The following is a 139,476-nucleotide window of genomic DNA, read 5'->3' as shown; positions in this document are numbered from 1 at the left end:
TGATCCAAAGTGCACTGTTTTGTTTCTCAGTTGCTTCCCTGGTGCTTTCTGCCAGCAGATTTAATGAACAAGCCCAGAGGGCTCTACTCCTTATGGGCCAACCAGAGAATCGGGCTGATCCACTCTGACCACACCAGAAGGCAAGCAAGGAAGAAGGAAGGACTTTTGATTCAATTAATCATAAGCAATAGATGCACTTGCTTCAAAGAACAGACTGCCACTTCCAGCTAACAAAATTCCAGATGTCTAAAGGGCAACAATACAGAAACCCTCTTCTGCGATCTAATGGTTGTCCTGATTTTTGCAGCCAACCCCAGCTGAGAGGAGCCAAGTGGAAGCTCTTTAAAGCAGTGTTTCTCAACCTTGACGACTTTACATCCTGTGGACTTCAACTCCCGGAATCCCCCAGCCAGCTGGCTGGGGGATTCTGGGAGTTGAAGTCCACAGGATGTAAAGTCGCCAAGATTGAGAAACACTGTTGTAGAGTAACAGGATTGGCCAGCAAGCCCACATCTCAAAATGGGTTTACCAAGGGAGAATAGGAGCCAAGCAGAGACTGCTCCCTTCCCAGGGAGGGGCAGCACAAGCAGGATCAGCCCTGGCAGCCCAACTAAGGGGAGGCCCAAACAGAAGGCTTCCCCAGCCAGACAGGCCATCGTGGCTGCAAATCTCCCTGGTTTGCCCTCTGGTTTGGTTTAAGGATGAAGGAAAGGAGAGGAAGGGGAACAGCAGCACACTGGAAGTGATGCCCCTTCATTTAGCATCCTCATCCAATGCAGGAAAGAAAAAACCTGAAAAAAGGTCTCAGGACAGAACACCTGAGCTCACTGGTCTGCAGTGAAGTCTTTTCTATTACCCCAAAGCTCTGACTCTGAAGACCTTCTGCCCCCCGCCCCATCCAATTTCTACATCCTTCAGCCCTTCGGTCTAGTGAGAATCAGACTGAATCCTCTTCAATATGAAATGTTTTCAGATCCTTCAATGCAGCCATGGTGCTCCCTCCCCTCCCCCAGCCTTCCCTTCTGCAAGCTGAATGGATCTGGGTCCCGTCACTAGATTTGGTTTCCAGTCCTTTCTCCCTCTTGGAAGCCCTTCTCTGGATTTTATCCAATTTATCAATGTCTTTTTTAAAACGGGGTTAATTTAAAAGCTTCCCTGCTTCTGGGGGTCCATAATTTTTTAATTCTAAAGAGGGGGGTTGGGTAGGGGGTTGAAATGTTAAAACCTACCCTGGAACTTCCAATAAGAAGTATTACAGTTTAAAAATTGAACCTTGTAAGGATTTACATTTTGACACCAACAATCTATTGGAATACTTTAGGTCCAATTTTTTTTTCAATTCTTGTTTTATTTCTTCCATGCATGCGTGCAGTTATTAAGAAAAAATGTTCTTAATGTTTTTAGTAATAGGGATTGTTAATATTTGAAATATTTATATACTACATATATTTCCTAAATGGGTGGAAACTTCCTTTGGGGAGGAAAAGCCATTTTAAAAATTGCAATTTCACAAAACTAAGCTATCGGTTGCCTAATCTACGACCCGGCGTCTGGGGCAGGGGGCCCAGCGCCGCTCCCAACTCCTGAGCTTCGCCCCACCGACCCTGCCCGCGCTGGGTCTTTGCCCGACGGCAGGGACGGTCTTGCAAGCCGCTGAGGACGAGGCTTTCTGGAGAAAGCGGGGGAGGATTGGCTGCTCCCCCCGACCTCCCCCAGCCACCTCAGCCCCCCCCCCAAGAGCCCCGTCCGTCTGGCGAGCCCTCCCCGAAGGAACCGCCCGTGCTCCGAACAGCCTCCGCGTCCCAGAGCCGAACTCCGCGGACGGCTAGCTGGGCGCCTCCGGAGCTGAGAAGCCGCCGCCGTCTTACCTGCGACTCGCCGCTGGGCTGCTCCTGGGGCAGTTCCTGCGGGACCGGCTCTTATAGCCCGCGGGGCCGCCCCGCCCAGGCGGCCCTTCCACCTCAGAAGCCTCTTAGCCGGCGCGGCGTCAGGAGGCTTGAGCCAGGGCGGCGGCGAATGGGCGGCTGGCCTCTTCCACGCACGCAAGGCCCAGGGGGCTCCGGGGCGCAAGGCCCAAGGCAGCCCCCGCCAAGCTCTCTAACGGCCTCGCCTCAAAGCGCCCACGCCAGGTTGGCCGAGCTCACCGACAGCCAAAGGGCCACCTCCCGCTTGGAGGTGGGCACACGGCGGGTCTCGGCTGGCTAAAATGCACGTTTTCAATTTTTTTGTCAGTTTCTTTTTTCCACTTCTCCCTCTGCCTTTCTGTAGGGGACCCAGGCACAAAAATACAACTACGGTATTAAAACTTGAGCTCATCCCTTGGTTCTCCTTCCAAAAGACCTTGGAGTAAGGCAGGGCATTCGGGTGAGGCCTTCGACCCCTCACCCATCTCCCTTTGCCCAGTGCAAGAGGGACCAGGTGACTCCCAGCCTCTCCCAAAGGAAGCCCCGCTGTTCCCTTGGTAAGGGCTCTTGACTCGAGGAAAACCTTCCTGGGTCTTTGGGACCAATTCTAAGCCCCTGGTGCCCAGCCTGCAGTTGTTACAGTCAATTTATTCAGTCGCCTTTCAGGTTGCTCTCACGGGCTGCTGGCAACCTTCTCTTCTTCAGGAAAAACACACCAAGGGTTGCCTTATAATCTATAACTTACATAACTTATCATTTATAACGTATAAGTGTTGCCTTATAATTGTAACATATCATTTATTAACAGGTTCCTATTGTGTTGGTGGCTGTCCTCTGAACAGGCCCCCCGGGATTCTCTCAAAACCTGGTCACAGAGAGAGGAAGGGGTTCGCCTGCATCCTGACGCCCTTTTTCCCTTCATGCAGCCCAAAGCTGAGCTCGCTTTTCTTCACTCATGTCCGGCTCACACCCCCACGGTCTGGCCTTTTTTCATGCGTTCTCAGTATGCTTCCCTTTCTCTAAAAACAGCTGGTGGGGACTGTGGATACACAATGACTGATGTGGGAACCCCCCTCCACTGGGGCGCTCCCAGGCTGAGCTGCCTATTAGAGCACCTTTGTGTCTGTGTCTTGCATTCTCCAGCCACTTAAGTGCAGTGGTTAAGGCACCAGCCTAGAATAGATAGCAGATAACACATTAACAGAGTTGGAAGGGACTTTGCTAGTTCAGCCCTCTGCCCAAGCAGGAGACCCTACCCCATTTCTGACAGGTGGCAGTCCAGTTCAGAATAATCTCAGAGGGACAGCACGTTCTAGTGCTACCTTAGCCACAAAGCCACCCGGGTGACTTTGGGCCAATCCCCCTTTGTCAGCCCTAAGTAGGAGGCTGTGACAAGCCACTTCTGAAATCTTGCCAAGAAAACTGTGGAGAATAAATCCACTTCCTTGTCTAGATGTTTTTGGAATCGCAGCTCTTTCACCTAAAGCACTTTTGTATCTGCAGAACTCAACTCCCTTCACCCAAATGTACTTGTTAAAAACGTAGAAGATCCCAGGGGCCAAAACAGTTGATGGCTCTATGTGTGATACTGGAGCAATTAAAGAGGACCTTTTAAGTGTAATCATTCAACCAACTGGATCTGACCTACTTTCTCTCAAGAGTGGATCAAAATCTGCTCTCCAGAGGTCCACCAAGCAGGTCTGACTTGTCTCTGTTTCTCCTCCTCTGGAGGACAGAGATGCAAGGCTCTGTGGATCATATCCTGCAGGTGCCAGTCACCTTCCTGTCTTCAACCAATCTTTCCTAGTTACTCCAGAGTAGAAGGCTCCCTTGTAGTTTCTTTCAACTTCCAAATGAAATTGTCAGAGGGTGAGGACAAAAATTGCCTGGCCCTCTGATTCTTCCCATTTATATATCTGCAATTTCCTATTATCTCCTGCAACTTGGAAAGGCTGCCTCTACCTCCACTTCTTTACATCTACATTTTTCTTTATATACTTTGTTTCCTTTAGGACAGTTCCTTTTGGATCATTTTCTTTCCATTACTATCTGTCAATCATGAGTGTCAACCCACCAAATTTCTTAATATTATGACTCAAGGCAGTGAAAAGCAGCTAAAAACACAAAATAAAAATACCGTAACATCACAATAAATTGGCAGTCAACGTAAAAAGCATCTCAACTCATCCTCTGCCACCTACCCCAATCCTCAGGCCCAATGGCTCCACCAGGTCTTCTAAACCAGGGATCTCCAACTTTTTTGGTTCTGTGGACTGACCGCAGTGGCTTTTGCACATTTGGTGGTGGCAGGGGAATGGTGTCGCGTGTGCAACCTAAATCCTACGCATGCATAAATGAAGCTTCATGTACTCACCTGCCACTTCAGCAGTTCTCAGCAGGTTGCAGGCTGGTAGCAGTCTGCAACCTGTGGGTTGGGGGCCTCTGTTTTAAGCCATATGAAAGGCACCTTGGTTGGGGCTAATTCAATCTCCTTGGATGATGTTCCAGAGTCTCCGCTATTAGGTAGACCAGGCAGGAACAATCAAGTGAACTAAGTCTGCTTTATGGTTAGAGTGCAGTACTGCAGGCTACTTCTGCTGACTGCTGGCTGCCTGCAATTTGGCAGTTCGAATCTCACCAGGCTCAAGGTTGACTCAGCCTTCCAAGGTTACTAAAATGAGGAGCCAGATTGTTGGGGGCAAGAAGCTGACTCTGCAAATCGCTTAGAGGGGGCTGTGAAGCGGTGTATAAGTCTAAGTGCTGTTGCTATGGCTATTGTAGAGTTAACAGAATCTTGCAAGTCTGAAGGTACCAGTCTCCCATGGCCACTTTTAACAGCTGAATCAATTAAGACAAGTCCTTCCTAAGTGTCTTTCTCTGACCATGAAGTCATCAAGGACTCCTGCCTCTCTTCTCTGATGGTTGCTTAGGCAGCATCTCTTCCCCTCGTCCCCCAAGATCACCCACACACTCCATTAGAGGGGCCAGGACAGAAAAGGCTCCCATCAGATGGCATTCCCTGATAGCAGGACCCCTAGCATGCTTCTCCTGCTGGCTGATGTAGAGTAGATCTAATCAAGGAGAGGTGGGTCCTCAGATTGCCCAGCCCTTGCCATAAATGACTTCATAGGCAACTATCCTCACCTTGGATTGAACTGAGAGCACACTGACAACCAAGGCAGCTCCCATCAGTGAGCGCACAGAACTGCCTGTACATCTGCATTTGAGCCTGCAGCAGCTTCTGGATGCCTTTCAAGGCCTGTAAAGACAGTGGTCCATTTGATAGGTGACTGAGGGACAAACAACTGTGAGCAGAGCTTTTTGGTCCATGAATGGCCACAGTTATTGCATGATAGGAAGCAGTGCAAAATGTGTCCTGGCCACAGCTACCACTTGTTCCCTGAGCAAGAGCTGTGAATGATAAATCTTGTTCTCTCTGGCTCTCCTCATGTTCTGCAGTAAAAACACCTGAGCTTCTGAGCAGCATCTCCGGGGAAGAGTTCCGGCCGCCAGCTTCTGCCTTTCTCTTCTGCTTTTTGATCCCCAGCAGCCCATCCGATTCTGGGATTTGGCAACTTCCTTTTGCTGTACCTTAACTCTCTGCTGATGAGACTCTGGGGCACCTACCAATTGTATCCTTCAGTGGCTGCAAAACCGGTCTCTCTACCTAGAAGTCCTTTGGGAAGGCAGCCTTGGCCTCTCTTGGAGAATCCAAGCTCTTCTCACTTGGGCTGTTTGCACAACCAAATTTGGGTTGTCAGGAGCCTGCTTCTTCCTCTTCTTAAACTCTGGTCCTTGGCTAAAGGCAGGTAATCCCCAATCCATTCACCCCACGCCAAGGCCTTTCTCTGGCAGACTTTTAATTAAGAGTCCTCTCATTTTTCTTCTTTTCCATCCTGGTATCGATTCTGTCTTGGCTTTTGAAAGGCAAAACCAAAGGAGTCCACCTCTCCAGAAGGAGGCAAAGCAGGGGCATCTCGGCTGGCAAGATACTCCAATTATATATCCCTCTTTCCAGTTTTTATACTTAACCTTTTTGTGTTTCAATTTATCAGAGATATTTTTGTGCAACCATGCTGGTTTCCTCTTTGATTTCTTATTTTTCTTTTTAGTAGTATTATGTTGGGCTGGGCTTTTATAATCCTATTTTTCAGTTTCCCAAGCTTCCTGAGTTGTTTTCCCCTTTTAAGATTTTCACACATGGAATCCTTCCTGAGATCTCTAAGTTTGTTAAAATCAGCTCTTTTAAAGTCTAAGGCACTGATCTGATTATATTCTGTTGCTTGTATCTAATATGACACAAGGTCAGGAAGGGACTCCTGAGTCTGATGCTCTCCCAAGCTTCTGCTTTCATGGAAAAAGCTTTCCACTTGTCACTTTGATTGTTCATGTGTGGCTTAGGAGTCTTAGTACTGTTACAAAAGACCAGCATGCTAGCTTTTAATGGGCTATAGCCATTTATCGGTTAGTTGAGAGTATAAATCAAAATCCTCTAAATTGTTTACTTCTGCAAAGGCTATGTAAACTTTAAACAAGGAGCCAGAATACATTATCTCAGTCCTATTGCATAGCAATAAATTTGACAGCTACTGGCATCCTTGTATTTAACTGTAAATCCAGTTGTTCCATCTAATTTCTACACCCATTCTTTTTAATGCTGTTTACTGTTTTTATTGTTTTAAAATGTTTTTTTATTATTTTTAATAGTAATATGTTTTGAATTGTAAAAAGCCCATAATTATTTACTGAGATGGGCAGCTCTTGAAGTCAAAAATAAATACATATCTATAGGAACAACTGATAGTGATCAATAGTGGGATTTTTGAGTTCCATATTTTTTCCATCCGGAAATGGTTTGAATTTTCCCTAGAAGAGCACTAGAGATCAGACTAAAACCTGTTGAAGTCAACGAAGACCACATTCAAGTGGGAGTCAGAGCTAAAGGTCTGTTTGTCGGCCAAGCATTACAAAACCATACAATAATCTAGCATGGCCTCCCTTCCCAAATCCCCGGCTCATCTTCTGAAATCCTCTCTTGATCCATCCAGCCACAAAGCTTCCCAATCTTCCTCTTGCATAAAGTCTCTGGCTGTCCTCTAGGTTGCCCCATCATGTACATTTTGATTGTTGGGAATGAGGAGCCCACCTCACCGCCCATCAACTGGCACTTGGGCTACATAAGCGAGGAGACAAAGAGCGATGCCCACCAGCCAGTGTCGTCTCTAATGAGCTCTGCCAGTGGCTTAGTCTACTCCAAACTGGACAGCTAACAGTTTTATTTCCATGACCCTTGATTTTGGGGAAATATTTTATGCCCGATAAATCAGTGAAGCCAGCAATCAGATTAACTGGGATGGGGGCAGTCAGAGAGAAAGGAAGATTAGCTGTTGGTCAGGGTTCCAAATAGCATCCAAAAATAAATCAGAGTCCAAGGCAAAGTATTGCTTGAAGTTCCAATTTATTAAGACAGTTATGTTGGCACATCCGGGAAAACCCAAATCTGAAAGCTTTCCAGTTTTCCCCACCCAGTTGAAAGTTCAAGATCTTGCCCACACACCCACAAGTCCATCCCATGATCCAATCTCCCACTGCCATGCTGGCAGTTTCACCCATCCAGTTCCTGTCAGGTGCAGAGACAAAGGATGACCTTGGCTTCCTAGAAAGAATTTTGGTTTGGCTACACAGTAAGTAACTCTGTACAATCCCCATTCCCATTTTCCCACTATAGAAAAAGGCATAGTAGAATAATAGAAAGTGTGGCAGGCCAAAGATCCAAAAGAAAGCTACAGGTTTTTGACAGTCGGTCAAAAAACACAAGTCCACAGAGTGACCCACCCACCCCTTTTGCCCCTGAACCAAAGGGATAGTCCTCACACACAGTTCCCCAGAGATCCGAATATGGAACATTACTGCCTCTTGAAAGCCTCCGGTTGGCTTTGCGGGCCCCACAGCACCCCCAGACTGGCTCTGTTCAGGGAACGGATAAGCAATGCTGTAGCAGTTGCAAAAGGGTCCGAAAGAAAAGCCCGGGGAAAAAGGATAAGGAGAGGAGAAAGGGGTGCAGCCCCAATGATGATAGCAGGTACATCTATCCCACAAACAGGCCTAGGCATACTTCAAATGCTATCCAACCGTTTCCCTAAAAGAGGGACTGTATCTCCATCTAGCCATCCATCTATGCCAGTGATTCTCAACCTTTTCACCACCGTCTTTAAATGTTTTGTGCCCATGGACCCCCAAGACCTAAGAAGTAAATCACAACATGTCTTCATGTCCTCCTGGACCCACTTTATGTTGAATATGCAGGTCGCAATCTAAAGTGTACCGAGATTTTGGGCATGGACGTCAAGGAAGTTTCACATTATTTAGGCAAAAGGGGATCTCCAATTCCTTCTTCCATCCAAGTCTTTGAAATGTGCTTCTCGAGTTGACTTTTCAGCAAGAGGCATTTATGAAAGGGGGGGGGGATTATCTGCCTCAAAAGATTTAGTGCTCACTGCTCCATTACTGGAAGTTTTCAAAAAGAGAGCGGACCACCATTTATTTGAAATGGAATAAGGTCTCCTGATCGAGCAGGGGGTTGGACTTGAGGACCTCCAAGGTCCTCCAACTCTGTTATTCTATGTTCTCCATTTGGAGTCTCTGAAGTGGTTCAAATCAAGCAGTCAGCCAAGCCGGCCGTTGTCTATCCTGCCAGCAGGGGGCAGTGGTGGAACAATGGCCTTGATCCCTTCAGACTGAGGGAAGAGCCCCCTCAGTTCCTGAAGGAGAGCCAAAGCCCAATGTCCCTGGGTCCCCCTCCCTTGACCAGCTCTCTAGGCTCCGGGCTGCTCCCCTGGGCTCCTCAGCCTGGCCAGAGGAGGAGAATCACGGAGGAGGCAGCTCCCAGGAGACCAGACAAAGGCGGGATCACATCCATGCATTGTAACACTAACAGGAGAGGCAGCATTTTAAACAGTCCGGTCAACCAAAGGGGCTGTTGATTCCACGAGGATCCAGGGGGAGAGTTTAGGGGTCCAAGTTGGTTAAAAGTTTTCAAGGTTTGGAAAACCAACAGCCAAACTTTTAACTGACCAACGGATCTTCTTCAGAGTTATCACTGCAACCAAAGACACCGGATGGAGATTTAAAGGATAACGCGCAAGCAATTCTGGGGAAAAGGTTACATATTATTTAAGCTTACTTGTGTAACACACTTGAAAAGTTTACGTCAAGCAGCTTTTCTAGGATGGGCATCTTTGCTGCTTAGGACTCCCCATGGAGAAGACCAAGGCTGGGGCAGAAATAGAGCAAGGGGCCCTCTGGGTCACCTGCCAAATTAGCCCTGCTGTTCAGGGGGGCAGTGGCAGGCTGGATCAGAGACGTGCCCCACTCATCCTAAAGGCCCTGCAGTGGCCTAAAGGTCCATGCTGGAGGATTAGAAGCCACGGCTGATGCAAACACTCAGGAGGTGGAGTGGTGCAGCCTTTGGGGGGGACCGAGGGGGAGTTCCTTAGCCCAGGCCTGGTGGGGGACCCTGCATTTCATCTTCTCCCTGGCTTGCTCTGGGCCTGGCCCCCTTCTTGACCAGCCCAGGGCCTGCCTGAATCTTTTTGGTAAGGGGAATCCAAGTGTGAGCTTTGGGTGGAGAAGCCGGAAGGAATATTACAGTTTGCTCCTGCTTTTGGTCCTTTCCTCTTTCTTCAGCTGTGGCAGAGGCCCTGGCAGCAACATCTGCTCCCCTCCCTCCCTCCTTCCCTCCCTCCCACCCTCCAGGTGTCCTTTCTGCTTTGGCCTGCCACGATCCCTCCTGGTGACAGATGGTGACAGCTACTGATCGGTAATTAGCCAAATGCTGTTGACAATTTTTAATAATGCTCTTACTTTCTGACCTTCTGCCACCTCCTCTGACCAAAGATGAACAGGATCTACTCCAACTGCAGAAGCCACTTAAATCTGTCAATCAAGTTCGCATCCTGATACTCTGAGAGCAGTCAATGGAATCCTTCCTCAGGCAAACATGTGGTCCTGAAGAGGGTAAGTATCCAAAAAGCCCAATGACTTTCCTTCTGGGGAACTCCAGAAGAGGAAGGCTGCTCTGGAAAAGTCCCAAAGGATTATGCTGGGCCTCCCGGATCATAGCTCAAACAGAAGGTGCCAAAAGAGGACGGGGCAGTGCCAGCGTCTGGCTCTCCTCACCCTCCAAAATTCCCATAGAAGGGGAGGGGGAGAGCAGTCATGTAGTATTTTAGGGTCCCGAGGCTGAAGATGAAAGAAAGTAATCCACCCACGGATAGCTGAACCAACAAAGTTTATTGAGCGAAGCAGTTCATGGATAGCAGAATCAACAGCAAAATTACTAATCATGAAACATCATTTTTATAGTGTTTGCAGCTTCTTAGTTCTCACCTACTTTACGTGTTATATCATTATTGGTTAACAAGTCTCCAAGGGACAATAATTGGTTAGTCATTACATCATTGGTGTTCGTGAGAATGTGCATGTTCTCACACACTGAATAAATCAAGTGTTATCATTCAAATGAGTAAAATGTTACAGGTTTACTTTGTATCATCCCGTGTCCTTGTTCATGCCTGGGAAACACACTGCAAGCAAAGAATAGCTGACAAGCAAAGATTTTCTGCAGATTGCTGTAGTTTGTACTTACACGTGTAACCTCAGTTCTAAGGACTGTTGTATTTTTTCAGGAGCTATGAAAAGCCCTCTGCTTGCTACAATGGTAGTCAATGTTTGCAGCACTTGTTCTTCATCAAGATCTGAACCTGCAGTTAAAATATCATCTATATAATGGTAAACTAGATAAGAAGGAAATTGATCACGAAAAGGTTGCAAAGCTTGATCCACAAAATATTGACAAATAGTAGGAGAACTGAGCATACCTTGTCAATGATATCGTTGTGTAGGTTGGCTATTATTTAAAACAGGCACAGTGAAAGCAAATTTTTCTTTAAGGAATAGTGAAAAAACAATCCTTCAAATCCACAACTAATAGTTTATAAAGCAGTGGGATTAAATTAGGATTAGGAAGACCACATTGTAAAGCCCCGTTGGTTGAATACATTCATTTATTTTTCTAAGATCAGATAAAAACCTCCATTTTCCACTTTTCTTTTTTATAACAAACACAGGAGTGTTCCATGGACTAGTAGAATGTTCAATATGGCCAGCAGTCAATTGCTCCTGTACCAGGGAATGCAGAGCAATCAAGGTCGACTCAGCCTTCCATCCTTCCGAGGTGGGTGAAATGAGGACCCGGACTGTGGGGGCAAGTTGCTGACTCAATTTGCTAAAAAAATTGTACACCGCTTAGAGATTTAATTAATATTTATAGGCCGCCCTTTTCCCTGAGGGGACTGAGGGTGGCTTACATAAAATAGGGAAGGGAGGGTACAAGACAATACCCTCGCAAAACGCAAAACAATACATAAGAGTAAAATAGTACACAACATTCATTCATCATTCGGGTGGGGACAGATTATCTTTATCCCCAGGCCTGACGGGATAGCCAGGTCTTAAGGGCTGTGCGGAAGGTCTGGACGGTGGTGAGGGTACGAATCTCCACGGGGAGATCGTTCCAAAGGGTCGGAGCTACTACTGAAAAGGCTCTCCTCCGTGTGGTTGCCAGTCGACACTGACTGGCAGATGGAACTCGGAGGAGGCCTAATCTATGCGATCTAATTGGTCGCAAGGAGGTAATTGGCAGGAGGCGGTCTCTCAAGTACGCAGATCCATTACCATGAAGGGCTTTATGAGTGACAAGTAGCACCTTGAAGCGCACCCGGAGATCAACAGGTAGCCAGCGCAGCTCGCGGAGGATAGGTGTAATGTGGGCAAACCGAGGTGCACCCACAATCACTCGTGCGGCCGCATTCTGGACTAGCTGAAGTCGCCGGATGCTCTTCAAGGGCAGCCCCATGTAGAGCACATTGCAGTATTCCAGCCTAGAGGTCACAAGGGCCCGAGTGACTGTTGTGAGGGCCTCCTGGTTCAGGTAGGGTCGCAACTGGCATACCAGGCGAACCTGGGCAAATGCCCCCCTGGTCACAGCCGTCAGATGGTGGTCGAAAGTCAGCTGTGGATCCAGGAGGACTCCCAAGTTGCGGACCCTCTCTGAGGGATATAAAATTTGACCCCCCAGCCTGAGCGATGGAACACTGATCGAATTATTGGGAGGGAAACACAACAGCCACTCGGTCTTATCCGGGTTGAGTACCAGTTTGTTAGCCCTCATCCAGTCCCTAACGGCCTCAAGACCCCGGTTCATCACGTCCACCGCTTCATTGAGTTGGCACGGGGCGGACAGATACAACTGAGTATCTTATCCCGTGCCTCCGAATGATCTCACCCAGCGGTTTCATGTAGATGTTAAATAGTAGGGGGGATAAGACCGAACCCTGCGGCACCCCATATATTAGGGGCCTAGGGGTCGATCTCTGCCCCCCCACTAACACCGACTGCGACCTGTCCGAGAGGTAGGAGGAGAACCACTGCAAAACAGTGCCTCCCACCCCCACCTCCCGCAGTCGTCGCAGAAGGATACCATGGTCGATGGTATCGAAAGCCGCCGAGAGGTCAAGGAGAACCAGGATGGAGGCATGGCCTCCGTCTCTGGCTCTCCAGAGATCATCGGTCAATGCAACCAAAGCGGTTTCTGTGCTGTAACCGGGTCTGAAGCCCGACTGGAAGGGGTCGAGATAACTGGCTTCCTCCAAGGACCGTTGAAGCTGGAAGGCCACCACCTTCTCGACAACCTTCCCCACAAAGGGGAGGTTGGAGACTGGACGGTAATTGTTGAGGACAGCTGGATCCAAGATGGCTTCTTCAGGAGGGGTCTCACCACCGTCGCTTTAAGTGCGGCGGGGAAGTGCCCCTCCCGAAGAGAGGCGGTAACAACCGCCTGGATCCAGCCTCGTGTCACCTCACTGCTGTTGGCAACCAACCATGAGGGACACGGGTCCAGTACACAGGTGGAGGCACTCACAGCTCTCATGGCCTTGTCCACATCCCCAGGGGCAACATCCTGAAACTCAACCCAGAGGTGGTCTACCAGTTTAGAGAGGGCTGAAAGCCCTATGAAGCGGTATATAAGTCTAATTAATAAATTAATAAATAATAAATTTTTCAGAAGATAGAGGCCATTGCTCAATCCAAATAGGTGTAGAACAAAGCCATTTAAGAGGAAGTGCCATCATCCAAAATCAAATGAGCATTAAGAAGAGAAAGAAGATCCCTGCCCCAAATATTAGTATGAATATCTAAAATGTAAGGATGTAAAGATACAGACTTACCAGCAGAAGTTGTGATGGCTATGGAATGAGAGCTTTGCCAAGCAGTTGTAGACCCACCAATGCCCCACAAGGAATTAACATCACGTTTAGGCCATTGCACAGGCCACTGTAAAAGGGAGATGACAGTAACATCGGCACCTGTATCTAACAAACCTTGAAAAGGCTGCTTATTAAGATACAAAGTAAGAAGTGGCCTATGAGAATTAATAGACTGCAGAAGTCCTATAGAAGTAAGAGTTGAACCAAATCCAGAATCACCACGATATCCAGTACCTGAGTTAGATGCCTTATAGGGAAGCAAAAGAAGTTGTGCTACAGAAAATCCTTTAGAAAGAAATTGTGGAATGTTAACCCAAATTTGCATAAGAATCACTCCAGTGTAATCAGAATCAATAACTCCTGGAACTACAAAACATCCCAATTTATGAGCAGAAGAACATGGTAAGATTATACCAACTAAACCAGAAGGGAGAGGACTAGTATACTGAGAAGAAACCAGTTTAACCTCTAAAGGAAATTTAAAATCCAAATCTGGTTGAGTAATTAAATCGACCCCAGCACTATCTGCTGTGGCTGAGGAGGCACCAGATCCTATTAAAATATCATCCACCAGTAGATGGCGCTGAACAACAATCTTTCTGAAAATGACCTGATTCCCACACTTGAAACAATTCCAAGCAACTGCATGAGAATAACACAAATATTCACCCTCCCAAACAACACACTGCACAAAAGTAAAAATCACACAAAACAACCACCTCCAATATTGAGGCATCACAGAACCACCACTCTCAATTCCTTCCAAAAAACCTCTAATAAAATTTCCAGTAATTCCATAATCAGAAATAGCCTTAATTCCCTTAAAATCTGAAATGGCAAACCCTCCAATTCTGCAATCTGTTGTCCAGCCTACGGTCCTGGCTGATATTGCACTGGATATACACACAACAATTCAGCTAACTCTTCTCCAGAAATAGTAAGATCTGTCTTACAATTTTCCACCATTTTTTGAAAAGCAGACTTTGGAATAATATTAGCAGGAGGGGGGAAAGGAGAAATAGGAAGAGGAGGGGGGAGAGGAGGAGGAGGTTTTAACATGTCAGAAGAAGGTATTATTTCAGCCTTAGACTTAAGATCAAAAGACAAAATTTATTTCTCAGACAGCGGAGGAAAGAACACAGTAGAAGAATGTTGGGGGGGGGGGGATGATAAGAAAGAACAGAATCCTCTTTCTGACCAAACATTTCTATAGGGTAACGGCACATATGCCAGGTGTGTAAAATCTCTATCTCTTTCCTCAGAATGCAAAACCTTGCCAATTTTTCCCCAATCTGATAATTTCAAAGAACCTCTTTCAGGATAAAAAGAACAAGTTAAAGCAATTTCTCATACCAGCCAAAAAAGAGCCTTTTGTGAAACAGATAATTCAGACTTCTTAAGAAGATAACCCAACTCATTAACATACTTCCTTTGTTCCTGAGAAAGCGAAGATCCCATACTTACAGAAACCTTGAGATAAGGTTGAGAAGCTCTAGAGCTGATTTTAGGCTGAAGATGAAAGAAAGTAATCCACCCACGGATAGCTGAACCAACAAAGTTTATTGAGCAAAGCAGTTTATGGATAGCAGAATCAACAGCAAAATTATTAATCATGAAACATCATTCTTATAGTATTTTCAGCTTCTTAGTTCTCACCTACTTTACGTGTTATATCATTATTGGTTAACAAGTCTCCAAAGCACCATAATTGGTTAGTCATTACATCATTGGTGTACGTGAGAATGTGTATGTTCTCACACACTGAATGAATCAAGTGTTATCATTCAAATGAGTAAAATGTTACAGGTTTACTTTGTATCATCCCGTGTCCTTGTTCATGCCTGGGTAACACACTGCAAGCAAAGAATAGCTGACAAGCAAAGATTTTCTGCAGATTCCTGCAGTTTGTACTTACACGTGTAACCTCAGTTCTAAGGACCGTCCAGATGATTCACTGTAAAAACCCTACACAGTCATACCTTCTCAGCCCTGTATGCTCTACTACAGTGTTGATTGGGGGGGGGGGGGGGACGGAGAGCAGTGTAGGCTGCCCTAAGCTTCTGAAGGAGAAAGGAGAAATCAGTCTAGTAACAAAATAAAAGCAGTGCTCGTGTGTCACAGTGGCAAATCTGTGCCTACTAAGGGGGATCAATAAGAAATTGAAGTTAGGAGCACACAGCCATAATGGGTCCAAGGCTGTAACCAGAAGCTGTAAGGACTCTTGGGAAGCTAAAGCACTGAGGAAGGGAAGCTTCCAGGAGGGGAGGGGAGGTGAAGGAAGGGGTAACAGAACAACAGAATCAGAAGGGACCTTGGAGGTCTTCTAGCCCAACATCCTGCTCAAGTAGGAAACCTTATACCATGCCAGACAAATGGTTGCTCAGTCTCTTAAAAGCTTTTGTGATGCAGATCTCAATACATCTGGACAATACCATACCTTCCCTCTGCTCTCACAAGATTGACCCAGCATTTAAATTGAGAATTGTTAAGGGAAGGGATAGGAAAGTTTCAGGAATGCCATATGTAAGACTTCTCCTTCTGTGGGCAGCTGATCCAGCTTGGCTAGTTTCCGTTGGGCAATGCTGGCTAAACAGGCAATCTGCCTGTGTTAAGGTCGCCAATGCCACCTGCCATCTGGTCAGGTTGCCAGAGAGCCCTTCTGGAGCACATGAATGCCAAATATTTCATTACAATCAGACAGAAGGTCCTGGTTGTTAGGTAGGAAGCTGGAAGCCCCAGGAGCTTTCTCTGGAACAGCATCTCTTCACCTGCAGGAACAGCCAATCAGGCAGAGTTGAAATGCCTCTAAGCATGGACTAGAGCTGGGTGCAGAGAGGGCGGCTTCCTATTTATATGGATATGGGTCCAACTGGCAAAAGAAAGCTGAAGTCTGCATTAGTTGGAAACATGCAGAAGAGGCCTCATCATGCACGGGATAGGCAAGAGGAGGAGGAAGAGGATTGATGGTAGAAAGTCTACATACCCCTGTTAAAATTCCTGGGTTTTGGGATATTAAAAAAACAAATAAAAATAAATAACTTCCAAATTTTTGCACCTCTAAAATAACATATAAGCTGCACAATTCATTTGAAAAACAAATCAAAATCTTTTAGGAGGAAAAAATAAATAACATAGTTGCATAAAAAGGCACACTATTAATACTTCGTTGAAGCCCCTTTTAGTGTATGATAGTGTGGGGAAACCTCCTCACCCCTTCCCAGGAAGAATGAACTATTTTGAGAAATATTAAAGAGGCAGAATATTTCCCAAAAGGAGAAATGGAGAAAAGTGTTCTTAGAGGCAGAAAGCAGCCCCCAGTCTTTCTTAATAGCCCAAAACAGATGCCAGCACTTAAGGAGATAAAGAGCTTATTGAAAGATGAAGCCAAGTATCTAGATGTCTCTATTCATAAGCAAAACAAACACCGCAGGCAGAAATCCATTCATGACAATATATTTCAAAACTTTGTGCAGCAAAGTTTGACAGCTAAAAAAAGCTGTTAGGATTAGTACAGTAATATTTAATATTAATGTTTGATGTTTTAATGTACTTAATGGATTTAATATTTTTACTTATTTTATAATACTATATATTAATAGCTATATTTTTGTTTTGAGGAACATTGAGTTGAAATGGTATGTCTACAAAAACTAATTCTGTTTTTTTTTTATAAAAGTCAGGCAGCATCAAAATCAAATAAACTTTATTACTATTTTCCATTGTTTCGTCAATAAAGCTGTGATTCTTCTTTTATTTTCTTTGAAAAACTTAAGTGAGATGAGGAAAAGTCTTTAGCAGATTTCTCTGCCTAAAACTCTTAGGTAAAAGTCCTCCCTCTTGTGATGGGGACGGGAGAGATTCCAAGTATGGTACTTACAAGCAGATACCTCAGAGACTGGGGGGGGAGGGGTCTTAATTGCTTTCACCCACACCAACAAAAGCCATGGGTGGTGGGTTGAGCTGGGAGAGAAAGAAGGGCCCAAAGTCACCCAGTCAGGTTCCATGTCTAAGGCAGGACCAGAATTCAGTCAGCACCTTCGCCATCAGACCAAAATTGTTTCTTGCAGTTTATAACAGCACTTGTCCAGGTAATTCTCAAGTTACAACAGTTCATTTAGTGACTGTTACAACAGTATTGAAAAAAGTGATCGATGACCGTTTTTTCACACAAGTGTTGCAGCAGCACCTTGATCAAAATTCAGACCCTTGGCAACTGACTCGTATTTATGACGGTCGCAGTGTCCCGGGGTCATGTGATCCCCTTCTGCGACCTTCTGACAAGCAAAATCCATGGGAAAGCCAGATTCCCTTAACAACCGTCTTCGCAAAGGGCCAGAAACAGGGGGGGGGGAGCAGTGGCAGAGGAGGAGTTGGCAGGACAAAACTGGCAGTTTGTACGGGCCAAGAGAGGCACGAGGTCCTTGCCTAATAACGGCCTGCTCATAAATGTAGGTGGGCTCCCAAGTCCCCAAATTTGGATCACGTGACACAGAGATGCTGCAATGGCTGAGGTTTCATGGACTGGTCAGAACTACCATTCATTGAGTGATGTTGCAACATCGTTAAGCAAGGCTACCTCTGCGGCTAGGAACTTAATTCTAATGAAGGTACAAGAACACTTTATTTTATCACAAGTGAAAAGGATTTGGGGTCATTTGCCTGTAGGAAACCCCTCTTGACTACCTAATGGAGAGCCGTATCAGGCAATGATACCCACCACCCCTTCGCTCTCCATATCTTCCCTTGCACTCTTCTTCAGAGCTGCTTCCAGAACTTAGATGTACAGTTCCATAGGGGGAACAACTGGATAAACAGAGAACTGTTCTCGCCCACCCACCAAATTTTGGAGGCACAAGTTCAGACACTCAAACCTTACCCTGGGGACCCAGGCAACCTGAGCCATTCACAAGCTGTGGATGCAGGACTACAAGCATGCTGGGAACCAAAGTACAAGGACTTATTTTTCCATCTCTGGAATACAGGGAGCGCCTGTATGTGCACGTGGCAGCTTCTCCCTTTCTCCAAGAGGTGTAAAAAGGTGATGCGCAGAATCTGGTAGGCACAGAACAAAGGATTCTCCACAACCACTTCCAGATGCCCTCCAGAAAGTCTCGCTCGCTTTTAGACAGAACGAAGCAGCCAGAGGCTGAAAGACTCAAGGAAGGAAGACTTGGATGAACTGATGGGAGCATTTTATTTGTCTTTCAAAATAAAGATAATAAGTGACAACAGCCCAAAGTACTTCCAAGTGGCCATCCGATTTAGTTAGTAAGGACTATTTAAAGACAAGAGAGGAGCCAGGAATGCAGTGCCCTCAGAAGTTTTCTTCTTTTCCTATGCTGGCATTTCTGGACTCCTATCTATCTGGGCTCTTGATACAACACCTGGCAATTCCATTTCTTCTTTCCCAAAGAGGAACCACTCACACTTCCCCACAAAGGCTATGAGGGGCTCTCCTCAGCCCATGTTCTTCCGGTTGCCGTAGCCCCTTGGGTGCACGTCCTTCCAATCATCCCATTCCCGTGATTTCAATGCTGCCGCTTGCTGCTCCTCCTCTGTGGTGTTTTCCTGTTCTTTCTGCTGGTCTTTGGGACCTGCTGCAGGACAAACATCAGAGCTGTGCTAATAGTAGCCCCACCTATATGCTTCTAAGTAAGTCCATCAACACAATTTTGGGGTACGGTTATGAAAATCCCAGTCAAGTGCATTGACACGGCCACCCATTTCTTATTCCACCTCTATTCCACCCCCTTTGTGGCAATGCTTATGGAATGGAGGAGAGATAAAACAAGAGAGGCATACTATGCACCAACATAGGAAGAGCAAAACATTTAAGCATTCTGCATTCTGCACAAAAGTCCAAATTGTGTTCCAAAATTTATTCTATGTGGTTTTGAGAATTACTAGATGCAGGTTTTGGTCATTCCACAAGGCAGCCTATGCTCAGCAGGGCAACAAGGGCAATCCATGCTTCCCTAGATACTCCCCAGCACATATTCTGGTATTTTTTGTGGTCTCACTTCTGGGGCTATTTACACGGGGCTGCAAAGAATGGAAGCTTAACTATCATTTCTATTGTTTGCTAAGGGAATTTTATTTATGAGTGCAGTGCTTAGTATGCAGTCCTGCAGGCTACGTCTGTGGGACTCCCTAACAACCAGGGAACAGACACCCAGTAGAACTACCTGAAAGGCTCTGGGTGTGAAATTAGCCAAGTCAAGGAAAATGTGTGTGTGTGGATGTGGGGACACAATGTTGATGGCTTCCTGCAAACCTTCCTTTTTCTCTGCAAATCTTCCCTGCCTAGTTTGTGTGTCATGTGTGTGCACGCATGTGCGTGTGTGCGCGCACATCACAGCATTGCTCATGGGTGTGAATAGATGGGGAAGGCCGTGTGCGTTTGTGTATGTATTTTGCCTGCAATTTGGCAGTTCGAGTCTCACCAGGCTCAAGGTTGATTCCGCCTTCCGTTCTTCCGAAGTGGGTAAAATGAGGACCCAGATAGTTGGGGGCAAAAGGCTGACTCTGTAAACTGCTTAGAGAAGCCTGTCAAGCACTGTGAAGCAGTATACAAATCTAAATGCTATTGCTATTATTCTTTAAAGATTTTAAACTATCCTTTGGTCAAGGGCCTGTTATGTCTCACCAAGCACACATTAGAATCACCATCGTTTACAGCGGTGTGAGGGCATTCCAGATCTCAAAGGTAAGGTGTTGCACTTCCCAAACCTGCTACTCAGGTTCCCATCCAATTAAGTTTTCCAAGGGATCCTAAACTGTCTGAGTTTGGGGCTTTTGATAGATCAGCTAAACAAGGAGCTCCTCTCTAAGAGTGGCCTTTCCTCAGCTCCCTCCCTGCTTGCACATTTTATGTTCAGAAATACCTGGAGCTCTTTGGGAGGTACCCTGGTCAGGAAGGACTCCTTGTTTCTGGTGCTGATCGTACCATTCATCCACCGTCATTGTTGCTAGGCTAGGATAGCCAGCGCCAAACACCCTGCAAGAAAGAAAAGCAGACCAGGACTTCTCAAGCTGAGCAGAGCTGCAGGAGAGGAAGAGTCTACCCTCCCCTCATGAATTGCTCATCTGCCATCAGGACTTCCTCCCTGCCTGAAGCAGAAGGAACCTCCCTTCCCCCAATGATATACTTTGCCTGGGCAGCATCCCGAGTAAGGATGAAGGGCCTCACTGGCGCTCGGGGTGGCTGGGAAGGTTGTGTGGCTTGACCCTGGGAGAAGGGATGGAAAAACAGGAGGAGGAGCAATTTTCAGCATCTGTTCACACTAAAAGAAACAAAAACAAAAACTCCAGGAAACAGAGGACAGGGAACTGCACAATTCCTCAACAATATTTTCCCTGAAAAGATGGCATCTACCCATCCATAGAATACATTCCGGCAAGGGGGGTGGGGGTGGAGGAAGGCATCTTTTTAAAGAGGGTGATTAAAATTTATCCTTTAATTCACTATTTACCAGTGTCATCAAAATGCTGACATCAGTTTGTTCAATTGTGCATCAGTTGGCTAGTCCCACTTTCTTGCTAAACCACTTCCTGTTTCTCTGCTTTTCCATACAGCACCTTAAGTCGTATCATTTTGGCAGCTTTGGCATAAGCATTTAAAATCTGATAAGAGTGCCACTTCACATTTCAGATTACAAATGATTGATTGCATATCTGAATTAACTTATATAAAACCAGAATTCAAACTGTTTCAAAAAAGAGAGAAGGGAGATTCAACACAAACCCCCAAAATATGAATATTTTCCTTGCAAAGATTATTCAGATGCATTTCACTGCCCGCAATGTGAAGGTTTATAAATAATGTTTGTTAAATTAAAAGCTATTCAATAAAGAATGTTCAACAATAAATAATTCAATAAGGAATTTTGCTGGCCAGGAAAGCCACCTATCTGGTTTTGGAAGATAAGGTTAAGATAATATCTAACTATCTGTTATCTAACATTTTTAGATTAATGAATATTCCAAGATTTGGGGCCTTTTCTTACTTTCGACTAGAAAGAATAGAACTTTTTGCTTTTATACACCAATATATAGATTATGTTCTGCCTATTACAAGGCATACATTATAGCTTTCATTTTTTTGTTGTTGTTTATGAAGTCATGGTCTTAATTTTCAGCAACGCTGATCATGGGCGACCTGAGATTATCAAGAGACCTGCAATTTGATCCGTACAATCGGCGTCACTATCTCACCTGTAGAGCACCCCGCCGATTAAGGATTGCAATTTCCTGATCAATGCTTTCAATTTCCTCCAAGCTTACAGTGACCCACTTCTTGATCTGCAGCAAATAGAATTCTCGTATTTGCTCTTCTTCAGCTTGACCACTATCAACGAAGGGTTTTAAAGAAGCCAGCTGGTTCTCCACCTCTTTCTTTTGCTTGTATCTGTTTTCCAAAAGATTTATGGAAATGAAAAACAAGTCTAGCTGCAGGCATTCAAGCAAAAACATTTGCAACACTGAACGTATTTTTAGTTAATCTTTCCAGCCCACCCGCCCACGGTCAAAAAATTGAGTCAGTCCTAACTTTGCCATCTTTAATCTGATTCTTGCTCAGACTCCCAGCCATGATGTTCCTTTTTAATGTCTTGAACTGAGTTGCCTCTAGCACAAAGCATTTTTAATGTTTTCTGCTGTTATTTTCAATGTTTTTGAGGACAACACATAGGAGCTGAGATCACTTAAAGGCAATTTCTAATATTAAAAGTATTGTATATACCTTTTGTGGCCACGGACCACAGTCCCTCAAGTTTTAGCATTTCTTCAAGCCTTTGCCAACCCCGTGATGACATCGTGCCCCTCCCCCAGACTTCCGCACACCACAGATTGAGAACTACTGGCACCCTGCATTATCAAAACCCACGGCCCTACAGAGCTGTTTTTACAAAACCAACGATGACCATAATTTGTCTGCAAAATACAGTGATTCCACTGCTCCGAAAATCAGAGAGAGAACCCAGAATCGAAACTAGTTCCCTGCCAGCCTCTGCAGGTGGTTCTTCCCAAAGCATTCCCACCATAGCTGCTTAAATCCAGAGGGGCTCAAGGGCTGGCCTTCCCCGCCACTCCGTGGAAGGAGGTGCCCAAAATCGCTCAACGCCGCTTCCCCTCCCGCCTACCTCTCGATCTTGGCCCGCCGGGTGGCCGCCATAGCCAGCAAGGAGGCCTGGCCGTCGGAGGGGGAGGGGGCGGCCTCCCCGCCGTGCTCCTCCTCGTCACTGTCCACGGCCTCTCGCGGCAGTTCGAAGCGGGCCACGGCGTAGTCCCGGCAGAGGCGGAGGAAGTCGAGGAAGAGGCCGCGGGCCCTACGTAGGTGCTCCAGGCGGCGCGGGGGGGCCACCTGCCGCAGGGTCAGCGCGGCCAACAGGGCCGGCACCAGCATGAAGCGCAGGTCGGCCGAGGCGATCTCCTCCAGCTCCTCGTTGCGGCTGCAAAAGAGGCCGAGGCGGCTGAGCCGGAGGGGCTTCGCGCCCTCCCCTCCCCTCGCCTCGCCCGCCCGACTCACCTGAAGAGTTCCAGCTGGGCCACGGCACGGGCGGCGCGCTCCAGCAGCTCCAGGCCGCGCTGCACCCGGTGCTGGATGGCGGGCGCTCCCGACGACCCCTCGGTGTTGCTCTCCACCTCCTCCAGTAGCCGGTAGCCGGAGTCCAGCAGCTCCGACAGCCGCACCGGCTCTTCCTCCTCAGCCGCCGCCGCCGCCGCCATCGCCGCGCCCCTACCGAGAATGACGTCGCAAGAAGGCGCGGGCGCGTGGGAAACGTCACGCTGCGGGGCGGGGCTGGGTGGCGCCGAGGAGGGCGTGGCCTCCCGTCCGTTCCGCCCTCCCGCGGTGTTTGGGCGGGGCTGGCGTGTCCGCGAGGGGCAGTGGGCGGGGTGAGGAAGGGGCGGGGGCCCTCCGGTTAGAAGCTTGCTCGAGGGCTCCCTCTAGCGGGGGAGCCGCCTTGGGCGACCCGAGAACCGCGGGAAGGGCGGAAGAGCGTTGCAGGCTGGAAGGACGCGGCTGCCTCAAGCAGGCTCCCAGCCTTGGCCTCTTCCGACGGCGAATCAAGCGCCCCTTTTGACTCGCTTGTCAGCATAAACCTGCAACGCATGAAGAAGCAGGGCGAAGCAGAGGGATCCGATCCAAAGAAACGGAGGTCGAGTAACCCACGGTTTATTCCTGGTGTGTTAACTTCATCAGGAGAGAGTTTGAAGGGACCTCGGAGGTCTTCTAGTCCAACCCCCTGCACAGGCAGGGAACCCTCCACCACATCAGACAAATGTTTGTCCAGCCTCGTCTTTAAACATCTCCAGTGTTGGAGCATTTACAGCAGGGGTGTCCAAAGTTGGGAACTTTTAAGACTTGTGGTCTTCAACTCCCAGAATTCCATAGCAAGCATTTTGGGAGTTGAAGTCCACACGTCTTAAAGTTCCCAACTTTGGACACCCCTGATTTACAGCTTTTGGAGGGAAACAGTTCCACTGGCTGTTCCCACTGTTAGAATGGCCCTAGGTTGCTTCTCTCCTTGGTCAGTTTCCATCCGTTGCTTCTCGGCTTCCCTTCCGAGGCTTTTGCACAGTAGACGGTGCTTCTTCCTGGCAGACCCTAAAATATTGGAAGACTGCTATCCTGTCTCCCCAGAGTCCTCTTTTTCATGATACTAAATATCCCCGGTCCAATTCATCATATATTTTCTGTCTTAAACTTTCAGCTTCATTGTTACCATTTTATAAGATGATATTAGCACTTCTAATGTATCCTAAATTATCCTTATTTTCTCCAGACTGGCCAAACCTAGTTCCTGCAACCAGTTTTCATGTTTTTGTCTCTAGGCCTTTAATCATCTTTGCATATTTTTCAAAGTCTTCCTTAATCATAACTATACAATTTGTATTTGTGCATTGGTCTGGGTCTTAGCTCCTTTAAATCCTTTTGCTGGAGCACTTCAATAAAAAGTTTCTTGAACCAGCTCTCATGTCCGGTTCTGATTGGCATCTGCACTAGGCTAAACCCGAGTTGCGGACTTCAAGTGTTTCCCTTTTCTCTGGCTGCCCAATTTCCCTCTGTGAGATGCGCATAGCCTTTCCCCAAGTCTTCTGGGGAGAGTTTTGAACGGGATTTTGGAGCTGCGCAGAGGACGGCCATTAGCCGGCCTTCCACTGGCAGACCCTTTGGGGTGGGAGGCTCAGAAATTGGTTTGTTCGCAGAGCTGCCCATGGCAAGGCTCTGGAAGTTGCATCTGTCTAGGACATGGCCAGCCCTCACTGACTGGTCCTGCGGTGGCTGCTGGTAGCCTCCAGAGGCTGACTATAAACACATAGCCTTCTGTGCCTCAAGCACTGTTAACTCAGGGCCTTCCTTCCTTCCTTCTTTCTTTCCTTCCTTCTACAGCTCCTGCCCTTGTCTGAGGGGCAAACCCAGCCATGAGGATAGAAGGGTGGAGGACCCCTTGCTTTGGAATTGCCTACCCTAAGGGAGGATGGTAATTCTTCAAGGCGGTTTACAGAGTCAGCATATTGCTCCCAACAATCTGGATCCTCATTTTATCAACCTTGGAAGGAAGGAAAGGAAGGAAGGAAGGAAGGAAGGAAGGAAGGAAGGCTGAGTCAGTCTTGAGCCCATCAGACTCAAACTCCTGGCAGTGGGCAGAGTTTGCCTGCAATACTTTTATGAATCCATCTCCCCACATCTCCCAAGGTCTTTCTCACATACCATTAGAATAGTTCATACTTAGCAATAGCACTTACTGCTCTCTCTAAATGGTTTATAAATGATAGCATCTTGCTCCCAAGTGGCCATTTTCTCAGTGTGTGTACATCGAAATCCTGCAAAATGATAGTTTAAGCAGGATCTGGGGCAGATTTATTGAAATTTCTGGGACAAACTTGTGAGGTACTTGGGGGTGGTGGGGAATGATTACCAAAGCATACAATTACTTCTTAAGATATAAAATGGAGGAAGAAAGAGATGATTATAAGATAGACTAGAAACTTTGGCTACAGTATTGAATTAGATCATTGGGATAAATTATGGGAGAAAAATTATAAATTAACGATGTCAGCAGCCTACAAGGAAAATCTGTACAAAATGTTTTATCATTGGCATTTACCTCCAGCTGGATTGGCCAAAATGTTTCCAAATCGCTCGCCTGAATGCTGGCGATGCAGCCATAAACAGGGAACCTTCTATCATATGTGGTGGACCTGCTCCAAAGCTAGGAAGTATTGGCTTAAAATAAAGGAATGGTTGGAACAAATTACAGAAGAAAAGATTGAACTGAAACTGGAACTATTCTTATTGGGCATATTAGGTGGAAATCTGTGTAAAAAAATTCAAAATATAATATTACATATATTAACTGCAACTAGAATAGTCTTTGCTCAAAATTTTAAACAGAATAATATCCCTTCAGATCCAATGATAATCAAAAAGGTACTTGAGTGAGCAGAAATGGATAGATTGACCATGGAATTGAAAGAAAAAGAAAAATTGGAGTATTATAAAGTCTGGAGGAGATGGTATAAATGGCTAAAGGACAGACGTAAAACTACTGTATAAGAATTATGTAAGATCTATAATAATACAATACTGTATATATTTGTAAACATTATTACAGCCTAAATGACTATATAATATAGATTAGTGAACTTAGAAATAGAGCTTATGTAAATATGAATATTAATAATACCGATACGGAAATGCTGTAATGTGTGGAAATTTGTCTTTTGTTTTTTAATGTTTAAATATGTTTAATAAAATTTTTAAAAAAAGCTGTCTTGCTTTGTAGTTGATAAACAGAGGCTGGGATTCGAGCCATTGAAATCACATCAAGAGAGCTTTATTTGCAAAGAAAACATGTAAATTAACTAAACTTGCACCCCAATTTATATACATTTATATATCACTCTCTCTATATATATCTATCTATATATATATCTCTTTCTTTCTCTCTCTTTCTCCATATATATATATATATTTATCTATATATCTATATACACAGAGATCATATCGTGACTACAATTGCTGTCCCACTGCCATCTCTACCCCACCACAGGGGAAGCTGTGCTGTGCCTGGAGCTCTCCTGTCTTCAGAGCCTGAACAGAGTATGACCAACATCACACTTTTAAAATGCCTAATGGTAGATCGTACTTATATCCTAATAAAGCCAACTCCTTTAAAACTACTAAAAACAGGAAGCCTGAAGTGGAACATAAATACTTGATTTACAACCATTTGTTTAGTGACTCTTCAGAGTTACAATGAGACAGAAAAAAGTTTTTCCACGCTTGGGACATTGCAACCTCCCCACAGTCACGTCATCAGAATCCAGATGCTTGGCAACCGATTCATATTTATGATGGTTGCCATGTCCTGGGATCATGTGATTCCCTTTTGTGATCTTCTGAAAAGCAAAATCAACAGGGAAGCCAGATCCACTTAACTACTGACTTAATTAACTGAACTGCAGCGATTCACTTAACAATTGTGCTAAGGAAGGTTGTAAAATGGGACGAACCTCACTTAACAAATGTTTCCCCATAGCCACAAAAATTTGGGCCTCAATTGTGGTTAAAAGCCAGGGACTACCTGCAAGTGTCCCATTGGACAAGCGGAACGGCTGGCCTGGAGCCCTGACCCTGAGGTTGCTGGTCGAAGGGCAGAGACAGAGAAGCCTTTGTCGTTTCTTGGGGAGTTTCCAGTCTTGGGCCACTATTATGTCCGAAGTAAAAGAAGCTTCCATCACTAGAAGTGACAGGACTGGCATTGCTGCAGTCTTCCTTGAAAAATCATTGCTAACCTGGAGCCTGCAGATAATACACAAGGCTTTTTCAGGAGCATTTCTTCATCTCTGCCCATAAATGAGACCAGTAGAATCAAGGTATCTGTGCATAGCACAAGAGTAGAATTTCAACTTTACAGTTGCCAGTTAAAACCAAGCACCACACTGGCACTTTTCTGCTTCCCCAACGACTCTATCAGGGCAGCCGTTACTGAGAACAGGTTTGGCTGAAACAAACTGGTGGCTTTTTCCCCCTGAGATCTGGAAGAAACAAAATTATAGCCTCACAATGCTTGCTTTAACTTTCTCCCATCACCTTTCCAAAGGACAGAGGCCCTAACTGATCCCCCTTGCCAGCTGACAATATAGCTTGCCAGAATTGCTCCATAAAAAAATAGAGAACTCGGTCATATTGTCTTTGCAATTATAATTCACAGCATTAAAAGTATCCAGTGGGAGCAGTCGCTTTAAAGTTTGTCTGACATTGATCTGTACACAATGGAAAAAGTTGCTTCCCAGAGTCCACCCAAATCTGAACTGGATCCTAGAACTGCCTAATTGTCTTCCCTGAGCCTCTCTTCCCTTAATAGGAAACAGGCTGCTTGTCCACGTCTCAGGACCAAATACACTGTGTAAGGCAAGATTGTGTTTTACCACTTGGTCTCAGCTCGCTGAGAAAAGAAAATGCCCATTGGGAAGTTTAAAGAAAGACAGGCACCCACCCCCCCCCCACCACCAATCTTGGCCAGGAAGAAAAGTACCAAAACTGAATTGGGAAATGCCACATTCCGAACCTATCGGGGTAGAGAGAGACTGTAAAACTAAAACCACAAAGAAACCATTTTAAAAACGTGCAACAACACATTAACTTTTGAAAGTCAAATTCACTACTTTAACTGGATAGTTAGTATGTTTTTGCCAAGGGCTACTTCCAGCTTTATCAACAGTCCCTCGTCTATAGTTCCAGTTTCTAAACATGAAATTTATTGCCATCAGATTTGGATATGCCTTGGCCACATTCTAAAGTTCCTTATAATTTAAAAAAGTATAAAAAAATTAGAGGGTGTGTGTGGTGGAGACGAAGAATTTTCCTGTTAACATACATCTTCCTAGAGAGCATTCAGTTGCATGCCTTCCATCATCTGTTGCCGTAGTAACTCTTATCAGTGCAAGTTGTGGGAAGGAAGTGACCCGCCTCTGATGTGATCTATGCAGCTCGGTGGAAGGTCTCATTCCTAGCAATGCTCCATTTTTAAGTACTGCTCCAATGGAGCCAAGGGAAACCTGGCTTGCTTTCTGTAGTTACATAAAAAAATAAATATCAGTTCTTTGACTCTTCCCAATCTTTTGAACAGCGAGGCCAGGTGGTTTGGGAAGGCCCCACCTCAGGTCCTTAGGAAGAGGGCCCGTCCCCCAGCCGAATGGCCCCAAAGAAGGTGGTGTGCTTGCTCATGTTGATGGAGATGTCAGCGTGGACCATTTTCACAGCAATCTTCTGCCGAGCTCTGAGGAGACAAACCCCAGCTGTGTAGCAGGTGTTGAAGTTGGTCTTTCCTGTCTCAATACTCCGAGTGCATTGCAGAAAAGGCTTTTCATCCACCACCACCTCGAAGCTGGCAAAATCTGTGAAGTTTATGTAATACACCTAATTGGAAGCGAATATAAAAAGTATCACCAGGAGAAAGAAACCCTACAGGAGAATCATGTAAAAGTGCACCTACAGCAATCCTTGCTATTCAAAATACAGAATAAATTACTCTTTAATGATGGCAGAGAACATGGGCACCCGCCACTCAGCCAAGAGCTGCCTCCCTCTCATGCACACAGGGTCCCACAAAAAAAAAAGATTTAATTTCATGGAACACACAATGATTGTTGAACTGATAATCAATTATCTTTGAAAGAAATCTAATTTTGTTTATGGATTACTTTCAAAGAAAACATAAGGCTTCCGTTGATTTTCCACTTCCATAGTTAATGGCTTATCAAAGCAGCATGGCTGAAATGCCATCTCTTGAGGAATAAGGCCATTCAGACAAGAAAAATATGTAACTTCATTGGGAAAGATTTGGCCTATGGGGAGACACATCCACATGGGCTCTATTGCCTAAATAAACTATTTGTGGAAAGCTTTTTTTTTTTTTAAACCTTCTTATTCTTCATAGAATGCTCCAATTAGAGTTTTATGAGGTCCCCAGTGAAAACCAGCCAATGCCACCTGGGTAAAAAGTTCCAGGCTGCTGCATTCACAGTCTTGTCTTGCAAGGGATGCCTTTCACCCTTCTCTTTCCCTGGGGACTTGGCCCGTCTTCTGCCAGCGAGTTCCAGATTCCTTACCTGGTGCTCATTCACCTCACCCCACCCCACCCCACCCCACCTTCTCTAGGAAGGTGCAATTCCTAATATACAGTAGGACAACAGGTCAACCGCAAGAAGGGCAGGGCAGGTTAGAGCAGGCAGCTTAGGAAAGTGTTTTGTAGACATGCTCCAAGATAAGGCTTGTACAACTCCCATGGGCTTAAGAGCCTGGGATTTGCAAATCGAGGGATGTACTCTGAAAATTGGCAAGAATTTCATTTTATTTTTAAATTGTATTATTTTTCATTTATTTATTGGGGGGGTATAATTTTGTTGCAACACTATTGCTCCATTCCTAACCCACCCACCCCAAATGATCTGCAGTGTTTTGGGGTTGGGTTTTATTCCCCTTTAGCACCTACAACACTGGAAAAGTGGTTTTCATTTTTTTAAAATTTAGGAGACATAGAAAAGGACCCATTCGTTGACGTGGCAAATGAATAAGTACATGGGGCAACCAAGAAATGGAAGGGGGGGGCTAAGGAGAAAGGGATCCCACCCATCAAAGGCGACAGTTGGAAAATGCCATACAGGCAAAATGGTAGCGACTGCAGGGAGAGGCAAGTTTGGAGAAGGAAGGAAGCCGAGGTTGGTAGGATCGGGGGAGGGGGCGCTGTAGCAGTGGTGGGTTCCTACCAGTTTGGACCAGTTCGACTGAACTGGTAATGGTTTGGTGGCCTGGGTTGCTGAAAACAGCAGAGACACTGGGCTGCCACACCCCCGAACCAGTTTTTCAGGCGGCGCCATAGGGGCTGTCATCTTGTTTTCCGGTTCTGCACATGTACACACAACAATTTTAATTGCACTGTAGTAGTGCCTGCTGGAACCCACCCCTGGGCTGTAGGCTCCATTGGAATCTTGTTAGATACAGATAGTGTAGCAAAGGAAAAGTTTGCATTCCTGATCTAGCAAGAGAGCTGGCATTTCAGCGATACCACAATGTCCCGGATTTATGTCCTACTGACTTATCAATGTATCCACTTTTAATTGCCTTCCTTCTTCTGCAGCAACCCCCTTCTGATGCCACAGAGGCTGCATCTTGGATAGAGGAAAAGGAGTTAGGCCTAAGACCGTACTCACTTCTACCTGACTATAGACGAAGTACGTGCCGTCTGCCAGTACCTCCAGCTCGCCACTCCGGGTGTGCAGCTTAAAGACCTTCGGGTTCATGGTTATGCGAGACCAGTCATTAAGAACTCCACCTGAAAGATCTCAGCAAGAGAAAATGGCAGTCACTCAAAAGCCTTCGTGAAAAGAAACATAAAAACAGTACAAACGTGATGGGATCGAAGTAGGATGTATCACAGAAAAGGTGAAGATTGGTTTAGGCCAACATGTCTCATGAATGACGAGACGGAGCCATCGGCCTCTCGAGGACCCTCCAAAGAGCAAAAACAAAACACAGTTAACAGGTGTCCTCCCCAGTCTGGACAGGGTCAGCCACCCCTAGGAGGAAGCCATTCATCTGCCAAAACAAAGACATCGGCTGGTGGCTGTCAAAGTCTTGTTAACAGAGAGGAAAGTTTTTGCAGAAAATCCTCTGCAATCAGAGGTTGCAGAAATGTTGAGAATATGACTGCCGGGGCAGAGAAGGTACAGAAAGAGGAAGGCAGCTATGGAGTAGCGTAGAAGCCAGCAGGTCCCTCCCAGCCACTCCCATGCAGAGAGGCTCCAGAAGTTCAGAGGAAATCCCTAATGGTAGGTGTTCCTCCCTGGGTGCCCTGTGACGGTATCCAGAGGCCACCAAAGGTTCATAGAAGAAATGTGCTCTCTCCCTGCAAGCCTTTCACTGGAGATCTAAAGACTGAAATCTGCTGAAGTGTGCAGTTGAGTTCACAACTCCACGTATCTATCTACATACAACACAGGCATACCAGGAAAAGCGTGTAGCAAAAGATCCATACAGCACATACACACCTTTTCCATTAAAAATCACATCATGAAAAGGCCAATAAAAAATATGCACTAGAGATACAGGAATGTTTGCCTCGACCTTTTCCCCACCTGAATTGATCAGAATAAAATGTGTGGCCAAGAGTTGCATTCATATGATCCGGGGCTGATGCAGGAGTAGCATCCCGTGTCCCGTGGCTGAAGAAGAGCCCCCTCCCACCAATAGGCAGCCGTCTGAGAGACGGTCCTTTGCTGCCATTGGGAAAGGTGCACTCGCCCATCATTCGACCCACTGCAAGCACCAAATTGGGCATTAAAATAGCCTTATTTGGACAGGGGAAGGCAGGGAACAGAAGACCTGGGTTGATGGATGGGTTGTTCCCCAATTTGTCTTGCCCCAGGCCACATCCTTTGGGGTGAGGGGGTGAGTGGAAGGAGGTGTGTAGCAGAGGTGTGTAGCAGCCACAATGTCAGTTCCAGTCACCCCCCACCCTTCCCCTCACCGAGGTTCCCTGTCCAGACTTTGGGCCAATCTCACTCGCTCAAGGCTATCTGGAAAGACTTCCCAGAGGGGGGGCACTGTGTCAGCTCCCCCAGCCCCTGGATACATGGGCAGAGACTGGCGCTGCTCTCGTAGTGCTTCCTGAGGTATCGAGCTGGTCTTCTACTCCTCATTTTCATTGCCCTTCTCACTACTTGGCTCTCCTTCTGTTAATTTACCCGACTCACCCTCCCGCTCTTTCCTCTACCCCTTGTACAAGATTTATCATTTTTAATTTTGAAACAGTCCTCCTTCAGTTTATACTAGCACTAAATTCCTCCTACAACTTCCTTATTAATCAGCTCTTTGTTTCCTCTCTGATTTTTTTTTTCTGGTCACTTGGGGAACCAGTCACTCGGCCAGATCTCCTTATCGGTGATTTTGGCAGCTGGCTTGAAATAATAATCTAGGGAACGCCAACTTACAGCCAACGTCCCCAGGCAGTGCTTCCCCCAGAGGAGGTGGGCAAGGCCCCCTCGCAGCAGGCAAGAGAAGGTGGAGCCCTGATGCGACTGGCCTGCAGATCTGTTGGCTGAGCTTGCTTTTCAGCTCTTTCTTCTCCTGAGAGGGTAAATTGCAGAAGGCTCACCCACCCACTCTTCCCCAACTCTGCTTTGGAGGATGTTAAAAGAGGAGCTTTTATTTCATTAAACATAAGAATGAAAAAAGTATAGAAAGAAAAAAAGAGCCAAACAAAAACAAAATTGCTAAGAGACTAGGCCTTAAAAATTGGGAAAATAAAATAATTGTATTTAAGTACAATGACAATAAAGATTATATTTATAAAATAGGTTTATTGCTCAGTGGAAACCTGACATTGCATGTGATGGACAAGTCATCCCTCTGCAAGCATCGGTTATGGACATTACAGTGAAATGGAGCCGTCCTTTATTGAAAGGGTACCTGTGAGACGGCCTACTGCCACATACCTCCCAACGGCCGATAAGATCCCACAGATTGGGCCTCCTTCAGATGCCGTCAGCCAGACAGTGTCGGCTGGTGAGCCCCCGGAGGAGAGCCTTCTCTATGGCTGCTCCGACCCTTTGGAATCAGCTACCCGCAGAGGTCCAGACCTTACCCACTCTTATGGCCTTCAGGAAAGCTGTTAAAACCTGGCTGTTCCGGCAGGCCTGGGGCTGTTGACCTTATTGTTGAGGTCCAGCCCCGATTATAACGAATGCGTGTTGTGAATTTTAAACTATTCTTTTTATTTTTTCTTTTCTTTTTTTCCTTCTCTGTAAGCCGCCCGGAGTCCTTCGGGATTGGGCGGCCTATAAATTTAATTATTATTAATAATAATAATAATAATAATAATAATAATAATAATAACTCCGCCGTTGCCGGTCCCAAGCCCGGATGAGAAAGGAGGAGGGTTGGGGTCAGGTTGGCATCTGGTCCCGTAAAAAACCCCCCGCCAACCCATACAATATGGTGAAAAAAACAAATAAGAATTCCATACCGCATCGGTCGTTGCGCGGGTTAACAAGGGCCGCGGCGGATGTTGGGGTCCCTGGACATCCGTCGACAAGTGGGCTACAAGTGGACCAGCCAACAAAACGACAAAAATATAGTGCAGATGAAAACCGTGCCATAATGGCCTGTTACTACAACTCAGAGCCAGAAAAAAGAGGCTATTTAAAAAGAATGTATGAATTATGGAAACAACAATATCCAGATTCAAATGTTAGTGAACAACGACTAGCAGATCAAAGGCGATTTATTATACGGAATAAAGTGTTTAGTGAAGTTGAACATGAGGAAATTCAGGCAAATTGCAAAACCCAAAAAACAATATCACAAGCGGAAATAACTGATATTCAAGACACAACTAAAGACATTATAGTAGAACTCCCAGAAGAAGCTCTCGGGGAGGAAATAACATCACCACCACTAGAACCAGTTATCATTGAACCAACTGATGAACTAACTCAAAAACAAAAAGAATTGAAGGATAAGATCATGGAGCATTTTCTGCTTAATGAGGAAAGGCAACGTTTACCATCACTAAAAACTGTGCCTAAGAAAATTTTGGCCCCTATCATGAAAATGGTTAATGCAGTGTTTTCAACAATTGAACCGGGATCCATCTTGGAAACAAACCAGTTAATGTACAGCGCAGCTGTAATAGTCACTAATGAACTAGGCATTAAAATCAAAGTACCTAGTCACACAACAGAAAAAGCATCAAAGCCAAAGTGGAAAATCCGTTTAGAACAAAAAATCAAAAAATTAAGGGCAGATGCTAGTAACTTAAAGAACATGCATGAGCAACGGCTTAAAAACAACAAAATCATAGATCGGCTAATCAGACGATATAGATTGGATACAAGAAACATCAATGAAGCTGTAGAGATTGTAAAACAGCAGATAATAGCAACAGCTAGAAAAATTGAAAGATATGAGGCACGAATCATCCAATATAAACAAAATCAGCAATTTCGATCAGACCAACGGCGTTTTTATCAAAGTCTTAATGTAAATGGTGACACCAAAAGTGAAAAACCAGAAAAACAGGCCACAGTTGAATTCTGGAAAGAATTGTGGGAAAATGCAAAGGACTACAACAAGGAAGCAAAGTGGATACATGACTTTGAGAAAAGCATTGGCAACAAGCAAATGCAAGTATTAGAAATAACAACTGAGATGGTCAAAAATCGAGTTAAAAAGGTAAAGAATTGGACATCACCTGGAAAGGACCAATTACATGGTTTCTGGCTCAAATATCTGACCAGTTTACATGCAATATTGGCCAGGCAACTGAATGAAATTTTACAAAAGGGCCAAATTGATGAATGGTTGACAACTGGAAAAACATACTTGATTCAGAAAGATGCAACTAAAGGAACAACACCTGAAAACTACAGACCAATAACATGCTTGCCAACAACCTTCAAATTACTCACAGGCATTATTGCAGATAACATGATGGATTATTTGGAAACAAACAACATCTTGCCAGTAGAGCAAAAAGGCAACAAAAGAAGGAGCAGGGGCACCAAAGATCAGCTTCTAATTGATAAAATGATATTAGAAAATTGTAAGAACAGAAAAACGAACTTGAATATGGTCTGGATTGATTACAAAAAGGCATTTGACTCACTGCCACATAGTTGGATCATAAAATGCTTAGAAACAACTGGTATTAGCAAAAATATTACATCCTTTACTGAAAAGGCGATGAAACAATGGAGAACTGAGTTGGCAGTAGGGAATGAGATCTACGGAATAGTTAATATCAAGCGAGGAATTTTCCAGGGTGATTCACTTTCACCTCTTCTCTTCATCATCGCAATGATCCCACTATCAGTAATCTTAAAAAAAATGAAATTAGGCTACCAAACAGCCAAAGAAGCTGAAAAAATTTCACATTTACTATATATGGATGATTTGAAACTCTATGGAAAGTCAGAAATAGAAATCCAATCATTGACAAACACAGTGCGAGTATTCAGCACCGATATTTCAATGCAGTTTGGCATGGAAAAATGCGCCACTGTATCCATAAAAAGGGGCAAAATCACTGCATGTGAGGGAATTGAAATGCCCAATGGCCAATTAATTAAATGCAAAGAAAATGAAGCCTACAAATACTTAGGCATTCTGCAGTTGGATAACATCAAGCATGGAGAAGTAAAAACTATTGTCAGGCGAGAGTACACCAACAGAGTTAGGAAAATTTTGAAATCTAAATTGAATGGTGGAAATACAATCAAGGCCATAAATACCTGGGCAATACCAGTTATAAGGTACACAGCTGGTATAGTTAACTGGACACAAGCTGATTTGGACCTTTTGGACCGAAAAACCAGGAAACTAATGACAATGCACTACAGTTTACATCCACGTGGTGATACTGATAGACTGTACCTGCCCCGAAAATCAGGTGGCAGAGGATTATTACAAGTGAAGCAAACAGTTGAAGAAGAAAAACATGCACTGGCTGATTATTTAAAAGAAAGTCAAGAACATCTATTAATCGAAGTAAAGAACAAAAATCTACTGAAGGCCCAACAGACGAAACAAGAATACAGAAAAGATGTGATAAAATCAAGAATGGAGAGTTGGCAGAACAAAGCACTGCATGGCCAATTTCTGGAAAAAATAAAAGATAAAGTGGACAGTGAACAAACTTGGTTATGGTTAACAACAGGTTCATTAAAGAAAGAAACAGAGTCACTAATCCTGGCTGCGCAAGAACAAGCTATCCGCACAAATGCCATTAAGGCCAAAATCGAAAAATCCTCTGATGATGCCAAATGCAGACTTTGCAAAGAAGCTGATGAAACTGTTAATCACATACTCAGCTGCTGTAAAAAAATCGCGCAGACTGATTATAAATTGCGGCACAATTCAGTAGCACAAATGATCCATTGGAATTTGTGCAAAAATTATAATATTAAAACAGCAACAAACTGGTGGGAACATCAGCCTGAAAAAGTCACCGAAAATCAGATGGTCAAGATCTTGTGGGATTTCCGTATACAAACCGACAAAATACTGGCGCATAATACACCAGACATCACACTGGTTGAGAAAAATAAGGTCACAATCATAGACATCGCAATACCAGGTGATAGCAGGGTCGCCGAGAAGGAACATGAAAAAATCACAAGATACCAGGACTTAAAAATCGAAATTCAACGACTATGGCACAAACCAGCAGTGGTAATTCCAGTGGTAATTGGCACACTAGGTGCTATTCCAAAAGCACTGGAATTACATTTAAAACAGTTAAAAATTGACAAAATCACCATCAGTCAAATGCAAAAAGCCGCACTGCTTGGATCTGCACGCATATTAAGAAAATACGTTACGACGTCCTAGGCCCCTGGGTGGGGCCCGACTAGTAACCAATGCCAAATCCTGTGAAACAACTGGCCGCTGTGATACAATTGTATAATAATAATAATAATAATAATAATAATAATAATAATAATAAAACTGTTGATCACATACTCAGCTGCTGTAAAAAAATCGCACAGACTGATTATAAATTGCGGCACAATTCAGTAGCGCAAATGATCCATTGGAATTTGTGCAAAAAATTTAATATTAAAACAGCAACAAACTGGTGGGAACATCAGCCTGAAAAAGTCACCGAAAATCAGATGCTCAAGATCTTGTGGGAATTCCGTATACAAACAGATAAAATACTGGCGCATAATACACCAGACATCACACTGGTTGAGAAAAACAAGGTTACAATCATAGATATTGCAATACCAGGTGATAGCAGGATCGCCAAGAAGGAACATGAAAAAATCGCAAAATACCAGGACTTAAAAATCGAAATTCAACAACTATGGCACAAACCAGCAGTGGTAATTCCAGTGGTAATTGGCACACTGGGTGCTATTCCAAAAGCACTGGAATTACATTTAAAACAGTTAAAAATTAACAAAATCACCATCAGTCAAATGCAAAAAGCCGCACTGCTTGGATCTGCACGCATATTACGAAAATACGTTATGACGTCCTAGGCCCCTGGGTGGGGCCCGACTAGTAACCAATGCCAAATCCAGCAAAACAACTGGCCGCTGTGATACAATTGTATAATAATAATAATAACTGTAAGCACATACGAGAAGCAACTTTCTTTCTCTCTTATTTTTGAGGGAGGCCACCGAGCCTCTGCTGAGGCAAGAGGAAACCAGATCAAAGAGGCTGAACAGCAAAGGAATAGTTGCCTTTTGCTGTTCCTACAACATACTTCCAGTCCTGGTCCGGACTCTGTTCCAAGCGTTATGGGAATATGGACTGTGTAACTAAAGAGAAGACTTTGCCGAGAGCCTTGAGGCTGCTACTGAGGATATTGGGAATTCACTCGAAAGACAAAATAAGGAATGGGAAAGCTGAGCAGCCTGCGCATGGGATAAGGGCCCATGGGAAGCACTGACCCCTTCCACTAATAACCAGCCTCTGCCTTGTAGGGATGTTGGTCCCGGGAAGGAATTGGATGACATCTTTTGGCCCGAGCCTTCCTCTAGAGAAATGCTGAGCCTTTTGCTTGCTTGCTTGCTTGCCATTCTCATTCCAAAGAGCAGAAACAAGAAAAGTGCTAATGGGGAAGTTTCAGGTTGCTTAAGGAAGAGTCTTGGTTCAGAAATGAATCGGGATTAGGCAGCTTTCCACTAGAAGCAGTCCAGGCGACTTCCTGGACTCAAGACCCAGTTGTGAAGCCCTGAGCCTCCGGTGATGCCTGTCATGGCCCAGGCTTCGATTCTGCACCTGGAATCTAAGGAAGCTGCTCCAGCTGATCCTATGGAATGTCAACCTCAGGAGACACCAAACCAAGAATTACATAAGGCTGATTAAGCACAGGCACCACCTGGACAGCTGGAGCAGTCTGGGGAGGAGGAGGAGGAGGACTGAAGGCCTCCCAGCCTCTGCACCTGGGGAGGAGAGCGGAGAAGAGACATGGTCCCGCCAAGCAAGTGAGTAAATCTCTTGATTGATGACAGCTGGCTGCAACCTGACTTAAGAGGCAGCCCTGACCCATCTCCCCTTTGTTGGAAACAACATCTGCTCTCTGGCTCTTGCATGACATTCCAGTGAATCCTGCTGTGTAAGAAACTGTGAAACACCCCCCCCCCCACCTCTGTGGGAAGCCTCTTGGAATTTGCGTTTTTGTTTGACTGACATCCCTGATGTGGCTCCTGGAACCCTGGACTGAATTCTGTGAGGCACAAAAAGGACCAGGTCCACCCATGAAAGTCCAATTACATTGATTTGCTACTAAAAAGCCAGGCCTGATAGGAATCTTTTCAACTAACAGCTGGCACTTGCTTGGAGTTAGACTAAGGTCAATGCAATTAAGGGGGGGAGGGGTTGGCTTGTGGCTACATAGGGATTCTAGGCTGATCCCTCTTTTAATTCAGTCCCCAGCTTCTTCTGCTCCTCTTCCAGATTTGGACTATTCTTCTGCATTCTCCTATTAAAAGCAAAATCAGTGGAACAACTTGCCTCCAAAAGTTGTGAATGATCCAACACTGGAAGTTTTTAAGAAGATATTGAATAACCATTTGTCTGAAGTGTGCAGGGTTTCCTGCCTAAGCAGGGGGTTGGACTAGAAGACCTCCAAGGTCCCTTCCAACTCTGTTATTCTATTCTACTCTATTCTTGATGCAACCTCTGTTGTTGCTGTTGTTGTTGTTCTGTTTTGCTGTTATCTCTTCAGCCTTAAATAAAATTGCTAGTCTCCATAGCAACCGTGCTTGGCTCTCTGTGATTGAAACCCAAAGCAGGACAATAATAATGTGGGATTCACTGGGTGATCTCTCTCATGGGGATGTTGTGGAAGAACTAGTGCAGGGATTGGTATGCATATTGATTTGATAGGAGAGATTTGATAGGAGAGATTTATCTTGGAGATAAATCAAAGAAGGAAAATAAAACAACTTGTACTAAGAAAATACCTTCCAGATCACGTCTGTGGGTTGCTGTTGAGTAAGATGAGAAAATTTGAGAAAATCTGATTGATGCAAGAATTGGGTAACATTCTGAAGGCACACATTTTACATGATGACACTTTGTGTTTGTTTTTACCCTGTTCCCTGAAAATAAGACCTCCCTGGATAATAAGTCCAATCGGGCTTTTGAGCACATGCGCTAAAATAAGACCTCCCTGAAAATATTGCAACACAGCAGCGGCCATGAGGTGACAGATATTGGAGAAAAGACAGGAGAGCTTCAAAAGACCTCCGGAGAAGAAGGTCTTTCCTAAGAGCTGTGGAATTAGAACTTTATTGGAGCTTCCACAAGTGTAGATTTGACTGCCCATCGAGGTTTAATAGTAGACACATGTAAAGCAAGCATGCACCACCTTTGAGGCAAATGGGATAGAAGGTGAGGTGGAAGACACCAAAACAGGGATCAAAGAGGCAACCTGTTCTGAAAAGTTATAGGTGTTGTTACTTGAGGCCTAGAAGATTAAGCAGGAACTACACAGAACACCTGAGGTAAATTTTGATTTGACACGACAATTAGAGGCAAACCACAATTAAGACAGGGAAGATGGTGGTGATGGTGAAAACAGAGTATCTGGATTGATGTGGTAACTAATTTTAATTAGGCATTAAAAAATGAAGGAGAAAGAAAAAAGATAATCAAATGAGTGATATAGGCAGTTGAAATATCAAAATCCGAAACCTAGGAAATATTCTATTCCTTTCTTTAACACAAGGTTGCCCAAACTTGGCAACTTTATGACTTGTGGACTTCAGCTATGCCAGCTGGAGAATTCTGGCAGTTAAGTTCACATGTCTTAAAGTTGCCAAGTTTGGGCACCCTGCTTTAACAGAAGGTAGGAACCGGACACTGTGGCTCTTTGTGGTGGCTGAGTGCTTGGCATGCTTACCATTCTTGACTTGGATAGCAGAGCCCTGGCCTTGGAGGTGGACTACGGCTGGCTGGAAAACAGAAGAGAGCAGATTCAGATTAAAACAAGGTAGATTTCCCCAGTTTATGGAAATGCCCATATGCTCATCTTGAACATTTATAATATAGTCCTCAAATTGTGACCATTAATTCGGAAACTGGAAACCCCGGGCACTGAGTGATCTTTAAGCAAAGAGGCCCATGTCATTGTTTCTGGCAGTTACGCTCGTGAAGGCCCCTCCCGGGTCATTGAATGGACAGAATGAAAGAATGGGTCCTCGAGAATTTCCCCCCTCCTCCATGCAGGGAGGGGAGACCCTCCTTGGGGCTGCAGGAATGGGCTCTCCACTTTCAACCTTCCCTGCCAGTCACCCCACTGACTTTCAGGGAAAGCAGAAAAGATTGCAAATGGCAATCACAGGATTGTGAGGTACATCTGGTTGTAAATGCGAGTCACTTGCCTAGAGCTGAAATGTGGAGATATTTCAGGGGGGAGGAGGGAGGCACAACTGTTTATAATGGCCAGAAGTGCTTTTGGGGCCATAATGCACCTTTCCCAGGCCATCATAACTTTGAAAGTTTGTTAAATGCCTGGTCGTAAGTTGAGGACAACCTGGAAGAGACCATGAATTTCTGACCCCGTGGAACTAAAGTCCATTCATTTCTATAAATAACTTATTTGATCATCAAGAATTTCCTAAATGCAAGCTGTGAAAAACTGACACAAATTTGTGAAATTACAGCAAACAAGTCCTTTAGCAGTATAACATAAGAAAAAGATAGTAGATCTAATCTGATCACCTAGATTTTATGCAAAGATGAATGGATAGATAAATGTGGTCTGGCTGGAAAATTAGCATGTTTGCATTTAGAAATGAGTTAAGATTCATTTGTAATCAGGGTACCTGATGTTTTCCCCCCCAATGAAGTCACTGACCTGTGAATCCCTCGGTCCGGGTCTTTCTGCTGTGCCTGCAAAACAGTTTTTATATTGAGAGTCCTATATGAGCAAGCTTTTTAAAAAGCATCAAAATCCCCTGCTTTTAGGATTTCGTTGGTCTGAATATCTGCACTATATCTTGTTGGATACCTACTTCCTGCAAAGACACCTTCCATACCATCACATTGTATTTTACCCTTCTGCACCCCCCCAAAAAACCCAGTTGGTGTCTTGTCACTCTTATATAACTGCAGCCCCTTCCCAGCCCTAGTAGAAAACATTTACATTATTATTACTCTATTCTCCTCCCTCTTTATTCATTTCCATTTATTAAAATGTCACCTTGTATCCAATAAAGCCGTGTTGGTGGACATGTGACATGCAGAGCCATATCAGCCAGCACGGCAGCCCTCAGCTTTTCGGCCTCCTAGAGGGCTGGAGGAGGCCGTTTTCACCCTCCCCAGTCTTCAGGAAAGCCTCCGGAGCCTGGGGAGAGCGAAAACTCCCCCCCTCCGGTTGTGCACATGCACAGGTGTGTGTTTGTGTGGTGTGAGCATGCACAGGGGGGCTTGTACGTGTATGCACAGGGGGGTGGGTGGGCGTGCACACACACAGTTTTGCCACACCTTTAAAAAAAGATTAGCCATCACTGCAATAAGGCATAATTCAGAAATGTCCTGAATAACAGTATTTCTTTTTATTATATTATCAATATATCGGAAAAAATACCTTGTTTCATAATTTATATTCAATATTCTTAAATGAGTATTTTATGTATTTGTAGACCTTTTAAACAGCTTAGGAATCCTCCTCCTCCATAACTTATGCAAAGTTGCATTACTCTTTTCCCATAGCTGCAACAATCTTCACATTTGTCCTCACGCTTAAACCACAGGCAGCTTCAGTATAAACTCAGAAATAGTTTGCGGCCATTCATCCAATGAAAGATGTGCTTCTTTGTAATGTGCAAAGTGACATAATAAGAGCCATGGTGGCGCAGTGGTTAATATGCAGTATTGCAGGCTGTCTGCCCACTGCCAGAAGTTCAATCCTGACCGCCTCAAGGTTGACTCAGCCTTCCATCCTTCCGAGGTAAAATAAGAAGCCAGATTGTTGGAGGCAAGAGGCTGACTCTTTAAACCACTTAGAGAGGGCTGTTGAGCACCACGAAGCAGTATATAAGTCTTAGTGCTATTGCTATAACTCAGTCTTGCTCCTGCAAATTCACTGATCCCTGTTGCATTAAGAGAGAGGATTGGCTGTGAGTCTCCGCACAGAAAAGAGAAGCAAGAGATTGTTCTGGTAAGTCCGGGGAAGATTCCGTTGCTCATCTGTGACATTCTTCATGGGTTATGTGGAGATCAAGCAAGTAGTTTGGACAATCCTCTATTCCAAGCATCTTTTGAAGTGATAGTTTCTCATATCCCTGTATGTGCCTACAGTCATTGTCCCCCCCCCACACACACACAGGTTGACAAGCACTATGTAGTAGGGTGATAGTTTTAATCTTTCTTGCATGTATGTTCTCCCCCACCCCCTAAGTACTTACCGGTAGGACCTTGCAGGCCGGGGGGTCCCTGGGGGCCTGGAGGTCCTGGAGGTCCTGGAGGTCCCATCACCGTGGTACCTGGAATGCCAGGGATACCTGGGATTCCAGGGGGCCCTTGGGGTCCAGGTGGTCCAGGGGGCCCTTGGGGCCCAACAGGTCCCGGAGGGCCAGCCTTTTTGCCTGTGGAAATACAGGATTATGTCTTCATTTTTATAAACATGGCTGCTGAGCTACATGGGCAGATTCTATGGCTTCCTGGGTATGAAGGGGTTGCTTAGCAGGTCTGACGCCATTACTTCCTCCAGTAACTCATCCACGTATAGTTCTTTGAAGGTATGCAGGGGACCAACGGAAAGAAGAATGAAGGTAACAGAAGGAACAGAGAAAGACAAGAACTGTCCGAGTCCACCAGACAGCTGCTGACCACAATGAATATATCCCGAGAGCTGGGGATTGATATTGACCATTTCCTATTGAGTCAGCAGAGACTGTAAGAGGAATATAAATGACCAGGGAAAAGGAATCCAGATTGATTAACGGAGCAATGAACTTCATTGTGAGAGTTCATGGAGAATTCCCAAGAGGCAATAAGAAGGAAAAGGAAAGTCTTAGGGGGAAACAAAGGGAAGCGTACAGGTCTCTGCACTCGTTTCCTGCAAGGCTGGTGAAGCTTTTGCGTTCCTGCCCGAGAGAAACCTGGCCTCCATTTGAAAGCTTATGGCAGCCTTCAAGAAGAAGCCTGGGAGAAAATTGGATTGGAACAATTGGTTGTCCAACTACTGGATGGCGTGGGGGTGGGGGCTATGGACTGACCCTGTGTGTCTTGGAGACTGGGATAGCAGCTCCTCACCCCCGGCAGCTGAGTGACTTGAGGGAGGGGTTCTGCTGGGTGGTGGAGTGAGGGGTGGGGTTAATGGCTGCCTTGGCCTGGGAGGAGGAAGCAAGGACGAGGAGGGCTCTGGGGGTAGAAGATGGGACAGGTTGGCCCCCGAGAGAGTGATGGGCAGGGAGGGGAAATAATGGGGCCCTGAAGGCAGTCCAGACCTGGGGGCTTTGGGCTCGCTGGCCGAGAGCAGCCCTGGCCAACTATTGCTCTTCAATACGACAGTCTGGAGACAGTCCATAGTTTGATTCCTGTTGCTCAAACCTGGGTGGGCCGGGAGTGGGTTATTCCCCTCTTGGGAAGTGCCACCTAAGGTGCCATTGTTGTCATCCCCGAGTCTTAGGCCCCTGCATGTGAGTCTCTCTGGGTGGAACTGGGCTTGAAGGGTTTGCAGCCGTGGTTAGGAACTTCTCTTCCTGAAGTGAACCATTCTGATTTCTCTTCATCTCTACTTGCTCCAGTGAGCTTGAAATCATAGGGTGGAATTGTTATTAGTCCCTTCAGCCTCGACTCCTGGCAGCTGCTTGAACAAAGGCCTGCCATTTTCTGAGCAGGCTTTCAAAAGCTGCTCACCACAGGCTGCTTCCTAGGGCTGAGATGGGATACCTGGCCAGGTTCTTCCTGCCCAGCTGGCTTCCTGCCCAAGGCTGCCTTCAGGTTTTTAACCTGGTGTCTCAACCATTACATCAAATTGGCTCTCCAAGTGTGGAATTAGCTCATCCTGTAATTTGGAAATTTTATTTCTACTTGTGCGATCTAAAATGGCATTTATGTGTTTTGGAAACTGCACTTCACAACTGATATTTACATCCAGTTTGTGATCAACCAGAATTCTTTTTTACAAGCAGTAGCTAAACCAGCATCCCCCATCCAGGCCTATTATTCTATTCCTGTAATCTACCAAGAAAGTCTCAAATTTTGCTTGGATTTTGCGGGTAGCCAGTCAGCTTCTGGGCCTGAATCAAAACCTCTATAAAACCCTAAATAACACTGACGTGAGACCTGATTGCCCTTTGGGGTATTCCCACTCTCTAGACCAGCCTGCACAAGAGGGGGCAGAAAAGGGTCCTGGAATGGTGGATCCCCGTTATAAGTCAGGCAAGAGTGGCAGTCTTCTGCTTGGCAGGTTCAGCCAAGGTGGGCATGAATGTCTTTTTCACACCCAGACACAGGCTGCAGAGCCCCTCCCCAGGCGGCCCTCGCCTCCATCACTCTGGCAGGTGGCCCAGAGGGACCACATGTCATCCTGGGAGCTATTTTTATCTCTGCTCTTAACTCCTGTGCCCCAGGAACAATGCGTGGGTCTGGAAGCCTCGCTTTCTTGGGCTTATCTGATTGGATGACACCAGGATGTTATTTTTTTCTCCCCACCTCCATGTTAAGCCAAGTCCCAGGTGGTGCAATGCTGCCTTACTATAAAGAGTGCATGGTGTTGCAGCCGCAAACTTGCTTTTTATCTTTTAAAAAAATAATAATTTATAATATAAAATACAAAAATGCAAAAGAAAATAGTAGAAAAGATAGGGGAGAGAAAAAAAGAAGGGAAAAGTGTAGGAAAAGTAGGAAAAGAAAGAAAAGGCATTGACTTCTGACTCTCTTTGATGCAGTAGAATAAGATAACAGCATCAAATCTCAACTTTTTACTTTTACATAATAGTATAAACTAGCCATTTCTATAACAACAAACCTATAAAAACTGATACATTTTTTTCCACCTTGAGCACAAAATTCAGAAGCAATTTCCAAATAAAAACAAAAGTAATTGTGTTGTTTTCCCTTTTGATCAAAGCATTCAATGCAGCCATCTCTTGCTAATTCCATCACTTTTTGCAGCCACCCTTCCATAGTGGTGATCAAAGTGTCCTTCCATTTTGGGGCATAAATAATATGGCTGCCATCAACATATAAAGCACCAAGGTTCCAATTTTTCCCCCAAAGTCTTTTTACATCAAACCCAAATGAAAGGTTTCTAGTTTTATCTTTATATTCACTTTTAGGTGTGAATCCTAATCCAATACTTCTTTGCTTTATCACATGTCCAACATAAGTGATAAAATGCCCCTTCTTTACATTTGCATTTCCGACGTTCATTTGAAATGCCTTGACATATTTTTGACAGTTTATCTGGTGCTAAATACCAAGAAAAATCAAATTTGCTTTTTAAAAAAACCAAGCGTGACGGAAGATTCTCCATGTAAAGCACACAGAAGTCACCCTCTTCTCAGGATCAATGGTTGGTCCTCTTCAGGCCTGGCTGGCTGCTGGCCAAGCCTTCGTCCAGTCTGCCTCCCGGCTGTCCTGCCTTTAGTCTGAAGTGAATGTCGAACTTCACAAAATCTTATGTATGTGTATTATAAAATTCCTCTGGTTCATATCATCCTAGGCTTCATAGGATGAGATGTATACCTAAGCCAGATATCTCTCCCCTCAAAAAAACAAACCCAGGGGGAGACATGCTCCAGCTGCTTTCGCTAATCATTCCCAGGGGCCTTTTGCTGTTAAATTAGCTGCTACTTCAGGTCTAACACAATTGCACGGAATCCAGAGGGGCACGTGCAGGCAAGTTCTGGCTCGTGGACACTCAGGTTCCCATCCAAGTGAGATACCTGCTTAAAAAACTATCCCTTTCTGCTACTGTGCAATCCAGCATGAAAGAGCTACGCTCACCGGGCGTTTCCCCAAATCCCTGGCGCTCCTGCCCTGGCCTCAAGCTTTTCCTGGGAAGAAGGGCCAGAGCCCGTTGCCCATCCCTATCCAGACCTTCGCAGGTGGCCTAGCAGGAGAGGGGACAAACCCTTCAGGATTAGCAAACCATCGCCAGGCAGGCCAGTATTGGAAAACTAGAGTAACAGAATTTCCTAAGCCTGAATGTGTTTGGCCCTTCTCTCTCTCTCTCTAACTTGGGAGGGTCTTGGTCTTCCTTGCATTACATCTTTGCCCAGGGCCTTTAATCTGCTTTGATAGCAGCTCTTCTTCCTGTCCTTCCAGGCCATTTCCTCTGCATGGAGCAGTCATGGGTAGGAAAGCCAACCTGATGTAGGAAGGCTTCCGAAATCCAATGCTGCTCTCCTGTGTAGAAGAATGGCCTGGAAGAGCAGTCGGTATCCTACATCATGTCCACGGAGCACGTACTCTGTGCTCTCTCCCCTCCCCTCCCTTCTCTTCTCCTCCCCTCCTCTGCCCTTCCCACCCCTCCTCCTCTCCCCTCTTCTCTTCTCCCCTCCTCTCTTCTCCTCCCCTCCTCTCTTCTCCCCCCTCCTCTCTTCTCCTCTCCTCTCCTCCTCTCTTCTCCCCTTCCCTCCTCTCCCATCCTCCTCTCCTCTCCCCTCCTCTTCCCTCCCCACCCTGCCTCCTCTCCCATCTTCTCTTCTCCCCTCCCCTCTTCTCCCCTCCCCTCTTCTCCTCTCTTCTCTCCCCTCCCCTCCCCACCCCTCCTCTCCCCTCTTCTCTTCTCTGCTCCTCTCCCCTCCTCTTCTCTCCCTTCCTGCGGAACCACATTCTCTGGAAATCCCAACAGACCTGACCCTCTCAGCCTTTTGCAAACCATTAAAGACCTGGATGTTCCCCAATGCTTTGGGCCAGAAAGGGATGTCGGACCTACTGGTTAATGTTTCTTTGTTCCAAGCCAGACGTCTAGCTTGCAACATGATTTAGACAGCCGTCTGAATCAGAAAAACAAAGACAAACGAGTGGATTTTGGATAGATGACGAAGTGGAAGATACTGATAGGCCACATCATATGTGTGTTTATATGTGTGCTTAAAAATGAAAAACCAGCTTACCTTTCTTCTTTTTAGGACTTGTGCCTACAAAAGAAAAAAACACACATTTCTGTTGTTTGAAACCACGTCCCATATCTATTAACACCTGATGAATAAAGAATAAAAATCCAACATCCCATCCCTGCACAACAAATTCAGTATATAAACAAGAAGAACAAAAAAAAAAAAAAAACCAGAGTATAAATATTTTTATGATTATATTTTGGAGTTCATTATAGTCCCCAACCTCCTGCCAGAGCAGGAATCACTCCCGGAGGTGAAAGCCTCCCCTTGCCAACCATCCTGTCAGCATCTTTCTCTCTACTACAGGGGTGTCAAACTCAAGGCCCCGGGGGCCAGATCTGGCCCATGGGGCGCTTAGATCTGGCCCACGGGGCCACCCTGGAAATAGCAAAGGACCGGCCCACGGTGCCTCTGCCAGTGACAATGGAGGTCACCAGGGTCACTGGTGGCCTTCCTGAGCACCGTTTTCACTGGCAGAGGGTTGCAAGAGGCCCTTCCAGCCAAAAACAGACCTCGGTAGCCCATTTTAGCTGGCAGAGCACTCGGGCCACAACAGGCGCCCCCCCCCAACACAAGTGACGTCATGCTGGCCATGTCCACCCCAGCCTCCTGAGGACAAGCATGACAATGATGCAGCCCTCAATGAAATCGCATTTGACATCCCTGCTGTACCGGGTTCTCCCTCTCTACTCTCCTGATGCTTCCCATGGAAGGACAGTCAGAGTTGGACCTTGAATGATGATGGATTGAAGAGCAGGACAGAAAGAAGTGGGGAAATAGCTTCATCTTCCGCAAGACAATTCAGCCACCCCAAAGCAAACTTAACACAGCTGATGGCTGTGAATTAGAAGGTGGAAGCCCTGTTTCAGTTCTAAAAGGAACTGGCTAAAAATGCAGAAAGCATACTGGAATGAAAAAAGGAAGAATTTAGGGAGATGAGAAAATTGGAAGAAGAGCCCATGAGAGGAGATAGATGGCACAGGCCTTCCTCTCCCCCAGTCTAGATCGTTCTGGCCTCTCTGCTCATGGCCCCTTGCTCTGGGGCAGGGATCCCCAACCCTCTGATCCACAGCTCAGTGCAGGAACATAGCCTGTTCGGAACTGGGCCACAGTAGTGGTGGGGGAGCACACACATGCAGGATGCTGCATTTGTGAAAGCAGTGCACGCGCATGCATGAAACCGTCCCCTCCCCACCACCTCCATCAGTTGGCCGACCTGGAAAGCTTGGGGATTGCTGCTCTGGGACACGCAGAGCCTGATCTGGATACCAAGAGCTGCCCTTCTTTTGGGGGAATAAAGTAAATATCCTCAGCACCTGCCATCCAATCCTAGAAAAAGACTCCTTGATTTATGATTCGTGTAGCAACTGTTCGAACTTCCTACAGTACTGGAAAAAGTGACTTTTGACTGGTCCTTGCAGCATCCACATGGCCATGCGATCCATTCAGGCGCTTGGCAACCAAAGTTGATGCCTGAGGGTTGCAGCATCCTGGGGTCACGTGACCAGTCACGTCCTGGAAAGCAAAGTCAACGGGAGAAGCTGGTTTGGCTAATGACTGCCTGATTCCTTTAAAAAGAGCAGTGATTTGCTTAACAATCATGGCAAACGGGTTATAAAATCAGACCTAACTCACTTAACAACCACTTTGCTTAGCAATGGAAATTCTGGTCCAATTGTAAGTCAAGGACCACCTGCATTTGGTCATAGATACATTCCACCTCAACCGGCTTTTGAATCTGCGCAGCCCTGAGAGCAGAACCTTCTCTTTGCATGTGCAAACGAGTGTGCATGTGTGCAGAATCATGGCCACGTGGTGCTGTACCCAGGGGAGTCTCTGCCATGGTCTCCATTGGAGAGAACCTCCGTCCTGAGTGCCCCTCTGGGAAGAACCCCCCAGGAGAGGCTCTTTCCACCATCCAAGCTCAAGGGAGCCTCAGCCTTTCAGCCATGTGTTTGGAAACAAACAGGGCTTGCCTCCACCATGGACTTCTCTCTGCAGGCCGGCTTCTGTTGCCAAGAGTAACCCAATCCAAGCCAGAAGCTGGACAAGATGTTGGGAAGGGATCATCCCTGAGAAAGAGCAACAGCCGTGGTTTGTTCCAGACTGCCTGTACAACTTCATGGAGGTCATGTTGCAAAACCTTCTTTGCGGTTGCCTGGAAGAGCATGGAGCAAATCTTTTAATGTAAGAAATGGCTTCCAATGTGCTATTTGGAGCCACTTGTGGCCGCCCTCAGAGGACCTGTGAAATGTTTCCTTTGGCATCAGCAGCAGCTCCCACATTGTCAAGAGTGCATGAATCAGTGGTGGGTTGCATGCAGTACGCCCCGGTATGGGCATACCGGTGCCTGCCCGGAGCACCGGGTACTGTTCCGGTATGGTGCTCCGGAGGGCCCACCTGCCTGCCTGAGCTTCTTACCTGTATTTGAGCTCTTCGGCATTTCCGCACACAAACACGGTGGAGCATTGCGGAGGCATCAAAAGAGGTAAGGACGCATGTGCGCACTGCGCGCATTCATGTGGTAACCGTACCGGTTGCAACAGGAACCAGAATCCACCACTGGCATGAATGCTTTGCAACCAAGGATGTTCACAACTAAATTAATATGGGAACAGATTGGGGGAATTCTCCACAAAAATCAAATTGGAAAGTTTTGAATATTGCTGTGTTGGAGTTATTCAGAGGGTGATATTTTATAGGTAGTCTTCAACTTTACAGGTTTGTTTAGTGACTGTTTGTAGTTACAGCGGCAATGAAAAAATTGAGTTATTTGGGGGGGGGAGGCAGCATATATTTTCTCTCCCCATTTTGGGGTGGTAGGGATTTAACCACATGCAACCTCTGCTTCATTGTCCCTCTGTCTCTCTTCAACCCCAAGGTTCAAGCTCTTTTTTTGGTGCACGTATAGTTGTACGTATAAGAGAATCTGGAAGAAGATTGCCTAATTAGCCCTGTAGATATTCTGTTCTGTTGTGTTTTTTTCTGCAGCTTGTTCCAAGTGTATTTGGTAAAGGGAAAATATTAAAACATTCAAATTCATATACTGGGTAACTTCCCAGAATATTTTTGTTTTCTCACTGCAATGTCAGGCTTTGACCCGAGGATGGAAAGAAATCATTTTGCTCAGAGCACTCAAGACATGGCTATCCATCTACCATTTAAATATCTCTAGCAAAGGAAAGCCAGTGGTTTGTGTGTGTGTGTGTGTGTGTGTGTGTGTGTGTGTGTGTGTGTGTGTGAGAGAGAGAGAGAGAGAGAGAGAGAGAGAGAGAAGGAAGGAAGGAAGGAAGGAGAGAAGGGAACTCTGCGTAGGCATCAGGAAGGGCATCTGGCCAGTAAACACTCAGCTCCACCCAGTCATTCTGACTCTACCCTGAATGGGGCCTGCAGGGTCGTAAAAAGGGAGATTTTATGCAGTCAAGTTGAAAGCCTCTTCAAGCATGCCCATTGCCTTTGATTCCTATTCCTGCTCTTTGGTCCTCACAATCAAGAGGGAAAAAAGGGCTAAAATTGATCTGTTTGCAGGCCCTGCTTTTTGGAGTTGGAGGGGGGGGGGTTTGGACTTCCCCACCCAATTCAGAGCAACTTTTTTTTAGGGACAAGTAAAATGTTTATTTGTTTCTTTATATCCCAGCTTTGTTGTTTTCATAAATAATTCAAGATGGCAGACATACTCCTAGATAAACGGGGCTGGTTGTAAAAATGTGGCCCTTTCCAATGGAATAAAACTACGGAACAAAAAAAAAAAAAGCCAATCTTGCCAAAAAATACTAAGACATATCAGAGAAAAGAAGAATACAAACAATTATAAAATTACCTAAACATTTAACCAATTTGTCTGAACATGCCTGAAGAAAAATAGAATATCCTGGTGAAAGGGTATGGTTGTGCAATTCCAGATAGTTTGTTGACTAGGAAGCGAGGCATCGAGATTATGTTCACAACAGAAAGCAGAAGTGGGAGAGATTCACCTCACTTCAGTGTCTCCGAGGTTGCAAAACCTTCAATTGATAGGGTTGCCTTCACAGGCTTCGGACGCTCAGTGGGGACTTATGATTACTTCAAAGCCTCTGTGTGTGTGTGTGTGTGTGTGTCTGTGTGTGTGTGCAAACAGACTGGAAGGCCATCAGTTAGAGGTTCTGAAGCTGTGGAGAGAGTTTTGGCCCAGTGATCTTCAAGGTCTTGTTCATTCTGTGGAGCTGCAGTGGAGCCTCCTCAGGTAATCATAATAACGGAAGAGCTTTATGAAGGGAAAGCTGCTTTCCGTATCAGGAGGTTAGGTTATTTAGAGCTCCCCATCCCTGAAAAAGCTTTACAAATCCTATTTTTAGAGTGACTCAAAAGACATGAATTATGTTCACTCCTGAATATCACCTATGTTATTGCATCATTTACCCGATAGCAGCAAATTCCTATCTGGTGGGATTGTTTTGTCCCAGCGGCGAGATGCTCCCTCTTCAACCGCATGGCTACCATTCTCTTCTGCACACTGTTGTCCAAATATAAGCGCAGTCCACCTAGAGCACATGACAGGAATGCTGCTCCCGGATCACAGGGGACAGCAGCTGACTGACCCTATGCAAGAAAAGTTGTGGCTGGTGAAGGGAGATTACTCCAGTGCAGAGAGCTCCCTGCAAACTGCATTCCTTCCAAAGCAGCCCAACCCTCTTTCAGAGACAGACGCAGTGATGCTTCTCTTTGGGAAGCATCCACCCACAAGCTTCCATCTTGTCAGATTTAGCCTCCTTTTATTGGCTCCCACCCAGCCCATTCCTGAATTTTGGCATTGGTTCATGACACGCACAGCCTCACCTGGTTGAGACGCTATGAAGAAACACAGCAATTCTCAGCAGAATGATGTCACCCCTCCCCAAGCTCTTCATGGCCGTTCCCAACAGCTCCGCACAGAACCTAAGGAGCCCCAGGGACATGGCTCTGCCTGGCGGCCATTTTTGTGCCCAAAGACCTTCAGTCGCTCAGGCCTCCTCATGAAATTATTCCTTCTACCAGGAATAGAAGAATTCCAGGAGATGATCTCCAACCCCATCTACAGGGATGATTCAGGAGGAGTCAGTGGTACCAAAGGCTACAGAGAGATTCAGCAGAACCAAAGATTTCTAATAGTATCCCAAACCTGATTCATTATCCAAGCTGGCCCTGAACTCTGAGGGGAAACAATTGTGTTTCCTCCTGCAAATGCCTCTGGTTCTACGAGACAATCCTCCCCACAGGAAACTCTCCCCACCGGATTGTTTTGCTTCTAAATCTTCTCTGAGCATTAGATTTCCCCCCCCCCCCCAGGAACGTTGCTTCTGGCTTCAGGTGATCTAGAGAGAGAGCGTCCTCTCAAAAAATCCCAGTAAAACAGACTGCAAGCGGTAGGGCTGATGACGTCCCTTTTCACTGCAGAAAGACAAATGCGCTTCTCCCTGGATCTACTCAGCCACCTCAAGTCAAGTTGGGCCAGGAAACAAAAGCTGGCCACAAGCATAAGTTTTCTGGCCCTTCCTGAGGCCTTCAAGATAGAAAGCAATCAAACATAACTGGGCCAGAAGATCTGCAAACGAAGAGCTGAAATCTTTTAGGAGCCAAAAATTGGCAGAATTCATTTTAGAAAGCAGGATAGACAGAAAGACAGACAGACAGGGTGGATAAAAGCAATGATTTTTTTAAAAAAATTTTTTTTGATGTTTATAAAATTTATTTTAATAAAATGCTTTTGGAGTAAAAATCTACCTAAAGATACTTTTCTATTTAAGATATATTCATAATTTAGTTTACTCAGCATGAAACAGAGCTTAGTTATATAGCATATGAGGCTGTAGATTCTGCAATATTGGGACTGTTGATGAGTCAGCAGCGGGGTCAGAGGAGGAGTCTCTGTGGGACAGAGATGACAGTGGCTCTGTAAAAATTATGATTTCAATCGAGTTGATTTAAATCAAGCCTTTTTACTAGTGATATAAATCATGATTTAAATCAACTTGATTTAAATCAAATTTAACCTGCAGACAGATGAAAAAGAGGGGGAGGGAGGCCATAACATTAGATGTATTCCAGTTCTGTTTGCTTGGAATGCTTTTAGCAGAAGTTGCCATGCCAAGATAACCTACAGAAATTCATAATACTACAGGGATGAAGACTGGCCAGATGAATAAACTTGGGTAGGAAGATCCTTTTCCTGCTGCAGAAAGCTGATGTCAACCTTCCCAGGTAGAGCAGTTAGGAAACAGTACCAGGTGAGTTCCTTCTTCTTTACTATAAGGCTACATTAACAGAATTTTGCAAGTCTGATAGTATAAATCTCCTACAAACTTTTTACAGTCTGAGAATTCAGGGTTCCTGTACGAGTTTCTTTCTCTGCTCCTTATGCAGCTGCAGGCTCTGCCCTCTCTTACCTGATCACTCCCATCTCTTCCCCCCTCCAAATCTCCCAAGGTCAGCCATGCCAATACAGGTGAGACCAGGTGCATCTTTCTGAACCCTCAGGATGGAGGATCAGAAATGCAGGAAGCATAGGATTCAAACTCATTGCTCCCCAGCCACTTTACAATCGGGATTCCACGGAGGTCTAGCAGTCAGATTTTGTCTCCAAGCAACCTCTTTCAGGGAGACCCCAGGGCAGAATTCGGATGCAATGCTGAATTAATTCAAGATCTTCCAGCAATTCTATAGCCCTGATTTGAATAGGATTGTGGCTCTTTCATTGTCCTAAATTTGGAACCTGAAAATTTGAAAATATACACAGGGCTTGATAAATTTCTGTTAAGCCAAATAAATGCATTACAGGTAGTCCTCATCTTACGACAATTGAACCCAACATTTCTGTTGCTAAGCGAGATAGGTACTGAGGTTTATCCCATTTTACAACCTTTCTTGCCATAGTTGTTAAGTGAATCATTGCAAGTGTTAAGTTAGTAATACAGTTGTTAAGTCAATCTGTCTTCCCCATTGACTTTGCTTCTCAAAAGGTCACAAAAGGTGATCACAGGAAACTGGGATACCAAAACTGTCATAAACATGAGTCAGTTGCCAAATGTCTGAAGTTTGGTCATGTGACCATGGAGATGCTGCAATGGTCATAAGTGTGAAAAATGACCATAAGGTCACTTTTTCTCAGAGCCATTGTAATTTCTAACAGTCACTAAACAAATGGTTTTAAGTTGAGAATAACCAGTACTGGGAAATGCAACATAGTGTTTGGGTGGAAGATGTTGTGATACTCCAGACAGAAATGGTATTGGGGGGGGGGGGGGAGAAGAAAACAAGCGGCTCAATCACAGAAGGAATCTTCAGCTGGCCACCTCCTCTCAGCCCAGCCAGGTTCGCAAGGCTGCCATGAAGGACCATGAAGAAGGAAGCACTAGACCAGGGGTCAGCAAACCTGTGGCTCTGGAGCTGCATGTGGCTCTTTCATCCCTCTGCTGTGTCTCCCTGTTGCCAGTCGGCTCCACAATTGATAAGGTTTTCAGTTAGGACAGGTAGAGGAAAAAGGACGCCATGCTAGGAGGAGATTCTATGGTGGGGGAACTAGACTTCCAGTCAGCTCCAGAATTGAATGGTGGGCTTCCGGTTAGGACCTTTGTGGCTCTTTGAGTGTTTAAGATAGCAGACCCCTGGCCTAGACATATATATCCCTGCAAGCTCTTGGTGGAAAGATGATATATTAAAACTCTGAGGTAGGAAGCCATGTGTTGAGAGATGCCAAAGGACGCCAACTCACTTTCTGATCCTTCGCTGTTCTTGCTTCTTTTGTTTCTGCGCACACGGCTACTTTCTTCTCTAAAGAGAGGCCTCTCCTCGGGGGAGAAGACGTTCAGCCAGGCCATCTAAGAGAAGAAGGGCAGAAGAAGTCAGCATAGGCCAGCAAGCACAAACAATTCACACAAGGCAGTTTGGAAAAGCAAATAATGCACAAGGCCAAAATTAGCAACTTTGGCCATTAAGGGTAAGAGCAGCAGCCAAACCAGATCCAGCCTCGGTTTCCAGAGAACCGGCTGTGATGCTGAGCAAACACGAGACCTGTGAGAGGTCAGAGAAGAAAAGGCAAAATGAAAAAGGCCACAATTTTATTGCCACCAGCATTACTGTTGCACGAAGAAAATCAAACTGTTTTAGCAGAATATTAAAACTGTTCTGTTCTGAATAATTTGAAATGAATGTCCACGTTTCTATTTTTAAAGTCTTCTATTGATATTAATTTTTATAGTTTTAAATTTTCTAATTTGTTTGAAACTACTAGACCTGGAGTTCAAAGGACAATTCAGAGAAATAATTTTATAACAAAAAAGGGAGATTCTGCCACTCAGCTCCGTCTTTTTGATCTCTGACCATATTAAGACAGTGTTGAAATCTAACTGCTGTCCATATCTAATGTTTCCTTCTGAAAACCCATGGAGGGTTCAAGATACGGATGGTACAAAGCATGAAGGGGAGGGTCCCGCAGAAGGAATGCCCACACAAGGTCCCCTTCGGAGGGGAGTGCAGCTACGCCTGGAATTACAACCATAATCAAACTGCTCGGCAAAGGGAAGCCCACAACGAACAAGCAGCAACACAAGGACACGTAACCACCAGTAACATGTCAAATGGATGACAAAAGCAATGAAACTCTTCTCAATCAATCAGAATAGAGAAGGGACCTTGGAGGTCTCCTAGTCCAACCCCCTACTCAAGTGGAGATCCTATACCTGTGATGGTGAACCTATGGTGCACATGCCGGAAGTGGCATGCAGAGCCATCTCTCTAGTCATCCCAGCCATCGTCCGTTGCTCTTCTGGGTTCCAGGTCTTCAGTGTGCAGGAGCTCTGGAAACGGGAAGAGCAGCTCCCTAGTGTGGATGTGCATGCTGGGAAGCTTGTCTTTGTGCATGCATGTGCACCAGAAACAAGACGAGGAGTGACCGGCATGCATGTGCATGCTGGGGAACTGCTCTTCCAGCACTTTCCTGCCCGCGCACTCTCGCTTCAGCACTTACTGCCAAAAGGGTTTGCCAACACTGCCCTGTACCATTTCAGACAATTGACTGTCCATTCTCTTCTTAAAAACCTCCAGTGATGGAGAGAACCCACAACTTCTGAAGGCCAGCTGTTCCACTGGTTAATTGTTCTCAAGGCCAGGAAGTTTCTCCTTAATTCCAGGTTGCTTAACTGCGTTTCGTCCTGACAGAAATGCAGCTCTGTGCGGTAAGACCTGTGGCAGCGGACTGTGTATATACATCAACACAGAATGGTGTAAAAACTCTGTCCTCGTTTCCACCTACTGCTCACCGCTTGTGGAGTTTATGGTTGTGAGATGTAGACCTTTTTATTTACCCAGGGAATTCACCACTGCTATTATACTTGGCATGTGTATCCCACCTAGCGCTAATGCTAAGGAAGTGCTCTGTATACTTCACCGGACCATCAATGAACTGCAGAACACACACCCTGAGGAACTGTTTATTGTTGCCGGAGATTTCAATCACGCAAATCTCAGGACTGTGCTCCCTAAATTTCATCAAAATGTGGACTTTGCAACCAGAGGGGAAAACATGCTGGATGTTGTTTATACAAATATCCCGGGGGCATATCCGGCGAAGCCCCGCCCCCACCTTGGCTACTCAGACCACATCTCTGTTATGCTAATTCCAGCATACAGACCACTCACCAGGCGTTCAAGTCCAGTCCGGAAGCAGGCGAGGACCTGGCCAGCAGGAGCCATCTCTGCTCTTCAGGACTGCTTTGAATGCACAGACTGGGACATGTTCAGGGAGTCTGCAACCAACAGTGACTCCATTGACTTGGAGGAGAACACATCGTCAGTGACCGGCTACATCAGCAAGTGCATTGATGATGTCACAGTCTCCAAGAAAATTATCTCACACCCCAACCAGAAGCCGCGGATAACTGGAGAGGTGTGTGCTCTACTGAAAACCCAAGATTCTGCATTCAGGGCAGGTGATAAAACAGCCCTAAGAACAGCGAGAACCAATCTGTCCCAGGCCATCAGAAAAGCAAAGTGTGCTCATGCCCAGAGCATCCACCAACACTTCACAAACAGCAGCAACACACAGCGTATGTTGCAGGGCATCCAAGCCATCACTAACTACAGAACATCACCACCTGCCTGTGAGAGTGATGGCTCACTTCTAGATGTGTTAAACAGCTTCTATGCCTGTTTCGAAGCACAGAATGATGTGACAGCGACAAAGGCCACACCTCCTTCCAACGACCAGATACTTTGTCTCTCCACTACTGATGTGAGGAAAGCTCTAAGCAGAGTCAACCCACGGAAAACTGCGGGACCAGACAATATTACTGGCAGAGTACTCAGAGGATGTGCAGACCAACTGGCAAATGTTTTCACCGACTGTAGATTTTCAGAAATCCATCAAGCAGTGGTGTCCAAAATGTCTGTCTGCCTTACACAGAGTTTATTTGGCTTTTATACAGTTTCAACCAGCAGAATAGAGCACAGAAAGCAACAGTCTTGTTTTTGGTTTACTCCCTCCTTTTTCCCTTGTGAATCCAGAAGGCTATCCCAGCCAAGATTGAATCTCACCTAACTCCCTGATACGGCCTGTCTCTGCTTGGTGAGATCATGGGCTAAAAGATAAACGGCTACTTGAGATCATGGCTATAATGCGCATGTCTGTACGTAACCTTTCCTCTCTTTCCACATCTGGTTCTGCTAATTAGGTGAGCTTGTAGGTATCCGAGATAACCAGCTACTGAGATTATGGTAACTTACTACGCATGTCTTTACATAGCCTTACCTCTATTCATTCAACCAACATCTTCAACATCTCTCTGAGTACCACTGTTGTCCCAAAGTGTTTCAAGACAATGACCATCATCCCAGTGCCAAAGAAACCATCAGTGTCCTGCCTCAATGACTACCGTCCCATTGCACTTAGTCCCATTATCATGAAGTACTACGAGAGACTCGTCTTGAGGCATATAAAAACCCTGCTACCTGCAACATTGGATCCACTGCAGTTTGCATACCACTTGAATCGCTCCACCGACGACGCCATCTCCACTACACTCCATCTAGCCCTCATTCACCTAGAAAACAAAGACTCATACGTATGAATGCTGTTCATAGACTTTAATTCAGCATTCAACACTATCATTCCCCAACATCTAATGGGAAAGCTGACCCTGTTGGGCCTGAATACCTCCCTCTGTAACTGGATCCTGGATTTTTTGACTGGAAGACCTCGGACAGTCCGGATCGCAAACAACACTTCTAACACCATCATACTGAGCAATGGAGCCCCTCAGGGCTGTGTGCTCAGCCCCCTGCTGTTCACCCTGCTGACGCACAACTGCACAGCAGTGCACAGTTCGAATCACATCATAAAGTTCGCTGATGATCGTGGTGGGTCTTATCAGCAAGAACGACAAGACAGCATACAGAGCGGAGGTGGAGAAGTTAACGAACTGGTGTAAAGCCAACAACCTGTCTCTGAATGTAGACAAAACAAAAAAGATGATTGTTGACTTCAGGAGGACGCAACATGACCGCTCCCCGCTGAAGATCAATGGCTCAATGGAGATCGTAGAGAGCACTAAATTCCTTGGTGTTCAGCTGGCGGAGACTCTCACCTGGTCCCTCAACACCGGTTCCATAACAAGGAAGGCCCAGCAGAGTCTTTACTTTCTTAGGAACCTGAGGAAGGCACAGCTTCCACCACACATCCTCACAACCTTCTACGGAGGGACCATCAAGGGCACCCTGAGCAGCTGCATCACCACCTGGTTTGGGAATTGCACTGTTTCGGATGGCAAGACACTACAACGAATAGTGAGGATGGCAGAGAAGATCATCGGGGTTGTTCTTCCCTCTGTCATGGACATATACACCACACGCTGCATCCATAAAGCCAGAAACATTGTGGCTGGACACCCCCCCCCCCTCGTACACACTCTTTACTCTCCTGCCATCTGGAAAAAGGTACAGAAGCATTGGGGCCCGCACAAACAGACCGTGTAACAGTTTCTTTCCACAAGCTATCAGACTCCTCAACTCTAAGTTCTTAGATTTAGAGCTATATGTTGTTCTGTGTGCTGCTTTTTTTCTTTTCATCTATGCTGTCTGATGTAGCACCCTGGTCCTAGGGAAACGTTGTTTTGTCTCACTGTGTACTGTACTATATATTGTTCAAATGACAATAAAACCTACTTGACTTGACTTGCTTCTCTCCTTGATTAGTTTCAATCCATTGCTTCCTGCCCTCTCATGCTTTGGAAAATAAATGGACACCCCCCCCCCCTCCTCTTTGTGGCAGCCCCTTGAATACTGGAAGACTGTCACTCCTAGTACTTCTTTTCTCCAGACTGGGCATCCCCAATTCCTGCATTCCTCTCAACCATGTGAGAGAAAGATGGGAAACAGGAAGGTAACCTGGCATAGATTCAAATCTTTGGGGAACCATCTCACTCCACTGAGCCCAGCCTTTTCTATTCATGTCAGAAGAGGAGGCCTGCTGCAGATCCCATCAGTCAAGGGACTCTAACTGGTGGGGTCCATGAAAAGAGCCATCTCTCCTGTAGCACCAGCCCTCTGAAACACCCTGCCCCCCTCCTAACTTTCCACAAGGGCCTGAAGACCTGGCTCTGCTGGTTGGTCTGGGGACCCTGTGGGGAGTACCCCTCACTGGTGGTGGCCACTGGGCTAATTAGCAGACTCCCATCTCATCCCTGCACTTTCTGCTCTCTCTCTGCCCATCTTTTAATTCATATTACTGTTCTTTCCTTGTTCATTTTTATTGTTTCAGTGCTTTGCTATCATTATGTTTACTTTTGTATTATTTTTTTTTTCCATTTTACTGTTGTAAGCCGCCCGGTGTAGCCGCTTGGTGAGATGAGTGGCAAATACATCTAACAAATAAATAAACCTTCAAACTCTCACCAGGTCTTCCCAATGACTGTGGAACTACTTGCAGAGCGTGCCACTCTGCAGGATCTGCCCCATTTCTGCCCCACCACTTTTCAAGGCCATTCTGCCCCCCATTATTCTCACCGGGAAGAACAAGAAGGTATATCACTGACCGATTAGCAGCCGAGCCTTTAAATTTTCTGCCTTCCAACCAATGAACCAAACAGTTCAGCTTCATAACTTTAAGCTTAGTAATAGCACAAATCAATCTTTTGGAGACACTTCTTGGAGAACCAAAGGGGCTGGGAATAGTACAGTCAGACTCTACCGTCAAATGATCTAACAGCACTGCGATTCTTTGGCATACACGTTTCTTCATAACGACACAAGTTTAGCTCAGCATAGGTGATATGATCATTAAACAGGTGCTGAAGTTAGTATAAAGTTTCAAAAAGAGTATGATACCTCAACCCCAAGGAATGTGCAGTTGCCTTAGGGAGGTCATTCCACTCGATTTCTCATCTTATTCTTCACATTGCAATGCCCAAGGTAATGAAAGAAGAATCTGTTTTTGTATAACAGAAAGCCAACATTTGAGTCACAGAAGAAGGTCACAAATTTTAATCATGCTGCTCAGAAACTGATGAAGTCCAAAAATGTGCTTGTGTCCCATGCTCAGCATGCAAGGTAGTAAAATCCCTTCCCAGTGTCCAAAACCAGCCTGGCCCAGGTGCCCAAGAATCCTGTTCAGAGAAGGAAGAGTAGACACTACTTTTGTATTAACCCTTACTCTCCCTGCAGCCTATTCCTACAGTTGCTATCTATTAAGTCAAGGTGCAAATGGATTCTCTTAGTATGGAAAGACAAAGCCCTTTGTTGAGCAACATAATTTACTGCTGAAATAGCCCTCTGGTAAATGCAGAAACAGAAATGCTCAATGCTGACCCCAATTGGTCAGAATTTTGAGAAGCCTGCTTAGTGCCTTCTGATAGACAGGCATGGAGCTTTCATCAATGAACCAATGGGTTGAAAGTCTCTCAGACAAAAGGCAGGCATCTCATCCTTTGACACCTTTGTATTCCAGGAGTCTCAGTAATCCAGGAAAGAAAGTGCCATTCACAGGAAATCAATCAAACCAGGTCAGACAGCAAAGAACTCAGGCAGAAGCTCTCTGGAGAAGAAGGCAGCAAGTAACCAGGACCTTGGATAGCTCTTTCTAAGCGCTGAACAAAAGGAAGGAAGGCTTTGTGTAAGTACCCACCGCAGTCTCTGCCATTTCCACTTTCCTGGGGAACTCAGTGACAGATTAAACTTCTTCCCCTGATTTTTAGCAAACTGATGTCTGTAGCAGTATGGAGGCAGAGATATTTTCCAGAGTGAGTTTGCAGGATGGTCCAGAGATGGTATTATCACAACCAATTGGCCTCGAGACTGGGTTGAAGCTGAAGCCACGCCTCTGGGCTCCTCTCCTCTGACTCCAGTTTCAATCCAGTCTGGCCAAGGAGAGGTTGTAAATTTTTGACTCCTGATCTGATTCAACTTTTCTGGACCATCCTCGACTCAGCTTGCTTCCTTCTCACAAGGAGACCTCCCAGTAAGTCCCTGCTATTAGCTGTGGTTTTTTCCAGCTACTTTGGGGTTAAAAGCTAAGGCTTGGAGGCTGGGTTGCTGTCCCGGTGGCCATTTTGGCCAGCCACCACGTGGGGCCTTGAGAGGGCAGATCGGCGCCGGTGGGGGCTAAAGGGCTCTGGTTTCCAGCCCGATAGCCCAGAAGGCTAAAAGAGAGCGTGCCTCACTGCAGCAGCATTAAAAGAAAGCGCAGAAGAGTGTGTGTGCCACGCGAAGGCCACAGAAACCCCAGGAGTGGCAGAGGCAGCTGGGAAGCAGCGCGGCAGCAGCAGGCTCCCTGAGAAGCCGCAGCAACCCCGAAACGCACCCCTGCGGTGTTTTAAAATTTGGGGCGCGCGACAAAAGGAGTGAGGACCTTGCCATACTAGCTGCGGAGGTGGGGGTGAGGAGCGAATCACAGGAAGCACTAGGAGTGGTCTTAAGTAGTTGCGTGATGGCGGGTAGATCCCTTTCCCCCCCATGCCTCCTGGGGAGGGGACTTCCACCAGGCAGCATCCCACTGCCTCTTCCAGGAGGCTTAAAGCCTCGGCTGACACTCGCCCTTCCCGTGCCAGCCAAAGAGACGAAGCTAGGAGGCACAGGGCCTTGGTGAGAACTTTCTCCAGGGCAGAGAGGTTGAGGGCTCTGCAGGGCAGGATCAGTCCTTCCCCCTCCAGGTCCAGGTCACCCCTAGGGGGCCCTTCCAGGCAGGATTCTCCCCCTAGGCCACCAGATTCCTTGAGGGAGTGCAGGGGAGGGGTTGCCCATTCCCCTCCCCTTTCCATGGAGGATTTTGACCAGGTAGATAACCAGCATGGGTTTCTATCCCTAGAGACTCAGCTGGGAGGTAGAGATCCATCTAGGCCAACCCTGACACCGTACCCCCGGCCATAGTCAGGTGCCAGTGGGATCCAGCTGGGATTCCTTGGATATGAAGGACCTGCCTGTGGGTCTTCAGAACCTCATTGAAAGAGCCATTGCATCTGGTGTGGCTGCAAGCATGCAGCACCAGGTGCCTTGCTCTGCCTCTCAGGGCGAGGTCACGGTCTCCAGCTCTTCATCAGCCCAGCCACGGGGCCCTTCCCAGCCAGTCTGTCCCCCTGGGTCGCCGTCCTTGGCAAGTGAGGGGTCTGTCCTGGGGAACAAGGCGCAGAGTGACCCAGATCTCTCTGAGGACGAGGAGGAACTGGAGCCTGAACCTCCAGCCTTCATGGGATTGTTCCTTCCTAACTTGTTCCGGTCCCTCCTACGCAAGGCCCGTGCCACTGCTCAGCTGGGTGGGACAAGGGGGACAAGGCAGGTGAGCCAAGAAGGAAGCCGCAGGGCACGGTCTATTCCGAGCCCAAAGAGGTCAAGGAATCGATTCCTGCTCCCAACCTTTTCCTGGAAGTAGTTAAGAGACAGTGGGAGAAACCCGGGGCTTTCCCCACCACAGGCAGCAATGACAGATGGTTCTATAACATCGAACCAGATTTCTCCCAAGCATTGCAGATGCCCTCGGTGGATCCACTGGTGGTGGCCTTGACTGCCCCAGCATTGCTGGTACCCAAGGATGTGGCAGACCACCTGAAGGCAGAGGACAGGAAGGCAGAGATGATCCTCAAGAAGACCTTCCAGTCGTCGGCTTGGTCCATTAAGGCGGCAGCCTCTGCCTCGTTTTTCAACCGTACGGCCATCCTTTGGATGGAGCAGATTCAGGCGTGCATTCCACCGGAGGATGTACGCCTACATCAGGACATCAACAAGTTAATGGCAGTTGCTCAGTTCTCAGCTGACGCTACCTTAAATCATGAAGTTTGCTTCCAGGGCTCTGGCATCGTTCATCACGTTGCATCGCCTCCTGTGGCTCTGTGGCTGGCAGGCGGACAACAAGGCAAAGTGGCAATTAGCGACAGCTGCCTACACAGTTCCCTCTTCGGGACTTCCCCTTGACCCCATGCTGGTGGAGGATAAGAACAAGAAGAAGGCACTTCCAACATCAACCAAGAATGCATAGCAGAGGTCCATGCCCTATTATCGCAGGTTAGCACAGCGACCACAGGAACAGGACACCCACCAGAGCAGGTACCAGGGTGGCAGGGTGGATAGGCCATCTGACAGGGGATTCAATAAGGACAGACCCCGCTTCCAGCCTCGGGCAAATGGCCCTTTTGAGGAGGGGGTGGTCACCCCTTCCGCCGGGGCAAGTAGGTCACGCATGACCCCACTCATTGGCGGCCGCCTAGCCCTGTTTGCAGATGACTGGATGGAGATATCCATGGATGCCTGGGTCCTCAGTATGGTGACCCATGGTGTCCGCCTGGAATTCCTTTCCCTTCCCCCCAATTGTTTCTGGGTATTCCCCCCGGCCAAGAACGTTGACAAGCGCCAGCAGCTGCGGCAGGCCATCCAGCACCTGCTCAACATTGCGACCATAGAGTGAGTCCCTGAGGACCAGGCGGGCAAGGGGTTTTATTCAAACCTGTTCCTAGTGCCAAAATCATCAGGGGGATGGAGAGCCATTTTAGACCTAAAGCTCCTAAACCAATTCTTAGTGTATAGATGTTTTAAAATGGCTTCCCTCAAGTCCATTCTGGCAGGGATACGGGAGGGGGACTACATGGCATCAATTGATCTCACAGAGGCCTACCTGCACATCCCCATCCTCCCCGAGCATAGGCATTTTCTCCATTTCTCCTTCTTAGGGCTTCACTACCAGTACAGGGCTCTACCGTTTGGGTTGGCTTATGTCCCCAGGACCTTTACCAAGGTGTTAGCGGTAGCGGCCGGCCATCTGAGGGAGATTCCCATCAGGTTTTTCTGTTACCTGGATGACATTCTTGTCTAGGGGGCATCTCCTGCTCAGACTAGATCAGACCTCCAGCAGGTTATTGACACCCTCCAGAGCTTAGGGTTCTCAATTAATTTTGAGAAGAGTACTCTCTCCCCATCCACCCAAATCCTATACCTGGGGGCAGTGATTGATTCCCGGTTGGATCAAGTGTTTCTTTCCCCGGATCACAGGTCCAGCTTGTTGAAGTTAATTAACCAGATCCAGAAGGATTGTTGTGTTCCCGTAGCCCTTCTTTCCAACTTGCTGGGAAAGTTCATCTCATGCATCGAAGTGGTCCCGTGGGCGCGACTACATGCCAGGATGCTCCAATGGAGGTTGCTGCCATATCAGAGGGCCGATTCCAGCAACTCGATGCTCAAGGTACCAGCGACACCACAGGTGCTGATGTCTCTCAAGTGGTGGATGTCCCCAGCTTTGCTCAAGGGCTGCAAATTCAGGGAACAAGAGCGCCTCATACTGACAACAGACGACAGCCTGTTTGATTGGGGGAGCGACCCTAGGCTCCCAGCTGGCACAGGGCCGGTGGTCAAAGAACGACCTTCAATACAACATAAATTGGCTGGAGCTTCGGGTAGTCCACCTTGGCCTACGATGGTTTCAAACCTCAGTAGAAAGTCATCACGTCCTCGTCTTAACAGACAACGTTGCAGCAAAGGCGCACATCAATCGACAGGGGGGCACACGATCCAGGGCATTGCACACTGAGGCGATGTCACTGGGATACTGGGCGGAGAAACACCTGCACTCCATCCAAGCGGAACACATCACCGGCGTCGACAACCATCAGGCGGACTAGCTGAGCCGGGAGACGGTAGACAACGGAGAGTGGAGTCTGTCCAAGGAGCTCTTCCAGAGGATCTGCCAGAGGTTCGGGAGACCGGTGGTGGACCTGTTCGCCACTCCATCCAACGCTCAGTTGCCACAGTTCTTCTCTCGGTTCCCAGCTCGGGGAACGGAGGGAGTCAATGCCCTTCGCTCCAAGTGGCCAGTCGGGCTGCTGTACGCTTCCCCCCCTATCTCTCTTTCCCTGGGTCATCCAGAAGGTAGTCAGAGAGCAGGCCGAAGTAATCCTAGTGGCCCCCTACTGGCCCAGGAGGGCTTGGTTCGTGGACCTGCTGAGTCTGTCGGCAGGGAGACCATGGAGGATTCCCCGGGGGAAGGTGAGATTGCTACAGGGGAAGTTGGTCCATCCAGATCCACAGTGGCTCCAACTGGCCATGTGGAGATTGAGCTAGAGCGCCTGAGAGGCGCCCTCCTGTCCCAAAAAGTGATCAGAACCATCGAGGCCTCCCGCAGAAAGTCAACCAACAGGATTTACAATTCCACTTGGAAGACATTTGTCTCCTAGTGCCAGGCCACCCACGTGACCCCCTCCAGGGCCACGGTCCCTCAAGTCCTGGATTTCCTCCAGGAGGGTCTGGACAAGGGCCGGTCCCTAGCCACAGTTAGGAGACAGTTGGTGGCACTGGCCACGGTGCTACCTGGGGAGGGGCCCACTCCGCTACTTCGTTTGCCCTTAGTTAAAAGGTTCCTAACTGGCCGTGCATAGCTTTCAGAAGGCTTTCGGAGAGCTCCTGGGGGTGGGGAAGGGCAGAAATGAGCAAAAACCAGCACATTCCACCACAGAAACCGCTTTGGTCGCATTGACCGATGACCTCTGGAGAGCCAGGGACGGAGGCTACGCCTCCATCCTGGTTCTCCTTGACCTCTCAGCGGCTTTCGATACCATCGACCATGGTATCCTTCTGCGACGACTGCGGGAGGTGGGGGTGGGAGGCACTGTTTTGGGGTGGTTCTCCTCTTACCTCTCGGACAGGTCGCAGTCGGTGTTAGTTGGAGGGCAGAGATCGACCCCTAGGCCCCTAACATATGGGGTGCCGCAGGGTTCGGTCTTGTCCCCCCTACTTTTCAACATCTACATGAAATTGCTGGGCGAGATCATTCGGCGGCACGGGATAAAATACCACCAGTATGCGGACGATACTCAGTTGTATCTGTCCGCCCCGTGCCAACTCAATGAAGCGGTGGACGTGATGAACCAGGGCCTTGAAGCTGTTAGGGACTGGATGAGGGCTAACAAACTCGTGCTCAACCCAGATAAGACCGAGTGGCTGTTGTGTTTCGCTCCCACTAATTCGGCAAGTATCCCATCTCTCAGGCTGGGGGGTCAAACACTACGCCCCTCAGACAGGGTCCGCAACTTGGGAGTCCTCCTGGACCCACAGCTGACTTTTGAACACCATTTGTCAGCTGTGACCAGGGGGGCATTTGCCCAGGTTCACCTGGTGCACCAGTTGCGCCCCTACCTGAACCGGGAGGCTCTCACAACAGTCACTCGTGCCCTTGTGACCTCTAGGCTGGAGTACTGCAATGTGCTCTACATGGGGCTGCCCTTGAAGAGTATTCGGCGACTTTAGCTAGTCCAGAATGCGGCCGCGCGAGCGATTGTGGGTGCACCTCGCTTCACCCACATAACACCTATCCTCCGCGAGCTGCACTGGCTACCTGTCGATCTCCGGGTACGCTTCAAGGTGCTACTTGTCACCCATAAAGCCCTTCATGGTAGTGGATCTGGGTACTTGAGAGACCGCCTACTGCCAATCACCTCCACTCGACCTATTAGATCCCATAGATTAGGCCTCCTCCGAGTCCCATCTGCCGGTCAATGTCGACTGGCAACCACGCGGAGGAGAGCCTTCTCGGTGGCAGCTCCGACCCTATGGAATGATCTCCCCGTGGAGATTCGTACCCTCACCACCCTCCAGACCTTCCGCACAGCCCTCAAAATCTGGCTATCCCGTCAGGCCTGGGGCTAAGACTGTAACCCACCCGAATGGTATGAATGTTGTTTTTTTTAATGACGTACTGTCCTACGTGTTAAATGTTTGTTTCTCCCCCCCTTTTCGAGTTGTAAGCCGCCCTGAGTCCCCCCAGGGAAAAGGGCGGCATATAAATAAACTTCTCAAATCTCAAATCTCTCAAAACCACCCCCAGTCCCCAGGAGCACTCTATAAGCCTCCTAAAGGCTATCCATGTCTTTTTTTTTTTTTGACAAAAAATGGGCTATTTTTTGCTCATTTTTGCCCCCCCCCCCCCCCCCCCCCCGGAGCACTCTACAAACCTCCTAAGGGCTATTCATGCCCTTTTTTAAAAAAATGGGCCCATTTTTGTGAAAAATAGATAGTTTTTGGGAGGTCTGAACAGTGAAAAAACTGCGTCTTGCTGCGTCTTATACTCCAAAAAATACAGTATGTAATTGTTTTAATAACCCCATATAAAGACGGGTCCACAACTGGCTATCTTATGCAGACCCTTCCTTGCTGAAAGCTTTGTCCCAATCTAGATTTTACTCTTGTTCATCTGCCAAGGAAGAAGACATTGATTTGCCTTACATGATATATTTTTGACAAAGTCCTGGTGGATCTTGGAAATCATGGTACCGTCCTCATAATTCATATGTGTCTATGGGTTGATGTTCAGCCACCAGGGAATGATTAGTAGGGTCCTTTCCCCCCCTTTCCTGAAGAAAGGGGGTCACATCTGCTCTTCTCCAGGCCTTTGGCACTTACCCATTCTTCAGACTTCCTCACAGATGTTGTCCTGTTCTCTCTATCAAGCCCAACATGACAGTGGACTTCATCTCAGCACATTTTTGTCATTCCTATTATGCTATATGTGCCCTGTAAGAAATCTAGCTGAGGGACTGGATCAATCTAAAAAACAGAAGATTACTAACAATAGAAGGTTATAATTTGGAACTGGGTTGGCACACCTTCAACTCGGATGGGAAAGACAAAATTCATAGCTATTTCCAAAAACATTTAATTAGAAAAGCTCTACTGCAAACTTGGTTAAAAATCAAAACAAAACACTACAACAAAATCCCAATCTGGCTATCCACCATGGAAGCTCTGATATACCCAAACGTTTTGGACATAAACAAGATAATAAGATATAAAGATATATTAGAAACCAAGAGAGACTCAAAACAAGGCAAGAATTGAAAGACAAGGAAATAGATATAGGCTGGTGGCCCTACTTACAAATACAGGCGAGGTATATAAAAGACAGGGAAAGGGATGGATTCTATAAGGAGCCGCAAGAGTTGGATGAAATTCTACAGTGAACCGAAGAAAAATTGATTTAAAAAATATATCATTATTTATTAAAATTCAAAATAGAAGAAGAAAATATGAAAGAAACAATGATAAAATGGGCGATAAATTTTGGGTATAGTATAGAATTGGTGGAATAGGAAAAAAATGGGGAAAAAATTACAAATTAACAATGGCAACAACATATAGAGAGAACATGTACAAGATGTTCTACAGATGGCACCTTCCACCAGCGAGAATTGTGAAAATGTTCCGGGAGTGTTCACCTATCTGTTGGAAATGCAACCAACAACATGGAACCTACTACCATATGTGGTAGACGTGCACATCTGCGAAAAAGTATTGGGAAAAAATTAAAGATTGGCTAGAAGAGATTACTAAACACCAAATTGCACTAAAACCTGAATTATTTTTGTTAGGAATTATAAAAGGAAATTATGAAAAAATATGATACTTAATTTTACACATAATTACGACAGCGAGAAAGACCGTTGGCTTACCTGAACGGTCGTTCTCAGGGCGCTGCGAGGAGAGTCCCAGTGTGGGTTAACACAGCCTATCTGCCCTAGGACTGAGTGAGTTTTTTCTCTAGGCCACGCCTCCCTTTGCCTCCAATATTCAGTTTAAAAAATGAAAAAAGCACCGAGCAGGAAGCCCATTCAACAGTCATATCCAGTCACAATCCTCGAAGGCACGAGGAACCCAGGTGGGATTGGACTCTCCTCGCAGCGCCCCAAAACCATTCAGGTAAGCCAACGCTCTTTCTCCAATGCACTGCTTGGAGAGTCGAAGCGTGGGACATGCCCAAGCTATTGTGTCCCCAGGTGGGAAGAGACCTGGGTCTCTGGAGCCTCTGCGACTTTCTGTAGAATTCTCCTTCCAAAAGAGGCTTCAGCTGAGGCAAAGGTGTCAATTTTATAGTTCCTGATAAATGCAGTGGGAGAAGCCCACGTGGCCACTCTACAAATGTCGAGAATTGATGCCTTGGTCGCCCATGCCACAGAGGTGGCGGCGCTTCTTGGCGAATGCGCAGTCACCCAGCTAGGAGCTGACTTGCCCTGATGTTCGTAGGCATGTTTGATGCAGGCCCACAACCAACGTCCAACGGTGTGGGAAGACACCTTGCGACCTAGTGACCCGGGATGAAATGACACCAAGAAGGATTCCGACCGCTGAAACTCCTTGGTCCTCTTAATGTAGATTCTGACCGCGCATCTCACGTCCAATTTGTGCCAGTCACGTTCCTTAGGATGTGTCGGCTTGGGACAGAAATCGGGGAGAATTATCTCCTGAGTCCGATGAAAGATGGTGTTGACCTTTGGAACAAACATGGGGTCAAGTCTCAAAATTACTCTGTCAGAATGAATGATGCATAGATCTGACCTGACGGAAAGGGCCGCCAATTTGGACACCCATTGAGGGACGTGATGGCCACGAGAAATGCCGTCTTGAGAGTCAGATGATGAAGACTCGCTTGTCGAAGTGACTCGATTGACGCTTCTTCAAGGCCCGAAGAACAAGTGGCAGGTCCCAGGACGGGTAACAGTGGACCGCTCGTGGACAGACGTTCGCGCGCCCTTCAGGAAGCTGTTGATGTGCGGGTGTTGGCTCAAGGGACAGGAAGAACCCTTGAGGAGGATGGTGGACAAGGCTGCGACCTGATGCCAGAGGGTGCTGGGGGCCAATCCCCTGTCCAACCCCTCCTGCAGAAAGTCCAGCAATTGGGGGACCGAGGCGGACACATCCCTTATGTTCTTTTTCTGGCACCAAGAAGCAAAGGCAGCCCAGGTTGCCTCGTATATCCTGGTGGTCGAAGGCCTCCTGGACGCCTGGATAGTATGAATAACCTTGTCTGAGAGCTTCTGCCTTCTCAGGAGCTCCCCCTCAAGTGCCAGACGGCTAGTTGTAGCCGCAGGGGGTCCGGGTGGCAAACTGTCCCCTGGAAGAGGGAGATCTGCTCCTGAGGAATTCTCCATGGTCTCTGCACCGAGAGACCCACCAAGTCCGCATACTAGGACCTCCTGGGCCAATGGGAAGTGACCAGGGGGATCTCCGCACCCTCCGCTAGCAGCTTGAACACCACCTGCGGAATGAGAGGCAGACGAAGGAATGCGTACAAAAGTCTTGGGGGCCACTTGCACCTCAGTGCGTCTGTCTCCTCCACCCACGGAGAACGGTATTGGGAGAAGAATCATGGCAGATGTGTGTTGCCATGTGTGGCAAATAGGTCTACTTGCGGTTTGCCGAATCTCCTCACAATCTGCTGGAACAGGTCCGGATGCAGCTGCGATTCGGAGTGGTCAATCTGTTGCCAGCTCAGCCAGTCTGCCTCCTGGTTGCTGGACCCCAAGATGTGGTCTGCCTTGATGGAGGCCAGGCGGCGTTCTGCCCACCTGCCCAGAGACTCTGCCTCCGCCATGAGCTTCCTGGAGTGGGTGCTGCCTTGCCTGTTTATGTGGGCCTTCGTGGCCACGTTGTCTGTCAGCAACAGTACATGTTGGCCCGCAACCAAGGTCGAGAAACGCCGTAGGGCGAGGCGAGCGGCCCTCAGCTCCAACCAGTTTATGCTTTGGGAGGCCTCCTTCTGGGTCCACAGTCCTTGTGTGAGTTGGCCCTGACAGTGAGCTCCCCATCTGAGAAGGCTGGCATCCGAGGTCACTACAATCCTCTCGGGCTCCTTGAAGAGGCACCCCTTCTCCACCATCCTCCACCAGGCAAGGGACCGAATGACCTGGGGGGGGGCTGCACCCGTCTCCGAGAATTGCTGGTCTTGGCCCTCTGCATCGGCAGGAGGAACCATTGCAGTTCCCTGGCATGGAGACACGCCCAGGGAACCACCTTCAAGTAGGAGATCATGATTCCGAGGAGTTGCGACAGTGTGACAATCGGCACTGGCCTGGAACTTCGACACTGCTGCACCCTGCATCTGAGGTTCTGCAGGCGGTCTGGAGAAAGACCTGACAAGTGAGAGAGTCTATGACCGCGCCTAGATGCTGAAGGCGCGTGGTCGGTTCCAGGTGGCTCTTTTCTAGATTCACTGAGAAGCCGTGCTGCTGTAACATGTCTATGGTCAGCTGGACGTCTCGTCTGGCTTGCTCCTGGCTCACGGAGAGAATGATGTTGTCCAGGTAGCATTCTAGATGAATCGGGTGGCCCCTGAGATGGGCCGCCATCATTGCCAGGATTTTCGTGAAGGTCCTGGGCACAGACGAGAGACCGAAGGGGAAAGCCCGGTACTGGTAGTGCCTTCCGTCATAGAAGAACCTCAGGAACCATCTGTGCGCTGCGTGGATCGGCACATGCAGGTACACCTCCTTCAGATCTATTGAAGTGAGAAGATCTCCCCGCCTGACGCAGTCCAGAATTGAATAGAGGGACTGCATCTTGAACCTTTTGTAGGCCAGATGTTGATTTAGACGTTTTAGATCTAAGATGGCACTCCACCCCCCTGAACTCTTGGGGACCAGGAAGAGTATGAAGTAGAAGCCCTGTCCCTCCTGTTCTCGGGGCACGGGCTCTATGGCTCTGATCTGGAGAAGGTGGGCAATTTCCGCCTGCATAAGGGACCTCTTCAGGGGGTTCCTGGGAGTCGGGCATCGAATGAATGTCCTCTGGGGAAAGGACAGAAACTCTAACACTAGGCCCCGCCTGATCGTGTTGAGGACCCAAGGGTCTGTGGTGATCCCTCCCACACGTTGGCGTATAGTTGCAGCCGACCCCCGATGGGAGGATCTCTGTGATGATCACTTGCCCTTACGGAACTGGCGGGAATTGTTCCTACCACGGTACGGCTTCTGAAAGGAATGCTGTTACTGCTGCCTGCCACGGGACCCAAAGGAACCCCTGTCCTGACCCCTATCCCCACCCTGGGAGTAGGGTCTATGATAGGTGGAAGAAGTGGATGGCTAGTTGGCCTCCTGAGCTTGAAAGGACTGCTTCCAAAAGAACCAGATCCCTTGCGCTCGTTCTTCTTGAATATGGCCGGGAGAATCTTGCGTTTGTCCTTTGTTTCAATGACAAACTTGTCCAGGGCGTTCCCCCAAAAGCTGCCCCCCCTTAAACAGGGCGGAAGCCAGATTCCATTTTCCCTTCATGTCGGCCTGCCAGTGGTGGAGCCACAGCAGCCGGCGTGAGGTAACATTGGATGCCAATGCCCTAGAGGCAAATTTGGCAGCGTTCAGCGAGGCATCCGCTGAGTATTCTACCGCAGTAATAATTTTGCTGAGATCATGTTTCCACCGGGATCCCCCGGCGGGAGGCTTAGCCCTCAGCTGCCTGAGCCAAAGAAGGGACGCCCGGGTGAAGAAAGAGGCTGAGGTGGATGCTCTGATAGCCCAAGCAGCCACCTGCTCTGTCTTGTGGCAAGCTTTCTCAGAACATTTATCCTCCGCCTTGAGGCCCTCTAGGAGGTCTGCTGGCAGGTTCGAATTTGATGTCAAGGACACCATCGGAGCATCCACCTTGGGCAGTTTCAGCACATCCTCCATCTTACCCTCAACAGAATAAAGGGTTTTATCCCCTCCGCTAGGATTGGTCAAGGTACCAGGCTGGGCCCACTGTCTTTGGACCATGTCCATAAACAGATCTGGGACTGGAATTAACTCCTGAGTGGGAGCGGTCTCTTTGAACAGACCTTCCTTGTGATCCTTCAAGGAGGAGGCCGCAACGGCCATATCCTTGGGCATGGAACCCAGTTCAGTAGCCACTATGGCCTTATGTAAAATAGATTTAAATAATGTGGGCTTGAACAGGCCTGTAAAGGCCGGCTTGTCAGGAGGTAGGTCATCTTCCAACAGCTCAAAGCTCCCTGCCTCCTCCTCCTCCTCCCAAACCGACTCTTCCATGGTGACTGATGTGCCAGGAGAGGCTGGAGCCTGACCCTGAGGAGTGCAGAGGACCACTTAGGTCTGGAAACACCTGATTTCCCTGCTTCCCTATGCTTAATGCCTTCGGCAATTCCTGGGGAGATGGCAATGGAGATGACCTCCCTCATCTCCACTGAAAAGGCCAGACCTTTGTCTTCTCTGGGCCGTGGTCCACATAGACCGGGCCCACTACTGCATCTCCCTGAGCTGGGCCCCTCCTCCGCCAGGAGGAGATCCTGGAAGGGTCCCAGCTCCTCCCTGAGAGACGAGCTAGGGGAGTTGGGGTAGCCCCAAGAGGCATCTGGGGAGTCACCCCCAACCTTCCTTCTACCAAGGATGGGGATCTGCTGCCCTGGAAGGAGTGGGAATCCCGCCCTTCCCCATGACACGTGGGCGAGTCCAACCCATGGCCCACAGGCACGGAAAACCCCCGTGATTTCGGGGTCTTGACCTCAATGGGCCCAATGTGCCTGGAGCTCTCCCTGGGCCTATCGCTAATACCAGGGGACCTCGGGGAGGCCTTTTTGCTGGTGCCCTTCCCTCCTTTACTTCCCTTAGATGGAGGGCCTAGCCTGCTGCATTTTGCGGAGGGCCCTACCTGCTCCTCCCTTGCCTCCCTGCCTTCGTCTGCCATGGTTTTCCTTATCTCCGGCAGACCTGAATCACAATGCAGCAGCTGGGCACCGGGCACTTAGCCAGCCGGCTGAAGCGCGCCCGCAGACCAAGGGGGAGGAGAAGGCCGCCCGAAGGCCGGATTCCCTCCTCCAGCTGCCCTCGGAGGCTCCGAGAGTTGGGCAACAGAGAGGCAGGCCTGGCCGGCGCCCCAGACAAGGCACGCATCCCTAGGCGGCGGTCTGAGGCTGAGGGGCATACTGAGAACCTTCTCTTAGCTCCGACAGTGTTGAAATGATTCTCCCCCGTCCACCAGCCTCCCAAAATGGTGGCTGCTACACATGCAGCTGAAACACAGCGCGTGAAATCTTCAAAATGGCCGCCACCTCTGCCGGGCAAAGAGAGCACCGCCACCCTCACCAGAGCACTCAAGCGCACCTTGCGACCTCCATGACGGCCCGGTGGGGAATGGCACCCCTTGCCCGCCAGCCACCGCTGGACAAGCAACTCACGTTCTCGCGCTCCACGTGCGACCAGCAGGCAAAGAAGCGGCCTGGAGCCCCCTCAGCAGTAATATTACCTTAAACAACTTTCAATCCTCGTGGGACTATCCAACGAAAAAACTAAGGCAAAATCCAAACTAATAAACCAATAAAACTGATAAAACTAAAAAAGCTATACATGGGGAGACGCACATTTAACAGGCTTTTAAGGGATTTGTGACTTGAATGTTGTTTCAAAGTTCATGATAAAACCAAAGGCATTTTCTAGTCCTCCACTCTGGGTTCTGAAGCTGCTTCAGCATCACTTTACATGATTATTTCCAATATTTGTAACCCTTATCAGTCATCCAGTGATAGTTCAAACCTCCAACGATGCTGAATAAAGGAGAACAAAACAGAACAGTGGGAAGGGACCTTGGAGGTCTTCTAGTCCAGCCCATTCCAGACAAATGACTGTCCAGTCTCTTCTTAATAATCTCCAGTGATGGAGCATCCACAATTTCTGAAGGGTAAGGGTTCTGCTGGTTAACTGTTTTCCACTGTTAGGAAATTTCTCCTTAGTTCTAGGTTGCTTCTCTCCTTGGTTCATTTCCTCCACTGTTTCTTGTCCTGCCTTCTGGTGCTTTGGAAAATTCCTAATGGTGAGACCAATCAACCAATGGCTTTCAGAGTTTGTGGGTGCTCCATCATTGGAGGCTTTCAAAAAGAGACTGGACAACCATTTGTCTGGAATGCTATAGGGTCTCCTGCTTGAGCAGGGGGTTAGACTAGAAGTCCTCCAAGGTCCCTCCCAACTCTATTATTCTGTATTCTGTGTTCTCAAATAGGTTGACCCCCTCTTCTTTGTGGCAGCCCCTTTGGGGAAGTCAGATATTCACTTAACAACCATGTTAACTGTGTTACTAACTTAACAATTGCCATGATTCAAATAACACTAGTGGCAAGAAAGGTCGTAAATTGAGGCTAAATTCATTTAACAACTGTCTCACTAGCAACAGAAATTTTGTGTTCAATTGTGGTCCTAAGTTGAAGACTACCTGTATAATCTGAACCCCCCCTCTCTCACTGTCATATTGATGCAACTGTGGCTGTTTATATTTTAAAGCTGCTCTTTTATGATTTGAAAACTGAGGGATACCATTTCTGGAAAACTGAAATTTGATAGATTTTTTCATGCCACATTGATACTTACTGGATAAGCCAAGGCTACAAAATAGATAAAAAAAACTGTTATATGAAAGATCTGGATCAATGATGGGTTTTTTTTCTTTAGATCTACTAACGTCTGGATAATTGTACGTTTTTATCAATTTGTATGTTTAAAGTTATGCTATTTGTCTGATGCCATCCACTGGCAGTACTTATAACTACAACATTTCCAGTTTCAGAGGATCTTAACTGATGAGAAGTGATCGCTAAATCTACAAGACAAGTAGAAGCAGAGTAAGTCTTTACAAATACCAGTTATTAATAAACCAACGTATGTACATTTTGAACCCAGACCGGAAGAAGGGACTGGAGATCTCATTTTGCCTAAAAATGGGAAAAACCTTCAGCAGATACTGGGTTATGGCTTATTTAACAAAAACCAGTATTCTATAGAATCATAGGATTGGGACCTTGAAGGTTTTCTAGTCCAACCCCCTGCCCAAGGCAGGAATCCTCATACTATTTCAGACAAATAGCTGCAAAATCTTTTCTTGAAACCCCCAGTAATGGAGTATCCACAACTCCAGGAGCCAAGCTGTTTCACTGATTAAGCATTGTCAATGTCAAGAAATCCTCTCTTATTTCCAGGTTGGATCTCCTTCTGATGAGTTTCCACCCATTGCTTCTTCTCCTGCCTTCAGGTGCTATGGACAATAAATCAACGTCCCTCACGTATTGGAAGACTGCTATCAGGTCTCTCCTATAATCAGTCTCCTTTTAGGCTAAACGTACCTAGTTCCTGTAACCGTTCATCGTACCATTTAGCCTCTTGGTTGCTCTTCTCTGCACCCTTTCTGGGGCCTCAACATCTCTTTTGCATTATGGCAACCAAAACTGGATAGTATATTCCAGATGTGGCCTCAGTGGTGCAGCATAGGCTGGTACTAACATGCCCCATGATCTTCAAGCAGTCCAGAACTGGGTTGACTTTTTGGCAGCTGCAGCACATTGGTGGCTTAAGCTGTTGTTCACCAGACACCTAACTCCCCTTCACAGCAATAGCAATAGTAATGACTTTTATACCGTTTCATAATATTATACAACCCTTTCTAACAGGTTCATAGAGTCACCATATTCCCCCAACAACCTGGGTCCTCTTTTTGCCGACCTTGGAAGGATGGAAATCAACCTTGAGATGGTCAGGATCGAACTCCTGACAGTGGGCAGAATTAGCCTGCAATACTGCATTCTAACCACTGTGCTAACAGCCTCTACTGTTGAACCAGAGCCTTCCTATCCTGTACCAGTGCCCGTTTTTTCCTTCCTAAGTGAAGGGCCTTATTTTTCTCACTTTCTTTTAGTCTTTCTGGACTTCTTACACATTTATATAGCAAAGCAAACCCTCCACTTTAGCTGGAGATTCTACCACAGGCGGTAAGGTGCTTGATTAATCCACATAAGGTGCATCCACATAATTAATCCACATAATTAATCCGCATAAGGTGCTTGATTAATCCACGCTGATTTTTGGTAGTTAAAATATTGTTTTTTAGGTGCTTAAAAATGACACTAATTATTACACATGCTAGAATTTACTAGATATTCGTGTCAGACTGACAAACATATAGCTGGATTTTCATTTTTTCGGGAAAGCTAAGGCTCAGAATGAAGTAAGAGTTGCAACAAAGGTCAAAATTAATTCTTAAAAAGTTTCTTTCAACATATAAAAAAGCAAGAGAAAAAGTCAAGGAAACAATTGGTCCACTCATGAGAGACGATGGTAAGGAAGTGGCAGGCAGTAGTAAGAAAGCAGAGCTACTTAAATCATTCTTTATATGTCTTCATGCAAAGTCAAACCATAATCTTTCTTGATGAATATAAATCCCTGGGACCTGATGGATTGCATCCCAGAGTTCCAGAGGAGTTGGCAGAGGTGATCTCAGAACCGTTGAACTATATCTTTCAAAAATCCTGGCACACTGGGAACTACAAGAGAACTCTTCAGAAGGGGAGGGGGGGAACAGATCCAGGAAACCGCCTTACAATCCCTGGAAGATCCTGAAAAAGATAATCAAGCAACAGATCTACAAACACCTAGAAGCAAGTTATAACCAGAAGCTAATGCAGGTTTGTCAACCTATTTTCCAAAGCAACAGAAGGCAAGGCAAGAAAAATGGATGGAAACTAATCAAGGAGAGAAGCAACCTAGAACTAAGGAGAATTTTCCTGGCAGTGAGTACAATTAACCAGTGGAACTGCTTGCCTTCAGAAGTTGTGAGTGCTTCTTCATTGGAAGCTTTTAAGAAGAGACTGGACAGCCACTTGCTGGAATGGTCTAGGGTTTCCTACTTGGATAGGGGCTTGGACTAGAAGACCTCCACAGTGCTTCCAATTCTTTTATTCTGTTAAGTATGTAACCTAAATATCCTGCAATCTCAATTTATATGCCCACTTCTCATCCAAGAAGCTTCTTCAGCTCAGAGCGGAAGGAAGGGAGGAAGTCCAGTTTCCTCTTGAAAAAATACCCTTTGGACAACTATTACCTGGAGGACTGAGAATCTCCATAGGCATTTTGCTGACCCCTTATTCAGAACTTCTTCCTGATGCCCAATCAACTCCTAATTTCAATTTCAATTTTAATAGATTTGTATGCCGCCCAATCCTAATTTGTTGTCCTCTCACGCAGAGCAATTCATAACAATTCCATCCTGTCTTTTACATAGTACTAGAAGACGCCTGTCAAATCTCCTTACATTCTTTTCTTCTCCAGGCTAAACATACTATCCCCCCACCCCCGACAATGTTCACAACTTGTCCTTCCAAGCCATTTTAACAGCTTCATTGCTGTTCTCTGCATCAACACCCTTTCCAAAATGCCCTGCCCAGAAGTATTTTAGATCTATTCTGACCAAAGTAAAACAAATCATAAGCAAAATGCTATATTCTTTCTGTATCATTTTGAAGGCCCCATCCCAAACCCTGGAATTCTATTACCTATAAAAAACCACTTTGGGAAAAATTGAATTATTTGTAGTTTAGAAGTTGTGACATCCCCCACCCATTTTTTGGAATGGTGCAAAAGTGCATCCCAATGCATCTGGCACACTGATCACATGCCAAGACACCTGGATAAATGGAATTCAGTGTCTGCTCATCACGCTGTCAGCTTTCCAAGTGTCAGACAAGAGTTATTCAACCTCATCTATACAAGCTGAAACCTTGATCTTCTCCACTGAAAGCACATGAGTTATCATAGTGGTATCGGAGAATAAATAACAAAATAACAGAGTTGGAAGCGACTTTGGAGGTCTTCTAATCCAACCCCCTGGTCAAGCAGGAGGCCCAATAGCATTCCAGATAAATGGTTGTCCAATCTCTTCTTAAAATCCTCCAGTGATGGAGCACTCACAATTTCTGGAGTGAAGCTGTTCCACTGGTTAATTATTCTTACTGTCAGGAAATTCTTCCTTAGTTTGGATCTCTTCTTGATAATAATTCCCCTCCATGTCCTGCCCTCAGGATGACTTCTATTGCTTTGGAGAAAAAGTTGACCCTCCCTCTTCTCTGTGACAGCCCCTCAAATATTGGAAGACTGCTATTATGTCCTCCTCTTAGACCAGTGTTTTTCAACCACTGTGCCGTGGCACACTAGTGTGCCGTGACATAGTGTAAGGTGTGCCGTGGGAAAAACACTTTATATATAGTCAATATAGGCACAGAGTTAAAAATTTTTAACATTTTCTAATGGTGGTGTGCCTCGTGATTTTTTTCATGAAAAAAGTGTGCCTTTGCACAAAAAAGGTTGAAAAACACTGCCTTAGACATACCCAGTCCCTGAAACCGGTCATCATATTTTAGCATCCAGTCCACTATCATTTTTGTTGCTCTTTACTGCACTCTTTCTAGAGTCTCAACATCTGTTTTGTATCATGATGACCAAAATGGTGATCTTACCAAGGCAGTCTAAAGCAGTATTAATGCTTCACAAGATCTTGATGCTATCCCTCAGTTCGTGTTCTCTGTCAGGACAGATAGCTTTCTTGTACCACAATCACATTTCTTTCAAACTGATTTTTCAGGATTTTAAAGAAAGCAGGGAGGGTGCACACGAAGTTGTCAGGGAAGGTAAAAATGAACCCATGGCTCATTTTTGGGGAGATTCAAGTTTGTCAGAGATTCAGCATATCTGCTTCCTGCATTTTCAAAATAAAAGTTGGCAGAAAATCCAGGGCAAGTGGTCTAAAAATGCACCTCTGTGCATTTTTGAAGCACAGCGCTTGGATAACCAAAGTGAACAATAAGCATTCTTGGATCTACTGCAAAATTCTACTCCTATAACTAAAATCAGTGAATGCTAGATAATATACTGTAAAACCAGATGAATAACCGCCCTGGAATCCTATGACAATTGATGAAACAACAATTAGCCTAGCAACTAAGTATGATTCACGTTATATATTATTTGTGGAGTCACTAGTCCTCTCTGAGCCTGGTTGTTTGATTTCAGAACATTTCATTATCTAACTAGATAACATCATCAATCCTGAGCTACAAATTAACCTCTTCTATGTACTACTAGACTGGGACATGGTGGCTTAGTGACTAAGACACTGAGCTTGTCGTTCAGAAAGGTCGGCAGTTCAGCGGTTCGAATCCCTAGCGCCGCATAACAGAGTGAGCTCCCGTTACTTGCCCCAGCTTCTGTCAACCTAGCAGTTCAATAGCATGTAAAAATGCAAGTAGAAAAACAGGGATCATCCTTGGTGCGAAGGTCGCAGTGCTGCGTGCCGCTTATGCATTTAATCATGCTGGCCACATGACCATGGAGACAGCACTGGCTCTTTGGCTTTGAAACAGAGATGAGCGCTGCCCTCTAGAGTCGGGAATGACTAGCACATATGTGCAAGGGGAACCTTTACCTATGTACTACTAAACCTGTGTTAAAAAGCCAATTATGATTCTTTGGAGACCCATTAAAGAGTCATCAAATTGTAGTTAACTTTAGGCTGCAATCGTATAATCATCTATTGGCCTATAATTGCCAAGCATGTATGAAGGTATTCTTCAAAAAAAATTTTTTTAAAGTGGTGTTGTATTTACTGCTTAATATGAGTAAAGCAGACTGGAATGTGTCAACCAACACTCAGGTGCTTAAAAACAAGTCACTTAAGTTGTGTAGGTGAAACAGTAAATTGAGACTGATGAGGCAGTTGTTGTGACATGCTTCCGGGCATCATGTCTGTGCAATGAGAGCGGCTTGTCTGCAGTTCTCCACCAATTGCTAAAATTACAAAATACCTTTGTGTTCAGAAAGCACAGCACAAGCTCCCTGGAGATCATATTATAATCTGCCAGAAAAAGGTTTGAAAAAGGAGAGACATTTTTCATATAAGGGTCTATTTTGTTGAGACAGTCTATCCCAGATGAGAGTCCTTGCTTGAAAGTATGCTTGAATAACCAGACCTGTAGCTGCTTCTACATGTGCTGAAGCCAAATTCAGGACTTTGGAGATTCAATCCAGGAGATACAATACGAAAATAAGGAACAAAAAAGCTAATGCAATCCTAGTGTCAGGCCTGCAGTCAGATTCTTTTTAGGATCTTTGGCCTGCCACACTCTCTTTCTTTACTATGCTGTTTAATTAGCGGGGTAATTGGGAGGGGGAATACTAAGGAGTAGAATGTGTTGTTGTCAAAATAAAACATTCCTTTCTAGAAGGCCAAGGTCATTCTTTGTCTCCGTACCTCTGCACCTGACCGGAACTAGATGGGTGGAAATGCCAGCATGGCAGTGGAAGATTGGACCATGTGATGGACCTGTGGGAATGGGGACAAGATCTTGAACTTTCAACGGGGTGGAAACCTAGGAAGCTTTCAGATTTGGGTTTTGTACCAACATGTCTGTCTTATTAAATTGGAACTTTGATGAAAGCTATGCCTTGAACTCTGATTTAATTCTGAATGATATTTGGAACGCTGACACCTGGGCTGCATTAATACCGTAGAGGGATAGAATCAAGACCAAGTGAAGTTCTAGTACCGCTTTACAAAGCCTTAGTAAGACCATGCTTGGAGTCCTGCATCCAGTTCTGGTCACCACAATAAAAAAAAGAAGTTGAGACTGTGGAAAGAATGCAGAGAAGAACAACAAGAATGATGAAGGATTTGGAAGCTAAAATGCACAAAGAGCAGTTACAGGAATTGGGTATATCTAAGTCTAATGAAAAGAAGAACCAGGGTTGACATGATAGCACTGTTCCAATATTTGAGGGGCTCCTACAAAGACGAGGGGGGTCAAACTATTTTCCAAGGCACCAAAAGGCAAGGAAGGAAACAATGGTTGCAAACTAACCAAGGAGAGAAGCAACCTAAAGCTAAGGAGGAACTTCCTGGTGGTGAGAGCAATCAATCAATGGAACAGAAGTTGCCTTCAGAAGTTGTGGGTGATCCATAACTGGAGGCTTTCAAAAAGAGACTGAACAACCATTTGTTTGAAATGGTATAATGTCTCCTGCTAAAGCAGGGGGTTGGACTAGAAGACCTCCAAAGTCCCTTCCAACGATTGTTATTCTATGTTCAGTGCTCTAAGCAGCTAATTCTCCATCAAAAGCCAGAGAGCATAAGCCTTTCAGAATTTAGACCTGGAGATACATACAAAAGTAAGTAATAGGCTATTTAGCTCAGGTTTACTCAGAAATACCGCAACCATAGGATTTCTCCCAGGCAACCAAATGGCTGGAGCATGGAAGGTGCAAAGGAACCTAGGAGCTCTGGTCTTAAAAGCCCTCTGTGTCTATCAGGTCCCCCCAAAGCTCCGTAACTTCAGACTCCTGAAAAGGAAACATTGTGGATAATGGAACCATACTAGATTGAGCCATCTTCAGATTAAGCCGTGCAGCTTGTAAAGATCTTTAACATGTGCATCTGCTAAAAGCCCTCCCCAAGGAAGACACTCTAAGTTAAGAAATTATTTCAGTAAGCTACCAAATGACAAATAAGCCAAAACTTTGGAAGATCTGAAGTAATCTTGAAACCTCCTTTGTATGATAGAAGCTGCCCCACTGAAAATCTTGCCATTCTCCAACTTGTCAGTTTGGATCCCAAACAGATATAGCAAAAATATCTTAAGAAATACTTGCTGACCTGACATCCACGGCCCTAGAGACCGAACTGAGCAAACTTTGCTTAGAGGACCTGATGATTAAGGTTTAACCCAATTTATGACACCACAACAGCCTGCATGGCAGGTGGAAGAAGATTAAATTGTTCTTGGAAATTAACTTTTAACTAAGCAAACTGTAGTGCAAATGGTAACTCAGACGTTCCCAGGCTCTTGTGATCTTTTGGTCAGTTGGCTCTAAATCAATCAAATGCATAAAATGACCAATTCTCACAACTTTTGATAAAAAGCATTTTAGATGAAGCATGGAAAGCTACTCCAGAAGCCTTTATCTGCAAACCTAGAATGCATTGGAAGGGAAATAGTTAAGTCCTTTGGGGCTACTAAGCATTTAAGGAAAAATTGCTGGAAAATTTACTCATGCTCACTATGCAGGTAGTCCTCAACTTACGACCACAATTAAGCCCAACATTTTTGTTGCTAAGTGAAACATTTGTTTCTTCCCACAGCTGCTAAGTGAATCACTGCAATTATTAAGTTAGTAACATGGTTTTGAAGTAAATCTGGCATCCCCATTGACTTAGCTTGTAAGAAGGACACAAAAGGTGATCGTATACCCTGAGTAACTGGCGGTCATAAATATGTGTCAGTTGCCAAGTGTCTGAATTTCAATCCATGACCACAGGATGCTGCAACAGTCATAAGTGTGAAAAACAATCATAACTGACTTTTTTCAGTGCTGTTGTAACTTTGAACAGTCACTAAATGAACTGTTGTAAGTTGAGGACTACCTGTATTCTACAAACTGTATTCAAAATATAGGAAATAAACATAATTAGCTTGAATTATGTTATGGAAAACCAAGTATAATTGAAATGTGGTAGAATTATCTCTATGATTGGATTAAAGCAATCCAAGGTTACAACTTTCGAAGGAATACACAGATTGCATCAAATATTAAAAATTTAAAAATCCACAGATATTCAAGAGACTGAACAATGGTGGTACTGAGATCACCTGTGTTATAACAGAGAAGGAACATTAGCAAAGCTATTGTTAGTGATATGTCTGGAGATAAGAGTGGGTGTAATGTGCAGGACCAAGAGTGGGGAGAACCAAGTTCCAGTTCTCTCTTAGAAGCCAGCTGGCTGACCTTAAACTCGCCACTCTCTCTCTCAGACCCAAACAGTATCAGGCTCAATCAAGCCAGCTGAAGAACAAACCTTTTTTGCATCATAGATGGATGGCTTTGTGCAGTACAAACCAGCAGATGTGCAGACAAGCAGGACAGGTGCTAAAAGAAAGAACGATGCTTGGTTTTTATTATTGATTGGTAATCCATCAGATACACCTGGTAGAGATAATGGAAGACCGATTATCCCAGCATCTGCTGGGAGACCATTGCTGCCAAGCGTGGTTCATCCTGGAACTTGCCTAGCTTGTTCTGCTGATTATGTTCTCCAGAGGATGGAGGAAAAGGGCGTTGGTACTTACGTACCTGATACGCCTCTTCTCATAGTGGGGGAGGAGTATCCAGGATAGGATGGGTTGACCTTATCCTCTCGTTGATTGGACTGAGTCAGATAGGTTTTTGGGACACACCCCTGGTCCACCAGGCACCGCCCAGTTATCGTTGAAGAACTCTATCCAACCTGTTGTGCCATCCACTCGGCCTTTATTATGGTTTCAAACTTTTATTGAGTTATACCTTCAACATATTCATGCAGCAACCAGCATAACACGTTACATTACCATGTCAGGGAGGGTCTGAATACTCCTCCCCCACTATGAGAAGAGGCTTATCAGGTAAGTACTAATGCCCTTCCTCCACGGTGAGGGGAGGAGTATCCAGGATGGGATGTACCAAAGCTTACATGTGCCTAGGGAGGGTAACATATTGAGGGAACATGGCCAAACTAAGCCTGGTGGGATGTGTCCCCTGCTCTATGAACCGCCTGTAATACCCTGCAACCAAATGAAACCTCCGTTGAGGCAAAGGAATCCAACTTGTAATTCCTCACGAAGGGTGAGGGGGAAGACCACGTGGCTGCCCTACAGATCTCGGTCAATGACTCCTGTGTAGCCCAGGCCGCAGTGGTGGCCGCACTTTGTGTGGAGTGTGCTGTGATGGGGCTAGGTGACTGTATGCCCTGAGACTGGTAGGCCTAGCGATGCAGGTCCACAACCACCTGCCTATGGTGGTGGAGGTCACCTTCTTGCCCAGAGACCCAGGTTGGAATGAGACAAACAGGGCCTCGGACTTCCTGTTCGGCTGGGTTCTTCTGAGGTAAATCCTCAGAGCCCTCCTTACATTTAAGGTGTGCCACTTCCTCTCCAGTGGACGAGAAGGATCTGGACAAAAATTGAGCAAAATCAGCTCCTGTGATCTGTGGAAGCATGAATTGGGTATGAAGGAGGGGTCCAACTGCAGTTCTGATATCCGTCCGGCGAATGTGATGGCCACCAGAAACACCACCTTAAGGGTTAAAAACTTTAGTGACACTGGTCACAATGGCTCTAACGGGGGCCCCGTCAGCACCTTGTGCAAGTCCCAGGGGGGGGGGTACCTATGTACTGTGGGTGGTTTGAGGTTGGACGCCCCTTTAAGGAACTGCCTGACCAAAGGGTGGTGAGTGAGTGTCTGCCGCATAGAAGCACAGCAGAGATGGCCGAGACTTGTCTCCTAATTGTGTTGGGAGCTAACCCTCTGTCCAGGCCCGCCTGGAGAAATTCCAGCACTAAGGGAACGGTGGCCCTCACCAGATTGTGTCTCCGGGAACTGCAGCATGTGGATAAGGCCCACCAGATCACGCCATAAATGCATTCCGTGGAGGGTCTTTGGGCGGCCTGGATAGTCTCTATTACCCTGGGGGAGAATCTTCCCTCAGGATGCAGCGCTCAACCACCAAGCGGTCAACTGGAGCCATTGGTGGTCCGGGTACTCCAGTGACCCTGGCTGAAGAAGATCCTGTCCTGGGGAATCCTCCAAGCTCTGCCCACCGAGAGTGATTGGAGATCAGCAAACCATGGCCTCCTGGGCCAGTGGGGGGCAATCAGCACCACCTCTGCCCCCTCCCGAAGAATTTTTTGAATGACCCTGGGAATCAGGGGCAAGGGTGGATAGGCATAGAGAAGTCCCCGGGGCCACGGGCATCGGAGAGTGTCCGCCCCTTCTGCCCCGTGTGTTTGGTACCAGGAGTAGAACCTCGGAAGTTGAGTGTTGAGGGGGATCGCAAATAGATCGATCTCTGGGCAACCGAAGAGGTCCGTCACCTCCCTGAAGATGGCAGGATTCAGTCTCCACTCCGAGTTGTCCACTTCTGCCCGGCTGAGCCAATCGGCTCTGATGTTGTCCATCCCCACTATACGTTCCACCTTTAAGGATAGAACATTCCTTTCGGCCCACTGCCTCAGCTTTTTGGCCTCCCACATAAGGGCCCTCGATTTGGTCCCATTTGTTTAAGTGAGCCTTGGTGGCGATGTTGTCCATGAGAATTAATATGTGCCTGCCCTTGACAGAGCGATAGAATTGTATCAGGGCCAGGCAGACTGCCCTGAGCTCCAACCAGTTGATGTTGTGAGTCTGCTCTGCCTGGCTCCATTGCCCCTGCGCTATCTGATCTTGTAGATGGGCGCCCCACTCGAACAGGCTGGCGTCCGTAGTTACTGTCACCCAGATTGGCATTCTGAAGACTTCGCCCTTGGTTATCGCCGGGGACGTCCACCAGGTCAGTGAGCGGGAGACTTCTGCTGGGAGAAGGACCTTGGTCTGGGAACAGCTCCTGCGCCTTTGCTGGAAAGGCAAAAGGAACCATTGGAGGTCTCTGGTGTGGAGGCAAGCCCAGGGGACAATGCCAATGGCGAAGACCATGGTGCCCAGCACTTTGGACAAAGTGGCTAAGGACACCCTACCTCCCGCGACTACCTGAGTACCTAGCCGTCTTAGAGATCGCTGTCTTTCTGATGACAGAGGGACCCTGCCTGCCTCTGTATCTATCAGAGTCCCTAGGTGGATTAGGCTAGTGGAGGGGTGAAGGTGGCTTTTGGCCAGGTTTACTGAAAAACCATGATTCCGCAGGATTGTCATAGTGGTGTCTAGATCCCTTAGAGCCCCTTCAAAGGTGGATGACTGTATCAGCAAGTCATCTAAATAACATTGAATCCTGACCAGGAACTGTCTCAGATGCCAGGGCAGCCATTACTTTTGTGAAAACTCAGGGGGCGGATGACAACCCGAAGGGCAAGGTCCGGTATTGGAAGTGATGCCCCAGGTAGCAGAACCTGAGATATCTCTCGTGGTCTCGAATGATTAGTATGTGTAGGTAGGCCTCTGTGAGGTCTATGGAAGTGAGGAAGTCCCTCTGCCTAATCCCCTCCAAGATGGAGTGGAGTGAATGTATCTTGAACCTCCTATAACGAATGAAGCGGTTCAGAGAATTGCCTTCCAGCCCCCTGATGCCTTGGGGATTACAAAGAGGATAGATTAATACCCCTGGCCCTGCTGATCTAGAGGCACTGGTTGGATGGCTCGGATGTCCAACAGGTGCTGTATGGCCTCCTGCATCAGTAGCTTCCGGGTCAGGTTATTTGAGACCGGACAGATCTGGAAGAAACTCAGGGGGCTGGAAAGGAACTCAAGTGACAGGCCATGCCTAATGGTGTTCTGTACCCACTTATCAGAGGAGGAGCGGTCCCAGCAATCAGCGAAGTATGCCAAGCGCCCCCCAATGGGAGGTCAGTTGGGTTTAGAACTAGTTTTTGCAGAAGGCGCACCCCTCGCTGCCTCCTCTGCCCCCGCTAAAGGGCCGCTTCTGCTGCCTGCCTCTCTGCTGTCTATCTGGGTATCTCTGCCTGGCAGAGAATCCCCCCTGGCACTGTCTGGCACCTGAGTACCCCGCATCTGACTCCCTGAAAGAATCCTGATACCCTGCATCTGACTCCCTGAAAGAATCCCGACCCCGGAAGGAGGACCCGAAGTCTTGCCCCCAGGAGTAGGACCGTCTGGGGTAGGGCACCGCCCTGAACTGTCCCTTCCACTTGTCCTTGTTCTCGACCAGATAGGGGTCCAGAGCTGCACCAAAAAGGGCATCTCCCGTGAAAGGAGCAGATGCCAGGCGCCACTTGTGGCGTACATCTGCCTGCCACTGTCGCAGCCACAGCAGCCTACAAGATGCAATGGATGAAGTGATCGCCCTGGAGGCAAACCTGGCTGCGGACAAGATGGCGTCTGCCAAAAATTGGATGGCTGCCACCAGTTTGTTGATGTCTTGATGCGCTCTGACATCGGTGATGGGGATTCATTACTGCAGCTCCTGTAACCAGAGTAAAGAAGAACGGTTGAAGAAGGAGGCAGTGGTAGCTGCCTTCACCGCCCAGGCGGCTGCTTGATGACCCCTTTGGAGGGTGAGGTCCGCCTTCCTGTTCTCCAACTTCAGAGCCTCCTCTGGTTCCCCTGGCAGATTAGTAGGGGTATGCAGTGCCAATACCGATGCATTGATGGAGGGCTGTGACAGCACTCCAGCCATGTCCTGATCCACATTGAAGAAGGTCTTGTCTGTGGATGTGGGCATGGGTCATGCTGTGGGGGTTGCCCATTGGCCCTTGACTGACTCAAGAAAGGCCCTGGGGGTTGGCACCGTGTCGGTCTCAATAGCCTGCTCATCAAAGATGGTTTCTGCTGAGAACCCCTGGTGTTGAGGCAGTGCTTCTGCTGCTCTGTTTCTGCGGCTGCCTTGGCTTTGAACAAGAGTGACTTGTACAATGAGGGCTGGAATAACCTGGTGAAGGCTGGCTTAGGATGGGGCATGCCTTCATCTTCAGATAGTTTATCCTCCCTAACCTCCCCCTCCTTGCAATCCAGGTCACTGTCCTCTTGCGATGAGGCTGGGGAGCTAGGAGTGTCTTCCCTCTGGGTTTTGTCTGTCTTTTTATTCCTTATTTGTACCCTTCCCCCTTGACTTGGGTTGTGAGCCGCCCTGAGTCCCCTTCGGGGAAAAGGGCGGCATAGAAATATAATAAATTCAATTCAATTCAATTTTTCAGGTCCTCTGGTATCCTAGGAGGGGATGCCACCTGAGGTTGCATTTGTGGCTCCTGAAATGCCACTGTCATACACTGCTTGAAGGCCCGCATCATTAGGTCTTGAAAGTTGGGACCCCCTGTGGGGAGTTGCTGGCTGGTGCCCATGCCTGCCTGTGCAGGGGGGAATCCCAGAAGTGGTAGCCTCATGGGGAGGGCTGAACCCAGTGAAGCCATATGTGGGGGTGATTGCCACCCCTGAGCAGGACCCCATAGACCTGATGTGTCAATAGGGATCCTTGCTTGCAATGTGAGGTCCTCCCCTATGGCCCTGCCTGTTGCAGGGACTCCAGAGGCCTTCCCCTTCTGTCACGGGCCTGGGATGGACTTATGGCTACTTGCCTTCTTGTAGAGCTGCTCCAGTTTCCTGTGCCTTCGCCTTTCATACTTAGAGGTGTCACTGCAGCTACCTGGGTCCTGCCGGTCTCCTTGGTGCTGTTGCTCACCACCATCTTTGAACACATGTCTCCTCCTGGCTTCAAGATGGTGCCCACGCCAGGAAACAAAGGGCACCACTTTTAAAATTCATTTCCCAGCGGCTTGTGCTCTGAGGAGCTGCTGCGCGCCCTGCCGCTGCTTTTTTCACCTCCTGCCTCTTTCTGGCACCGCTGGAGGCTTGGCTCTGCCTGTGGCCCCCCTGCAACAAGTTGGGCCATGTGGACAAGGAGCGGGCACTTCACGGTGTCTGGGGGAAGCCGCAGTTCACTGCTCGACCCTGCTGGGAGCAGCGGAGCACTCCAGCACCTGGCAAAGTCTCCACGGCAAGGCTCACCTTCTGGCCAGGAATCTGGCACCTCCTTCGCTCTACTGGTGGCCCCGATTCACGTGGAAGGGACCATTGACCTACTTGAAGGGTCGTTTTCAGGGCGCTGCGAAGGAGAGTCCAAGGAAGGGTTAAATACAGCCAAATTGCCCAGAACTGAATTGAAACTTTAAGCCACGCCTCTGGTGCTGATTATCTTCAGATTTTTTCAATTAAGACGTGGAACTGTTGCACGCTGAGAAGTCCAACAATGAATCCAATATACTCTCAACAACAAACTAGTCCAACAGGAACTGCCAACTTTGAACTGAAAGCAGAGGAGCTAGACCCTGCTGGGTGGGGTGGACTCTTCTTCGCAAAAACGACCCTTCAGGTAAGTCAATAGTCCTTTTCCAGGGCGCTGCTCAGGAGAGTCCAAGCAAAGAACATACCCAAGCTAAATGTCACTAGGGCGGGAAGCAGTAGCAGTCAGGGTCTCTCCGCTGGTATGAATGCCCTGAAGAACTCGCGTCCCAAAGGCCCCCTCCGTTGAAGCAAACTTATCCAACTTATAATTCCGTACGAACAAAGATAACGAGGTCCAGGTGGTCACCCTGCAAATTTCTTCAATCGGTGTCCGAGTCGCCCAGGCTGCCATAGTGGCAGCGCTTCTAGTAGAATGTGCCGTGATGCAGCTAGGCACCAGTTTGGACTGCAGGACATGAGTGAGTGTGATGTAGGCTCTAAGCCACCCACTGATTGTAGATGAAGAAACCTTCCTGCCCTGGGGAAACGGCTGGAAGGAAATGAAGAGCGATTCAGAACGATGAAAACTGGCAGTACGCTTGATGCATCTGCGAAGTGCCCTGCGGACATCCAGCTTCTGCCAGCATCTCTCTCTGGGATGTCTGTAATGCGGGCAGAAATCTGGGAGGATTACCTCCTGAGCCCGGTGGAACCAGGAGTTAATCTTAGGGATGAATGATGGGTCCTGTCTGAGGACTACCCTGTCCTGTTGAATCAGGCACAAGTCCTCATGGACAGACAGGGCAGTCAGCTCAGAAATACACCTTGCAGAAGTGATGGCAATTAGAAAGGTGGTCTTAAATGTCAAATGTTTCATGCTGGCTGTCCAGATAGGCTCAAAGGATGGCACGGTAAGAGCACATAAGACTATGGTGAGGTCCCAAGTTGGGTATCTATGAACCGTCGGAGGACTCAGGTTAGTAGCCCCCCTGAGAAAACTGCGGATGGTGGGATGACGACCGAGTGAAGACTGACCTTCGGGAGCCAGGATGTTAGAAAGAACTGCCACCTGATACCAAAGAGTGTTGGGCGCCACTCCCTTGTCATGGCCATCCTGCAGGAAGTCCAGGATGACAGGAACCGAAGCAGAGGAAGCCGAAATGCCACGGGTGGAACTCCAGCCGACGAAGGCCCTCCAGGTAGCATCGTAGATCCGAGTCATGGAGGGGCGCCGTGATGCTTGGATGGTACAGATCACCTTGGTTGAAGGACTGCCGCTGCTCAGGAGATCCCTCTCAAGTGCCAGACGGCTAGCTGTAGCTACTGGGGCTCCAGATGTTGAAGGGTCCCCTGGCTGAGAGAGATCTTCTGCGGAGGAATCCACCAAGGGGGTTCGATGGAGAGGCTCACCAGGTCCGCAAACCAGGTTCTCCTGGGCCAGAATGGTGCCACTAGCAGTACCTCCGCTGCCTCCGACAGAATCTTCTGGATGACTCTGGGAAGAAGAGGTAACGGCAGGAACACGTAGAGCAGTCCCCTCGGCCAAGGGGAATGCAGAGCATTGACCCCCTTTGCCCGTGGGTCGTGAAACCTCGTGAAAAACCTGGGAAGGTGTGAGTTGACTGTGGTGGCGAACAGGCCTACCTGTGGGCAACCGAAATTCTGGGACATGCGCTGGAACAGATGAGGAGGAAGGCGCCACTCTGAATGGTTGACCTTGGCTCTGCTTAACCAGTCTGCCTGTGTGTTGGTCGTGCCGGAAATGTGCTCCGCCTGTACGGACAGGAGGTGCTTCTCCGCCCACTGACCTAGGATGTCGGCCTCCAACATCAGGGATCTGGAGCGCGTGCTCCCCTGGCGGTTGATATGCGCCTTCATCGCGACGTTGTCCATCAAGACCCTCACATGATGCCCCCAGATGCCAGTCTGGAATTTGAGCAGAGCCAGTCGGACTGCCCTCAGCTCCAGACAATTGATGCTGTGAGTGGCTTCAGTTGGGGACCATCTGCCCTGAGCAAGTTGGTTTTGGAAGTGGGCCCCCCACCCGAACAGGCTGGCGTCCGTCGTGATGGTGAGACGTGTCGGCTCCCTGAACGGGGAGCCTTTCGCCAGGGCCAGAGACATCCACCATCTGAGCAACCGACGTACCTTCGTGGAGACCGGAATGAGTCTCGTCGAGCTGCTTTCGTTGGCCCTCTGGTAGGGGAACAGGAGCCCCTGGAGGGGCCGAGAGTGGAGTCTTGCCCACAGAATGATATATAGGCACGAAATCATTTGCCCAGGAGTTGTGAGAGCTGCACAATCTTGGCCTGGTGGGACCAATGCACCTGTGCGACCCTTTCCCTGAGGCTCGCCACTCACTCCAGCGACAGGAAGACCTGGCAGGCGACAGTGTCGATGATGGTTCCTAGATGTTGTAGCCTGGTCGTTGATTGCAGATGGCTCTTCTCCAAATTTATGGAGAAGCCAGGAGCTTGAAGCACTTGCATGATGTACTCCAGGTCCTGGACCACCTGCTGGGGTGATGATTACTGGATGAGAACTTCGTCCAGGTAGCAATGAGGCCTTACTCGACGGGACCGGAGGAACGCCACCACAGCCGCAAGGATCTTTGTAAATGTCCTGGGGCGGAGGACAGGCCGAACGGCAGGGCCCGATACTGGTAATGGCGGCCGTCATAAGCAAACCTGAGATAGCGATGGTGAGCTTTGCGAATAGGTACGTGGAGGTAGGCCTCTTTGAGATCTATGGATGTCAAGATGTCTCCTGGCCTGATGCATCCCAGGATGGATTGTAGGGACTGCATCTTGACTCTCCGGTAGGTTATGTGATAGTTTAACCTTTTTAGATCCAAGATCCCCCTCCACCCTCCGGAATTTTTGGGAACCAGGAACAGGATTGAGTAGAATCCTGTCCCCTCCTGGCCTGACGGAACTGGCTCTATGGCCCTGATATCCCCGAGCTGCCTGATCTCCTGTTCCATAAGGACCCTTTTGACCGGGCACGATGGAACTGATGAAATGTCGGGGGGGGGAGGGAGAGGAATTCCAAGGTGAGCCCCAGTCTGATTGTTTGTAGGACCCACTGGTCCGATGTGGTCTGCTCCCACTGGGCATTGTATAACTAAAGACGCCCTCCTATGGGAGCTGAACTGTGATAGTCATTTGTATCTCCTGAAGGGATGGGAGCCAGACCCCCCCCCCCGAAGGGACGTCTGGAATAGTGCTGCTGGCGACCCCTGTCACGAAATGACTGACAGTCCTGGGACCGGTCAGCCTGCTGGGAGTACGGCCGATGGAGCGGAATGGAACTAGAGGATGGTTCCGCGTTCCGAAAGGGTTGCCTCCTGTAGGAGTAGGGGCCCTTCCGGTCAGATTTCTTAGTGACTGATGGCATCACCTTCTTTTTGTCCTTGTTTTCTACTAGGACCGGGTCCAGGACCTCCCCGAAAAGCTTGTCCCCTTTAAAGGGAGCAGAGACTAGCTTCCACTTGGAGCGCATGTCCATGCTCCAGTGCCTGAGCCACAAGAGACACCTGGTAGTGACATTGGACGCTAGAGCCCACAAGGCGAATTTGGCCGTGCTCAAGGTAGCATCGGCAGTATACTCCATGGCTGTCACCATCTTATTGATATCCTGCCTTAATTTGGTATCCCTGGTTGGAATCTTAGTCAATAATTGTCTCAACCAGAGAAGGGCAGCCCTGGAAAGGAAAGAGGCTGATGCTGATGCTTTAATTGCCCAAGCGGCCACCTGGTGCATCTTATGACAAGCGGTCTCAGATTTCTTATCCTCCGCCTTGAGCCCTTCCAATAAATCAGGCGGGAGGATGGAGGTAGAGCTAAGGACCGCCACAGGAGGATCGATGGGAGGTAGTTTAAGCAAATCCTCCAGGCTGGCATCTACTGTGTACAATTTTTTATCATTGCTACTGGGAGAAGCCATGGTGGCAGGCTGCGCTCACTGCTTTTGAACCATGTTAAGAAAGAGTTTGGGGATTGACACTATCTCCTGGGCCGACACTGGTTCCTCAAAGAGGTCCCCGGAGAGGTCATCTGGGTCATTAACCGCCTGAACTGGGGGCTTGGACCCCATGCGGTTTGCTAACTTAGCCTTATCCAAAATGGTTTTGAAGTTGTCTAGCTTAAACAGACCCAAAAAGGTAGGTTTTTCAGAGGTGCCACCCTCATCCCCAGAAAACTCAGCTTCCTGCCTGGGTAAGAAATCCTCCTCACCCCATTTCAAATCCTCAGAGGCTAGAGAAGAATGGGGAGACTGGGGATCTTGGGAAACCGAAGCCGCTCTGGGAGCTTCTGGGGGCTGAAGATGCTGGGTCTTGCAAGTGCGCTTGCCCCTCTGCTGCATGCCGGCCTCAATGCCCTGGGAGATAGCTCTGTTAATGACCTCCTGGATTTCCGCTGAGAGATTGGGTCCCCGATCTTCAACAGGGCGCACCCTAGGGTCTGGTCTGGGGTGAGGATGCTATGGTGCCAACGGCCCCAAGACTGGCCCCTCCACTAAAGGACAGGCAAATAGGTCAGCCTGATCTGCCATAGAGGTGCCTGGGGAGACCGCCATGGCCAAGGAGGCCATGGTAAAAATTCCTGGCCTTCCTCCTCACTGTTGGAAATAGGATGGGTTTGAGCAGGAGGAACCCCCAAGGAGGGCTCCTCAGGAGTCACCAGTTGGGAGGCTTGGGTCTGCTGTTGGGCCTTGGAGAAGTGCTTTTCAAGGGCCTTCTGGTGGCGTAAGGTGTCCTTATTAGGCCTCGATCCCTGCTTAGGCCTGGGCCTGGAATAGGGCTTGGAACCCCTAATGACCTCCCTGGCAGCCATGCCTGCCTGCCTAGAAAAGGCCTTAGATGGGGCCCCCAACTGCCCAGGCTCCTCGGGAATCTGATCTGCCATGGCACTGGACCCAACTTAAACAGGTAAGGGGCCATCTCCACGTACCACCTCACAGCAGCCTACCATTGACCAAAGCGCTCACTGAAGATATACAGAGGGTTGCAGGATCAAACGCAATCAAAAGATTAGGCGCGAGCGATCACAGCTCCCAGCGCCCGCAGGAGTTATTGGATTGCGACCCCGAGGGCTATGAGTGAGAGGCTTCTGAGTCAGATCGCCAGCCAGGTTAATAAGAGCTCCATGCGGCTCCTGCAATGAGTCAGGCTACAGCAGCTGTGGCATGTGCGCAGGAATCTAAAGCGAAACCAGCAAGGTCTAAAAAATGGCGGGCGGAGCGTTTTCCCACCTCGCCTGCACTTTAAATTAGCCGGCTTAGCAGAGGAGAGCACGGCCGACGGCCAACGGAGCTCTCCGCGGGGGTTCCCACCACAGTGAGGGTGCTGCGGCAGCGCTGGCGTCGGCGCTCCGACTCACGCACCTCCCCAACAACTGCCTGTGTCCCCCAATGGCACCTGAGGTATCCAGGACACCGGGAAGACAAGAGGGGTGAGAGAATTAAATAAGGGAAATTTTTCTCACCAAGCCTCCTCCAATTTTAAAATGCTATTTTACTTACTGCTAGCAAGAGAGTCCAAGCAAATAACCAGAATTGAAGAGAAACTCAAAAGCACATCCACTGGGCTAGCTGAATTGAAAAAAAACTGGAGAAAATTAGCACCAGAGCCATGGCTTAAAGTTTCAATTCAGTTCTGGGCCGTTTGGCTGTATTTAACCCTTACTTGGACTCTCCTGAGCAGCGTCCTGGATGCTCCATGGCGCTTGAAAAAGCCGCAGCTTGCCTCTCGACTCTTGTAGGGAGCGGCAAAGCACTCCGGTGCCGCTGGAGCCTCCACGGCTGGGCTTGCCTTTGGAAGGCTTGTGCCCTTTGTCTCCTGCTTGCCCGGCAGATTTTCTTTTCTGAGTGATGCTTGTCTCACTCAGAGGCCTGGGCAGCATGCTGCCCTTGCGGGTTTTTGGCAGTTCTTTCGCAGCTCAGGGAGCTGTCCAGCTCGCATGCAGCTGCTGCGGTAGGGAGACAATTTGATTTTTCTGCTTTCTTTAAATTTTTCCAAGTTTATTGGAGATCCAGGATGGCAAACCGTCCAGTTGAGGGACTGAGTCGATAATTGGGCGATGCCTGGTGGACCAGGGGCGTGTCCCAAAAGCCTATCTGACTCAGTCCAATCAACGAGAGGATAAGGTCAACACATCCTACTCCTCCCCTCACTATGGAGAAGTACCAGATATGACTGACCTATTACGAATCCTCAGAGTAGACTTCTAAAGGAAGTGGAGGAGGCAGGTTCATGGGTAGGATGGTGACCATGGAATTCTGGAATTCTCTATTTTAAGGGTACAGAAGCTGATGGATTTATGGTGGATTTCAGAAAAGCAGAAGATGGCAGATTCAATTGCAGGAGGAGGTAACAGAGAAAGAAGGTTGGTGGGATGTCCTAAAAAACTAAAGCGAAATGCTAAAAGTTAAACTGAAAACAATCCCAAGGAGGGGAGAAAATGGAAGCATAGCAGAATAAACCACAAAATCTATTCAAAAAACTTGGCAAGAATCTGAAAATAAAAAAGACGACACATAGTAGGAGGGGACAGGTAACTGGAATTGAAAATAGGAGGTTCTGAATAGTTTCAAAACAAAATAAGAACATAATCAATATACCTACTGCTGAATAGAGACTGAAACCTGATAATAAGTAGTTAAGAAAATACAGAGCTAGCTATTAAGTAAACCAAACCATGGTTTAATCACCTCTATTAAGAAAGTCGAGATGGTCTGGGAGGAACAATCAGCTGCCTGGAAACTATCAAGCTCCCCAGTTTTTTGTCTTCGTCAGCTGCCCTGCTTTGGCAGGGGGACTTTGGCAAAGGAGTGGGGGAGGGGCTCCCTAGAAGCACCTGGAAGCTGGCAGGCAGGTTTTAGAACTTAGAATAATGGAGTAAAAGGAGAAAATACAAAAGAAGGCAGAGCAGGTGGGCAAAAGGCCTGAGAGCCCCAAACTTTGCTGTAGGGAGAAATTACTAGACAGGTGGGCAGGCAGAGTAGAGGAGGCCCCAGCCCAGAAGCAGCTGAAACCAAAGAAACGCAGAAGAAAGGAAAGGGACCAGACCTCCCCCCAACTCAGGTGCTGCCTAATCAGCAAGAGAGATGCAGAGGGAGCAGAAGTGATGAGGACTCACCTGTACAGAAGGCGTGGAAGGGGAGGAAACCAGCAAGGAAGCATTTTGGGTCATAAGCAACACAGTAGACATTAAATCGTTTTGTTCAAGTACTTTTAGCCCACATCAGAGTACATTTTTAACACTATCTCACTACAAGAGATATGTCTACAGGTGGTCCTCAACTTATAACAGTTCATTTAGTGATCAAAGTTACAACAACACTGAATAAAGTGACTTATGACCATTTTTCAGTTACGACCTTTGCAGCACCCCTAGGTTCATGTGTATCAAAATCCAGATGTTTGGCAACAGATTCATGTTTATGATGATTCTGGGTCATGAGATCACTGTTTCCAATCTTGTGACAAGAAAGACAATCAATCAATCAATCAGGATAGAGCTGGATGGGAACTTGGAGGTCTTCCAGTCCAACCCCTTGCTCCAGGAGGAGAACCTATACCTTTTCAGGCAAGTGGCTGTCCAGTCTCTTCTTCAAAACCTCCAGTGATGAAGCATCCACAACTTCTGGAGGCAAGCAGTTCCACTGGTTAATTGTTCTCACTGTTAGGACGTTTCTCCTTAGGTCCAGGTTGCTTCCATCCTTAGTTAGTTTCCAACCATTGTTCTTTGTCCTACCTTCTTGTTGCAGAAAATAAGGAGACCGGGACTGCGAGATCAAGAGAAGCTTCATTTGGCCGAATGGTTCAGATAGAGACAGCAAACTCTAACATCTGAACACGCGTTCTTATAGTATGTTCAAAGCATCAAAACACGGAAATATGTTAGCTCATTTCTATTGGCTAAGCAGATTATATTGTGCTGCCCTTTCATGTCTAAGCCGCAGGTGTCATGCAGGAAGCACTAGTTTCATACTGACTTGTGTAGTTAAGCTCTATGTCTGACTTGCAAGCAAGACCTCCAACTGACTTGACCTACTCACAGCAGCTTTCGTGGTTTGACATTAGAATTTCCTGTTCTTCTTCAAGACTAGAAAATGTATAATGAGATAGAAGGGATAGACGGGGGCCCCAGGAGATCTTCTAGTCTGACTCCATATCATTTTCACTCTTATATCCAAATCTCGCTTTATGTCCTGCCTTATTCTGGTGCTTTGGAGAATGGGCGGAACCCTCTTCTTTGTGGCAGCCCCTCAAATATTAGATCACAACTGTCATGTCACCCCTAGTCTTTCTTTTCTCTAGATTGGCCATACCCAATTCCTGCAACCATTCTTCATGATTTTGCCTCCAGGCCATAAGTCGTTTTTTCAATGCCATTGTAACTTCAAACAGTCACTAAATGAACTGTTACAAGTCAAGGGCTACCTGTAGTTGTTCTCACTTGCTGTTGTCTGGTTGTCTGCAATCAAATGGAGAGTCCGAGAAGACGAAGGCTACGCTGGAGCCATTTCTGCGCTGCTGGATTCCTACCAACAGGACAAGCGACCTTATTTCTTCCCAATTGCAAAACGAGCCTATAACAGCTTCCCTTTCAAGCAGTTTCTGACTTTGATCCCCACTAATCTGCCCTCTGAAGCTCCCCTAAAGCAACTGATTTGGTCAGGACTCTGCACAAAGGTACAGCAGACATGCATGGGCAAGAAATAGCCAAGGATGCTGCACGGGGTTTGGTATGGCTTCCCAATGCCTGTTTACCTTCCTCCCAGCTATGCAAAATATCAGGCTCAAAAGTGTTTGGCCCCTGCTCTCAGAGTTGCCTTTCTCAAGAAAGAACATCTGGAATTTTACCCATCCTCCCCTTCTGCAGAGGGGACCTCTCCGTCCCTTGTGTTCAGCACCTTCCCCTCCCCACCAGTCTCACAGACAAGGGAGAGGAGCAGGGGGGGGGGGCGGGATATTTTGGATTCCACAGGAGGGCGAGGCTTGAATGTTTGATTCACTGGAGGAGCTACCCTGACACACAGCAACTCTGGGAAGCAGGAGGGGATATTCACCCCCACCGCAAATGGTGTGATGGTTGCATCTGAAATCCCCCACACAATCCCTTCGGCCTCAGCCACCTCCTGCCACATCAGCTTCTCTGGTTGCTTGGCCGGATAAGAAGCGGCCAGACAGATGCTTGTCAATTGACACAACAATTCCACCTTGATTGGTTCATGTATAAATTGAAGTTGGGAGAGCTTTGACAGGGTTTCAGGATTCAGGATTCTGTTCTGGCATCTTAACTAGGTTAAAGTACATTGCAAAACTCCTGGCAACCCCTGTCTCCTGGCCTTCTCTGCTTCTCTTATTCCACAATGATACACACACAAAAAATAAATTCAAGTTTCAGAAAGGCAGGTTAGTTCTCAACTTATGGCCACAACTGAGCCCCAACATTTCTATTAGCTAAGTGAAACATTGGTCAAGTGAGTTTTGCCTCATTTTACAACCTTTTTTGCCACATTTGTTAAGTGAATCATTGCGGTTGTTAAATCAACAACATGGCCGTTAAGTGAATCTGGCTTCCCCATTGACTTTGCTTATCAGAAGGTTGCAAAAAGTGATCACATGACCCTGGGATACAGGTAACTGTCATACATAGGAACCAATTGGCAAGCCTCCAAATTTTGATCACATGACCAAGGGGATACCGCAAAGGTTGTGGAAAACGGTTATATGTGACTTTTTTCAATGCCCTTGTAACTTTGAACAGACACTAAATGAATTGTTGTAAGTCAAGGACTACCTGCATATGTAAAAAAAAATCCTAACATTAAGTGCAACTCACTGATGGAGCAAATGTTTGAGGAAGAGGTTGAGTTCTATGGGATATGAGAGCTTGCCTCTGACCCCAGCATACTGAAGGAGTGGGGTGGGGGTGCACCATCTCCCAGAAGTGGACAGTCAGTTTTGGACTGCTAAATCTTGTGAACCGTTCTCACGAACAGAAGAGTCCCGGAAACAAATAAAGCCGGGCATGGATGAAGGAATACAGTCCCTTCAATCTAGGTGTACACCAACTTTAATTTAGTAAATTGTGTAAATCATGACTTACTTAAAACTGTAATACAGTAAAATTGTAAACCACCCAGAGTCACTTCAATAGTGAGATGGGCACTGCCTAAGTTTGAGAAATGAATAACTTTTGGGTGAATTTCTGATACTGGCATTGCAAACAAACTGAAAACCTAATAATACCCTCAGTAGTATACAATATCATTATTACCTCTCCTATGTGTTTTTTTTAGTATCTATTTTCTCATTTGCTTTATTTAACTCAACTCCACAATATGTGCTTTGCTTGCTCATTGCTTCCACTTTTATAGTTCATCAAGCATTTTCACACACACTTGATTTAATCTTTTGGAATAAATCAGGCATTTGAGCCAATCATGGCAATTGTAATAGTTATGTTAAAAACCTTAGGCTGAAAGAACACTGTATTTAAGTTAAGAGCTGTGAATTACATCTATTCCAAAGTAAATGAGTACACATCGAAATACGGAGGAATTTGCTGGAAGTGAAAACGATTAGTCAAGGGAACAGCTTGCTTCCTAGAATTGAGGGTGCTTCATCACTGGAGGTTTCCAAGAATAGATTGGACAACCGTTAGTCAGGGGTGGTAAAAGGACTCCTGTCTTGGGCACGGTGTTCATTGGAGGACATCCAAGGTCCCTAGAACTAAGGAGAAAATCCTTAACTGTCAGAGAAATCAACCAATGGAACTGTTTGTCTTCAGAAGTTACGGCTGCTCCATCACTGGAGGCTTTCAAAAAGAGAGTGTTCTAAAGGTCTCCTCCTTGAGTAGGGGGTTGGACTAGAAGAACTCCAAAGTTCCTTCCAACGCTATTATTCTTTACTCTATGTTCCTTCCAGCCCTAGGATTATATGTGCTTTGGCTGTTATAAATACCCTGCATTACAGCTTAATAGCTCAAATTGCCTAGTATCAGCCACTGGTAATATAATCATGCAAATTCAGAAGTTTATTTGCAGTGGCTGATAATTTTAGAACTCGTCATAGTCCATGGGAGCCTGAAGAATAATGAAGGATGAGTGATTTATTTCTTTAAAAGCTCTTTTCCTAATAACAGTTTTAACAAATTTGTTCCAGCTGTTCAGTTATGCGCCTGGTAGCTTTCTTGTGGTTTCAGCAAGGTTTTCCAACCAAACCTCAAGCAGCCCTAAAAACCAACTTCGCATCATTGCTGCCATTCATAAGCAGTGCCAAGCAATGGTACATCTGATTACAACAAGGTCTTATTTTAGGATGATGCAGACCCAAGTTTATCAGGGTTGAGCAGGGCAGGAATCCCCCTCCCCCTCTTCAGAAAGCACGTGGCAAAGCTGGCTCATGTTTTATAGCAATGATGGGGCAGTTTTGCAAGACTGTACCAAGAGCAAGTCATCTTGCAACTGCACAAAGCAACCACCTCTTTTTCTGACTTATTTGGTGGTCATTTTCACCAACTATCTTGTAGACATTTGAAGGGGGGGTAAGGTAATACCCCACCGTCCCATAGGCAGCTCAGTTTAATTGGACCTGTCCCACCTCCTAGAACTTTGCCTTTTGATTAATAGCATGTTAATGATATTATTTGGATTTTGCGTTGGACTTATTTTTATGCTGCAATATGATAATATGGTTGCTTTATTTTGGTTCCGCCTTGAAGAATCCAAACAAAATGTTCTTTTTTAAGTTGATGCATAGTTTAAGGTGTTGTATGAACTTAGCCAATGTTAGCTTAATCTGGGGATATACATACAGGTAGTCCTTGATTTATAACAGTTCATTTAGTGACCATACGAAGTTACAACTTCACTGAAAAAAGTGACTTTTTCACACTTACGACCATGGCAGCATTCCCATGGTCACATGATCTACATTCAGACGCTTGAAACTGTCTCACATTTATGATGGTTGCAGTATCCCCTGGTCATTGTGACCTTCTCATAAGCAAAGTCAATGGAGAGTCAGATTCATTGAACAAACATGTGGCTAATTTAATAACTACAGTGATTCACTTAACAAATGTGGCAACAAAAGTCATAAAATGGGGCAAAACTCACTTAGCAACATAAATTTTGGACTTCATTATGGTCGTAAGTCGAGGATTACCCATACGAAGGTTTATACTCTTAAAAAGATCAGGAAAAAAGGAAGTTGAGACACCAGTTCTTATTTTGACCAGTTTGGACAAAAACTTGCCCTGGGGTGAAGAAGCCCTTCCAATAAGTTGACTTCAGCAAGGAGAGTTGGCTGTTGATGTAAACCCTTGAGAGTGGAACAGTTCACCTGGCAGGATAAAACAAAGCCTCATTTCCATCACACCAAAGAGAGATGCAAACTCAGAGAGAAACTCCTTACTCAAGACATTAATGCCTATGGCACAAACTGTCTACATGTTCAAAAGGCAACATTTGGATTGAACAAATTGTTGGCAGAGGATGCACATTCACAGGTGTGCACAAGATCAAGCCAATATTTCTTTGTGATTATAAGCAAGCAATAGGGAAAATAGATCAGCAGCACCAAAAAAAAAAAATCTAAGCAGAATGGATGTCTGCTCTAACTATCACTACCTAATCCAGAAATATCATACAGAGGAGCCCCTTCCTCAACGGCAAGGACTTAAGTTATGATTTCAGGGCCAGAGGAGGAAGAAAGCAGAAAATGTAGGTCGCAAAGGTGCTTTTTCATGAGGCAACTGGACTTTCTGGCTTTTCTTTGAAGACATTTTGCTTCTCATCCAAGAAGCTTTCTCAGTTCTGAAGTTGAGGAAGCTTTTTCAATGAGAACCAAAATGTCTTCAAAGAAAAGCCAGAAATCCAGTTGCCTCGTGAAAAAGCACCTTTGGGACAACCATCACCTGGAGGACTGGGAATCCCCATGGACATCAGGAGATCTGGGGAAAGCGACTTCTGAATCAAGTGGGTCAGGTCAGAGGGTCCTAGCTCTGACCCAGCCTCCGAGTAGGTGTGAAGAAGGGCTACAGATAGTCCTCAACTTACAAGAATTCATTTAGTGACTGTTCAGTCATACAACAGCACTGAAAAAAGTGACTCATGACCATTTTTCACACTTACCACCGTTGCAGCATCTGATCAAAATCCAGACACTTGGCAACTGACTCACATTTATGACGGTTGCAGTGTCCTGGGTCACCTGATTACAATTTTCAAACTTCTGATAAGCAAAGTCAATGGAGAAGCCAGGTTCACTTAACAACCGTCTTACCAACTTACCAACTGCAATGATTCACTGAACAATTGTGGCATGAAAAGTCATAAAATGGGGCAAAACTCACTTAACAAATGTCTCACTTAGCAACATAAATTTTGGGATCAATTGTGGTCATAAATCGAGGACTATCTGTATTAAGCTCAGTTCTAAAAAGACCAAGGAACTAAGACCAAGGAAAGCACAGTAAATACTTGGGGAACCCACATATTATGAGTAAGGCTGCCCTTCTTCTCTCAGAAGGGGCAGGTACATTGTTGGCTCCGGAGTCCCTCCTTATCTTATGGAATGAGAGACTTGCTCTGATATGGCTGTGGCTGTCTCTGGCACCTGGGAATTTTTGGGCTGGATTTCCTGCAAGGGGCGTTCATGCGATTGGCCTAGAAGCTACCATGAATTTTTGGATTGCCAACATCCTACCAAACGCAAAGAAAGCATACACCTGCATGGGAATTGGTGAAAGAGACCATGGAAATGCTGTTGGATATTTCCACCAAAGGAGAAGGAATCCAAAGGGATGGGGCAGGGAAATTTGGCATTGAGGGGGGATAATGGGAAATTTCAACAACCTTGAAACTAATTGCTAGAAGGGTAACACAGCCAAGAGACAAAGAATGCACACATTTTTTTCTGACCTCCTTTGTCAAAAAGTGGACAAAGAAACGGGAGGGGCGGGGGGTTGCTGCTTTTCCAGGTCTGGCCTATCCAAGAGGGAAGAATAGATTGAAAAAGTGAATTTAATTTAGGGGGGAGGGATCATGTTATTTCTGGGTTCATGATCCCAGGCAGAAGAAGAAAATAGGAGGGTCAGAGATATATCATGAACTTCAGAAGACTCTGGAATAGTTTTTGGAGTGGTAGAAGAGGCCCAATGGTGTGAAATCCCAAAGGGTAAAAACATCCAGAAAAAAATTGAAACCCTGCAATATTAGATACTAAATTATGACTGAAAACAATGCCTATTAGACATCCAATGGCATAAAGGAGACCTGCATAGATAAGCTTTTTTTAAATGCTGAAAAGATACAGGGAGACATATAAAAATGGAAGAGGTAGCATATCAAAGAAAGAGACAGAACAGCCACCAGAAACTCTACAGTCATGTCAGGAAGGCTGAAGCTCAGAATGAGTTGAGGCTTGTTGAAATGTCTAAAACAAAGCAGCACAAAAAATGGATCTTCAGGTACACTGGAAACAAAGGCAGAGAAAGCGGGGGTCTGTTGCTAGGAGAAAAGTATGACTTGGCAACAGGAAACAGCAGGAAGGCAGAGCCTCTTAACTCTGTAGAAAGTTAGCACCTATCCCTTTCCTAGAAGAATGAAATATTTTGAGAAATATTAAAAAGGCAAAACATTAAAGAGAAATATGGTCTTAGAAAGCAGCCCCCACCTTTCTGAATAGCCCCAGCAAGACTGGGCCAGCCCATCTACAAGACAAAAGACCTTCAGCCTCAGGGTGATGGGATTAATCCTTTCAAGACACAATAGGAATTGCCCCCTTCAGAACACAAGCCTCTTCATTAAAAGAGCCGAGGTGGCACAGTGGTTAGGGTGCAGTACTGCAGGCCACTTCAGCTGACTGTTATCTGCAGTTCAGTGGTTCTAATTTCACCGGCTCAAGGTTGACTCAGCCTTCCATCCTTCCGAGGTGGGTGAAATGAGGACCCAGACTGTGGGGGCGATATGCTGACTGTAAACCACTTAGAGAGGGCTGAAAGCCCTATGAAGCGGTATATAAGTCTAACTGCTATTGCTATTGCAGACAACCTCAGACAACCTCAGCTATGACCCTTCCATAGCCCCATGGGAGTCTGACAGCAACCAATAGAATACATGCTCTTGCTACAGGAACAGGAAGCTCAAGGGCAAAGCCCAAGATAGGGTATAAATAACTCCCACTCTCCACTCCATGTGATCACTGCACCAGGACCATGTGTTTGGTGGTTCTACTTCACCGTTAACTATCTTTCCAATCACCCTCCAGATTTCCAGTGTCTTTCTCCCCACTTGGAACTGAACCAGATGGACATTTCGTCCAACAATCCTGTCCGTATTTTGTGCCTGTCCCTAGTTGACCATTATTGCAGAAGGAGGGAGCTCCAGCTCAGGAGATGGTTTTAAAAAAACCAATTATTTCCAGTTAATTTAAGTCAGAGCCAGAAGAATTGGAGGAATCAGTAAGTGATACAGTAAGAGGAACAAAAGCAGAACCATGACCTGTAATATAAAAAAATCCTCGGAGACCTGCCAAGGTCCCAGAAGACCAAAAGTGCAGTGGTTAGAATGCAGGATTGCAGGATAACTCTGCCGACTCAGCAGTTCGATCCTGACGGGCTCAACATTGACTTGGCCTTCCATCCTTCCAAGATCGGTAAAACGAAGAGCCAGATTGTTAGGGGCAATAGACTGACTCTGTAAACCACGTATAGAGGGCGGTAACACACTGTGAAGTGGTATATAAGTCTAAGTGCTCTTGCTATTGTCCTGATCTTCAAAAGGGGGGAAATGAAATTACAGGCCTTCCATCTTGGTGTCTATATTGGGCAAGGCCCTCAAACAGATGCCCAAGAAGCTGCTTTTGAGCCCAATTAGCAGGAGCCAGCGCAAATCATTGCAAACTAACATCTCCTTTTTGATAAACTTAGTAGCTTAATAGATTGAAAGAATGCCATGGACAAAGTTGCACCTTGACCTCAGGAAAACATCTCAAAAAATTATCAGAGTGCCATTATTGATAAAAAGGTAAAATAAAAGTTATATGGATTCCTAATTAGCTCAATAAAGATTGTAATGAATAACTCCATGTCAGTTTAGCCAAATGCAGTGAGCAAAGGGTCACAGGCTCCACTGGCTTGTTCAATAGTGTTATCTCTTACTTGAATAATGGTGCTGCGGGGGACAATTATTCAATCTGCAAAGAATACAAAATTAGGAGAACTGGCTCATACTTTTGAGGAAAAAGAAAAGGTCCAAAAAGATCTAGACAGATTTGAACAGTGGCCTGAAATGAACAAGAACGAATGGAAAAATCCAATTTTTAGGATGATTCTTAGACAATAAATCAGACAATGAGGAAATAAATGGTGAGAAGGGGCACTCAGGCACGTAACAGGAGATGCAGGAAGCAAACGCAGGGTTAGCCATAAAGGACTCCGATGCCTAATGTCAGACCTGCCACAACTTAAACCTCTAAGTAGAAACGATCCTTGGCTCCATTTGTTGAGAAAGGTATAGTTTATTAGAGCAGTGTTTTTCAACCACTGTGCCGTGGCACACTAGTGTGCCGTGACATAGTGTAAGGTGTGCCGTGGGAAAAACACTTTATATATAGTCAATATAGGCACAGAGTTAATTTTTTTTAACATTTTCTAATGGTGGTGTGCCTCGTGATTTTTTTCATGAAAAAAGTGTGCCTTTGCACAAAAAAGGTTGAAAAACACTGTATTAGAGGTCAAGTGTATTGCAGTAGTGCAAAGCCGGAACTGAAAACCATGCACCCAAATCCCTAAGTTCTACTCTTCCCTCCTTAACTGTCTCTCATTGCCCACCTCAGTGTGGCCAATCAGGTTCAGGCAAGATGTTTTCATAACAGGTTGGTATAAGGCTCTCCTTCCAGCTGGGTGACTGTGAAGCAGTGTCTTGAGGAGGTACAATATCTACTTTCATTTTCCCAAGCATTCCTCCCTTCACACTCCCCCTCCCCACATTTCATGGCAGTCTGTCACTGCAGTGGAGCACAAGCAAGCATAAGGTGGCAACTGACTAATGCTCAAAACATGAGGAATAAACAGGGAGAACTTGAGGTTTGGGGACCTGAGGGCAGGTATGATATTGTAGCTATTACTGAAATTTGGTGGGATGGAACCCATGATTGGAATATATTACTAGAAGAATGTAATTTGTTGGGGAAAAACAGGCCCTACAAAAGGAGCTGAAGAGTTCCATTGAACTACTATATCTCTACAGAAATACACAATATCGAGGATGAAAGCCATCTTGAAAGTATTTGGGTGAATATTTGAGGAAAAAGAAATGACATTGCTGTAGGTGTCTACTACAGGCCACCCAACCAAGCAGAAGAAATAGATCAGTGATGGCGAACGTTTTTCTGCTTGGGTGCCAAAAGGGCACGCACACATGTGATATCGCGTGTGTGCTCACACCCATAATGCAATGCCTTCCCCCCATACATGTGCGCACAACCATCCGCACTCCACCTCGTGCATGCATGCAGACCTCACTGAAGCCTCCGGTAGGCCTGTTGGGCCATTTTTCACCCTCCCCAGGCTTCAGGAAAGCCTCCGGAGCCTGTGGATGGCAAAAAACAGGCCCAACCGAAGTTTGTTTCCGATAGGCCTGTTGGGCTCATTTCCCCCCTCCCTAGGCTCCGGAAGGCCAAAAATCAGCTGGCCAGCATGCACATGTGCGCTAGAGCTGACATAGGGCAACGTCTCGCCTCACAGGTGGCACGCGTGCCATAGGTTTGCCATCACAGAAATAGATCGGTTTTTTGGCTGATCAGTTAAGCTGAGGTGTGTAGGAAACACACCACTATAGTAATGGGGGACCTCCGTGACCATGCTTCAAGTGGGAAACAAATTCTGCAAGGGATGGGAGATCAAACAGGTTCCTAATGTGCCCAGCCGGCAACTTTCTCATCCAAACAGTGGAGGAGGGAACTAGAGGGGCAGCTATACTGGACTTTGTGGTTACTAACAGGGATGGAAGTTGCAGAGCACTGCGGGGTGACTGTGCCATACTAGAATTTGCCATAATGCAGCCACAGGTACCTGAACAAAGTGAGACTTGTGTTTCTGACTTTAAGAGGGCAGACTTCAACAAACTAAGAAAGATATGAAGAATGATTCCAAGGATAGAAATCCTAGAAGGAAAAACAGTAAAGGATACTTGGGAGCCTCTGAAAAATGAGTTAATAAAGAACAAAGGCCACAGCAAAACTAATATCACAGATAAACAAAAACAAAATACACCAGACACAAGACCAGCAGGCTTGCCCAAAGAGCTCTCTGACAAATTGAGGGACAAAAATGACAAAGATAAAGAAGTGAAAGAAGGGCCTATAACTAATGCTAGAATATGAGAAGGTGGTGACGGGCAGCAGGAAGAAAGCAAACTGCCTAATTCCTTCTATGCACCTGTTGCAGGGGTGGGTTTCTATGCAAACCATACCAGTTCGCTTGCGTGCGTGTGTGCTTCGCGCATGTGCTGCTTCCTTCGCTCACATGCACGCCAGCCATGCGTTGCTTGCACTTGCGTAGTTTTCTGCAAAATGGTTGTGCACATTCACAAAGACCATTAAAAGCTAATAAACAAGATGCCAGCAATGGCAATGGAGACCGGGAACCAGTTCGGGGGCATGGCCAGCCTGGGTCATTGCTGGTTCTGGGACCCAGGCCAAAAACCACTACAGGTTCAGGAACACCGGGCCAAACTGGGAGCAACCCACCTCTGACCTGTCACAAAAGGGAAAAATAGTCCAACATGATGGGGGAAAGAATAGAAATACAGATAAAGATAAGCATGAATTTGTTAAGAGAACATCTAGCTCCTTTGGATGGGTTCAAATCTCCAAGGTCAAGTGGTTTCCATCCCAGGCTACTGAAGAAGCTGGCCGACATGCTCTAGTTTGATGAAAAGAAGGATTAGGGGGGACATGATAACAATGTGACAATATCTCAGGGGCTGCCACAAAGATGAGGGGGTTGTGCTATTTTCCAAAGCAGGCGAAGGCAGGACAAGAATCAATGGATGAAAACTAATCAAGGAGAGAAGCAACATGGAACTAAGGAGGAATTTCCTGACAGTTATAGCAATTAATCAGTGGAACAACTTGCCTTCAGAAGTTGTAAAGCTCCAACACTAGAAGTTTTTAAGAAGAGATTGGATAACCATTTGTCTGAAGTGGCGTAGGGTTTCCTGCCTAAGCAGGGGATTGGACTAGAAGGCCTGCAAAGTCTCTTCCAACTCTGTTATACTATTGTGTTCTATTCTGTTCTGTTCTATCTGTAACTACTGAAAGAAATATTTCAGAGCTTCTGGATCACAGGGGAACTGCCAGAGGACTGGAAAAACAACCAATTTGTCTTCAAAAAGGGGAGAAAAAGTGGATCCAGCAAATTACAGGCCAATCAGCTTGACATCAATACCTGGGAAAATCCTGGAAAAGATAATCAAGCAGCAGATATGTGAGCACTTACAAATGAATCAGGTGATTACTAGAAACCAGCATGGGTTTGTTAAAAGTCACACCTTACTGCATTCTTAGACAAAGTGATGAAACAACCAAGCTCAGAGAGCACCAAGGACTCCAATATATCTTTCACACATTTTGTTCATATTTTTTATTCTTCAGTGAAGAATTTTGCATTTCTCTATTAAATAAAATTCTGTTATTTAGAGCCCATTTTTTAACATTTCAGATCATTTTGAATTTTATGTCTGCCTTCTAAAACACTGTCCTATTTTGCGCCATGTGCAAATTTAATAAGAATTCTCTCTACCATCAATCATTAATTAAAAAAACCTGAAGACTCAAGGATCCAGTTGTGATTTTTATGGGGCTCCACTCAATACTCCTTTTAAATGTCATGAGCATTCTTTGATTACTATTTTTAACCATATGTATCTACTTAATTCTAGTGATATTCTACCCATATTTTAACTAGCTTGCTAATAGTACATAGTTCATCAATGATCATCATAGAATGAGACAATTACAAAAAGTCACCACAGATTTGCCAGGCAAACCTTATTGCCTTGTCCAAGTGGCTAAGAGAGAACCTGGAGGTCTTTTGTTCAACATCACAATGACGCCCTGAAATCCCACGGTATGCCATATGTTGGAATAGCTAAAGTCATCTCCATCTTGTAACCTTGCCAACAATAAGACTGAATTTAATACAGATAAACCATGTTTTCTAAAAACCTGGAACTAATCCGTGAAATAGCTAATCCCCAAGAACTGAAACATGGAGGTTCTCAAGGAAAGACAGGAGAACCACTTTGCCTGAGATGGTATGAGGACCTGCCTTGGGCAGGTGATTGGACTGGAAGGCCTCCAAGGTCCCTTCAAACCCCATGGGTCTATGGGAAGGAGAATTCAATGTATTCTCATTGATCAGGCTTTCTAGTTCTTTAGTCCAAGAGCAGAATGGCATTTTTGAGCAAGCCAGAGTCACAAGAAAGCATTCTAACAGATTTTCAAGGAGGAGAAATAACCTTGTGTCACTTAGAAAAACACAGCCATGTCGCGTGTCTTAGACAGGTTCAAATAGAAGACGGTGGAAAATAGATTAAACTCTTTAGCAGTTGCAATGGCTGCCAAATTTCAGTAGAACTTGTAGTGTTTAAGGGAGTGTGGATTCCAAAATTTCTTGGACTGCATCCACAAAGCTCAAAGGCAGAAAAGGAGTGCCAAGAACCAGCTGAACTTCTGTATATTTAGATATTCCACCCCTAGAGCACTCCAGTGAAAGAAGAGCATTACACTTCACATCAAAATTAAGATCATACTTCTCTTACAGTGTGGTTAAAATTTTATTATTAATATAATCCAGAAGCCACCCCCCCCCAAAAAAAAAAAATTGGGAAAAAGTGTGATGAAGAAATTAAGAGCATAAGAAAATAAGAACTGTTCTGGGTCCCACAGTGACTAATGAGATGTATCCCAAATACAAAGGAAGTGGGAGGGGGCATCCTGTCCTCTGATGGGTGAGAGATGCCTAGAGATGCCGTCAAGCTGAACAAACACCCAGAGACCCCCTTCGGTTCCTCCATGAATTTGTCCAGATGGGAAACTAAAGTGACAAAACCATATAATCAGCTCAATGCTTTTACTAAAGTATCTTCCAAAAACCAAATGCACAGGTACAAAACAGGTACAAAATGCTAAAGTAGACTGAGAATTGTTTAGTACAAACCACCCCCACCCTGGTTCCCAGAAAGAGGGGGGAAAAGATCCCTGAGCCGCTAATGAACACAACATAGCTCTGCCCGCTACCATATCCGAGCTGTAAAATCCAGATAACCACAAGATGGCACCATATATAGCACATACTCTCTGCTGCCATCCAATTGTACCCCAGATTTTGGAGCCCAAATATGGTAGCTGTAAACTATATTGTAGCATCTCATCTTTAGCACTTCTCTTAAGGGTATCTTCAAGGTGCTCAACCCTGTTTAAAGAGAACCAGATTTAAAAATAGTAACTCTGACAGGAATCCAGTTGTCTTGATGGGCCGCCACTTAAATATGAGCTAACAGTGTGTGCTGCAGCTGCCAAAAAAGCCAATCCACTCTTAGGTTGAATCAACAGAGGGACAGCATCAAGATCATGAGAAGTGAAAGCATCACCCTATACAGCACCAGTAAGGCCACACTTGGAAAACAGTGTCCAATTTTGGTCACCACGATACAAAAAAGATGCTGGAATACTAGAAAGTATGCAGAGAAGAGGAATAAAGAGGATAAGGGATATGGAGGCTAAATCGTATGATGAACAGCTAAAGGAACTAGCCTGATGAAGAGAAGGATTAGGGGAGACCTGGAAGCATCATGCAATACTTGAAAGGCTGCCACATAGAAGGGGGGGAGTCTACCTATACCCCCAAAGCACCATGGGGCAGGACAAGAAGCAATGGTGGAAGCTCATCAGAGGAAGACCCAACCTGGAATCAAGGTTAGTTCCAGTTGGAACTAAGGAGAAATTTCCTGACAAGAAGGACAATTAGTCAATGGAATAGCTTGCCTCCCAGAGTTATTGGTGCTCCATGACTGGAGATTTTCAAGATCTTCACCCAGGATGGAATAAGAACTCCTGCCCTGAGCAGAGGGTTGGACTAGAATATCTCCAAGGTCCCTTCCACCTCTGTTCTTCTGTATTCTGTACTATAATTGGAAATAAACTGAATTGAAATTCCACTCGCAACAGCAATTATGATTCTGGCTCCAACAGAAAAAAAGAATCATTTCTAAAAGAATCATTTGCTTCAATCATGGCAAAAAACATCACCAGGATGGAATGCTGGACAGTTAACCTTGGCGGGAAACTCCCTTCCTCCGCATGCGCAATGAGATGGTCAGGCCAGCGTCTAGAATCTTCCTCCAGCACATAATGATTCCCTTCCCAAATACCATGCCCCCCCTCCCTGTTTCAATGGCAGCCGAAGCAGCAGCAAGGCAGAGGCTGACACTCCAATGCTACATAAACGTCCAGGAAAGGTTCAAAAGCAAACCGAGGATTCCATCATGAGAAGGAAACAGATATGCACAGAACAGAGAATACAGAATAGCAAAAGTTGGAGGGGACCTTGGGAGTCTTCTTGTCTAATCCCCTGCTCAAGCAGGAGGCCCTATACCATTCCAGACAAATGACTATTTAAAATATCTTTGGTAAAACAGAAGAGAAAACAAAAAATCAATTACAAAAAAGTGAAAAGCAAACAAAGCAATAACAATTAAATATCTGTCAGGGTTGTTGATGATATAAATCAATTAATGAGACACACATTTGTAGTTGAAGGTAAGCAATAGCTAGAAACAATGTCAGAAAAGCTAAAGTTAAGCAGAGATTGTTGAGAGATTCAAAAAGTAGTCTTCTATACATATTGAAAGCAAAATGAAGGGAAAAAACATATTACAAACTGTTCCACAAAGATATAAAATGAAAGAGAAAGATTATTTAATTTCTTATTAAAATTTGTATACATCCTATCTTGGCATTTTGTGCTGCTTGGTTTCAACAATTTATGGATTATTGCCAAATCCCTAAACAATATCCATGGACTTAGTAATGTATAGTAATGTCTATAATCACCATCAAGTCACTGTCAATCCTTAGTGATCACATATATTTTCTCCTTGCCAATCTATTCCTAACTGGTCTTTCAGATCTTACTACATTGTCCCCATCACCACACTGTGTCCATCCACCTGATTGTTGTCTTCTTCCTTCCACCTTCCCTAGCATCAGAGCCTTTTCCCAGAGAGCTGAGCCTTCACATCACATGTCTGGGGTAGAATAATTTGAGCCTGGCCATTTGTGCCTCATGAGAACTCTGGGTTGATTTTTTTCCAATGTCCCATCAATTTGTTTCCTGGGCTGTCCATTGTACTCCCAAGAGTCTTCTCCAACACCAAAGTCCAAAGGCCTCAATACTCTTCCTATCCTGCTTCTTAAAACACAGAATGTTCACTTCCATAGAATGTTACAGGGAAACATCATGGCTTCTACAATTCTGATCTTTCTGGGTACAGACACATCACAGCATTTGGGTATCTTTTCCAAGGCTTCAAGAAAGCAAGATAAGAAACAATGGATAGAAACAAATCATGGAGAGAAGCAATCTAGAACTAAGAAGAAATTTCCTAACAATGAGGACAATTTACCAGTGGAACCACCTGCCTTCAGGAGGTTGAGGGTGCTCTATCAGTTGAGTTTTTTAAGGACAGTCATTTGTCCAGAATAGAATAGGGTCCCCTGCTTGAGCAGGGGTTGGACTAGAAGACCTCCGTGGTTCTTTCTGACTCAGTTCTTCTGTTTCACAGCTGCTCTATTATCTGCTGGTCTGCAACCTACTTCTTGAGTGCTTGTTCCTTGACAGTTGATGGCTGATTCTAAAAGGCAGAAGTTACTCTCCACTTTGATATTTTCACTGTCAATTCTCAGGCGGGTCACTATTTTGATTTTTTTAAAAATATTTAATTTTAACCCCATTTTATCACTGTGCAGCTTGAGTTTTATCACTAGACCTTCCAGGGGTGAACCAAGATATAGCTATACAGCTACAGCCGGTACATTCTGAATTATCCCCCAGTGAACTTCCTTGTAATTCAAACAGAAAGTGAGTAGGAGATGAGTGATTGACTGAAGGAGCTCCTGATCCAGGAAAGATCCATAATTGACACACAAAGATTTTGGGCAAGGAAAATCAGTAATTAAATCAAACTGGTACATAGAGAACATAGAAAAACAGAATTGGAAGGGAACTTGGAGGTCATCTAATCCAACCTCTTGCTCAAGAAGGAGACCCTATGCTATTCCAGACAAGTGTCTGTCCAGTCTTTTCTTGAAAACCTCCAATGATGAAGCACCCACAACCAGTTGTTCCACTGGTTAATTATTCTTACCATTAGAAAATTTCTCCTTAGTTCTAGGTTGCTTCTCTCCTTGATTAGTTTATATCTATTGCTTCTTGTCCTGCTTTCTGGGTGCTTTGGGCCCCCTCTTTTTTGTGACAGCCCCTCAAATACTGGAAAACTGCTATCATGTTCCCCCTAGCCCTTCTCTTCTTTAAACTAGGCATGCCCACTTCCTGCAACCATTCATCATGTTTTAGCCTCCAGCCCCCTAATCATCTTTGTTGCTCTTCTCTGCACTCTTTCTAGAGTCTCCACATCTTTTATATATTGTGGTGAACAAAACTGGATGCAGTATTCTAAGTGTGGTCTTACTAAGATTTTATATAGCAGTAGAAATACTTCACATGATCTTGAGTCTATCACTCTATTAATGCAGCTTAGGGCTGCATTGGCTTTTCTTGGCTGCTGCCGCATACTATTGGCTCATATTTAAGTGACTGTCTACTTGGACTCCAAGATTCCTCTCGCAATTACTGGCATTAAGCCAAGTTTCACCTAGTTTGCACCTTTTTCTTGCTTCAGTATAAAACCTTACTTTTATCAAGGTTGATTTTCATTTTGTTAAGGTAGGCTCCAGTGCTCAGGTCTGTCGAGATCCTTCTGGTTCTTGAGCCTATCTTCTAAAGGGACCATCTTGGTGTCAAGTGCACCTTTGATGAGTTCCCTTTCTATTCCCTCATCTAGATTATTTATGATATGTTTTATTGATTTATTGCCTTACCTCCCCTCCCCCTTTTGGGTTTCTGAAGGCAACCAGGCAAAGAAGGAACCTGAGCTACAAATATGCATGCTTACATCATGTGTGACTTACGCATTGGTCCTTCCCACCTTTCTAAGATGTATAAAGACAAGTGCATCTCTCAATAGTCTTTGGAGAATTCCAGCAGCACATGCTGCCTAATAAACACGGCACTAAGTAGTGCAGTGGGTCTTTTTATTATTATTCATTAAATATGAAACTCAGTCAACTGAACATTTAAAAATGTGTCACAAATACCATTATTGTTGTTGTTGTTATTTGCTTTGGGTCCTGTGTTTGATTCCCCAACTCTCCCATCCACTTCAGATCCAGGAGAAAGCCCCATGTTATGCACAGTTTCTGCCTGGGGAAATGCAGCCCTATTGAGGTGGAAGATCTTAGCCTTGATCCCTTCATCAGAAGCCATCCGTGTTCTTAGGGATCCATCTCCCCATCGATATGCTGACAGCCTCAAGGCAGGGGCAGAGCCACGATGGCTGTCTTGTCCAGTCAAGATGGCAAACTGGTCCACGGGGCGGGGGGGACGGGGGGCGGGGGGGGGGGAGAAGCATTGAGGGATCCCCCAAAGGGTATTTTCCCCCAAACACATGTGACTCCAGAGGAAGAGGGGAAAGGGGTGGGAAGCAGCACTGCACACACTCCACCCAGGTTGCACCAACCTATTCGGTCCCTGTAAGAAGCCACTCACAAAAGCAAACAATGCCATTTTGTGCCATCCTTGATGGGCATCTATGTAAACTAAAAATGGGGGAGGCCAGTGCAGCCACACCTGAAAGATTAACTACAGAGTGGAATTTGCTGCTGGTAAAAGTTTATCTGTGCACCCACCTACATCTCAGACCACAAAACATAAAAATATCTCCAAACTGCTTCTCTCCCCCACCCCCTTTTCCACAGAAAAAGCACAACAGATGAAGGGGAAACGGAGGCAGAGGAAATAGGGGGAGGGGGATGTTCTAGCACAAGGAGGGCTGTAGGACAAGGACTGGGCAAGAACAAAGAGGGGGAAGGAGGGAAGGCCTGCTGGGCATTGCAGGGATCATCCATTCCCTAGCCAGGGACGGCTCCATCTCGCCCATCCCTCCCTCCCCTTCCTTGGTTTTCACAGAATCTTACCAAGATCCCCCCCTCCATCCAGAGAGCATTATTGGGGGGGGCGGGGGGCTCGGCTTGCTTTATAGTACAGGATGTGCCTACGTTCTGTGGAATTCAAACTGAAGCACAGGTAGTCCTCAAGTTATGACCACAATTGAGCCCAACATTTCTGTCGCTGAGCGAGAGAGTTTGTTAAAGTTTTGTGACTTTTCTTGCAACATTTCTTAAACGAATCCCTGCCGTTGTTAAGTTAGGAACACAGTTGTTAAGTGAATCTGGCTTCCCCCATTGACTTTGCTGATCAGAAGGTCGCAGAAGAGGATCACGTGACCCCAGGACTCTGCAACCAACATAAATATGAACCAGTTGTCAAGCATCCGAATGTAAATCACATGACCATGGGAATGCTGCAATGGTCGTAAGTGTGAAAAATGGTCATAACTCACTTTTTCAGTGCTGTTGTAACTTCGAACAGTCACTAAATGAACTGCTATAAGCTGGGGATTCCATGTACCTGCACAGAGGTGTACCTGATCCATGCACTGCAGGAATGTCCTCCCATGCGCTGCCTCAGGATACCAAGTCCTCATGTCAGCAGAAGACAATTGTAGTCCAGCAGAGGGGGAAGGGAGGGGGAGATGGAGGGGGGAGAGGGGGGGAGGGAGAGAGGGGTGGATGGGGGGAGGGGGAGATAGAGGGGGAGGGAGGGGGAGGAGGGAGGGAACTCTCATCCACTCCAAGCAGCCTCCTAATGAAGCTCTTTGCTAGCATCCCTTAACCAATTCTCTGCTGAAGTGAAGCCTCTGGCCATTCAAAAGGACCTTCCGAAACACCCGGGAGAGACTGAAAAAAGAAATGGTGGCTCTGCCAAACTAAAACCCAGTTTTGAAGGCAGCCCTATCACCTAGTAACACCAGAGCTGGAAGTGCATGCGGATTTAATTGTCCACCAGACGGCACAGATGTAATTATTTTGGCTCAACTATTGAACTGCAGATTGCAACTGAATGTTAGTGTTAAAACAAGACAGTCTGAGGGAGAAACAGCCACTCAGAAATTGAGTTTATCCTTCTTTGCTGTATATAGATTGGTGTCCTGCACTGAGAGCAAAAAAATGAAATTCTACGGCAAATTCGAGAACAGATTATATACAATGCCAGGTACTAAACTAATTTATTCTATCTTTCAAAATATAGTGACAACTTCAACAGGTATCAGGACATAAGCAGGGCTCAGCCAAGTTGAATTAATTTGTACTTTACGACATGCACTCCCAGTTTTTTCTTCCCCTGTAAGCCAGCCTGCTTGTGTCTGCAGGTGAAAATTAGCATTTCATACATTGGATGGCCTGGATTATTCTTTATTAAAGCCTACACAAACCTAAATTAACCTTAAAAGGTTAAACCTTAACCTTAATGCAGATGGAACACTGGATGGTGAGCCACAGAGCAGGTGCCATACGTGTCAAACCCTGGTATCTCCCATAGACCAGCTAACAGCCACCCATTCCTAAGCAGGGGCACAATCATTGGATGCACAACCAAATCAAACAGGCATCTGTAATACAGCAGCAATGACCATAATAAAAAATACTGGTTGAACTCCCAGCATCACTATTGGCCATGTTAGCCAGAGCTATTGGGGGCTGGACCATTAGAGCAATATTGGACTGTAGTTAAATGGAAATGTGGCCAGCATGACAATGCCAAAGGCATCCAGAATGCTGTTCCCTACTTGCATTTTTCCATGCTTTTGAACTGCTAGGTTGGCAGAAGCTGGGACAAGTAATGGGAGCTCACTCCGTTACACGGCGCTGGAGATTCGAACCGCTGAACTGCCGACCTTTCTGATTGACAGTGTCTTAGCCACTCAGCCACCGCATCACTGTGTTGAGTGGTATACAAGTCTGCTTTTGCTATTGCTAATGTGCACATGGTGGAACTTCCCTGGAGAAGCTGAGCTTCATGGAATTTGCACTTAGTGTGCTATTCCTGGAGGAGGGACCTACTCTGTCCCTGCACTGATCATTAAGGGCTCTTCAAATGACTTGCAGCAGGATATTTATCACCAAAGACTCTAGTCAAATGGAAAGCTTGCAGATTCCCACTTCTCTAGCTCTGAGGGGCTCCATGGCTTCACTGCCTGGGGCTGGAGGAAGGGTCCCTGCCCAGACTGTGAAGAGAGTGCAATCGGCAGTCGCTGGGGTCCCCAAAGACCCTGATTCTTTACCTTTGCTTTGCCTAAAGTGTGTCTGTTGCCAGACATGATGGCTCCATTTGCAGGTGCACAGTGATGCAGGATTGCATCACTTACTTATTTTTATTTATTACAAACTCTTTAAAGCAGGCATTGGGAAGGTCTACAAGCAATTTGCTAGAAGCATGCCTTTCTTTGCACACACACCAAAATAACCCTCCCAACCCCTGCAGACTGTGCACAAGATGCTAAGCTTGGTTGGTGTTGGTTTCGGTTACTTTGGGGTGTGGGTGGGGTGGGAGGGCCTCTGCCCATCTGGCTAACTTTTCAGCCCAAAGGCGCCAACTCTTCCCTTGGCGGACATTCCCTCTTCACCCGCAAGGCGAGCCATCCCGGGGTTTCTGCCGGCCGAAAAGGCTTCCGGAGTTTGAAAGGAGGCCAGAGCCGCCCCACTCCGTCCATTCACAGCCACTGGCCGAGAACCGCCCATCTCGCCCGGGCTCCGAGGCCGGGCTGATCCACCACCCAGCCCAGCCCGCGCACCACTCGGCCGCCCCGGCCCTGGCGCTGAGGGAGAGGCGGCCGGCTCGAAGGCCGCGGGGGACGCCGCCCCTCTTAGCCCAGCCTCCCGGGGGTCGCCCGCCTTCAGTCGGAACGGCTGGTCCTTGGCGCGGCCGGAGAACGGCGCCTTCGCTCGGCTGTAAAGCCGAGCATCCTCGGCCGGGAGGAGCGGAGCGGGCGGCCGGAGGCGCTTCCCGACCACACCAGTCCGCGGCCAGGAGGTCTGAGTTGCCGGTTCCAGAGAGCAGCCCCTGCGCCCAGCCCAGCCCTCGCCCGCCGCGCACTCACTCACCTGCTGTGGGCTGCCTCTGCCGGGCTCGCCGGGGACCCGGGACTGTTGCTGCCGCTGCTGCCGTCCGGCGGGCGCGAGGTCCGGCGGCGCTTCCGCAGTGCCTCCGGGCTGCCGGCCGTCCTGGGGCGCCGTCCGCTCGCGGCGCAGCTCGGAGCGCAGCTCCAGGTAGCAGCCGAGCGTCAAGAGATGCAACGCCAGCGAGAGCGCGAAAAAGCCGGCCACCGCCCGCCACGCGCCCGAGCCCCGCCGGCCGCAAGCGCAGCCCCCGCCCGCCCCCTCCGTCTCCAGCGGCCGCCTGTCCCGAGGAAGCCGCAGCGGCGCCCCGCGCTCCGAACCCATCACGCCGGCCCGGCCCTACTGCGGCCGCCCCATCGCCCCGCTGCCCGCCCGCCGCCTCCGCCGCTGCTGCTCCCGCGGCCGCCGCTGGAAGAGTCCCCGCCAGGGGGAGGCAGGGCCGGAGGCGGGGCCGGCGGGAGGCCGCCTCTGCTGTGCGCCCGAGGGGAGGGGGCTTTTGCGTGCCCGCCCTCCTCTCCTCCCCTCCTGCCGGTTGGGGCGGGGGCTTGCCGGGGAAGCCGGCCGTGCAGTTTCCGCGCGTCCCGCACGCTCTTGAAAGGTACAAGTAGTCCTCGACTTACAGCCGTTTGTTTAGTGACTGTTCAAAGTGACAAGGGCACTGAAAAAAGTGACTTATGACCGTTGTTCATACTTCGGACCCTTGCAACATCCCCCTGGGCATTGATCAAAATTCAGACACTTGGTGGCTGAGTCACATTTATGAGGGTTGCAGGGTCCCGGAATCATACAAACGTCTGACAAGTAAAATCAGTGGGGAAGCCAAATTCCCTTAAAAACCGAGTTACTAACTGCAGTGACTAAATATCATCAACTGCAATGATTCCCTTAACAACTTTGGCAAAAAAAAGATCATAAAATGGGGGGAAAGTTCAATTAACAACTGTCTCACTTAACAACAGAAATGTGTTAATTAAGGATGTAAGTTGAGGACATGTACTGTGCTGAGCAGCTGGCACATGTCTGGCCATGGCGGAGGGGCATCGCACACTCCTTAAATGGGGGTCCTGCAGGGTCCTGAAGGCCGCTTCCCAACTCCTCTGCCTTCCTGTGCCTCTCACACACCCTTTTTATTTGTGCTGATCCCCTCCAGTTTTAGATGGGGGGAAATCATCTGATTTCTCACCTTTCAGGTCTGCAGGGGTTGTGACCTCTGGATTGTAAGGACAGGGCAAGTGGTCAGTTCAGCTTGTAACTCCACCAGACCGCTGGGACAGTTGCTCTCCTTCCGTAATTTTTTCAGGAAATGGTAACAAGGGAGGGGTCCTTGGTGCTCTCCGAGCTGTTTTCTTGCAGATTTTTCTTTTTTTTTACATTTCTTTATTTTTTTATATAAACATCATACAATGTTAATCAAACAGTGTGTCATCTGAACACAGTTTTTGTCTCATCGTATTTAATATTTATTATCATTTTTACTATAATTTTATCTCTCCACTTATCTTTACATTTCATTTACATTTCAGTTCAGCTTCTCCCCTATTAATCTACTTCCCTTCCCGGTTTATTTAATATTATATCTCTTTTTCTCCATATTTATTTTTTATCCAATGATAAAATCCCCCCATATATTATAATGCTCCGATTCTTCCTTCCCCTTAATTGCCAATGTTAATCTATTCATTTCTGCACAATCTAAATCTTTTCTTGATTCCGTCTGAAGGGATTTTTTTCCATCTTCCAATTTTGTGCAAATGAGATCTTTCAGATCTTTCATGAGCCAAATAGGTAACAACATCAGTGCTGGTAGTACAGATAGTCCTGGACTTACAACCACAACGGAGCCCAGCATTTCTATTGCTAAATGAAACACTAATTAGATGAATTTGCCCCATGTTACAACCTAGTGCAGTTGTTAAGTTAGTAATATAGTTGTTAAGTGAATCTCCTTTAACTTTGCTTATAAAAAGGTCACAAAAGGGGATCATGTGACCCTGCAACTGTCATAAATATGTCAGTTATCAGGCATCCAAATTTTGATCACCTGTTCATCATGGGGATGCTGCAGTGGCCATAAGTGTGAAAAAAATGGTCATAAGTCACCTTTTTGCTGTCATTGTAACTTTGAACTGTCACTAAATGAACTGTTGTAAGTCCAAAACCACCTGTTGTGTATAGTATAAAAATATTATTCAAGATAAAGGTAACAGTTTCCCCTCTCCAGTCGCATTGGTTGAAAACTTCAGTCCAGATCAAGGGGCAGTGAGTTCCAGTGGCTTCTTTCACTCTTGAGCCAGGACCTCCCTCTCATCCCAGAGAAGGTGCGGGGGGGTGGGAGAGGCAGGGTAAACCTCTTCTGAAAAGGTTGCCTAGAAAACTGCAGCAAATTTTCCAGGCAGTTGCCAGAAGTCAAGATTGACTTGCAGCCCCTCCCTCAAATAAAATCCCCCCTTTTCAGCCCCTGAACAAATGTGCAGGAGTACACAACCACAAATGAGGGCTTCTGAATTTCTGCTCCACTTTGCTCCGCCAACAGAAATCACCTGTTTGATGGGAAGGGTGGAAATTGATGCATTTCGTGTTAACACCCCAAATCCTTCATTGTTTCAGCTCAATACGCCAAACTGCAAAATTGAATCTTTCCATCCATACAAGGATCTTGCATTGCCAGGGCTGCTTGGGGGGGGGGGGGGGGCTGGATTGCAAGAGCCTTTTTGTTTGCAGGAGGGAGGCCCAGTTGCTCCTGAAATCCAAATACCTGAGGGCAACTTTGGCCATTCCCCTTTTTTGTTAGCTGCTGACTTGACCACACACTCTTCCTCTGCTGGGCCAAGATCCATGGGCATTAAAATACATCTTGACCTTCCTCTTTTCCACCTGCCTTCACCCTTTTTTTCTTTTCTAATCTCTGGGGCTCAGTGGGACAGCTGAGGCTGTTATGCGCCAAATGCCGAAAGTCAAGCTATTCACCCAAACTTAACAGAGAAGGTGCTGTTTCCTTTTTTTTTTTAAAGAAAAAATAGTTTTGTAAAACTATTCAAACAAATATTAAATCTGAGGCAAGTAAGTTTCATAAAAATGGCAATTACTCACCTTACTTTCAGCACCTAATTAAAGCACAATTTGGCACGAAGCACAACAATGATTGCCAAATCCCACATTTAGAAGATTTCAGCTCTGCCCTATTCTTAGCCAATAAATTCAACATCAACACATGTTGAATCATAAGCCTGCAATGCCAGCGATCCATTTGGTGGATGGTTTTCCTTCCAGACTTTCATGCCTCCTCTTGCAGCTCTGAACACAACTGTGATGACTAAAGGCGAGACACGCAAGATTGTGTGGGCTTTCTGCTTTCTGACCGCCACTCCAGTTGACCTGCTGTTTCAGCACTCATTTCACTTGGGGCTACTTGCCCATCCTGTGCTGTCTAAGGTGGCTCACAGGCAGCAGTGACCAACATATCTGTTATGTCCTGGGCACAGGAAGGCCTTCCCTAGATCTGCTTGCCCCTCTCTACCCCTTTTCCTTTGCTTCAGGGCTTGTTTTGCCTGATCATAGTCCCTTTTCGCGACTGTGGAGGGAGAGTAATCCAAATTTGAAAGATTAGATTCTACAGCCTCGGTCCATGTGGATTGAATCACCTGAGCTGCGAGATAGGCAGAAAAATACATTTGATAAACCAACAAATAAAATGGAGGAATGAACAGTGCTAAGGCTTGGGATTTCTCCAAAGGTTGATAGAAGCCAGAGACATTCTTCTCAACTTTGTTCACATCCATCCACAGTCCTCCATGTGCATCTGAGACACAGGGTGGTGTCTTGAGGGCTGCTTTGATGAGTTTGGATCGTACCCTTTCCAGAGAAGTAAAACATGAAGCTGCGGGAGCCCATCAGAGTCCCATGAAGGAGCTGGCTTAGCAGCTTTGCCTGGAAGAATTGAGGTGGGGCTGGAGGGGAATGCCCACCCTTGGATCAGAAACATTTAAGGACGGGATTGGCAGAGCTTTGTCCAGTATCCTTTCCAAAACCTTCACTTGGACCCCTGGGCAATGGAGGAGTTCTGCTGTAAGGTGTCTCTTGGCATCTCTGGGGCACAAGGCCCATCTAGCCTCAGCCTCAAACCCAGCTCTACATCCCAATGGGCACAGGTGGAATGCATTGGCCAAGGTCTGGATGGGGCCGGACAGACTTCAGCTCAGTTCTAATAAGGCCGAGGGGCTGTTGGAGGCCTTGGGTTGGGCAAGTCACCATCCTTGGTCTTGGATGGAGCTGCACTTCCCCAGTCAAGACCTGGACGTCCTTTAGATCTGCACCTGTTGCTTGTAGAACCTGTCATAGCTGTAGCCAGAATGGGTCTGTGCCTAGTTCATCTTGTGTGCTGGGTTGTCCTTTAGGCAGCCATCGTACTGGCTCTCAGAGCTGCCAGCCTGCTATGAAGTTGGGGGAGGGGAGGCAGCAATAGCAATAGCAATAGTTAGACTTATATACCGCTTCATAGGGCTTTCAGCCCTCTCTAAGCAGTTTACAGAGTCAGCATATTGCCCCCAACAACAATCCGGGTCCTCATTTTACCCACCTCGGAAGGATGGAAGGCTGAGTCAACCTTGAGCCTGGTGGGATTTGAACAGCTGAACTGCTGAACTGCAGTCAGCTGAAGTAGCCTGCAGTGCTGCATTTAACCACTGCGCCATCTTGGCAGGAGGGAGGGGAAAGCAAAGCTGATGGAGTTGGTGGTAGGGAGAGTCCTGCCTCTCAGAGGCTTCAAGGCTGTTGCAGGACCATTGCAGAAACCATGTACTCAAGGATAATTGGACAGTGAGGGGCCAAGGGGGGAGAAGAACTGGATGGGGAAAGTTAACCAGGAAATTCAGTTCTGCTTTTGCTTTACTGCAATTCACTTGACCTCTAATAAAACTTTTCCTTTTGTAACACACAGAGCTAAGGATCGCTTCTACTTAGGAGTCCAAGCTGAGGAAGGGTTTACAATGGCCACCCCACAATTGGATTGTTGCAACGAGCTTTCGTGGCCCTGGAAGCCACCCAGAAGCCCCAACTGGTTCAAAATGCAGCCGCAGAGGCAGCCATGGGCGTTTCTTGGTGTACCTGTGTGTCACCACTCTTCTACGAGTTGTTTTGTTTACCAGATGACTTCCAGGTGGCATTCAAGGGGTTGTTACCAATAAAGCTCTGCGTGACTGCATGTCTCCAGTCATTTCTGCTGGTCCAATAATTTCTAGCAGTGTGTGTGCTCCAAGCCCTTCCATTAAACATTGCCTACTGTGTTGGGCCTCCGCCATCTGGAACAGCAACCCCCCCCCTCCGAGATAAGGATGGGACCCCTCCCTCCTGGGCTTCCAAATGCCTGGAAAACCTGCTTTGATGTTTGTTATTGTTCAGTGGCTCCTGTTTTATTTTGTGCTTTTGTTAGCCGAACATTTTAGCCTGTTAATTTCATATCTTTAATTAGTTTTATGTCAGTGTTTCTTCTGTGTAAACACCAGAAGATACAGCGAAGTTGGGAGAGGAGGAGGAGAAGGAAGAGGAAGAGGTGGAGAAAGAAGAAGAAGAAGAAGAAGAAGAGAAAACTGGAGAAAATATACTAGAGAATTAAAAAAGAAAAAACAGCATTGGAAAAATATCTGAAGGACAATGAGATACAGAAACTAGTATAATGTGAAGAGAAAATCACAATTATACTTAGGAGGGAAAAAGGTCCGTCTTATACTCTGAAAAATACGATAATACCAGGCAAAGCAGGTAATAAGACCTGGCAAAGGCTAAGAACAGGAAAGTTGGAGAAAGAGACAGGGCAGATTCTGGTTGCACAGGACCAAGCCTTATAAGAACAAAGGCATACAAAGCCAGGATTTTGAAGAAAGCAACTGACAGCAAGTGCCACCTTCGCAAGGAAACAGGGGGGCACTTAGTTAGCTGTTGCAAGACAGTCACACAGACTGACTACAAGCAGCAGCATGACAAAGTAGCAAGAATAGCGCACTGGAATGAGGAGGAGAAGCAACATCGCATACTTTTGCTGCTGGGTGGTCCAATTGGACCTAAACTGTCCAGCAGAGACGGTGAACAGGAAGAATACGTCTTGCTGACCTCAGGGACATCGTAAAGTTCCTGATAGAAGCAAGAGAAGTTCTTCAAGCCAGTGACAAAAAATCCAGTCAAGGCTGACGAAGTCGGGGCGGATCCAAAATGGAAGGATACGGAAAGAGAAAGTGTTTGCAGCTGGTGAGGAACTTTTACTGTCTTAAAAAGAGACTGCCTATAAAAGACTTAAAATTAATTCAAATTGGAGAACAGAAGAATTAAGCAGCGGAATTAAATTTGGAATGGTTTTGGACAGTGGTTATCTTACTTTTTAAATGCAATTTTCATGGATGGAATTTATGCAAGCCTTTTGAAACGGATGGATTAAGCTTTCTTCTATTTTTTTCTTTTATTGTTCTCTATAACCTATGGACTAAAGTTTTCCTCGTTCATTGCTGTGGGTGTTTTTCTAACTTATTTAAAGATTGGACTCTTTTTTTTAACTTGAAATACAAAAAAGATACAAAAGAAATAATATTTGCAATGGTAACACTGCTGCTCGGAGTCTGGAGGGTTTGTTTATTGGAGTTTGTGTATTGGAAATGGAACATTTTTTTTCTTTGCTGATTGTTTTGGTTATAGAGAGTGATAAGAAGGGAAGCACACAAATGTCCCTTTGAAGTATATCTCTAACCAGAGAAAAGTGAAAACAAACGTTTTTGTGAATCTGTTTAATTTTTTTTAACCTCCTAAGCTAGATCAGCTGTGTTTGTTAGCTGGAAAGAATGGCACAATTTCAAAAGCAAACAGAAACCTTGAGCTTGAAAAAGATATTTTCAGAAATACAGAAATTATCAAATATATATGAGAAGATAGACAAGAAGTTGGAAGACTTAGAGCACATAACAGCAAAATATGATGAAGAAGTTGAACATGTTTATCAAATGCAAAATGTGGTGATTAAAACTCAAAAATTTGAAGTAGAAAATGAATATAAAGAGATTAAATTTGCTGATATTTATGGTGATTGGCTGGTCTCTGAAAATGGAAAGAGTGGAATACTGAAAGAGGAATCAAAGTGAGAGGAAATTTATCCCATAGGGCAAGACACAGAAGAAGAAGAAAACAAAGAATCTATGGATTTAAAGAGAAAATCTCATTAGCAATAGCATGGATAACACTACTGACAATCAAAGATAAACTGATTAAGGAAACAGAAGAAGAGCATCAAGATTACATGAGAGATCTTATAAGCAAGGAGTTGCTAAGAGGAGTCCATACAAAGTTGATCAAAGAGATGATTAGAGGACTGGCACCACAAATGGCAGAAGATATGAGACTGTTTTGCTATTGGAAAGATACAGGTTGATAGATGGAAGAATATAATTTAAAACTAGTTAAACTTAGTGAAATTTATTGACAACAGATATAGTTTAAATAAATAATTGATAATGTTATTAATGTATACAATGTGTAGTATTATGATGAGTATAATTGGATATGAATATGGAATGGTAGCCATGTAAGGAAGATTAGAAATCCCTTTGGATTATACATAAAGTCATTTCTGCTTTCAAATTACATACCTTTTATTGGCTAAATGTATCTGCAGTTACTTGCCTCTGAATATTTTCCGCAGCTTTTATGAGTTCATCAAATTGTTTAACAAAGATTTCAGCTAGGAATTGTATTTTATCAAACAGATAAATACTGAATGCCATATTCCAAGTGTAGTCTTACTAAAGCATAATCAATTAACAGATTAATATAGTTGGAAGTGACCTTGGAGGTCATCTAGTCCAACCTCCCACCCAAGCACCCATTTTTGACAGATAGCAGTCCAGTTTTGAAAGCTTCCAGGGATGAAGCTCCCACATCTTCCAAAGGCAACTTCTGTTCCATGGGTTGATTACTCTCACTGTCAGAAAATGTCTCCTTAGTTCTAGGTTGAATCTTTTCTTGGTCAGTTTTCATCCATTATTTGATTTGATTTGATTTGATTTTATTAATATTTGTAGGCCGCCCTTTTCCCTGAGGGGACTCAGGGCGGCTCACATAAAATCAGGGGAGGGGAATACAAACATTGACATAGAGACATATTATAAAATAGTAAGCAACATACATTCATCATTCGGGAGGGGCGGCTATCCTTGTCCCCAGGCCTGACGGGCTAGCCAGTTCTTAAGGGCTATGCGGAAGGCCTGGACGGTGGAGAGGGTACGAATCTCCACGGGGAGCTCGTTCCAAAGGGTCGGGGCTACTACTGAGAAGGCCCTCCTCCTTGTAGTTGCCAGCCGGCACTGGCTGGCCGATGGAATACGGAGGAGGCCTAATCTATGAGATCTTATTGGTCGCAGGGAGGTAATTGGCAGAAGGCGGTCTCTCAAGTATCCAGATCCACTACCATGTAGGGCTTTATGGGTGACTAATAGCACCTTGAAGCGCATCCGGAGATCGACAGGTAGCCAGCGCAGCTCGCGGAGGATAGGTGTTATGTGGGTGAACCGAGGTGCACCCACAATCACTCGCGCGGCCGCGTTCTGTACTAGCTGAAGTCGCCGGATGCTCTTCAAGGGCAGCCCCATGTAGAGCACATTGCAGTATTCCAGCCTAGAGGTCACAAGGGCCCGGGTGACTGTTGTGAGAGCCTCCCGATTCAGGTAGGGTCGCAACTGGCGCACCAGGCGAACCTGGGCGAATGCCCCCCTGGTCACAGCCGTCAAGTGGTGGTCAAACGACAGCTGTGGGTCCAGGAGGACTCCCAAGTTGCGAACCCTCTCTGAGGGGTATAGAATTTGACCCCCCAGCCTGAGTGATGGAATATTGATCGAATCTTTGGGAGGGAAGCACAACAGCCACTCGGTCTTTTCTGGGTTGAGTACAAGCTTGTTAACCCTCATCCAGTCCATAACGGCTTCAAGGCCTCAGTTCATCACGTCTGCCGCTTCATTGAGTTGGCACGGGGCGGACAGATACAGTTGAGTATCGTCCGCATATTGATGGTATCTGATCCCGTGCCTGCGGATGATCTCTCCCAGCGGTTTCATGTAGATGTTGAATAGTAGGGGGGATAAGACCGAGCCCTGAGGCACCCCATATGTTAGGGGCCTAGGGGACGATCTCTGCCCCCCCACTAACACCGACTGCGACCTGTCCGAGAGGTAGGAGGAGAACCACCGCAACACGGTGCCTCCCACTCCCACCTCCCGCAGTCGTCGCAGAAGGATACCATGGTCGATGGTATCGAAAGCTGCTGAGAGGTCAAGGAGGACCAGGATGGAGGAATGTCCTCCATCTCTGGCTCTCCAGAGATCATCGGTCAATGCGACCAAAGCGGTTTCAGTGCTGTAACCGGGTCTGAAGCCTGACTGGAAGGGGTCAAGATAGTTTGCTTCCTCCAAGGACCGTTGGAGCTGGAAGGCCACCACCTTCTCGACAACCTTCCCAAGGGAGGGAAGGTTGGAGACTGGGCGATAGTTATTAAGAACAGCTGGATCCAGAGATGGTTTCTTTAGGAGGGGTCTCACCACCGCCGCTTTCAGTGAGGCGGGGAAGTTCCCCTCCCGAAGAGAGGCGGTAACAACCGCCTGGATCCAGCCTCGTGTCACCTCACTGCTGTTAGTAACCAGCCATGAGGGACACGGATCCAGTACACAGGTGGAGGCACTTACAGCCCTCATGGCCTTGTCCACATCCCCGGGGGTAACATCCTGAAACTCAACCCAGAGATGTTCTACTTGATCCTCCTGTGCCTCGGCTGGAACTGCGGGGGTGGAGTCCAAGTCCGACCGAAACCGAGCAATTTTGTCCGCTAAGAATTGGGCATAGTCCTCAGCTCTGCCCTGCAAGGGTTCCCCCGCTTCCCTTTTATTCAATAGGGAGCGGGTTATCCTAAACAGGGCGGCTGGGCGGGACTCAGCGGACGCAACCAAGGTGGCTATGTGAGATCTTTTTTCTGCCCTAAGTGCCCTGGTGTATTCCTTGGTGCAGGTGGTTACCATTGCTCGGCTCGATTCGGACTTATCGGACCTCCAACGGTGCTCTAGGCGTCTCCTCCGGCGCTTCATCTCCCGGAGTTCCTCGGTGAACCAAGGAGGTCTCCGGGATCCGCCGCCTCGGAGGGGCCGTAGTGGCGCAATCCGGTCGAGGGCCTCCGATGCTGCCGAGTGCCAAGCAGCAACCAGAGTCTCTACCGGACTGTGGGCGAAAGTGTCAGGAATAACCCCAAGCTCCGTCTGGAACCTTAACGGTTCCATAAGTCGCCTGGGGCGGAACCACCTGGTCGGTTCCTCCTCCCTACAGTGGGGGTTTGGTCTCCGGAAGTCGAGCCTCAGTAGGCAGTGGTCTGACCACGACAGGGGTATGATGTCGTTACCCCTCAGACCAAGATCACAAATCCACTGCTCCGAGAGAAATACGAGGTCGAGCATGTGCCCCGCCGAATGGGTTGGGCCCTGAATTACTTGGGTCAAGCCCATGGCTGTCATGGAAGCCATGAACTCCTGCGCCCCATCAGAGTTTTCACCGAGCGACGGCAAATTAAAGTCCCCCAGGACCATCAACCTAGGGAACTCAATTGCCAGCTCGGCTACTGACTCGAGGAGCGAGGGGAGGGCTGCTGCAACGCTGTTGGGAGGCAGGTACATTATTCCTTTTCTGGCCTTGGAAAATAGCTTGACCCCCTCCTCTCTGCGGCAGCCCCTCAAATATTGAAATACTAGTATCCTGTCTCCCCTGGTCCTTCTCTTCACTAGACTAGCCGTGCCCAATGGATGTGTTAGTCCCAAGGGCAACTTTAGATGAGGGCCACACATTTACTTCTCCTGCCAGATCTGATAGGATGGGCAAATATAATCTGGGTGAACCAATCCCTCAAATAACCCCATCTCATCCCATGAAGAACTTCCAAGGGTCAAAAACAGTTCCTTGAATTGGATCCAGAAGGAATCTGGCAACTGCTGATGCTCTTAAACAGAAGCCTTGTATGTGCCATTCTGGAGGCCCATGTAGCTGTCTATGCCACTGCATTTTGTTCCAACTGAGGCTTCCAGTTACTCTCCAAGGGCAGCTCCATGTAGAGTGCATTGCATCAGTCTAATTGGAAAGTGACTACATGCCTACTTGATTGCTTTACAGTCAGTAAGGTTACTTTGCACAGATGGGCTGTTCTCTGCTACACATCTGCTAGTGCAATCAAAATCTGTGGTTAGAAGAGGTGAGCCAAGTTCCTCTCTTAGTTGAAACCTGGCTCTATTACATAGTATGATTATTATGCTGAGTCATACATTGGCAAGTAGTCCGGTAGAGAAGCCTCAGCAGGAATTCCATGGGTGATTTATCTTCTTTGGTTCGAACAATAATAGATAAGTTAAAATAATTTTATTAGCCGCTAGATGGGTCGAGACAAAATACATGGGAAAGGAAAGCTTGAAAAAGAGCTTAGAGGGCCACTCACCTCAACCCCCCCCCAACTCCCCTTAGGACAGAATCCCTCATTGATTCTTGGGGCAGCAAGACCATCATCTAGGTCTCCTACCTGGAGTCAGGTGCCCCCCTCCGTCTTTCTCCTTTGTATGATTACTGCAGATGTTAACTAATAGCACAGAGGTTCAGGGAGACCAAATTGCTTCAAATTCAATTCAGAATAAAACTGGAAGGGACCTTGGAGGTCTTCTAGTCCAACCCCCTACTCAAGCAGGAAACCGTATATGTCAAAACTAACTACTGAGCCATGGTGGTTCCACTCAACAGTGGTTAGAGTGCAGTACTGCAGGCTACTTCTGCTGACTGCTGGCTGCCTGCAATTTGGCAGAATCTCACCAGGCTCAAAGTTGACTCAGCCTTCCATCCTTCTGAGGTGGGTAAAATGAGGACCCAGATTGTTAGGAGCAATCTACTGGTTCTATTAATTGCTTAGGGAGGGCTGTCAATCACTGTGGAGTGGTATTTAAGTGCTATTGCTATACCATTTCAGATAAATGGCTATCCAGACGCTTCTTAAAAACCTCCAGTGATGGATCACCCACAACTTCTGAAGACAAGCTGTTCCACTGGTTGATTGCTCTCACTTTTAGGAAGTTTCTCCTTAATTCCAAGTTGCTTCTCTCCTTGATTAGTTTCCATCCATTGTTTCCTGTCCTGCCCTCTTGTGTTTTGGAAAATAGGTTGACCTCCTCTTCTTTGTAGCAGGCACTCAAATACTGGAATACTGCTATCATGTCACCCCTAGTCCTTTTTTTTAGACTAGCCATACCCAAAAGACCAGTCCCTATGGCAACTGCTGATGCCTAGCATGGCATGGGGAAATGTCCCTCAGTGAGCCTCTCCAGTGGCTTCTTCTTGGACTGCAGCCGAATTGGACAGTTAGAGCCAGAGAGAGCCACCACACCAGGGAAGGAATAATGGGTAGTTCTCTTCGCAAACATTTGATTAATAGGCAGCAAAAAATAGAATAACAAATATGCTTGATTAGAAGTAGGAGTAGTTGCAGTAGGATATTATCTATATTTTGAGGGACCTGTCTGGGGGAAGCTTTCAAAGTGGGCTGCTTGTGAAAGGTGTTATTGTCACAGAAATAATAATTCCTGGATATTTTTTATAGTTGCTGCCTAGAGGCTAACCCAATTAACCAACGATAGCAGAACAACCAATATTTTATTTTACAATTGAAACCATAAGCTTTTAATCAAAATTGGTGCCTCACCAGCAAAGATGTAATACAAAGTAATGTGAAGAAACCTGAATTATTTAGGCAAGGAATATGGTTGTTTCATGGTTTCAATGGTGAACTTAGACTGTCCCAGAAGTCAACAGCTTTCCCTACTAACCTTCACGTTTCAAGGTTCCCCCAACTGTCATGGACTCACTTGAACTTTTTTTTCCAGAGCTTACATGATAACATATGGCAGTCAGTGTCATACAGATCACCATGGTAAAGAGATAATGGAAATCCTTTCCACCTTCAAATGAGGCAAAATGAAATCTTCTAACAGATAATGAACTCTATGCATTGGGCTCCATGATTATCATGGAGTCCATGAAACATTGAATAAGAAAATAACAATAACAGAATTGGAGAGGGCTTTGGAGGTCTTCTAGTCCAACCCCCTGCTCAAGCAGGAGACCCTGCACCATTTCAGACAAAGGGCTGTCCAATCCTTTTTTTAAAAACCTCCAGTGATGGAGCCCCCATGATTTCTGGAGGCAAGCTGTTCCATTGATTAATTGTTCTCACTGCCAGGAAATCTTTCCTTAGTTCTAGGTTGCTTCTCTCCTTGATAATAACATGATAATGTTCCCTTATTTAGAACTAGTAACTAACACCACCTGCAAATTCTCTGATGCTGTACACGAACATCTGCTGATGCTGCTTCTGATGAGGACACAAACCTATCAGCAGAAAAAGAGCCATGAGATTCTACCTCTTTTATTGAATGCTATCTTTGAAAAAAGACTCATCTGAGAAAGTGCATCGTTGCTCCTTTGTTTTGTCTTGTTCTAGGAATCCTTTCAGCTTCTAGATCACTCGGAACCCTTCAGCCTCCTGCCCACATTTAGCCAGTAACAGGTAGCAGATCTGCTTAGTTCTTCTGCCTACTTGCTGCCCAAACACCCTGCATGCAGATTCTGGATTGGTTCATAATCTTCCACATTCTAATGTTATGACTTGCTTGAAATGAAAATATATAATTTGAAAAAGAATAACCAACTCATTAGACCCCACTTCACCTGCCTCTGTTGTTCACACCCTGTCATACTCAGACACCTGCGCTAGTTTTGACATGTCTTCGTGTGACTTGCATGGACACATGTTTAAGGCTTAGGCACCTGGAATCATCTGCCTAGTAGTTGATTCTGTGCCATAATCCCTGTTACATAAAGAGCCTGCATCGAACAGCGACAGCCCTGGCCTGCCTTTAAGCTAAGGATTCAATTCACCCCCCTTCTTTGATCATTTAGCCCTCTGCAAAAGATGGTCTGTTTCTTATTCAAATTCTGGAAATTTTCCAAGACAAGCCACAAAAAGAAAGAAATACAGAACACAGAATAACAGAATTGGGAGGGGCCTTGGGGGGTCCTCTAGTCCAACCCCCTGCTCAAGCAGGAGACTCTATACTTTTGCAGACAAATGGCTGTCCAATTGCTTCTTAAAAACTGTTCCACTGATTCTAGATTCATTCTAGATACAAAGAATGAGTTAAGCAGTTCCACTTTCTCCCTGCTGCCGGTCACTGCCTTGTGCTCTTCTCCAGAGGTGGGTTCCTACTGGTTCGGCCCAGTTCAGCCGAACCGGTAGTGATATGCTAGCCTAGGTTGCAGAATCTGCAGCGACCCAGGCTGGCCACGCCTCCAAACCGGTTCTCCAGTAGCCGCAGTCTCTGGAGCTATTTTGTTTTTGAGTTCTGCACATGTGCAGAACAATTTCTAATGAACTACGCATGCGCACATGTGTGCAAAGCGTGCTAACGAGTGAACCAGCCATAACGCCAGCTGAAACCCACCCCTGCTCTTCTCCCATTAGCGGATTGATAATTTTCAGCAGGAACTAGGGGACCTGCTTTCAGTGACTAAGCAATATGGCCCTTCGCTGTTCTTGGGCACTCTGCCATTGTTAACATCTAAATTTTCTATTTCCACACTTGGGAGAAAAATAGGAGAAGGCATCTGAATCGAAAGATATCATCTGGGTGTTCTCAGCTATTAGTCAGAGAAGGTTCCTCCTTTCCACCTTTCAGGTAGAGGTACTCCAATAGTTCCTGGAAAAAAATTAATCTCTTCAGTTCTGGGAGCAGCTTCCCAGCAATACTTAAATGTGAGGAACAGTTTGCAGAAGAATTGAGGCTGAACAAAGATCTGGGTAGTGTCACATAATTTATTTAAATTTCAGCGAAAGTTTGTTCAAATAGTTCCCCATCCAAATTACCCAAAGTCAGCTCGATTCCCAAGGTCTCCCCAGATCAGTGGTTTAAATAAAGAGTTAATTCATCCCAGTTAATTTCACCCTCAATTCCAGTGCTCAATGTATTGATTATCTCCTCTCTTTCTTCTAAGGAACTCAAGTTGCATACAGAGTCAGCTTCTCACTCTTATAGTCTAAACCGCCTAGTGAGACAAGCCGGGCTGACTGGTACAAAGTCTTCCCAGGAACTTGGAGGTCAAATGACGATGTCAGTTTGTGACTTCCCAGTCCAAAACTTGAGTTGTTCTGATGGATATGTTGGTTCCATTCAGCATGACTGTGCAAACATCTAGAGGTCATAATAACACCTTTTGCATGGAAATAAAATAAATTCAATGTCATTAGCCACAGGTGAATAGGCGGCAATATAAATTCAATTATAAATCTTGGCTTATTTCCAGGATAAAGCAACAATTAGTTAGTGATGCTTTGGTGACTTTTCAAACTGGCCTCCAAAGGCTCTGTATCTCTCCCTTTCTCTCAGAATATATATATTTTTAAATCAGAGAGGCAGGACTATTTTAGGCTTCTGCAGCAGTCATTAAACAGTTACTCAAGGAGTACTAGTTGTAAATCAATTCAACTAATTTAAATGTAATCGGCCCTGCTAATCAGTAATTAGCCAGTTTGTTTCCTGCAAAAGTAATGTTTCTGCTATTGTGAGAAAATATCTAATTAGTAATATTTATGTAATTATACTTCAACTTCCTGTAGTAAGTTGGGTTAATAAATAGCTTTACCTGCTCTTAGCTGGTAATCCCTAGTGGCTAGAGAAATGTTCATCTTCTTCCTTTCTGGTCCTCTGACAGATAAGTCATGATCTCCCACTCTGTCCCACACCTTCCTTAGGGATCCTCCCATTCACCTTGCTGCTCTGTTGTGGTTTTCAGGCTACTATGGAGCAGGCAAATCCTGTCCAAATTCTCCCAAAAGTGCTTTTTTAAAAGGCAGCTGGACTTGTTGGAGCTGTACTTTCTTAAGGTTTATTTTTTGTCCTGTGTTCACTGTTTCTGTCACTGTCGAACAGAGGCTCAGGCTGCTGTGGATGCATCTGTGTTGTCTGTATCACAAACTGAAGCTCAGATGGTTTCTGCAGGCTGCAATTTTTCTGGAAATCCATTCATATTCCCATACCATTTGAAGGGTGTCCACCCCAAAGGGCATAGCTAAATGTTTTCACTCATGCAGGTCATAGTTGTCCCAAAAGTGCTTTTTCAGGAGACAACTGGACTTTTTTTTCCCCTTGAAGACATTTCACTTCTCATCCAAGAAACTTCTTTAGTTCTGACCGAATCCTTCCATCCTCCACCATTCAGTCACAACTGAAGAAACTTCTTGGATGAGAAGTAAAACATCTTCAAGGAAAACAAAGTCCAGTTGCCTCCTGAAAAAGCACTTTTGGGAGAACCATGACTTGGATGACTGAGAATCTCCAGAGACATAGTCCAAACTGCTTAAGCCCACATGATTTGCTAGCCTCCTCTTCCTCTCTCAACTTTAATTTCAGCCCTTGTCCTGCCAACTCATCAGTCCATTTTCAACTTCTTTTCTTCTCCCTGCCCCCACCGTGAGAAAATTTTATGTATTTCACTCCGTGGTATTTCCCCACACTAGGCTTATCACTTTAAGGCACACCTTGTCTGTCTGGGAGATCACATCACCAAGATGGCAGACTCGGCTTAGCTGCCCCATTCTGTCACACCTTGATTCCACAAAGCATTGATAAGCAAACAAGATTACATGTGAGCTGGATTGTGTGACAATTGATGGGAAGCAAAGCTAGATTGATAACGCCTCACCGAGTTGGAGAGAGAAAGAGAACGGGGTCCTTTGGATCCTCAACACTTCAACATTTTAATTGATGTTGATGTTTTTAAGACTTGTTGATGTTTTCATATTGGGTGGAATAACCTAAAAGACCAAAATATTATTTTAAATTATCTTGATTAATTGGAGAAATGTCCTGACAGTAACGGGATGTGTTACTGAAATGTTAAGCTGCTTGAAATACAGAAATATAACATAGAATAATAGAGTTAGAAGGGACCTTGGAGATCTTTTAGTCCAGTGATAGCTAACCTTTTTGCCATCGCGTGCCAAAAGTAGGGGGAGCACACTAATTCTATGTGTGCAATACCACCCCCGCTGTCCTCCCACTTTTGGTGCACGATGGACCAGTTTTTCACCCTCCCAGGCTCTAGAGGCTTTCTAGGAACCTGGGCAGGGTGAAAATGGTGTCCTCCACCCTCCCAAAGGCCCTCTGGAGGCTTCCTCTGGAGCGAGAAAAATGGGCAAATGTGCAAACTGGAAATCCGTTCCTGAACTTCCAGTTTGCGCGTTGGGTTGTTTTTTGCCAAAATGAGTGGGAAAAAGGGCTGAAAATGAAGGCTGAAGTCAGCTGGCCAGCATACACACTGGAGCTGACAGGGCAACGCCTCGCGTGCCCTAACAAATGGTTCCACATGCCACCTGTTTTGAATTTCTACCTATCTCCCTGCATGCTGCCCCGCCCTCCCTTCACCAGTCTCATATATCCACCTGTTTCCCCTTCTTCAGAAGCCATGGCCCTAGCCCTGCTTTCTTCCCCCCCCCCCCGGTCTCTTTCTTTGGGCTGCTTATCTTCCTTGGCCTGTTCTTTGTGCCAGCTGTGTATGTGCATCCCATTGCCTGCTGCGCAGATGGTCTGAAGAACAGGGTGGAGATGGCAGAGGCTTTTTCAGTGACCTTTGGTAGTTTTCGGTGAGAGCGACTTCTTTGAGAGCCACTTTGAGAGGCTTCTTCCTGGCAGCAGCATCTGGCTGGGGGCTGCCAAAAACTACCAGAGGTCAGCTTGCCTTCTGGAGTCTGGACCAGCTGCTGCGGGAGGAAGGTAACCAGCCCAAAGAAAGAGGCAGTGGTGAGGGAGGGAACAGGGCTGGGGCTGTTGAAGGAGGGGAAACAGGGGAATGCGTGCTACTGGCAAAGAGAGAGTGTGTGGTGAGTGGGCAGTGGCTGCAGGGCAAGGCCAGAACCGGGGAATGATGCATTCCCCAACCTGGCCGAGGCAGGCAATGGCTCTGGGGCCTTGGGGAATGACGTGTCTTTGGGCCCTGGGCCCCAACCCAAGGTGAAAGGCGAGTGAGCAGCATGCTTACTTATCTTTGGTGAGTTAAGCAGAGCGGGCAAGGGGCAGAGGTGACTGGCAAGGCACATAGCTGGGCTGCATGGTGAAGCAAAGGCAACATATATAGGGCTGGGATGGGCTGGACGAACGAACATCGAGTGAGTGTTGGGCAGGTGGCGGGGCAAGCAAGCGTAGAACGGGCGGGTGGGTGGGTGGGGTGAGTGAGTGTTGAGTGGGTGGGGTGAGTGAGCCATGACCAGGCGACTGGTTGGGGGCATGGCCAGCCAGCAGTCTCTACCGGTTCAGAGACCCATGCCAAATTTCCACTACCGGTTTGCAAAGAAGACACTACTTTGGATTCCAATGAGGTTGCCTGATTGGCCTGTGGCTTTGCAGAGGACAAGATCCTGCATTCCTGCTCTCGAGAACCAGAAGCCTGTTTCTGTGAAGAAAGATGGAAACAGCTGCATACATTGGACCATGAGAAACAATAACACTTTACAAATGGCTGAAATGATAATCATATTTTGTAGGAAGTCTGAGCCTGTTCTCTGTCATGCCGGATGTGGAATAATGGATTCAAATGACAGGATTCTGATTCCATACCCAGAATTCTCTTCCTAAAATAAAGGTAGTTCTACAGCATGGCCAGTGGCTGAGAGAAGTGTTGCCTCTTTCGATTGGATTTGCTTCAATTGAAGCTGGATAGCATCCTTCTTGAAACTTCCCTGTGGATTCCTGCGTTGAGTGTAGTACTCAGAGGCAGATGGGAAAATATTAGATTTTTTCCCACTCAATCCTAGAATCATGTGGCTATATCAATAAACTAGACTTTATTTTTTTCAATAACTGTTGTATCAGGTGTGCTATGAAAAAGGTACCTGACTGTTTGAATGTTTGAGTCCCATAAGACAGGGGTTTCTAACCTCCGGACTGCGACATGTCAGAAACTGGGCTGGAAAACAAGGGCTGTTTGTTTCCAAATAGCCCTCAACTCTCTCACACACTGACAGGACGCTGGCCAGATGAATATCATGGATGCTGGTAGGCAGAGGCAGAATTTTCTTTCTTATTTTCCGCTCCAAAAACTAAGGCATGTCTTATACTCTAGAGCGTCTTATACTCTGAAAAACACAGTAATTTTTCTATAATGTTTTACATTTACAAACTACAAAATATTTATTTTTTTTATTTTCAGATGAGATACCTTTTTTTTCAGTTGAAATTTTATTTTTCTTTTCATCTTTTTGTTTCATTTGTCTTTTTTTATACATCTGTGGATTACAAACTATATCTAGAGGGCCATCTCACTTGTATTTAAGTTCCATTTCAACATTAGCCACAGGAGGGACCAAAAGATTAACATTTAAGAATATAATTTTTTTTTTATTTTTAAATCTTCTAAACTTTTGGAAATGTTGACGCTTTTGTGATTTGCAAAATACATTCCATATATGTAGTCATGCCCATAGAAGATCCAAATTACACATCTACCAAATGTAAACTAAATGAATTACTTGAAGAAAAAGTAAAGAGTCTATTAAGGCCACTCTGAGTTTCTACCCTACAAAATAAAAAATTCTAACAGAAGAAGACTGTATCTAAACTGAACACAATAAGGAACAAACAACTACCAGAAAAAAATGAATCTGTTCATGAGACTTTAGAGATGACAGCATGTCACTCATAGAAGACAACAACAGCAGCCACTACCACCCATCTGATCTTTGTGGTTTAGGGGCTCCCACTGCTGACGAGGCAAGCCTGTTGTGGCTGCTGGGCAGGCTGGGCAGAGCTTCAGGTGCAAAAATAAAGCTGAAAACAGCCCCTGAGCCATGGCCCCTCAGGCCATCTAATAGATAGCAGAGTTAGAAGGGACTTTGGAGGTCTTCTAATCCAACTCTCTGTTCAAGCAGGAGA

At 46.5% G+C, this 139,476-nt stretch overlaps 2 protein-coding genes across 4 annotated transcripts; both read right to left on the bottom strand.

Moving 5' to 3' along the window:
* Positions 1-18,406: 18,406 nt before the first annotated feature.
* IGBP1 (immunoglobulin binding protein 1) lies at positions 18,407-23,012 on the bottom strand. 3 transcript variants are annotated; one of them, XM_032228312.1, is made up of 6 exons: positions 22,758-23,008; positions 22,372-22,680; positions 21,446-21,638; positions 20,380-20,459; positions 20,116-20,228; positions 18,407-18,825 (listed from the first exon to the last, which is right to left on the bottom strand). In XM_032228312.1, the coding sequence occupies exons 1-6, from the start codon at positions 22,955-22,957 to the stop codon at positions 18,689-18,691; spliced, it is 1,032 nt and encodes a 343-aa protein (XP_032084203.1). In that variant the 5' UTR covers positions 22,958-23,008; the 3' UTR covers positions 18,407-18,688. The 3 variants fall into 3 exon arrangements, with proteins under 3 accessions (XP_032084203.1, XP_032084202.1, XP_032084204.1); XM_032228311.1 differs by having other exon boundaries at positions 18,407-18,828; positions 22,758-23,005; XM_032228313.1 differs by lacking the exon at positions 18,407-18,825 and having other exon boundaries at positions 20,204-20,228; positions 20,380-20,514; positions 22,758-23,012.
* A 3,759-nt stretch (positions 23,013-26,771) lies between these two features.
* EDA (ectodysplasin A) lies at positions 26,772-119,779 on the bottom strand. Its single transcript, XM_032228523.1, has 8 exons — positions 119,441-119,779; positions 55,065-55,170; positions 47,336-47,359; positions 42,671-42,850; positions 41,119-41,153; positions 40,162-40,213; positions 30,452-30,582; positions 26,772-28,658 (listed from the first exon to the last, which is right to left on the bottom strand). Exons 1-8 carry the CDS (start codon positions 119,777-119,779, stop codon positions 28,407-28,409), a joined length of 1,119 nt encoding a protein of 372 aa, XP_032084414.1. The 3' UTR covers positions 26,772-28,406.
* Positions 119,780-139,476: the final 19,697 nt, after the last annotated feature.

Source organism: Thamnophis elegans, chromosome 12 (assembly GCF_009769535.1).
Source record: "Thamnophis elegans isolate rThaEle1 chromosome 12, rThaEle1.pri, whole genome shotgun sequence".
Lineage (NCBI taxonomy): Eukaryota > Metazoa > Chordata > Lepidosauria > Squamata > Colubridae > Thamnophis > Thamnophis elegans.
Note: the sequence above shows the minus strand (reverse complement) of the source record. Positions and strands in the feature narration are given on the sequence as shown.

Bases quoted from the DNA above. Each gene is read 5' to 3' on its own strand.
- EDA (XM_032228523.1), bottom strand. From the start codon at position 119,779: ATGGGTTCGGAGCGCGGGGCGCCGCTGCGGCTTCCTCGGGACAGGCGG. The intron at 55,171-119,440 runs GTGAGTGAGTGC...TTCTTCTCTTAG, and splicing joins GCAGAGGCAGCCCACAGCAG to ATGGCCTGGCTGAACGTCTT. The intron at 41,154-42,670 runs GTAAGTACTTAG...ACTGTTTTGCAG, and splicing joins CGGCCTGCAAGGTCCTACCG to GCACAGCAGAAAGACCCGGA.
- IGBP1 (XM_032228311.1), bottom strand. From the start codon at position 22,957: ATGGCGGCGGCGGCGGCGGCTGAGGAGGAAGAGCCGGTGCGGCTGTCG. The intron at 20,460-21,445 runs GTGAGATAGTGA...CCCTTCTCCCAG, and splicing joins ATCGGCGGGGTGCTCTACAG to GGTCAAGCCACACAACCTTC. The intron at 20,229-20,379 runs GTATATCATTGG...TCTTTCTTGCAG, and splicing joins CGGGATGCTGCCCAGGCAAA to GGTGTTTGGCGCTGGCTATC.